We start from the raw sequence: 129,492 nt of genomic DNA on the forward strand, positions 1-129,492 counted from the left end.
CGGATCGAGTGGCGTCATAGGAAATCATCCCCAGGTCGGCTGTCCGCCGAAGAACTTCAACCTCTAACGGCGTCAGGTCCTCGAGCGTAGAGAACTCCGCCATGATCGAAGCTCGAATGACAAGGAGGTTCGGCCGATGCGGCTACCTCGGGATCACTGCGCGACGGAACGTCGTCCAACGCCATTGGCCCGAGATCCTTTTGATAAGCGTGCGACGACCAATGAGAGTGGTTTCGTTTTCGGATGGATCCGAGGTTTGGCGGCCTTCAATTACATTTTTATTAAAGAAATAATCACCGTATGACTATACTTTTTGGTTTTTAGGGATACTTAAGGCGTCTAAATTCAGCAGTCATTATCAAAACACGAACTCAAAAACCACTTGACTGTCCCTTTAAGAAGAGAAAGGAAGTTGTGGTGCAGGAAAAAGGTGTCTGAACGATTCATTTTGAAGTAGGTTTAGGAAACTTCTACTTAACTTGAAGTACATTCTCCGCGTATGTACTTGTACATTATTTGAAATAATTTTTTACGGTACTTTCCGAGCAAAAGTACAACTTCCGACTTCGAGAAAGTACAACTTCCGAAATTTGAGAAAAAGAAAAGTGTATTGTTATGTAAAAACGCGCTATTGTTTTTCAAGATGTCATTTGGTAATTTCTTTGAGTGAAGTAATGGCGGCTATAAGACCGATGCAAATAAGTGCCTTATAGGCTGACGGTGTTAAATAGTCTGTCAGCGAGAGTGAGATGACTACTCCGTGGCCCCTTTATTTTGGAAAATAACTGATGCACCCTCAATTACCCCCATGAAAGATTATGTTAATCTTTCAGGGGGGGTAATTGACCCCCATGAAAGATTACTTGTAATTTACTTTGGAAGTACATGATATTTATAGTACTTTAGCTGAAGTAAATTGCACCCGATGTACTTACTACTTTACTTGAAGTACATAACCTCTCATTTGCTTTGTACTTTACATCAAGTACTTTTTAGGTGTACTTTACCAAACGCTGCTAAATTTTATAATATTTAGTTATTAAAAGCATAAACTGACCACCTTACCAAAAAGCCAGTATAACTTTTCACTCATAAAACTGGAAATCTAACTGGAATTGTTTCTGGAAACCTGAAATCCCAGTTCCGTAACCCACATAGCGAAAAGTTATACTGGGTTTCTCGGTAGAACAGTAACATTTTCTTCTCTTTAAACATGTGATTTCACGCAGCTTTTGTGGTAAAATGCACGCATACTGGCCTGCTTGACCACATAAATTAGCTGATGTGAAAAAAAAGGCATCAAATGCAGGGTAATATGCTGGGATATTTCAAAATTTTGCAGGGAAAAAGTATCTCAAAAAGGGAATTTTTGTACCCAAGAAGGGGAATTCTTTGACATGGTATGGAACATCACTGGTCTTTTGTGTTTGGTGTGCTTGGCGGTTAACGCGTGGCGGTTGTGAAGTTACGGGCGGCTTTCGGGCTAGCCATGCCTCATAAATGCTGTGTCCCTGAGTGCCATGGGAACTATGAAACGTCGTCGAAGAAAGTGTCTGTGCTGTGTTTAGTTCCCGGAGGATGAAGAACTGCGAAAAGTATGGGTGCGGGCTATTCCTCGAAAAAAAAAAAAAAAAAAAAAAAAAAACTGGTTCTATCGACGCATACCACAGTGAGAACTGTCATATCGTTTCACATTTTTTTTTAATTATTGAGTTTATTTTTGTTGAATTTCATACTGACGTGGCAGCGAAGGCGACAAGCACAAGCTAGCTCTCGCTTTTAATTTTAGAAACGTGTCTTTGTAGCGCAAGCTCCCGTTTTCAAAACCGCGGTCAGGAGCCTGTAGCCTTCTCTTTATGTGGACCTCTTGTTTCTACATCTGTGGCGCATATTATTAAAGGAATCAATGAAATCGTCGAGGTCTCGAAATCTGAAAGAAATTTTAACATGGACGCCGAACAAAGGAACGCGACTCAGAGACAACTTTCAAGAACCAGTGACTTCTGCAGAGGACGATTCCAATGTGCATTTTTTGTGCAGTCTTTTTGACTGGCTGGACGCCTGGCTTGACATATGGAAGAGCGAGAACCTTACCAGTGGCACGCTAACGAAGGAGACTTACGGAGCACTCCGTCAAACAACCCGTGCATTTGTAGAGATCGCCGAATCCTTCTGGGAAGGATTCAGACTGACAGCTTGGAAGACTGTTTCACATATCTATAAGGCAGCTTTATGAAGATGAAAATAAGCTGAGACTGCAGAGTACGTTGCCGACAACCCCGTGTGAAGGCGAGCGATGGGAGGAGCTTGACAAACAAGTAGACACTCCACGGCCCAGCTGAAACATACTATAGTTGCAGAAGAGGTTGTGTCACAAGCGATAAATTAGATCCTCCCAGTTTTAGTCTGGTACAAAGTTTATGCCGCTTTGAAAAGGCCGAAATGTCAAAAATGCAGGGCGGCGCCTACACTGTAAAACCGGTATCCCATAAAAAACGCTGTCCCTCTGATTTTGAAGGGGACAACGATACTTTCAGGGGGACAGTTCTTTTTAAGAGGGAAATGGAAAAATAAAATAGCAACATTCTAGAGGGACCCCAACATATTCAGAGAGACTGAGGAAACCGTTGGCTTGGTCCCTCTGAGTAGGAAAGACCGACAGAAAAATTCACGGGTCCCTCTTAACTGGACCTATGTAGTTGGGTCAAGAGGAGAGCTGCAGGCGCGCTAATCCACGGCAAAGAGTCCAGACGGTGCTAAGGCTTCGCGCCAATTCACGGAGAAAGCTGAAAACGGTCGTGGCCGGAGATTCGTTAGTGTCATGCTGCTCGTTTGACTTCCTTCGGGTGAGCAATCCTGTTATATTGACGCTTTTGTTTTGGGTACATTGCGGGTGGGAATAACGAGCCATTAATATTTTCACGCTGGCTGTGAAATTCACGAGCTTTGCATGTAGAGTGAGAGTTTTCAGCTGACTGCAGTAGTCCGCAGTCGCTTCCTGGATCTGCTCGTTCAGCTATGACAAAGCGTCGCTAATCGTTTGCCCTGCCGTGAACCGCCAGGGCTGTCTTTCACACAAAACACGTTTAGGGGGCTAGAGTGTCCTTATGTGTACGTGCCTGTCTTAGGCTGGTTTTATCAGACCATTTTCTGTCCGATGCTTTTCTCTACTTTTTAATTTCGAACGCGCGTTCGTTCTTCTCCCAGCTCGAGCTGCTAGCTTTGGCACTGCTACGCCGACATTTTATTACCGGCAATTTCCTTGTATTTTATCCGTGAGCGTGCACCGTCGGCATCGGGTATACAAAGGATAGCATCACCCTCCCTAAGCCTTAGGGAGGGTGATGCTCCTTAGTAAAGCAAAGCGAACATAAAGGAACCCTAGCTCGGGCAGTCAGTGTTCGTAAGCTTGGCTCGCCGATTTCTTTCTCGGTGTATACTCTAAATGCTTGCGGTTGATCGCCCAAGAGCGTTGATTGACGGAAACAATGTTGGCGATTTAGCGTTTGTTTGCCCTTAAAATTCATTACAGCAATTTACACCGCAACGTTATATTGTAGACATCGCTAGCATTGCAGTGATTATGAACTCTTGCTTCAAGTGGGAGGCGAGCAAAAAGCCATAGTGTGTGTGTATGTGTGTATGGTTGTGAGGGAGGGGGGGGGGGGCGAGCTTCTAATTCAAACCACACAAAAAAAGAAGAGAAAAAGGCTTTTTCCTCCGCGCGTTCGCCTTGCGTCGGCGTCGCGCCAGTCGCACCGTCTGCGGAAAGAGGGGAAAGGTGCACCGGTGGCCCATGAGCCCACTTGTTTTTGTATATTTCCTTGGCGTACTTTTTTGTTCGCTGTATTTTGATTGTCGTGCCGGCAAAAATACCGGCCTTTTCTTTTTTTCTTTTTCGGCGCCGACCATGCTTTTGTTTATGAAGATTTTATTTATGTTGTTTATTATCCTCTTTGTTTTCTGTGGCTGGTTGAATTACTTTTTTTCTGAATTGCACACCTGCAGTGATGGAAGTGCTGCGCCAGTTGCGCCAAATTGCGCCAAGGACGCAATCCTGGATTGCGCCTAGGACGCAATCCGAAGCTGAAACAAAGTAGAGTTGAATCGCACCAAACTCTGGATGTAGTGCTGGTAAAGCCTCACCGTCCTTTTCGGAGCACAAAGCACTGCGCGACTCGCGCGACTGCGGTGTCTGCTCCGCGGGTGTCGCTTCTCTGCAGCGCGTCGGTGCATGCCAAGGAGCGCACTCAACGGGTTAACTCGCCGTGACCCGATCGTGACTTCGCCAGCACATCGAAAATGAATCGGAATTTTTGAAGCGAATATCAGATACCGCAATATTTGAAGCTGCTGCTGGAAAGACAACTCTAATCTGAACTAAAACATTCCACAACAGTGAGGGTCGTTAGATGCTGCTGCAGATACCTTAAAGGGATACAACGAAATTTCGGCGCTCAGTGTTTGGTCTATATGTGTTCAAAGGAGCAGTATCACATCGAACATACCGATATCTTGTTAAAAAAGTCTCGAAAAAAAATTTTAAAACGAATTAAACGATTAGCAAAGCACCTGGTGGATGTCGCTAACGCCTCGTTTGTAATGCCCGTCTAGGAACCTTTACAGCTAGTGACGGAGGTTGTCTCGCCTCCGGCCAAGACGAGAGAAGAGGGGCAGGAGGAACTCCCCTCTTCCTGAGAATGCCTTTTGTGTGTCGCAGAAGTCGCTATTGTCCCCCTACAAGATTACAGAAGATTAACCCGTCACTCAAAATTCGTACAAAAGCAGCCGCTTCGGTCGCTGGAACGACTAGGCCATCCTCTCGACGTCAGCGTCGCCGTAGCTTTGCTCGTCCTGAGACGACCTACGTCACGATCGCGTTGGATGTCACGTGGTCTACGCTGGGCCTTCTCCGAGCGCTTGCCAGAGTGGGCCGTTTATAACAAAAATTACAGCCACCAGGCTCAAAATACAAACGTGCAAGTATCATTTACGGATATTGTGGATCATATTCAACCTATTTCTGAACACGACGGGAATATTTCAAATTTCGTTGAAGTATCCCTTTAAAAGAAGTGCAGGCTGGTAAAACTAAATATCCTGTACCATCAGAACTCAATGTGACATATTTAATTGTATTTTTTTATCTGACGAGCAGAGAAACTTTATTTAAAAAAATGTTTTTTTGTGTGTGTGTTTACTTTGTTGAATTTTATATATCCTGTCTTAAAAAGGCGTCAGGCGCTGTGTTCCAATAATAGAGATGGGCTTTATATAGCAATGCAGCATTATTTCATGTTCAAGTAATATGCCATATGCCAGACCCTGCTCCAAAAGGGCCACTACCTGCTCCAAAACAACATTTTTTTCTGCTACAAGGCCTGCTCCAAACGGTCAAATGGCACTTCCATCACTGCACCTGCAAAAATTTTATAAACGGATAATTGGTTCTTTTTTTTGTATTCCCAGGCGTGTTAGGGCTAGGTTGACTATGGACGTTAAATGACCGTTAAAAAATCTTGTTTTTTAGAGTGAGGCAATGGCTACGAACGGTTGACATCAAGGGAATCAGACGGAGGTCCTGCACGGATTACTCGTGTGAAGAGCTTCACCGGGACCCTCTGCACAGTGGAACGCACCACCCGGAGTAGTGTGCTTACTGCGGCCACCCGAACACCACTCACAACAAACTCGGTAATTATTAATTTTTTTTTTTTTTGTATTCTGGTAGGTAGGTAGGCTCTATTTACGTACCCTTGGCAGATACGTTGCTTCTGAAAAAAAAAATGAATAAATGAAAGCTTGCGCCGAAATGCCTATAGAAATATATGTTTTTAGTTGATTATGTTGCTTACTAAAACATGCATCAGATCTCTTCTGCAGCTTGAAGCCGCAAATGGAATCCATGTTTTCCAAAGCACATGGGACTTCTAATGTTCCGCTACTGGGTGATTCCACGAGAGATCGAACCTGCAGGTCCACTCAATATTTTTATTTTTTTTTTTATTTTTTTTTATATGTGATGTACACACAAATGAATCGTACGAAACTGAACTTTTTTTTTTTTTTTTTTCAAAAATGCGTTTTTACTACGAGAAAAAAAAAAAAATGTTCCAAGATTGTGCGACGGCCCTGCTCCCACCGCGGACTGCATTAGTTACCACCTTTGCGGTCCTGTGGAAGGCAGGAAAAGGGTGCTAGGCCAAAAATGTTTCCTGTTTCACGTAGTACACCAAAGTTTAAGTCAACTGCATGCAATTATTATGTTCTTTATGGATTAAAAAATATATATAAAAAATTCATAACTTTAGACCAGGCGCAACAAATACACTAACTTTCAGGCCTTCTACCTCAATATGTATAGCATTAGCGACTTTGAAAACTATACATATTATAGGCAAGGGAATTTAAATTACACCTGCAAAATATAAACTTCCAATAAAAAGATAAACATAGAAAAAAATATTTTTGAAAAAAAAACACATTTTCAAAAAAAAGCCCATATTGAAAAAACAAAATAAACAAAAAACGGTCTCGATTTTATTACAACTCTGGGGTACAACTCTCCTTAGACCAGGCAAAAAGTAATGTACAAAAAACATGTTGCATCATTTGCTTGGTACAAAAGTTCTGAGCGCTCAAAGTGGCGGTTGCGAGGCGTCTTGACTACGGCGTTTTTCACTTCACCCCGGTGTTTTTCTTTTTTTTTTTTTTTTTTTAAGAGAAGTAATTTTTTTTTTTTTGCCAGAAATAAGAACTTTATGTGTTGTAGCTTGCTGTAATAAAAACATATTTCCAGATTTATTTCTTCTTTTTGTGTGGTTGTTTATGAAAGTTTACGCTCCTTAATCGCACTTGGACTTCGCATGTCTCGTTTATTAAAACTGCAGGGAATAAAAGAACGACGCCTCGGGTACAAGGCTACGGGGCGCTTATGTTATGGCGAAGCCAAGGAGGAGGTTCATTTACGTTTGCCACGCGGTATACGTGATTCGCGGTCGCCGTCGCTGTCAGGAGCTAGTAAGATATTTGAGCTCACGTTTGCCGCGGGCAAACGTACACACCCCCATTGGCTCCGCCGTAACATAAGCGCTCCGTACCCTTGTACTCGAGGCGTCGTGCCTCTATTCTCTACAGTTCTAACAAACGAAACTCGAGTAGACTTCAGTCTAACAGTTCCATGCGCTTGTTTCCTTACGTCAAAAACGTAACAACGACCTAAATATGACGGCTCGTCAACGCCTCCCCTTGAAGAATATGCGGAGAGTCCACAACTCTGGGCGCATCAGGGTGCATTACTGCAACAGTTCAGCTAGACTCTTTTCAAATGCGCGGTGGCAGAGTTGGTGTCGGCGCGTCAGTGATGTCATCTGGGCCGGTTTTCTCGAAGCGATGGTAAACCCATTTTGGTAAACCACGGTGCCCAGGAAGGAAAACGTACCTAGGTACTGTAATAAACGGCTGGATATAGAACAACCATAATTATTTCTGACTGGGCAGTAAGATGCGCCATCTATCGGTGAAACAAGCCAGTCATTTTGTTTATCCTCTTTTTCCGCTGGTTGTTATCGATCTAGTATGGTATTTTAAGTCAAAATATAGTAATGTTGTACTTGAAGACCACTTTATTTGCTTCAGATGGTACGAAGAAATGTTTGCTACTATGCTAGAGTTTGTCGACGAATATTCGAAAATGTAAGAAACATTTCCTTCAATATGTTTCGCCATAAACAACGCATAACTTTCCCGTGTGCCTTCCAGTCTGGCAACGCCGGTGCTGTAGTCTCGTTTTTGTTCCTTGCGACGCACGTTTCTGCGATTCCTGCTGATCTCAACTGTTTGCCCCCTCTTCCGTTTGCCCAACCGATCCACCGGTGACGAGAAGCTTAGCTCTCGTGGAACCGATCCACCGGTGTGACGAGAAGCTTAGCTCAACGGTGACGGGAAGCTAAGCTTCTCGTCACCGTTGAATTGCTGGCCACCGGGGATATGTAAAAACCTCGATGCTGCCGGCATACTGTCGGCGCACTGCGAACAAAAAAACAGTACAATGTCCCAGCTATTCACCGGGAAAGAAGGCTTTATCGAGGATAACCCCCTTTCTCTGCAAAGTAATCGCTACTCACGAGTTGGCGTGCATAGTGTAACAAGTTAAACGTGTTAGTATAAATATATAGACGCTTTACACACGCGCCAAATTACAGCCGCCATTGCTGACCTTCTCTTGTCTTACCGAGATGCCGAGCAACTGAAACGGTAGTTGACGATTCTCTACAAAGGCCGATGCTTTAGAAAAGGACACAGTTGAATCTAATATGGCAATAACCTGGCCTGCTATGGTAATGATGAAGTGAAATAAACAAAATAAGAGGAAACAAAAACTGAAGGTCAGTTATGGTGGCGTCCATGCACAGCTGCTGCAAAGCGTCTATACCAACACTCGTTCGCTAAACATTTCTTTACTCACCATAAAAACACTTGCAAGGCTTAAGCACCGTCATATGCCTTGGATCCCGGACTGCTGAAGAGTGATGCGTTCGCGGAATGCTGCCGTCGGTTAGTTTAGTAGTCCCTCTGAAATACCGCTTTGCTTGACGTGCTAATAGGTTGATGGTGCGTCATTAATATAACAGCCGGATCGAAATGAATTTTCAGCAGTACCAAGCAGAACTATAAACCCTCGTCGCAGCCATTTTGCTTGTAGGTACTGCTCCTTCCTCGGCGCCCCTGCTCTCCCAGTCACGTGACCTAAAATTCCCTCTTCTAGGGACAATAATTAACTTAAAGAAGCTGTGCAACGATATTCAATTGGAATGTTTTTCACTATACACGAGCTTACTGGCACTAGTGGGAGTCAAGGATACTCGCACGCAATGCCACTGGCCAAGAAACTCCTTTGTTGCGGTGTAATTTCAAGGACAAAAGCGATCCTTTTCATTCAATCTCTCCTTTGCAAAATTTGATGACGTAACGTGGGGATCGCAGTACACCCAAGTGACGATATTTGAATGCGGTTCATAGATTGGACCCGAGCATTGCGTGGGCACTCGACTTGGGCTCGTGATAATTGCTAGCTCGAGAAGCATTCGGGTAGTGACCCGAGTCCAATCGCTGCAACGACGACAATAGCCGAACTATAACAATGTCTGGAACTCAGCGCGTGTACTGTGCCTTGCCAACCCCAGCGCGTGGCTATGATCAACACTGGCGGCATATAATCGGCTCCAGATCACGTGGCCGCTTGTTCTGGCTGCGAGTTGAGGGGGTGAACGCTGCTCGTTTTTCTTTAATTTTTTTCTGGGACTTGTATTGCGTGGGGTGAGAAACGAACGCGTGTTTCATAGGTCATTAACGTTAGGGATCCGTTCTAAGCAGTATTTGCGCAAAGAACAAAAATTGTTGCATCGCCCCTTTAAACCACGGTTCGCGTTCGAGAAAACGGGCCCAGATGTGGGACCACGATGAATGCCTGGTTCAGCGTCTGTCCGTCAGCTGTCACTGTGGCAGTCGCTTCGCCGAGGTTCGTGAGGGATTGACCACTTGCACCATGGAGACGGATGGAAGAAGGTTGAATCAGAAGGTGCAACTGGTCGGCAATCGAAACGTTGACTTCTCATTACCCCCGAATCCAAGAAAGCTGTCAGAGGTTGTCCGTTCAGTTGAACCTGAATTGTTTTGGTGCCCACTGCTGCGCCACATGGGATGCGCCGAACTACTGATGACCTCTCGCAGGCGTCAGAGGCATCATCTTGTCGTTTCCCTGCGTTGGTGCTGCAGTGGACTCAAAGCGCCACTCCAAACATTCTGGTGTGGGCTCCTGCCGACACCGGGTGACTAATGGTGAATTCCGCTCGCAGATCTCGAGCGCTCCAAAAGCGCTCCATTTGGAGCGCGCATATTCCGCTCGCAGATCTGGCTCAAGTTGGTCATCTTCCGCTCGTAGATCTCTGGCAGCGCCCGCTCCACGGAGCGCCCCAAACTCCGCCGAACTTGCTCTGCGGGATTTCACAGATCTCTCGGGAAATTGACAGAGCGGCCCACGTGATTTCCGTCTAAATCGGCGGTGCGCATGCGCGGCGAGGTTGGAGAGATCGGCGTCGGCGGGCCGGTCGGTGGAGTTGGATCTGTTCGGGTGCGTCGGTTGTTTACTCTGGACTGTGACGGCTCGAACGCTTCTACCTCGCGTAGATCAGGGATAAAAAGCCGGGAATGTGGAGCGTGGCAAATCGTAAGCGCTGACATCTGTGATCACCGAGGAAGAACGAAAAAAAGAACGACAGAAAAGCCGGAGGCAGACGCAAGGTTAGGCCTATTCATTCTGCAGCCAGTGATTGTTTACCTTTTTACACTGCATTCCATCGGCGTTTTCCCGTGAAATAAAGCAAGATGTGGTTAGGCAGCGACCGCGCAAGTGATGGTTTGTTACCTCTGTGTTTATTAAAGTCGTACTAGCAATCTGAACTCCACCGCTGGCAATCGCTGTCCGTGCCCCGCCGCTTCGAGGCGGCCGAAAGGTATGTGACGGTGCCGAACGCGGACGTCTTCGCTATTTGTGACATGGGCGCCGTGGTACGTATAATTCCGCCCGGCCTGTGTCGCGTGTTACTTCTGCAGCTAAGCAGTGACAGTCGTCACTGGTCGTCTGAAAGATCAGCCGGCTGAGGCGTTGGTGGGCTGGTCAAGTTCGAGCAGCGGCCATTTTGAACGGCGGAAGGAGAAGGGGTGGGGAGGGGTGTGGGGGAGGTCGCTCCAAAAATGCAAGTTTATCTTCCCCTCGTCGATACGGAGCGGGTCCCACGGAGCGGAATTTTGCCTCCCTCGCGGATTTTGGAAAGCGCTCCAGATCTACGAGTGGAATTCACCATAAGTGGCCGCTCTTCTTACAATTGAGGCACAGCGGACGAACTTCCGGGTGACGAAACGAAGAACATTCTGCAAAGCTTTTGACGTGCGTTGAGGCCACGGTGGTTGAGGCGAAACATGCTGCTCCTCTTGCTCCTTGCGTGGATAAAGGGGTATTCACACGAGGGAGAAATCCCGGGGATTTCTCCGCGGCACGCGCGCATCACGAGATGAAAACGCGAGGCTTTTGCACATCGCAAAGCCTGTCGTTTTCATCGTGGGATGCGCGTGTCCGACGTGTCGGGGAGAAATCCCCGGGATTTTTCCCTCGTGTTAATACCGTCTAAAGAGGCTGCTGACAATGGCCGTCGTCCGCGTTTTGACGAGGCGGCGACCGGTCCTGCTTCAAGAGCGGGAAGGAGGACGCTTTCTTGGTTGCCTTCACAGCCTGAGCTGCTCTGCAGCAATGCCGGTGTCTTTGGTTGGCTGAAGGTATTCGCGACTCCAGCGACCTATAGGGGGCGCCACCACCAAACAAACATGGCGGCTGGGTCGGCTCGGCCGGGCCGCCTGAACGGGTGGCGCATTCAGTTAAACAAATTTTCTTTTGTTTAATGTTTAATTTTATAGGCATTTGAACTGAGACGGTTAAATGTAGCCGGTGAACATAAACTTGCCGAGCATAGTTTTGTTTTGCCGGTGTTTTTTTGTTCTTTTCATGTCAAACTTTCGTTCCAGAGACTTCGCTCAAAACCGAAACTATGGGCTCCGGAGAAATGGTAATAGACTCTAATTAATTTTGATCATCTAAGGAAAGCGGCGATGGCTACAGAATTGTTCCACCGAGAGTAATTTTTAGCGAACTCGCAAGCCTCCACCATGCGACCTATCTGTGCGAGAAATGGAGCTTTTGTGCGTATCCGCGTTTAAGAAACAGCTCCAGTCGACTGCTCGGTCAACAACACAGGCTGCAGGAAAATTACAAAAATTAAGCAAGCGCTTCTTGAGCCAAGGAGCATGTTAACCCGCTGGCGCTTCACTAAGCAGCTGATACTCGTATTTCAATTCAGGTTTTAGTAGCAATCGAGAAGTCATTTTGACAAGCGGGTTACGTATTATATTACGTACTATGTTCCACTAAAGCGATATTAGTATATTCTTCGGGCTGAAATATGAACTTAGCTGACTAGCTATCAGGTGACCTGCTGAATAAAAGTATATTTGACAGACAGAGAGATACTATGCTTAAACTTAGCCAAATGGTTCTAGCCGGTAGCACAGAGACGAATGCGGACAAACTGAGGAGAGTCTTCATCAGAGATTCACTCAGAACCTCTCTGCATTGAACTTGACTTCGAACCCTGAACGGATAAAATGAGTATTTTTTGTGGCCGGTCAACTTGAGCAATGTAGACGTATATTGCTGCTGGCTTCGACGGGGGTGTAATATAAATATTGGAGGCGCGATAGATCCTAATGCCGTGGCAGCTTCTAACTTTGCGAGACGCGTCCCCCACCTTTTGAAAGCAGATAATTTCCCTCATTAATCATAGGCAGCGAGCAGGTTTTCCTGAATCAAGTAATTGCGAAATTATCCCAACTCCTTCAGTGTGGTCCAGAGGCTTTTTCGGCAAAGAGCAGCCAAGATGAATAGCCAACGCGCCGGCCGGCGTGGGTGGCTCAAACTTGAAGCCAATCGAGCACCACCAAACTCAAGAAAAGCAGCTATCGAACCTTCCCATTCACTTGACTGCAACATTGGTGTTCCCTCCAGTGAAGCACCTCGTCTGTCGTCTATAGTCCACTGTTCTACATCCTTATAAAGAAACCACTCATCAGTTACCAAGTAGTCGTCACGTTGAATGTGATTCAAGACAGACAAGAAATCAAACGTTTTTCCGTGATTCCTCCCCATCCAAGAAATCAAAAGCACGCGACCGTGTGTTGTGGAGTAAACGGGCTTTCAAACGCGTGATGGAAGGAAGCAATCTATCTGAGGCTTCACCACACTAATGAACACTCAGGCAAACTTAAGAAATTTTCGGACCTTCGTCAAATTACATTGTTCGCAACCGCGCCGAAAACACGTGTCCGCGAAAGCCACCAGAGACGCGGAGAAGCGCGGACCGACCTGGACCGGCTGGTTCCCGGTTTTCCCGCTTGGCGGCGTCCGTTTAGCTGGAGTCGCGAATACCTGGTTGAAGCGGAGGAATGAGTCCAGCAACTCATCCGACGAAGCAAAGCGTCTATCGATGTAGTGCTTTCGTGCTTTGTCAGACAGTGTTGCCAGGATAACCCTGTATTTCTCCGTCTCTGGGTGGTTGCACTCGTCGATGAGCTCCAGTTTGCGAGAGGCGAAGTTTGTGCAGGACCCTCCCGAACGCTGTCTTGCGCCGAACATCTTCTGTTTCGCTGCAACTTCGTTGTCCAGCTTGTAACGTCGGCGGAAAGTGGTCTTCATTTGCTACCACGTCGTTACCTTGGTTGTCTTCAGCACCGATTATTCCAGAAGCCCACGCGTGTACGTGGCGAGCGGCAATCAGCTTCGCCCCAGCGTTCGATCCAGCTGTTACGTCGACTTAGACGCCCGCGACGCTCTGTTGTTATTCTGTTTCGTTTTTGTTTTGGGCACAAGTTCGCCCCATTAAACACTCAGTTTACTCAGTTTATTCACCGCCTCATTACTTATCATTCGTGACATTTTGGCGGATGTGCGGGGTACCGCATGTTTGTACAGCATACCCCTCGGAGGGCCCACAGCGCAAGCCCGACCTTGTACCCATGAGGGAGAGAGACCACTGGAGGAACCCGAGATCCGATCAAGCCGCTGTCACCGGGGCAAATCTCCAGAGTGCGGTCTACTGCCGGTCCCTCAGAGAAAGAAGTCAACGAATCCAGCGATGACCATTCCACGCCAGCAAAACGAGACGACCACCACCGCTCCCGTCGTATATACTTACCCGTCGCCCCCCGATCGCGAGGCACTTCCATGGTGAGCCTTTAGAAGACATCGAGGACTGGCTACAACAGTACGAACGGGTGGCCCAGCACAACCGATGGACGGACGAACAACGCCTGCAGAATCTTTACTTCGCGCTCGAAGGAACGGCCATGCAGTGGTTCGAGAATCGCGAGAATTCGTTGATCTCGTGGACCGCCTGCAAGGATGAGCTGAGACGGACCACCCAAGGGGAGTCCTGATCGAGTGGCCGTGGACGGACTTTCACAAACCAGTATTGACCATACCTCGGCAAACCTCACTCATGAGGGCCCTCACTCACCCTCACTCACCCTCATCTTCACAGGTGAGGTGAGGGTGAGTGAGTTTCTGAACCAGGAAAATTCATGAGTGTGAGGGCGAGTGAGGGTGAGTGAGGGTGAGTGAGGGCCGTGAGGGCTGTGAGGGCGGTGAGGGCCGTGAGGGCTGTGAGGGCGGTGAGGGCCGTGAGGGTGGTGAGGGCCGTGAGGGCCGTGAGGGCAGTGAGGGCGGTGAGGGCTGTGAGGGCTGTGAGGGCGGTGAGGGCGGTGAGGGCCGTGAGGGCGGTGAGGGCGGTGAGGGCTGTGAGGGCTGTGAGGGCTGTGAGGGCCGTGAATGCGGTGAGGGCCGTGAGGGCGGTGAGGGCGGTGAGGGCGGTGAGGGCTGTGAGGGTGGTGAGGGCCGTGAGGGCGGTGAGGGCCGTGAGGGCCATGAGTGCGTGAGGGCGGTGAGTGCGTGAGGCGCCCTTCAGATCGAGCATATCTTTCTCAGCAATTTTGGTGTTAATGGCGGGTTGTTCTCTAGCTTTCCCTAGATCGACACGAATTGCTGAGATCGGGTCCGGCTCGAAATAAGCAAGCAACTCGGAGCAATTCGAATACGTTTGAAGCGGCTGCATCCAATCAGGGACGCAAAATTTTCACGTGATAGTGATACCTGGTGACGGTGATGATGACACCCAAAGACTTGGTTCTGGTTTGAAATCGATCGTTTTTTTTTAGAAATAAACTGTTTCAGAAATGTGCATTAGTATTCTTAACGAGATTTAAATGCATAAAAACACGTTTATAACGCGTAATTGTGTCTAAATAGTGCAAGAGAAATAAAATTTTATGATGACGATGGCAAATTGCAGCAATTGGTTGCTGCGTGTGATCGCGGGCGGCCCGTGTTGCTGGTGTTGCGACGTAAAGTTTTTGGGCGAAATTGCCCCATCTGAAGCTGGCCTGAGTGGCGTGAGGGCCATGACTGACGTGAGGGGCGTGAGGGGTGTGAGGGCCGCAAGGGCGGTGAGGGGCGTGAGGGCGGTGAGTGGCGTGAGGGCGGTGAGTAGCGTGAGGGCGGTGAGTGGCGTGAGGGCGGTGAGTGGCGTGAGGGCGGTGAGGGCGGTGAGGGCGGTGAGGGCGGTGAGTGGCGTGAGGGCTATGAGTGCGTGAGGGCCGTGAGGGCCGTGAGGGCGGTGAGTGGCGTGAGAGCTATGAGTGCGTGAGGGCCGTGAGGGCCGTGAGGGCCGTGAGGGCGGTGAGTGGCGTGAGGGCGGTGAGTGGCGTGAGGGCCATGAGTGAGTGAGGGGCGTGAGGGCCGTGAGGGCGGTGAGGGCCGTGAGGGCGGTGAGTGCGTGAGGGCCGTGAGGTTCAGTGAGGGTGAGTGAAGGGCTGAAGGTGAATGTGACTGTGAGGGTGAGGATGAGTGAGGGGCTGAGGGTGAGTGTAGCTGTGAGGGTGAGGGTGAGTGAGGGGCCTAGGTGAGTGTGGCTGCGAGGGTGAGGGTGAGTGAGGGCGACCTAAAGTGCCGACCTCTGGTATTGACGCGAGAGGGCCGAGGACCTTCTTCGAATGAGGACCAATGACGCAAGTGAGACCATCACCAGTTTCGTCGAGGAAGTACTGCACCTGACCGCTCGCGTCGACCCTCAGGTCACTGACGAAAAGAAGTTGCGGATCTTGATGCAAGGTGTAAGAGGCCTCGCCCGCAACCCGCCAACAACCGTCGACGCCTTCGTCACTGAGGCAACCAACATCGAGCGCGCGCTTCAGGCGCGCGCTTCCCACTAACAGCGACATCCAGGCGTCGCTGCACCCACGCTGCCTGCTTGGTCAGCTGAGCTCGCGGCAATATCTTGAACTCGATCACAAGCATGGAATGCGTAAAATAAGAAATCCGGGCGATGTTGGAGGAGACAAATGCTAAGAAAGCACCACCATAGTCGAAGTAAACAAAGACGACGGCAGGAGCGTTTCTGCTGCCTTGAGGGTGCCGCTGCAACATCAACGCACGAGCAGATGGGTCTTTCCTTCTAGGACGTGCTGGGTTATAATCGCAACATGCAAAGAGAATTCAATGAAGGAGAGCGCTCTGCGCGGAACGATAAGCTTCCACCACGGCGACCACGTCGATCCTCGCCACCGAAGCCATGTTTTTTAGCAGACAGGCGGCCATGTGCAGGCGCAGTCTGATCTTTCTCGCGCTTCGTTTACCACACGAGAGATGGCGCAAGCATTATTAAAGCCCCTTAGCATTGTGAAATTCGGCAATTTCCGTCATATCGCTAATTATTTAACAAAATGCGGATCCAAATATTCTTTAACAAAACTTTTAAGAAACATTTGCCGGCTGTTTAATGTTTATGATCGCGGTGCTGGTGAGGTAGACTCTGATCGAATAGGCGATGCGAATCTGGCTGGCGTGCCGTGCCATGATGAATTCATCGCAGTGAAAAGGCAGAGAGCTTCCGAAGGAAAGAATGTATTAGCGACTCCAACTAACTATAGGTGGCGCCACTCATTTTCCAAAATGGCGGTTATAGTGAGGGTCGGGGATGCGTGCCGCTGTTGAGCCTGGCTAGTGTGGTGGTTTCACTGAACGACACAAATTATTTCTGGTAATACGAGGAAGCTAGGTTGCTATGAGCTCAGGTCACCTTTTTACTCTGAAAACAAGAACGGTGTTTAGCGTAATATTTACGCAAGGAGGCACGTTTTCATTCTGGAGCGAAACCGAAACTAATGTCTATTTTCGATTGAATTTCTCGAGATAGGTTTTAATTTAGGAATCTTTGATAACTCAAGATGTGCCTCACATCGTAATAATTTTAGTTAGAGAATTCGTTCGCAGAAACTTTTGTTTTGTGACATACATCCTCGATCCAAGCTGATATTTGTAGTTGATAAAATCAGTGCTGATATTTGTGCGTTCTCGCTCAGATAATTGTGATAGGAAATAATAAACTCCGTGCCTTTTAATGGGTTTTGGTTATTTAGATGATTAATTGCTTTAACACTATTCCCAGAACAAAAATAAGAGTATAAATCCAATTCTTACAATATGTAAACAAAAAGTATAAATGAATAAACGCTGTTCTCACTGCGACAACCGAAAGGCGGAATCCGAGTCAGACAGCTGAAGTGTGTGTGTGTGTGTTTGTTTTATAGCAAAGCGTGACGTATAGGACTTTATATTACATCCAATGTTTGACTGTATGTCTATCTTGAAAACGATGTCAGAGTTTTTCATATGCTAAAAAGAAAACAAAATTATACCTTTCTGGAAAGACTATCATCGTTAAATGGCGTATTTTTGTGATCTTGGCGTTAATTGGGGCCATACATTGCCGCAATTTGTATTATTAATAATAACATTAAAATTCAGATAATTTAGGACATAATTTTTCAAGTTCTAATCTAATTTGTTGCTTATGATCTAATTTCAAACGCGCGAACAAATATGACTATGAAAAGTGTGCTAATTATCATGACTGGAGCCGATTGCAACATCTTTAATTACCAAGTAATAAAATAGAAAAATAGTCTAAAATCAATGAAAACATTCAAGCTAATGTGAGAATTCCATGTAAAATTACATTAATTGTGGGTAAAGTATAGTTTGCTATCAAAGTCGCGACTTTTGACAAACGGAAAGACGTCCAAAGTCGCCGCCAATATCCTTCCAAACCAAATGCCCAAAAAATAAAAAAATAAACACTTTTTTTTATTTTAAAATTTTTTATAACATTTAGTTACTTTCACTTCTACGCTCCTTCGTTTTGCCAACATCGGCCTTTCCAGTTGGAAGGAACGCCTACCTGCTTGCACGTCTGCTCACTGCAGTACGTTTCGTGGGCGTTCGAAGCCGGTGAAAGAGTAGTGAGTTTTAGTATTGCGTATACGAGCGAAGGCCAGCGCTGTGTGTTTGCGTTAGCTTTGCGTGTTCCACACTGCGCGTGCGCGCGGCCCAAAATTGCGGTCTTGGATGGCACATGGCGATGAGGCGTACGCACAACATGGGGCATGCAACTCTAACGCAAACGCACACCGCTTGCGTTTGCTTCTATGCGCAATACTAAAATTCTCCAGCAAGGTACAATCCCATACCGGCTACAGCACTACGTTGGGACAGTGAAGAGTGCTGTTTGCGTTCGGAAATGAGATTTCTCGAGCCACGATCGCGAACAGTTCCGGCATGCCCGCTGAGCAGGAGAATCGGGGGACCCTCACTAAAGCGCTTCCCGTTTCCGCCGCGGGAGGGCGAGCGTCGAGCTGGAGACGTGAATAGAGTTTTTTTTTGTTTTTTGTAGAGCTTTTTGTCGCGTGAGCTACACTGGCCGAGGTTGAGCAGTTTTGCGTGGCTCGCATAATGAGCCGTGCTCCGTGCTGCGCACGCGCAAGCAGCAGTGACGTCACACGGCGCGCAGCTGGCGCGCCGGAGCCGCCGCCGCCGCCGCGCCCACCTCGCCGGTCTGCGCATTTCAGAGGAGTGACGTCATAGCCGCGGCAGACGCACTGGCGCCGCCGCGGCTGCCCAGCTGTGCGCCTCCGTTGCGCAGTAGCCAAGTCTGATGGCTCGTTTACACTGCCCCGTTTTCTTACGCTACGTTACGAAAAGTCACCGGGAAATCGGTGCTTTCGTATTAAGCGTGGCTACCAATTCAAGGAGATTGCCTGGTACGTGACATTCGAGGAGGAGGAGGAGGAATAAACTTTATTATGCCTGTATATGGGTCTCTGGGTGATTCCCTTAGTCCAGGGCCCCAACGCTGTCGGCTGTCAGCCTCGCCCGCCCGATCAACTTTAGTTGGTTGGCAGCAGACAAGCTGAGCAGTGCGGCTTCCTATTTTTCAGGAGTGGGATCAGGGTGGGAGGGGACGATGTTGACACGAATGTTTCGGCGACTTAAGGCCCGTTCACACTCTTGCGACCGAGTACGACCGAGAGAGACCAGACCGGTTTTTAAGCCTCTTACGACTTCTTAGGACCAACTCCGCAGCAGCGCACCCGGTTTTAAGAGGTCGCAAGAGGCTTAAAAACCGGTCTGGTCTCTCTCGGTCGTAGTGGGTTGCAAGAGTGTGAACGGCGCTTTAGACGTAACGTAAGAAATCAGTGCTTTGTGAAAAGTTTAACCGAGCTCAACTCCTTACGTTACGTTATGACGAACCTTGTGTCCTTGGTTGCCATGGCAACTCACCATCCTAGCTCGTCGTTACCGAAACATTTGTGTCTCGAATGTCGCGTGCCAGGCTATGTCGTTGAATAGGTAGCCACGTTTAATACGAATCACAGATTCCCCGGTGACTTTTCGTAAAGTAATGTAAAAAAACGGGTCTGTGTGAACCAGCCTTGACGCTGCACCGGAGCGGCTTGATAGCGCCTCTCATTTTGTGCGCATAAGCTCGCGCTCCTGGCATAGCCGAGCTAAGCTACTGCAATTTTGTTTTTAAAGTTCTGTGGCGAAACTTTTTTTTTTCGGCTCTCTGCTCTTGTGTTTCTTGTTTGTTTTTTGTTTTGTTTTTTCTTTCATACCTTTAACGACGTGCAGTAGGTGAAATTCAATTTCAAAATCGTTTCATACTCCCTTTAATGTAACAGCGTCCTTCAGAACACACTCTGCCTCTTTTTTTCATGTCAGCACGAGAGGACGGTTAAAGCTTTCGACAATTCGCCGTGGAAATTTTGACCCTGACGCAGGACGCGCACACCATGTTCGCAGGTTCGGCTCATGCTTAAGAAACCTTTTCTCGTCACCGTCACCCCTTCAGGCTCAGTAAACGCACTCAACAGAATGAAATTCCCTATTTGCAGCAATCTCTTATAATTACCTATTCGTGTAATTCCAGTCTCATGCAGAAAGAAGAAATACCTGCGCCGCGGTGCGTGGCTCCTTCAAAGTCATCTCGGCTTCATTGTACTTCCCAGGATCATCGCGGCGCGGCGCTGGCGGAGGCGACTGAAGTTAAAAACTAAAGTCCCTTGATACTTCTTTTGCAAGTAGCGACAACCTACACAAAAGAAAAACCAGATTCCGCTGCAACAAAATGGCGGCATTCACTCCCAACCTGTGCTGTGCGCCGCCATTCGCTTCGTAAAACCTGCACCGTCATGCAGTCGGCGCATCAAAGAATGTCGCTACCTGTAGGAAGCTCTTATCTAAGAACTTTAGCAGCGACGCACTCGCCGCTTTACCCCTGATCTCGCCGGCTGCTTCCATTGACCAAACTCTCCGAATATACGACTCTGCAGCAACCTAACCAAGCGATCGATGTTCGTGCGTGCGTGCGTGCGTGCGCACATGTGTGTGTGTGTGTGCGCACATGTGTGTGTGTGTGTGTGCGCGTGTGTATGGGTGTCTGTGTGTTTGCTGAAAATCAGCGTTTAGCTCGGGTAGAGTGTACTAGAACGGACGACTGGGGCTACCGGAGTGTGGTTTTGGTACCTCCACATGTGAAAAAAATGGCTAATCCAAGCCACTTCGCTCGCAGCGCCCCCTATGGTGCTAGGAGCGAAGTGGTTCGGATTAGCCGCTTTTTATGAAAAACGCGTTTCGTTCCAACGCCAAGCTCGACTGGCACACTGGTCAAGGTCATTGAAACGATAGAACGCCGAATTCTATTTTTTATACAACCTAGACGTCAGGCGTCATGTACATAAAGTCACCGCGACCTGACTTGTCGTCACAACGCCATGCGACATCAGTACGACGCCTTGACGTCAACGTGGTCATCGACGTTGACAACGTGCGATACACGACATCAAGACTGCGTTCTGACGTCATATTGCGCTGACAACGACGACGATGTAAACGTTGACGTTGATGACGACGACGACAACGTCACGGGACGTCAAGATGACGGTGTCCTTGTCAACGCAACGTCATAAGGATGCTTGGTATCAGTTCGTTGACGTTGTCGTTGACGTGACGCCACTCGACGCCACGAAAAAATCCCGACAGCTTCACGACGTCGACGTCATCGTCGACGACGTTACACGACGTCAAAACTTCGTCGTGACTGCTCGTCGACGTTAATGCTGGCGAAGGCGACGACGTTACACGCCGTCAAGGCTTCGTCGTGACGTTGACGTTCACGATGACGTCAGGACGACGTTAACGTGACGTCATAGCGATGTTTGACGTTGCGTGGGGCGTCGACGTCATCGTCGGCATCGACGACCACGTCCACGTTGTTCTCGATGTGGCGCGCGACGTCATGACCGCGTCACAATGGCGACTTGATGTCGCGTAACGGCATCATCCTCAACGCGACGTCACGACCGTGTTACAACGGCGACTTCACGTCGCCACACGGCGTCATCCTCGACGCGAGGTGATCTCACGACGGCCTTACGACAGCATCTTGGCGTCGCGTAACATCGTAGTGGACGGTGACGTGGCGTCGTCGTATCGTGGTGCTTTAACGTTACATCTGACGTCAAAATCAAAAGAAATACAATGTAGTCCCTAAGGGGCTACATTGCCCATATGACGTTGACATGTGTCGTTGCTTGATCGCAGCGATGGTGACGCTGCGACCAAAGTGGCTTGGTTCGACCTGATCGCTTTCCACATTTTGAGGTGCAACTGAAATTATGAGCGGAGCCTATGGGGAGTTTTCACTGGCGGCCATATCCGTGTGCACTGCTGCTGAGCGCGTGGTGACGGCGAGCTTCCGCAGTCCTTTTGGAGCGTGCATTTAGCACCATCAAGGTTGCCGGTCTTAGCAGGCTATTAATATGAGCTCGTTCCCGTTTCACCTTATGCTGTACCGCAGCGAAGGCTAGAAGCGCGACCTCATAGCTTTGGCAGCTGCCCTTGGTGCACGAGAGCTTGTGCCGCCGAGATGTGCCCTAGAGCAAAGAGCTCGCGCTTGTAGCCTTTCCTGCGGTACAACACAAGGTGAAACAGAGTATAGTACACTCTAGCTCGGTTGTGATACGCCAGGCTTGACCTTTGACCTTTGAACACATAGCGTATTTTTGTCACGTGAGACGGAGAAGTCATGTGACTCAATGCGTGACGTCACTTAACGCGTGGCATGATCGCGCGACTTCGCCTACGTGACGCCGCCATAACTTTACTTCACGGGAGGCAGACGTCCGTGCATGCGAGGGCCCGTGCTTCGCACTCGGAGAGCTCAAGCAAGTAGGTTGCACGTGCAGGAAGACTAAAGCTCCCTCCATGCATTGCGGCAGCGGTCGCGTAGTCATCTACACTGTAGTCAAAATAGGGTGCCTTCATGTGCGCTTTTCTTATGGTGGAGACATCTAGACATTTTGTCCCACACGTTTATTTTTATTTTTTGTTCAGAAGCGCGTGAAAGAGCGTGTCCCTAGCTGCGCGCGTTTGTGGTGCTGACTGTGCTATGGCGACATTTTGTTTTCGTCGATTTCTTTGTATTTTCCCCGGGAGCGCGTGCTGTGGGCATCGGGTACTACAAAGGGTGGCATCACCCCAAACAGAAGGACATTGAGGCATCCTAAGTCAAACGTGGCGCGAAGCACAAAACGTCGGACCATGATGATGATTTTGGGGGTTTAATGGCGCAAGAGCTACGAGGCCATCTGCGCCAAACGATAGTAACAATCAGCATGTTTTGGTGAGGGTTTTACCAAAGTGCAACCTAGGATTTGGTAAAGCTATATTTGGTATAAAATGCCAATGCTAGTAAGAAAGTCTATTACCCTGCTAAAGGGTACTATGGGATTCTCCCCCAGCAGGAGGGCCGGATGAAACGGGACCTGTTGTTGAAACAACTCGGGAAAATAAACACGATGCTTGGGCTCCAGAGCGGGACAGGACCACAAGATATGTAAGATTGTAAGAGTATCACCACACTGATCACAAATAGGAGGATCTTCCCCCCCAAGTAGGTACTTATGAGTGATAAAAGAATGCCCAATTCTCAGACGGCACAGCAAGGTTTCATAAAGACGACTCTTGCATGAAGAGCTTTCCCAGGCTCCAAGAACAGGCTTTGTAACGTGGAGCTTGTTTTCGCACTCCCTGTCCCATTCCAACTGCCAACAACGAAAAAGTGATGACTTTACTAAAGGCTTTATATCCTGATATGGTAAACAGAAAGACGATTGGACAAGGTTTCCCACAGACCCTGCAAGCCTGTCGGCCTTCTCGTTGCCCTCTATGCCAACGTGACTATGTACCCAAGAAAATATTATGCTTTGACCGTCATGTAGAGCAACGTTGAGTTTACTCTGAATTTGTTGTACAAGCATGTTTTAGTGTCTTTAAAAGAGCAAACTGCAACAATCACACTCTGAGAATCAACAAACAGAACAGCCCTATTTATTTTCTTATGTAGAATGTAGTCTGTTGCCATTGATACTCCATAGAGTTCTGCAGTAAAAATGCTGGCAGACGAATTAAAGGGGCCCACCAACAATGTTTTGACCGGTTTGAAGTTCGCGCTGAAACGGAGCTCCATGAAAGCAGGAACACCGAGGAAAAAAAATATTACACAAATTCGCAATATTTTGTGAGTTATTAGCAAATTAAATATTGCAGAAAACAACTTTAAATAAGCAAAACATAGCGCTTCATGACGTAAAATGAAACAGTTTAGCGATTGGAGCAAAGCGGTTGGCCAATTGGACGCGAGTTTGGTTGATAGCCCGTCGGCCCGGTCGGCTCGTCGGCCATTAGGCCTAGCTGCAACCATCGTAGCTTTGCGATCGGGTTGCCATCACCGATGAATTTACCGGGCTTATCGGATTTTTAGTGCGGATCTGGGCGTCGCGCCGTACGAGGACACTCGACGCTAGCGCCGCGTCTCTGCCTCAGTCCGCTTCGACAGCCGCGGAACACTCGTCTCCCGCAACTCCGCCACCGGAGCCACCTCGGCGAGTAGGAGGGAGAAACTGGTGAGCGGTCCCGTTGGGCACCGGTCCCGTCGACGCACTTCACTCGAACAGTGAAAAGTCTGTCACAGCACTAAAAGAAAATAAGGATTCCCCTGGCTCCTCTTACTGCTTTTAGTTGACCGGGACCGGGGACGCACAAGTGAAAAACGATCCGCGTTACGTGCACGGATCACTTGTCGTCTGCTCGCGATGGTACGTCGCGGACGCCGCTGGGAGGCGCGCATGAGCGTCAAGGCGTTGTTTTCGCCCTTTTTGAACTTTACTTTGCAACTTTATTAGCTCTATAAAAATTACTTGTTAGAGAAACAATGACGGTTAACGTGTGATATACTTTATTTCGTATACCTTATTTCGCTTCAAAATTCCTGGGACGGCTCTCGCCAATCACGAAACCCAAAGAATGTGACGTATCCGTGACGTATAGTGAAAGGGAGCGCCGTTATGCGCGCGCATTCGGCACCTCGCGGCGCCACCGTCGGAGGAGGTGTTTCCGAGTTGTCAAATTAAAATATGATGCGCTAATATTTTCGAACTCTTTCGTTGTCCACTGGGTTTCCGAGACCACTAGCGTGTAAAAACCGCAAAAAGAAGTCGACGCTCAAATACTGTTGGAGGGCCCCTTTAAGTCGCTTAACTTCAGAGAAGTGTTCTGAATACACAGCGCAGCCAACAAAAGAAGAAGTCTTGGCGCCATCTGTGTAAACATGAAGATAACCATCATACTTGATTTGTACTTCACGAAACTCTTGCAGTATTAGAGCATGGGAAATGCCATGTTTGTTAAATTTTGTGAGCGACCAGTCACAGGCAACTGGCAGTGTCTTCCAGGGTGGAATACGGTCGTCGACATTTCGAATGAGGCCGACCTGGTCCAATGAAAGATGCAGTGAAGTGCAAAGTTCTTCAATGCGAGAGCTTACTGGTGTCACAATGCTTGGCTTGTTGTTAAAGAGACAGGAAAACCTCGACCTTGTAAGGGAAGAATAAGTGGGGTGTTGAGGGTCAGTCAGAATCTTAAAAGCATACGTTAGGCTAAGATAGGTACGTCGTTTGTTCAGTGATAGCTCATTAGCCTCTGCATATAAACTGGAGACAGGGGATATTCGGAAAGCACCAGTTGCTAGTCTCAACCCCAGGGCCGGTTTTCTCGAAGCGATGGTAAACCCATTTAAAACGGTTTCATCAGGTTTGCCGGTCGAGGAGGATATGAGCACCTTCAGGCGCCCCAAAGCGGTGCTGGCAGACCTGGTCTGTATTCTGCAAATTACCAGATTTTTGTAGAATGCAGCGTCCGCAGTAATTCAACATCTAAATGCTTGACACAGTGAAAATTTCTGTTGGAAGGTATCTTCTTCTTGTGAACGCGGAGGTAATCGGCGCAAAAAACTTTGAGCTATGTGCTGCGTGCATTGAGTGCACAACGGCGACGTCTGTCGCCTCTCCCGTTGCTTCGTCTGCGCCGCCAAACCAACTGAAGCCCAAAGGTGTCGCAATGCTGTTGCGACCGAGGAGATCCCCCGCTGACGACCAACGCCAGTTGCCACGAACCAGGCAGAGTCAAAGTTCACGTGCAGTGGGCCTCTGCATCTGTGCCCTTCCCATGGGCATACACGCACAAACACACAAACGTCCAGATGACATCACTGACGCGCCGACACCAACTTTGCCACCGCATTCAAAAAGAGTCTAGGTGAACTGTCGCAGTAATCCACCTTGATGCGCCCAGAGTTGTGGATTCTCCAAATATTCTTCAAGGAAAGGCGTTGACGAGTCGTCATATTTAGGTCGTTGTTACGTTTTTAGACGTAAGGAAAGAAGCGCATGAACAACTGTTCGTGCCGGAGTTAGGCTGAAGTCTACTCGAGTTTCGTTTATTAGAACTGTAGAGAATAGAGGCACGACGCCTCGAGTACAAGGGTACGGGGCGCGGTACGGCGGAGAATGGGGGTGTGTACGTTTGCCCTGCGGCAAACGTGAGCTCAAATAGCTTACTAGCTCCTGACTGCGACAGCGACCGCGAATCACGTATACCGCGTGGCAAACGTAAATGAACCTCCTCCTTGGCTTCGCCATAACATAAGCGCCCCGTAGCATTGTACCCGAGGCGTCGTTCTTTTATTCCCTGCAGTTTTAATAAACGAGACATGCGAAGTCCAAGCGCGATTAAGGAGCGCAAACTTTCATAAACAACCACAAAAAAAAAAAGTCTGGAAATATGTTTTTATTACAGCAAGCTACAATACATAAATTTCTTATTTCTGGCAAAAAAAAAAAAAATTACTTCTCTTAAAAAAAAAAAAAAAAAGAAAAACACCGGGGTGAAGTGAAAAACGCCGTAGTCAAGACGCCTCGCAACCGCCACTTTGAGCGCTCAGAACTTTTGTACCGAGCAAATGATGCAACATGTTTTTTTACATTACTTTTTGCCTGGTCTAAGGAGAGTTGTACCCCAGAGTTGTAATAAAATCGAGACCGGGTTTTTTTGTTTTTTTTTTTCAATATGGGCTTTTTTTTTATGTATTTTTTTATATTTTTCTATGTTTCTATTTTTATTGGAAGTTAATATTTTGCAGGTATAATTTAAATTCCCTTGCCTATAATATGCATAGTTTTCAAAGTCGCTAATGCCATACATATTGAGGTAGAAGGCCTGAAAGGTATTTGTTGCGCCTGGTCCAAAGTTATGAATTTTTTTATATATTGTTTTAATCCATAAAGGACATAATAATTGCATGCAGTTGACTTAAACTTTGGTGTGTTACATGAAACAGGGAACATTTTTAGCGTACCGCTCTTTTCCTGCCTTCCACAGGACCGCAAAGGTGGCAACTAATGCAGTCCGCGGTGGGAGCAGGGCCGTCGCGCAATCTTGGAACATTTTTCTTTTTTCTAGTAGTGAAAACGCGTTTTCGAAAAAAAAAAAGTTCAGTTTCGTACGATTCATTTGTGTGTACATCACATATTAAAAAAAAAAAAAATGTTGAGTGGACCTGCAGGTTCGATCTCTCGTGGAATCACCCTAACTACTAAGTGCGTTCTCGTTTTGTCTTGGTAATAACAAAAATTATTTTCGTAAATTACTTAAAACAGCAGTCAATTCTCGTGTCAAATATTAACAGTCGCAGAAGTTACGTCATAAGCTAATGTCACTAGCAATTTCATCGTATACAGATTGGGTTCCGAATCTTTGAACTGTTTGCACTTTATTTTCGCATTTGTTTCCTAGCGCCTTGAAGACAGGTGAAAGCCCTTCATTACCTTCATTCTAATTCCCACTCTCTGGATCTAAAGGAAAACAATATGGGCCTTCATTCAGCCAAAGCTGGATGCACAGCTTCGGTTCCACAACACAATGGTCACCATGCTGGGAAAACTCTGCGGAGACAACCCAACAACATTCTTGAACATTGAAGACCGTCCTCCGGTCTCCATTGGCCGAAAGTTCTCTCATCACCTATGGTACGTGAAAAAGCGGATGCAAAAATAGAATTGTAATTTTGACGCTGACGCAATTTTTGAAGGATTGCTGCCTGCAGGACGACCGTACCCCTGACGAAAGAGTTCCAGGGCCCAAGACTTTCTTCGGTTCGGAGAAACTGATCGTTTCTGGGAAGCGGTCAGCCTCTCCGCTAGCACGACCCTGGAGGAGGCACCAGTCATGTGCTTATAGGTGTATTACATAACGGGACTCTCCTACCCCGCGGCATATGGACAAACCCCTGGACTCCTCCAGTGTCTGCTCGTTGAAAATGACGAGTTTCGATTCAGTTCATGCATGACGGAGAAGCTCAGAAAATTGCTTATGGACTTTCTAATACAACAGAAATTTTGACGTTTTGCTGATGGCAAGAAACGCCGAGTAATCTGTTTTTAATGCTATGAGGCAGGTAACTACACTCTAAAAAAAGTCCATCAATCTACTTTCCCGAACAACAATTGAAAGCCAATCACTGTAACCCACGGAGGCAGCTCAGCGAATCACGATGCCGAAACATATGATTAGACAAAAAAAAAAACGCAGTCTGAGTTGGGACATTAAAGGGATACTCCACCGATTTTTTGAGCTACCTCAACTAACTATATTTTCTGACTCCCCGGCCTTTACTCTCTCCGGTATACTATTCAGAATCGCGAAATTCATAATAGTTATTGCGAAATCGGCAAATGAAAATGATGCAAAAACCAACATTCAAATATACGCGCGCTTTTCAGGGCCGTGACGTCAGTGGCAGGCAGGCTTGCCAGTCGAGCAAGCAGCCAAAAAATAGAATATGCCGATCATTTGCTCCGTGCTGGAGCGCGGGTACTGCAGCGAGCTTCCCAAGCATTCATTTGACACCATGAAACTGCTTCGAATCAGTTTAAAACAAAATCTACAGCCCAAAGAGTGAACCCCTGCCTTCCACTGACGTCACTTTTTCACTGTTGCCAGTACAGACTTCGAGCTTGAAAAACACGGTGAGGACCAAAACTGTAAATTCAATAACTTCGCAAAAAAACAATATTTTGACCTAATATTTGGGATACTATTTTCGCGATGTTTGTTGGTTAGTTTAGCAAAATTTCAAGCAAATCAGAGACAATGAAAAAATCGGTGGAGTAGCCCTTTTAAGCAATGCAAAACATCACGGTGATTATCTTTCCAAGTGTTGTGCGGGAAAGTAGACGCACGGGCTTTTTTTTTTTTTTAGTGTACTGTTATTTTGTGGGATATCCGCTGAAAAAAGACAATTTTCAGCACGGTTGCATTGTTATGCTGATGATAGCCAAAAGGAGTCACCTTGCAGCACGAAATTTTTTGTGTGATAGTCTCCAGGAAACGCTGATTTCTGGCGTCGTTCTAACGTCTTTTTTATCCGTATAACCTACCAGATCATTGTTATAAAATTACTATTTTGATACAGACATTTCAATATATTTCCAGGTGTCATGGCAAATAAAACACGTGTTTACTTTTAAAGATTGTTACTGTTTTATTCGACATATTGATCCCGTTTGTCAAACATAATATACAGACCAATTTTCAATTCCGTTACGCAGCATAAAATAACTTTGGTTAAACAATATCAGCGAAAGTGTCAGAACTGCACATCTGCAGTGCAGCCTGTCAGCTGACAGTCAAAACACGAAGGAGCAGAAATTCCACAATACAATAAGAGAGATGACCTAAAGCCGGGGTCACACTGCTTATACCTCATACAAAATACGTTCTGCAGATATGTTCCAAAACGAATCGCCGCGACATCCGTGCTTTGCATGCCACGTGACAAAGCTACCTCTTGATTTGGTTGCCTCGTGGCGTACGAGGCACGGGTGTCGCGGTGACTGATTTTGGAACATGTCTGCAGAATGTATTTTGTATGATGGTATAAGCAGTGTGACCCCGACTTAAGGGACACTGTACCCCTGCATTTTAAGCAGGCCACCGTCCCTCCAAATTTAAGGGGGGGGGGGGGGGGGGGGGGAATATCTAAAAAATGTCCCTCTTACTATGGAGGACCGACCTCGAATTTAAGGGAGACGCTGTATGCTTACTTTAAGAGGGGCTGTGCCTCACTTAATTAAAGGAGTGGTGCAACGATCTTCAATTGGAATGTTTTTCACTTTACACGAGCTTACTGGTACTAGTGGGACTCAAAGATGCTCGCACGCAACGCCACTGGCCAAGCAACTCTTTTGTCGCGGTGTAATTTCAAGGACAAAAGCGATCATTTTCATTCAATCTCTCCTTTGCAAAATTTGATGACGCAACGTGGGGATTGCAGTACACCCCAATGATGATATTTGAATGCGGTTCATAGATTGGACCCGAGCATTGCGTGGGCACTTGACTTGGGCTCGCGATAATTGCTAGCTCGAGAAGCATTCGGGTAGTGACCCGAGTCCAATCGCTGCAACGACGACAATAGCCGAACTATAACAATGTCTGGAACTCGGCACGTGTCCTGTGCTTTTCCAACCCCAGCGTGTGGCTATGATCAACATTGGCGGAATATAATCGGCTCCAGATCACGTGGCCGCTTGTTCTGGCTGCGAGTTGAGGGGGTGAACGCTGCTCGTTATTCTTTAATTTTTTTCTGGGACTTCTATTGCGTGGAGTGAAAAACGAACGCGTGTTTCATAGGTCATTAACGTCAGGGATGCGTTCTAAGTGGTATTTGCGCAAAGTGCAGAAATTGTTGCATCGTCCCTTTAGGAGGGAGCATCCCCATGTAATATTAAGAGGTCTGTCGCCCCCCTTAAAGTTAAGTGGGAAAAAATTGAAGAAATGTCCCTCTTACTAAGTGGGACCGGGCTTAGAGTGTACTGAAGAAGATAAAACGGCAACAGTTTTATTTGCGCAGGAGAACTACTCTCTTCTCAAGAAATTGAATCGAGGGGGCTCTTCTATCCAACTATGTTCGCCGTTAATGCCGTGACACAAAAATTACGTTGTTGCTCAAGAACTCTCCAAGCAGGCAGAGTTTCTGAAAATTCCGATCCAGCGTCAGCGTTTGTCACCGAGCTTACAAGGGAACTGCTGTCTACCAACGAGACTTGTGACTTCGACGCATGTGAAGAAAGACACACAAGTTAGCTCGTGCTGAAGAACTTGTTCTGGTGCAGCACGATCATTGTGCTGAAAAACTATTGTGGAAGGGTGAGCGAAAAGGTTATGGGGCTAATTCCAAGTCAAAGAAAAGAAAATGTGAATTCCTAAAATCTAAATAATTATTTTATATTCATTGCAACAGTTGTCATAGCATTATTATTGCGAAGCGGCATTAAAGTCTACATGCCGTCCATGAGCTGTGTCTTAGTGTCGCGAAAGCAACAGAGCGGCATCTAAGTTGTTTGTGTTTGAATTGTGTCCAGATGGATACAAGAAGAAAGTGTGGATACACGAGGATATACAATTTGAAGATTTCAAAGGTGAGAGAACTTATATTCCCAGCATCTATTCGTGGTGTGAATGAACGCGGGTAGATGTGTGCATAAAGATCCCACAGCTGCATGTGTCCCTTACTGATAATTATGCTTTAAGTTTGCTAAGTTTGCCTGCACTCGGTTAAATCGAAACTTGTGCACTTGGATTTAGGCGGCGCCTTTCCCTCTTTTTTGTGTCTTTTCTGCGTTTAATTTCTTGTCTTCTTGTCTCAGTCTCGGATTACTTACTTTATGATAAACATTCTCCAGTTCGCTTGGAGTTGTTTTTATTATCATATGTTTACTTCTGGTAAAAAGTACATTTCAACTCATTTCGGCGGTTCCCATCACTTACAATAACAATTCAGGGCATTTATTTTTTGTTTGTTTGTGTCTTCTCACACCTAGAAATAATTAAAGAACCCAAGATTTGGATGCCTAAAACGAAAACCCATCTCTCTCAAAACGTCGTTAACCTTGTTCTTTCATATCATAACAATAATGGTACGTCCTAATATGCTGCTCGTGGAAGAAACTATGTTTCCCAGTCATATAGATATTTATAAATCCTGTTTGACCAATTAACAAACGTTCGGGTCCATAAAAAATGCCCTCTACGTCGGTAAATCTATGCGCGACGCCTTCAGTGCAGCACTTTTCCGCGGCGCTCGCCAGCCGACTCGTGTGACGTCACCGGAGGAGCGGTGCGCCCTTCAGCTCTAGGTGGTGTTGCTTGAGGGAGCGAAGAGAAGAGAGGAGGAAACGAGTATCTCTACGTCACGCGCCTCGTCCGCCTCGTTCAATCTCGACCTCTTCTTCCAAAATACGGACGTCCATTCGAGATGTGGCCTTACGAGTAGTGTTGTAGGGATTGTAGCGTCCCGCCTACATCTCCTGCATTTTTTTTTTTTAATTTCGGTTTACCATCTTTTTAAAAAGCTAACGAATTAAGTTTCTCCACGGTTGAACGCAAGCATTTATCCAGGCGAAAAAGAAATAAGACCGTAGCAGACGACGCGTAGCCTCAACAGTGCTCGGCGCGCCGACAGCGTTGCGTCAAAATGGCGGTCGTCTCCTATTTGCTCCTTTCTTTCTCTATTTGCTCTCTTCTTTCTCTCTCGCTCCTTCGGCGCTCCCCTCCCTTCGGGTACGGTGGCTCTTCGGGGTTCGACTGGGTCCAACCGAACCGGTTCGACGAACTTTCGACTTTTGACTTTGTGAACAGTGTGATACCTTGATACGAGCATGTCTAAGTTTGGAGTTTTTTTTTTAATACAATGGCTTATTTTATTTTATGAATAATTGCAATTAAAAAAAAAAACAATTCTAACACTGAAGAAGTTAATAGCTTAATTTTTTGTACTATATTAACTGAAATAACCAATCAGCGCTGCCCTTAATTCATCCCTTAGCCATCACCATCCTGTCGCGCATGCGCACAGGAGTCGAACCTCAATACCCCCCAAGGTTCGTCGAACTTTCCATTAAAAGTTAAAAAAAGTCGAACCTGGGCGAACTCGAACCTCGGACGAAAGGGCGAACAGCGCACAGTAGTAAACGGGGACTAAAGGAAGTGCAAACAGGACAAGCGCTGCGTAGAAGAAATGAACTGAATAAGGGTGGCGATGTGGGTTGGTTCATACGGACGAAAAGGCAAACAGCGCACAGTAAACGGGGACTAAAGGAAGTGCCAGTTTACTGTGCGCTGTTTGCCTTTTTGGTCAGCATGAACCAACTAACCCACATCGCCACCCTTATTCGGTTCATTTCTTCTACGCAGCGCTTGTCCTGTTTGCACTTCCTTAGTCCCCGTTTGCTGTGTGCGGTTTGCCTTTTCGTCAGTATGAACCAACTAACCCACATCACCACCCTTATTCGAACCTCGGCCGGTTCGCGACACCCTTAGTTGAAATGCGAAGGACGAAACGGTATAGAGCCAAATGCGACGGGTCAAAGCGAAAAGTTCTTTTTGAGAATGGCTGTTTAGAAAAGGGCCAAGTGAGAGAGGCTAAACGAGAACTGGCTCAAATGGGGAGGGTTGAAATGCGAAGGACGAAACGGGAAAGAGCCAAATGCAACCGGCAAAAGCGAGATTTTTTTGAGAATGGTTATTTCGAAAGGAGCAAAGTGAGAAAAGGGAAAACGATAACGGGCTCAGATAATAGCCGCTCTATTTTTAACTTTTTTTTTTTTTTTTTCTATGTGTAGGGACAGATGTAGGGACTTCTGTGACTAATGTAGGGATATGTCGGGTTCTACAAGGGTAGCTGTGGGAATTTTCTTGGAAAACAGCTGGTATGGCACACTACCCGCTTTAAAGCCGGTCGTGGGCTGGCGGCATCGCGCGAAATTCTTTTGTCCAGCAGTCTCGGGGCGTCGCGACCGGCGTTGTTAATATCGAGGCTGCTTGTGATTTGTGTGGCATTCAAGCTTCAGCTCGGCTTATTACATCATCAGAATTGTCTGGGACATGTCTGGCGCCTACTGCAGTGGTCAAATAGAACTTCCAACCGTCTTTATTATCCCTTTAAACCCTTTAACGCTTCCAGGATAGCAGTCGTGCTCCGGGCCCACTCGCGACCGCAGGAGCCGCAGGGGCCGATGATGATGATGATGATGATGCTGCGGCTATTTCCCTTTGAATCGGGAGGACTCAAACAAGGTTTGTGCCCAAGCCTGGGAGCGTAGGTGTCTTAATGCTCCCTGAGGTGGATCTTCTGCCACCAGTCCTCCAGTCTCCTTTTTGTGTCTGCAACAAGCCTTTTTGTGTCGTTGGAGGCTACCTTCAGCCCCGTAGCTGGGCAGACTTCTGTGGATTGTTCAATTTCTATGTCAGTGAAGCCCAACGCTTCAGCGAGCGCTAAGGGTCTCGGACGCCTTGGGCCATTGTCCTGTGACCGGGACGGCTTGAGTCTCGCGCAGTCTAGCACAATATGCTCCACCGTTTCGTCATTTACCCCACACACCCTACACATTGTTGACGTGACGGTGGTGTCGAAACGACGCCTATAACACAGCGTCCGCAGTGCCCCGGCACGTGCCTCGAACAAGAAGCGGCTACCCAGGCTGTTGTCATACAGCCGGACTTCCGAGGCGATGGTTATTTTGTTGGCGAGGTACACCTCCAGCGTCGATTTCGTTCGGGCTTCTTGGAGCCATTGTTTGGTCTCGCAGTCTCGGACTCTCTGCCTAACTTCCGACGTCCACTCAGTCTCTGTCGACGCATCAACAGGCTCGGAGAAGAAGCCGTACTTGTGTTGAAGCTGATAGAGGCGCTTCTGCCAGCGGGTCCGCAGCCCAGTCAAGTTGGTGTATATAAACAGTCTCTTCGCCCAACGGCATCTATCCATAAGTCGAAGGCGTCCGTCATACGCAATCTTGCTTGAAGCCTCCCGAGCTTCAAAGGAGGACCAGCCCAGGTCACCCTGCACTGCCTCGTTGGCGACCGCTCCATGGCAGCCCAGTGCCTGGCGTCCCACGTCTCTCTGCCTACGCTCCATATTGGCGCGGACATCTCCTGGGACACATACCACTGCATTTGCAAATGTTAGTCCGGGTACCATTACTGCTTTCCACAATTCCCGCGAAACGATGAGCCGCGGGTACATTGGTGGCGGCATCTGGCGACACCTACAGCAGCCGCACTAGCCGCCCTATCCCCTACCCGTTTTTCTGCCGTGGCATCGGCGCCGCTATTGTTAGCCTCTCTGGCGTGGTCCGACGTTTTCGTTCCGTAACTCGTGTTTGATTAGAATGTCCAGTCCGACACCACTTGCTAATGATGTTACAATGCAGAACGGCGGGACAGAATGTCACGTAAGCCAACTTTTCTCAGAAATTCGCACAATCCGTCTTGATCCTTTCCCACCTTGTAGGCGCCATCATGGCGCGGTTGCACTTGTGCCGTTTACCAGTCGGAAGTGCATGATCGTCTTCGTTTCCCCGGCACTACGTCGCTGAAAGGCGGGCGTATGTGGTTCCTCGATGACCAGGGCTTACCCGTAGAACGTCGAGTGAACGAGGCCGCGTCGGTCCGTACCGCTGCTAAGCGCCGCTTTGAGAAGCTATCGGCTGGCCGTAGCGCGTCCCAGCGTCCGATTTTAAGAACGTCGCATTGCTCTGATCCGGTTGGATTGCGCCTTTCATTTATGGGTTTGAGGCACGTCTGCTTGGCTGGCGATTTATCGATTGCTGGGAGTTTTTATTTTGGTCGTTGGCTGTTGCGAGCCCCTTCGTAGCGAGGTTTCGTTGCGAGTACATGACGAATCTTGATCTTTCATCATTGTGAACTACTATCGCCTTTAAAAACAACAACAAAAAAAAAAAAAACGATTTCTTTTTATTTGACGACAGGACGAGCGGTTTTGACGTCGCCATTATTTCGTCGGAGCTCTACTACTATGCTCTACTGAAGGCGATCTCATTAGCAGAACTTAAAATACTTGCTTCCGAGCTGGCATCATAGGTATCGTCAAGAGAGAATCGCCCAACCCCCTAAAAACTCGAACGCAGTGCAATTCTTTTGATCCCGTGTCCGGCAACGGGCGGTGTAGCTGCATTCCAAGGGGTTTTGAAATTTCGCGACTGGCTGTTACCGAAATAAAACTGACAAAGGCTGGTCTGACGTAAGTTAGTTGGCTCAGTTATTGAAGTAAAACAGTGTCGCCCCCAACCCACCTGCCACAGCTTGTCCTCAAAAGCAGAAAACAAAGTCCTGCCAGGCATGACATAGTGTGTTGAGTGAGTTTGACCAATGGGAGGGACAAAGCCACATATTGCCTGAGGGATGTTTGATGGTGGCTTGTGTCAATAAAAGTATCGTGCAACGGATATTTCAATTGCATGTCAAGGTCCCCGGATGATCAGAATTAATATTTAGTCACCTGCTGGAAAGTGCCTGATACCCTTTGTTGGTTTGGTGTTTAAACCTTATAATTTTCAGTTCTAGTAGAGGTAGTGCAATGTGGAGCGCAAGTTCGTCTGCTTCTTTTTTGGGGGGGTGTGGTTGCTGTGACGTCAGAGCGCCGAGCTCTGATTGAGAACTAGTAGGTAGACCTCAAGGCAGCTTCCTTTGAGGTCTATCCGCTACCTTTTCATCAGAGCTCTGCGTTCTGACGTCACCACAACCCCTGTAAATGAAGCGGACAAACTTGGGCTCTGCATATAATTCTGGCTTGGGGTTAGGATAGCTGAATGGTTTTTTATGCTTTGATTTAACTGTGCTGCAAGAAATTGCCAGTAAACGACACCGGAACTGGGCTGTTATCTTCCTAGTCTCAGTGTCGTTTAATGGTAATTTCTCGCAGTCTAGTTCAATTGAAGCATAATTGTGACCTTTGTTTGATCATTCAAGCAACCCAGGCGAAAAGTTTCAACTGGGACCAGTTGGTCCCAGTTGCAACTGGTTTATGGAACAATTCCCAGTTGCAACTGGTCCCAGTTGGAGTTGGTCCCAGTTGGAGTTGGTACCAACTCCAGCAACAATGAAACACGGCGCAAAATGGAAGGTTGACAAGACTTTATTGTCAAAAACCTGGAGAATGAAACTAAATAGGTTCGGTGACGTACACGCTCCGGGTTTAGCCACTTGCTTGCGACGGTTGAATCGCTTTTTCAGAGGTGGTATTCATGCGATGAAGGAAGATCGGCCGCTAGCGCGCGTCTGTTAGTGAAGACGTCCTCAGCTTCTCTTCCCATCGCTGGAAGAAAGGTGCTCACCCGTGATCCTGCGTTGCGCAGGTGAAGTCCTGATAAGATGCGGTAGCGCTCCCACCTTGCAATCTCTGTCACAACAGTTGAACATTTTCGAGGTAGACCTCCCGCCATTTTCGCCATTGTGCTCTCCACGGCGTGTTCTCTTCCGTCCGGTCTATGTGCGTCCGGTCTTTCCTGGGTGCCCTCCGATCGCTGAACTGCATCTTTCCATCCTCGAAGTTCACCGCCGCCACTGTGGTGTGTGTACAGTTAGGTCCAAAGAAGCGCAGCTGTAGTTTTGACATTTTCATAACGACGCCAACTTGGGCGATGGCGACCCTTCTCTACCGCGTCCGTCCGACTCCGGCGTCAGCATAGGCAGCGCCATCTGTCGACAGCGCGTACCACTAATCCGCACCCGCGTGCCACGGCGGCCGGCTGGCTCTGATTAGTCAAAAGATAAATTTATTTATTAAAAGAAAAAAAAATACTGTAGGTATTTAAATAAATGTTTTAATATATTTTAATAATGCACTAAATGTTCATTTAGGTGAACACATTTTGTCACTAATTATATTTTCCAATTAAAAAATTATTTAGTTAATTAAAATTTTTATATTATTTTTATAAATATATAAATGCACCCCAGTAATTAAAAATTCCCTATTTGTATAAATCTAAAAATGTTAGTGTTTTTAGTTTTCTTCATTAGCAAAGGTCAATACACCCCCAACTTGTCCAAATTGTTGCCCAGTGTGAACTGGGAACGGGAAAGGCATTTGAAGTCCGACTGGGAATCGCTCCAACCAGTTACTTTCCTAACTGGTTCCAGTGCACTCCATTCCCAACTGGGAGTCAAACCAGTTGACCCAACTGGGAATGGTTCAAACCAGTTGACTCCCAACTGGGAATGGTTCAAACCAGTTGACCCCTCAGCTGGCCCCAGTTGGACTCCTATTGGTCCCAGTTGATTCCCAGTTGGGACCAGTTAGTCCCAGTTGATTCCCAGTTGGGACCAGTTAGTCCCAGTTGAAACCAGTTGAGGTGCCAACTGGTCCCAGTTAAAAATTTTCGCCTGGGAAATGAGCAAATAATTCTGCAACCAACTTGCCCCCCCCCCCCCCCCCCCCCCCCAAAAAAAAAAAAAAATGTGACTGAATGCAACTTTTTAGATTCTGAACAAAATGTGTGAAGGCAAAAGAGCTGGTTTAGTTCAAAATGTAATGACAAAAAGAAAACACAGTCTCTGAACATGACATCATGGAGCTTGTTCGGGCACACTCTTGCCAAAGGCACTTCACGCACTGTTAAAGGAACACTGACAGGGTATTTGTGCTCGCCAAGTTTTTTACTTGTACATGACGTAAGAGAGCCCAACTACCCAGAAAACAATTCACGGCGCGAAATTCGTTTTCTTTCTGCCTGAAAACTGCTGATCGAGAGCTGGCCGGTTTGAGGCAGGCTTGCTCTCTTCTCCGTGGTCACGTGCCGTTTTCTATGGTTTAGACGCAACCACCAAATATAATCAAAGTCGTAGGTAATTGAAGGCACACGCACAATATTAAAAATAGAAATGTGATACCCACTTTTTTGTGGCTTCTAAAAATCTACAAATACGTTGATTGGAAGAAAAAAAAAAAGTTGCACAGCCACATGACTTCCGCCAACTCTCTTCTCCTCTATGTTTCTTCTTCGTCCCCAGTCCGGTTTCGGTTTCGAGCAGTTGGATTTGTTAACTTTATTAATAAAAACGTGACGCTGTAGCAAAATATTGATTGGGTAGTCTTCTGGCATTACAATGAATCGCCTGGCAAAAAATAAATTCTTGGGGGTGTCGGCTTTAAGATGACATTTTGTTGACAACCCACTGTTTAGAAATACAATCTTTGACAGGGGACAAACATGAGGACCGTCCACGGAGTCCTTGGAAAACCTTCTCTCTCATCCTTGAGGGTCAATTTGTTGCACTAAGTTTGTACAAGGGGGGACGTTCTTCCCTCCCCCCTCAGCAGGACTGATTTTCAGTCCTGCTGAGAAAATAGTTTGCATGTTGGTCTCTGGGAAAGACGATAAACTTCCAAACTTTGTCGAAAGCAGCGCATTAACGCTTGCAGGGCTTGCAAAGGTTTAATACTAGGGATTCATTGCTGTTTTGTAGCTTGATGAGCTTCCTGAGCCTCGGGGTTCCTGGGTGTGTTGGGATTAATGTGAGCTCCATTTGTTTTGCACTTTGTTCTCAGGAAGCGGAGGAGGAAAAAGAGAAGGAACAACCCGTGGCTGAGGCTGATAATTCGTGCTCCAGCGATGGCCCACCTGCGAAGAAGGCTGCATTGCAAGGTAGTGGAACAACTGTGTTTTTCTCTTTCATTTGGTTCCCATCATTTGGCGCGTTTGGAGATGCCGACTGTGAAAGTATTGTCTGCTGGTTTGTTTGTATCTTGTAGCCTTTCCACTTTGGAAAATCATATTCCTGGAAATAGTTTACACGAGGAAAGCGCCGACACCCAAGGTAAAGGGGGCAAGCTACGTTTTGACCAGTGACTCGGTGGGGTTAGTGCACCTTTTTATCGAGCTGTTTTTCTTCAGGCCTATCTAGATTGGGGCATCAAATTTCTTCAAGGCTTGTTGCGTGCCCGTCCTGTGAACCCCCCACCCCCTTCCTCCCCGCCCCCTCCTTTCTGTGCCCCATTTGCTAATGTATCCACCGGGGGTTTGTTGCTGCAGAATCCATGGCCAGTTCCTACTCTTTTCTTCTTTTTTCTTTGCATTTTTTTTTTTTAGCTACAGCAGATATTGTTGCTACACAATTGACAATTTTTAGCCTTTCTCTTTGAGTATTAGGTTTTCCAGTCTGGGAAGAATGCTGGACAGAGATGTATGGATGTTTGCTGCCCCACATGTTCTCTGTGTTTCTCTTCTTTTCGCAATGTCTGTGCATGTTTTTTTTTTGTTGTTTTTTGTGCCAGGAGCACCAACAGCCTCTTCACTGCCAGAAACATGGCTGCAAACTGGCGGTTGTAAAAAAAAAAATAGTGCCTCCACCTTGGGCACCGTCAAACGTGCGGCCTCCTTAATTTTCCAGGTGATGGAAGAGTTTCTACAAGTTCATTTTTGCCGCAGTCTCGCGCTAACGATGGATAAGTGTGCCCACATACTTCCTCGGCCTAGATGCTCAGAGAGACCTTCCTTGCGCCGAGGTTCTCTCTGTGCATCTTTTGTTCACAGTTACTCTCGTGTATTGCGTCGGAGTGTCGTGGGTTTATAGCTGCAGCCACTGATTACGCATCGAGGAAGGTAGCGGAAGAGAACGGACCGACACCAACTTCCACTGTGGGATGGGGGGTGTGGGACGTGACTTCACGAGCTCACAAGTGCACGTTAAGGTCGGGACAAGCCTATTGGTACGTAATAGCATTCACACATTGTATCAGGTAGCGGAAAAAGACGAACAGAAGCATACGTCCAAAAGTTTGTGCCTGTCCAGTTACAAGTTTTCGTATGTCCGTCATTTTCTGTCACCTTCCTCAATGTGCGGCGATGCCCATTACAGGGTGTCTACCAACCTGGAAAACCATGGAATTATCGGGAAATTGGGCGGGCCTGGAAGAGGCGGGGAATTTCCACCGCAATCAACATTGTTCAGGGAACTTCAGCTTTCGTTTCTCGGAGTGACGGCAAAAGACGCGTCTATGGCGTGACACATATTGCAGGCGACTGAGCAGGCATGCCAGTACAAATCTATACTTGGAAACTAGAGTCTAGGGGAGAGTCTGGGGATTCAACCCGAATCACCTTGTCTTAAAACACGCACACCAAGACGAACGTCCCCTCCTTGCCATTGTTGCATTCTTAAGTGAACTCTTCCTGCATATAGCACCTTTGCCGAATGGCTTCACAAAGCAAGAGCTCGTCTTTCTAGCTTCTCCTCACTTTCCTAAATGGACTGTTCCTACGGGCTCTCGACAGCATAGCAATTGAGTTCATTTTATTTGTACCGCTCGGGTGAGAACATCTCAAAGTTCAAACTGGAGAAGCCTTCATATGAACCAGTGTTTCCACATAAAAACTGCACTGCAGACACGTCTGTCCCCTTAAAAGTGAGTCCGGGAATTTTTACAAACTGGACAGTGAAAACCTGGTAACGCCAGGGAATTTGAAAAGATCATTTTGGTAAAAGCCCCATGTTATCAACACACTTGTCCCGACCTTGAAGCCATTAGTTTCACTTTGGTGCAGTTCACCTCTGCTTCGGGCAAGCTTACAAAAAATATAACATCCAAAAAAAAAAAAAAAACGGGTGTAAATCCGTTTTTGGAGAAAGCATTTTGAAAGTACTAGGCCACCCTTTAAGCCTTGGTTGTACACTGTAACGCGCTTACCTCGGTGCAACCACTTTGTGACACTGGCGTGTGTTCTGCTCTGCAAAGAGAAAAACCGGGCGGCGTTAACGAACGTGGTTGTTGAGGGCATTGGTGCGGAAGGGGGGGTGGTTTGAAGCGCCAGTGTGGCAGTGATCGGCTGGATTCTAAAGCGCTGCCTTCTCTTGTCTCTTTCTGTTTCTTCTACGAGTTTTTGCAGGTGTCGCCCCCCCCACTTATTGCGAGCGCCACAGGCACCCCATCGTCCCAGCAGGGTGTATCAAACCGTCGCCTTAGTGATTGGCCGCACTGCTGCCTGCCTGTCTCACGCTCGCTAAGAGTCGCTGGACATTCACGGGGCACCATTGGGTTGGACAGCACGCATTGCGCCTACATTGAAAGGGCTCCTAGTCTCCCAGCTCTAACTACCGCGCATGTCGACGGGTCGACAGGGCTGTGAGTTTTGAAAATTGCCGAGACATTAACGAGGCGAGCAAAACGGATGAAGAGACCTCGTATTTACGAGCGCTGTAACATTAGTTTACGCTCGTTGCGGCTGGACGCTTTCGGCTGGCTCAGACGGGGCCAGCCAATGTGCCGCACCTTTGTCCCCAAGCAGTATGACGGAGCCCGTTGCCCCGAGAATGTCCAGGGGCTCGGACGTCCATGTTGCCTTTACCTTGTCCTCCCTCTTCCTTTAATAGTGACGGACCGACCTGGTGGGCCATGCAAGGCTGGCGGCACTAGCCCAAGTCACAAGTTTCTCTTTGTTTTTTGTTTTTTTTTTTCCCTCAGCTTTTTTTTTTAACTGAACCAGAGGCTCAGGCTTCTTGTTTTCTTTTTCTTTTTAAATTCTGGCATGATTCTTTTGTGTCTCTTTGAGTGCAAAATTTTGACAGGTGCAGTTTTTTTTTTCTTTGCTCGAGTTGACTTTTGAACCCCTGTGAGCTACAATTAAGGCGTTTCTGTGTGTATTCTTTTCTTGTTGTTCCAGAGGACACCCATTCGTACCGTGCTCACTATCTGCAGGTCTTGTCTGGGGAGCCGATTGAGGTGGTCGCTTTAGAGACAAAACATTGCATCATCGCGTCTCTGTGCATGTGTGTGCAAACGTGCACTGTCTGTGGTAGCGATCGTATTAAGAGGGCTTAATTGCTATGGACAGGTTGCAGAGAGACTCGCATATTAGGTAGATCAGATAGTTGGACTTCACTGTGCATATTGAGATTTATCTAGGGGGTGGGTATAAACACACTGGTACTCTGTGAAGGCGACTGCCCTATGCATTTCAGCAGCTTGTTTTTACCTGAAAAGCGAGAGAATAGCCCTCTGCGGAGAGCTGTTTTTTGCTGTGTTAGGCCAAAGTTAGTGCTGTCACAGGCGATGTTTTTCGTTGCACCATTGTTTTTCTGGCACCGAGAGCACGACTAGTGTTCTAGCTAGGCGGGCGACTTCCAGAGTGCCTAGCACGTCACTTGTTAGACACTTGCTTAGCCTTCCGGTGGCACTTATATTCAACTTTCAAGTGAGAGAACACTCCAGGTGCTTCTAAATCTTGCTTCGCAACACTGCTAATTGACTCCCTCGTCTAGCGACCGATAAAATTGGGCTCTTGCACTGGGTGTTGTCCCACGTGAATTTATTTGCAGAGCATTTCTTCGTCATAGGTGCTCATTAAATAGCAGCATTCTTTAGCATTCTTTGGCGACGCCATTCTGGGCAGATAGGGATGGCAGTGAGCAGCTGCGATGTAGCTAGGCATGACGAGTGTTGATTCGCTGCGTATTGTGTGACCTCTGTCTTCACTGTCGTTTTTTTCTCTCATGTCTTTTTATGCCATTTAGTTGAGAGGGCGTGCGGGGCGTCTCACGGTGTTGACACGATGCAAAGGGTTGCAAATGTGACAAAGCGCATGACTGGCGAGCTGGCGGTAATGGCCACCTTCAGCCTGCTCTCTCTTCTCTTTTTTTGGTGCTTTTTCAGGTGTGATGACGGTTAGGGAGCATCGCGAAGCTTTCTGGCACTTGCTGCCAACCACTCCTCGTAGCTTAGGTTTTGGGCACAGTCGCTTTGCAAAGTTCTCGGTTACGTCGGTAAGCCTTCCCATGCAGCTTTGGTGCTGTTGCTAACGGGCTGGCACCTTCGTGTGCGCGGCAAGTTTGGGACGCGTGTTGACCGGGGGGCTGAAAATTTTGGTGGAACTATTGGTGCGCTTTGCTTACCGTTAAAAGCTTTGGGCTCCGCAGCGTATGCTGGCCGGCAGCCAGTGCAGGGTAGTGCCCCTCCTGGCACCTTCTTTGCTTTAAAGGGACGGTAACACGATTTCTGGATACTAGCTTTGGAACTCGATTGATTGGAGACGTTCTCACTCCATAAAATCCGCTTTTAGAGACTCACATTGATAGGGCTCCGACGGTTGTGCACCACGCGGCAAGTGTGATAATCTCATAGCGCCCAAAGTGCCACCAAGCAGTGTCTCTGCCAGACTAGTTAAGGGTAAAATAAAAACTGTAAAGCATTGTTCAGAAGAAACAATTAAGGCTCACTTACCTCCTAGGCTTCACGCAGTTGGCCCATTTTGAGTCTCGTCTTTAAAGACGTGTTACCTGCGCTGTCGAGGGGAAACAAAAGTAACAACATTAACTGGATCATTTCCAGTAACATTTCCAAATAGATCCTTCTTCACAGGTTAAGTTAATTTGGGGTGTGAACTGGTATGTAACATTCATTTCAGAAAGCATTGTGGTAAACAATTTCTGTCGAGACAAATTACTCGCATTATATTATGGGTCATTCAGATGGCAAAAAAAAAAGACTTCCCAGTTCATTGAGATCTATGCAATCTTTTAACGTATGCAGGGGCAAGGCAGCTGCGCAAATCGTGCCATTTTGATACATTCACGCCAAAAGCATGAAATCGACCAAAATTGCGTCATGCTGTGCCAAAGATCATGGTAATGCTAGATTTAGCGAAAAGTAGAGGCTCGGTTGACAACCGTGGCTATTCCATTACCATGGGGCACAAGCCGCCGTCCGATTCCTTGGCTTAGTCATATCTGTTCATTCATCCATCCATCCATGCCATGGATCATACTTGCTACATTGTATGTATGATGCAACATAGCATGTAGCAATGATGTTTGCGAGTCGTGCCCCTTCATTTTTTAATTAAAATTTGTTGCTAAAATAAAATATATTTCTGCGTGCAATTTCAATAGTTTTGCAGTTTAAGGTTCTATTCAATACTTCCCCGCACTTGTAGTACACACCTGGTTTTCTTGAATTGTAACTTATGGCACAACTTGCTAAGATTCTTAAATGATTTTGCAATTGCTCCTAAAGTACTCCAAATACAGATTTTTTTATTATTTCTAAGTTACTTCAAGAGGCAGATTTTCTGCTCCTAAGCTGCTCCAAATTGCGGATTTTTCTGCTCCAAAGATTGCTCCAAAACCAGTTTAATCTGTCCCACCCCTGCATATGGTATAGTGAGCTAGGTCCAATCTAGTTCCAAATTTATTGATTTAAAAATACTTACATCTGTTGCAAAATGAGGTAGTTGGCACTTAGGCTAGTGTGAGAGAGTGGTTTATTTGTTTGATGCAGTAATGATAGTTTACCGTCCCTTTAACTCTGTCGGGGAATAAATTGTGCCAGATCAATCGGGTACGCTCGTCCCAATATGTCTCGTGTTAGAGAGCGAATGGCAAAAAATGTTAAGGGCACCTTTCTCGTGCTCCAGTTGGCGGCACGCTGCATAAAGCTCGTGTTTGGCCTAGTGTACTTGGGCTTTATCTACACTCGTGGTTTGGATAAGAGAAAAATCTTTGTGCAAATTTTATGTTTACTGCAGCTTTACTCGGATCATTTCTTCCATTGTGTGCTCGTCTTTGCACCACCATCAAACGCTGCAACTTTTATCAAACATACTTGAGAGAGAACTTTTACCTCGTAGCATTGCTATGCTTACAATGTCACGAGCGAACGTGCCTAGCATGGTAGGATGTTGTTAACAAATCAAGGCTGGACGTTGCGGAGTCTAATCTCCACAAACGAGCTTCGGATGTACTTTGCCTGCGTAGCAAGGGCATCATTTACGTAACGAGACAGGGACCTCTGCAACTGCAGTTTTCCTCTGTCCTGTGGGTGGCATACCTGGAGGTTAGTCATCGGACATCCGCAGAGGACTCTTAAGCTTTGGGCTTCTGTGACGTCTGATAGTCCACCATAAAGGCCTTGACCTAAAGGCAGACAAACAAGCAGAAAGGAGGAAGCCACCTCTCGATTTCCCCCTTCCCACCCAGAAAGGGGGAAAACCTTTCTTTCTGCTGGGAGTAGCTCCTGAACCTTGTTTTTGGGGGGGGGGAGGGGAAGGGGAGGGGGGGGGGAGGGGGAGGGAGAGGAGGAGGAGGAGGAGGAGGAGCTTGGCAGAAAGCACTGCCCGCTCATCGACCTCTAAGCTTGGAAACAATGTCCGTTTAGGTTTTTTAGGGTGCATCTCTTTGAAGACCTAACATGCACATGTTTAAGGCACAATTGGATCTTCAGTGACTGTATTTGTTTTCTACTGATCTGCAGAGAAAAAGTGTGTCGTACATTTATCAATGTTTTTGAGTAAAAACAAAACCAGAGACCCCAGCAATTGTGCACACACCACAGAGCGTAGTTCGTAGCTGTGCACAGTCAAGATGTGCTATAATAGCGCTTGAAGCCCGACGACCAAACCCAATATTCTGCAAGGCTTTCCTCCTCTCACGTCTTAGAGCGAGGGAAGCGAAGGATGGAAAGAGGTTACAAAAAAAAGTCTGGCATGAGTCTGCGCGTGCCTTTGTGCAAGCATGTGAATGGAGATAAGCCAGCAAAAAGGCTGCCCCCAATGGACACGTCACAATCTGTGCATCAGAGGATTAGTGAAGGAACCTTCCAGGACTAAAGTTCAGGGCCAGGAAACGAGAACTAAGTTTGTTTCTCGTACTGCGCGGCACATCTTTGCTGGGTGCTTTTTGGTCAGCGAAATTTTTAATCAACGTGAATTGGCGTCTTTTCTTAAATAACTGCTGCCCCTCTCAAAATCCTGGATCGGAATGCATTGGTTTAAATTTTGAGGGCCACAAGGAAGGAAGAGTGAAGAAACATTTTTGGGTAAGCTGCATATAAGCCACAATGTGTAGAGTGACACTAGTCTATAGAACGTTAAAAATTGTCACTTCCAGTATGGGCGAAAACATTGTTTTGCCGCCACCTCGCCAATAGGATACATTTAGGATACAAGCGTAACCGCCGCTTATTCTTGTTTTGTCACCCTTTATTTTTTTCACTATTTGCAGGTTGAAATATTTTATTGCTTTTTCGTTGCCCATGCCGGATATGCCTACCAAAGTGGCTGAGGGCGAGAGTAAGCGAAAAGGTCTATACTATATGGCGTGCTAGTTATACTCCATTCACTCACAGGCCACTGCATCTAAGAATCGCGACCTAGCTCCCTTTCTCGGGAGGCAGTGGCTTACTTTGTTCAAACACGCAATCGCGTGTTTTCATACTGAACTTTTGAACCAGCGCCTGCGTGGGGCTGCGCATGTGCAGACAATGTTTTCCAAAATCGTGGATATCCTCGATAAAACAAAGCACCAAAAAACAAAGACCGGCCTCCATTCGTGTTTAGCAATGTCACCCCCCTCCCCCCTCTTCCCCCAAAAAAGAAAAGGAAAACTCCAAGGGGAACGTATAAAGAAATACCAGTGCAGGGCACGCTGACTAAAAACCTTCACTGACGCCAACGGCATTGTAACTCGTGAACTTGAGGTCGCTTCTCAATCGTGTTTGGGTTGCTCTTTTGTATCGTAATCCTGTTTTCTTTTTGTTTGTTTTTTCTAGTTGGAGTTTATGGTTTAGCCGCTTTGGGTTTAGCGGAGCTGGGGTAGGAGACGCGGGGAGGAGGAAACAGGCAACTGTGAAAAGGGAAGGTGGAGGAGGGAGAAGAGGAAGCTAGGGAAAAGTGGAGAGCACGTAATGGTCGTCGGCCTTTAAACGGTGAAAAATGCTGTACTTTTGTACTTGGAGGAAGGGACAACGAGGTCTGAGAACTCGTGCTCGGGAGGAGACCTACAGTTTTTAGCAGCTAAACCTTTAGTGCCATTTGTTTCCAATTCTAGCGTTTGATGAGTCTGGCAGAAAAGAGGAAAGCTACCTTGCCATTTTATTTTTATCTGGTTTATAAATTGATCAGTTTGAAAATACTGCCTATGGGAATGCCATCTGTAGGGTAGCAGGAGGACTTTATTCGCACAAGTGCAATTCGGCTACGCTACATCCATTGCAACAAATGTCTCCGACCTTGTTTGCACCCTGGATACACTTAGGTAGCTTTGGTCGCCCCTCAATTGAAGTCTGAGAAAGGCAATTGATGCACAACATCCTAGCCCTCTGCTGCTGGTACTCTTACGCGAGGAAAGGCTATGCGCCTTGTTGCACATGGTAGGCTGACATCTGGCAAGCCACGTTACTCCCTGCATCTGTCTATACAGAGACCTCTGGAAGGTGTCTGATTGGCAGCCGATGTTTTGTTTATGGACTTAGCAGAGCTTCTGCAGGAGGGGGAAGGGCTAAGCCTGATGTAAAGTCTCTAAAGAAGCCAGGTCTTTGGAAAGGCTGATAAGGTTAAGCTACGAAAACACTACAGAAGTAAGTTCCTCGTGTCCCAGGAAGGCTGTGCAAGTCCCTGAGGGGTCTAGATGCCAGAAGAGGCCCAAGTTTAGTCGGGGGAGAAAGCAATGGCTGCTCTACGGGTAGAAATTGAGGCAGAAGAGATCGAGAGCGCACGGGGATGTCGGAACACCGAGCTCTAGTTGGAAAGATTAATGGGTAGACTCAAAGCTAGCTTCCTTTGTCTCTACTGAATCTTAATACGCCGGCGTTTGCATTCTATGATTGAGCAGGGACAAAGGCGGCTAGCTTTCCGTCTGTCCACTAATAGTTACATTTCTAACTCAGTGTTCCGATGTCCCCGTGCACTCTTGTCTCCTCCCTCCCTCAATTTCTACCCATATTGTGAGGCTTGTCGGGAGGGGAGTGGGCTTCCTTTCTCTCTCTTGCAGCCGCCTTGTCTGGACTCCCCCCAACAGTGGCTGACAGGTGCGGCCTTGCGTTGCTTGCAGACGGCCCCAGCGGGAAGGAAGAGGGCAGTCTGCAGCAAGAACAGATGGGACCCGTGTTGGCGGGACCCGGGGCCCTCAAGGCGTCGCCGCCGCTCATTGGTTTTGGGCTCATGAAGCTCTCGCCTGAGCAGCTGGAGATGGTGACCAAGGCCAAAAAGTATGCCATGGAGCAGAGCATCAAGAGTGTGCTCATGAAGCAGACCATCGCCCACCAGCAACAGGTGCGTGCCTGTGTTTCCTGGCAGCCTTAGCAAGTTCCGTTTTTGCCGGGCACCAGTTTGTAAATCTGTGCAAGAAATGCAATCTTAAGGTTTCAGGGGCCCTACCTTAACTGAAAATTGGTGATGCCCGAACGACTCTTTCGTACGATAGGCATATGAATGAGACATTGGATATGCTTTGTGCTCAACGGCCTATCAATAGTGTTGCTTAGAGAATGAGTCGAGAAGTAGAACAAGAGACTTTAGAGGATGCAGTTAACCCTTTGAATTGAAACCTCACCTAGAATGTTTTGAGCCGTTACACTTGGTATGGCCCCAACTCAGGGCTTCATAAAGTGCACCTAATCCTTTCTAAGAAGCCGTTTAATTGTTTGGAAATGGTGTCCACATGTATTAAAATCGGAAATCGTCAGAAGCCTCATTGTCATCTTTATCAGTTGTGTAGATTGTCAGTTATTGTATTTTTCACTCTTAAATACTAGTTCAATGCCAGTGTTAGTCGGATCTTCCCTGCGATTTGGTGTGGCAAAAAGAGCCATGGCCTGTGAACTTTAGAGCACTCTAAAAATTTCGTTTTCCTTTTTTTTTTTTAGAGCAAAATATATTGACCATTTGACCTCTCTATCTTATCTGAAAAAATTAGACAACCCAGCATCCAGTGCTTCTTGTCTAGGCCAGCAAATCGGCGACTCTAGTGGCGTGGCCCTTTGTGGCAGTGTTGCGTCTGATCACTTATTTCGGAAGCGGACTGGTCAACGAGAGCCAATTCTCGTTGAAGAGCCAATGTTAGTGCTTTACCGAAGCAGATCGGAAACACAAGAGAATGGTAACTTTCTTTACTCGTTTTACTTCCGAGGTGTGGCCCTGGTCTTATGTTTCTTTTTTCTGGTTGCAGCAACAGAAGACACTGCAGCGGCATCAGGCCCTGGTCTTAATGTGCAGGTCAGTGGGGTTGGGAGCATTTCTCTCTGTTCTGTGGCCCATGGGAGAACTTGCAACCTGGCATGAGGAAGAGGAATGTGGGATTTGCACACCAGGGTGCTTCAGTAGGTGGTGCACTAACTATAGTCACCGACAAGGTGAAAGCGGCAGGGGGGGGTGCTTCAGTTGTCCCGCCGCCAGCACGAGCTTCCTACCTTCAACAAGGCACCTCGTGCACGTCGAGTGCACGTGCGCAGCTGAAGCACCAAGGAATGCATGGAGCACGTGCTGGAGGCCGGGCGTTCTAAAAACTACACCCTGCCGTTTTCACTCTGTCAGTGACTTGTTCCTCACTTATGGGTGAAGTTTCTAGTTTCCACTATTAACCAATAGACCTATTGCTATATTACCCAAGCATCAAGGAGAATGCAGGGATTGGTGTTCCACGCGTCACACGTGCTGGCGTCAGCAGCTGTAACTTTTCTAAAGCAAATACATAAAACAAATGGCATCTTGCACGCCCGTTCGTCAGCGCTTCATTTTGGTTATTTACTTTCAATCCTTTATATGGGGAAGGCGTGCACATGTGGCGCGTGGAACACCAATCCCTGCATTCTCCTTGATGCTTGGGTAATATAGCAAATGGTCTATTAACATGGATGAGTATGTGAGAAAGGTTAGTTGTCGAACCGGTAGCAAAAGAAAGAGTACCAGAAGTCTCGCCGGTCGTTGGGTTGTCTGATTCCCGGGTGTCTTGTGGGGAAGTGCCAAGCCAATATGAATGTAGCGCTGCTACCCCTGGGAAGGTTTAGTCGGAAAGCCTGGAGCAATAGAGCTAACATTTATCGTTTGTTGCGTCCATACTGCCTGTATGTTTGCTTTTGTGCGCTGCTCTTGGCTTCTGTAAGCCATCTTTTCACCAATTTTTGACACTGGTAAATGCCTTGGGTACTTATTATGCCAGAAACCCCACTCTTCTGGGCATGTCTACCATAAAATGTCGAGCACATATGTCACAGTAAGCGTGCCCTCCAGCTACATTGAAACATTTGGAAATAAAGACATGAAGTGCCCACCCCAGACCAAAGATTGCTGTGCCTCTGGGTTTGTAGAAACCCTGGTTAAAAATGTTTTTTTTATTTTTTTATTTATTTATTTATTCAGACATACTGCTGGTTCTGTGGAGAGCTAGACCAGGTGTGGGTAGTACACATAGAGAAGAAAGAAGAAAAAAACTCCTTTTGAAAATAAATACACAGATGGGATACTATGACAGTGCACATACTGAGGTAGAGTACAAAGATGTCATATCAGGACAAAGCATATACCACAGTTTATTATAGAAATATAGTCTAAAGTTACAACATCAATAGGAAAGATAACATATAGCACATTGATATAAACTGATCCACCGATCCAAAACAAACCTTGAAGAATTTCTTGAACTTTGGAGATTTCTAACTTTGGAGGTTTCTTGCTTGCTATGTGAACTGTAGGTTTTAAGTAGAGGTGTTGCAAACCTGCCAGGTGCGAGTTCAACCAGGTTCATTTTTTTCCTAACTTTGACGAACTCGAGTAACGACTACAGTTAGACTTTTGTTCATATTCCTGAAACTTGAAAATGAGCTGACTCTACCTTGTTGAGGAAAAGTGAAATTTTTATTGGGTATGTTTAAATTTTTCATATTACTAAAATTAACTAAATCATTAAAAGTACATAAGCCTACTTGCATGTTGTGTAAACATTGGCGAGTATTTTATAAAATATAAAATGAACAACTTTATAAAGTATTTGTCGCCCAAAATTCGAAATTTTTGTGTAGAAGTTGGGCAACAAACACTGCCTATAAGTCGAACAAGAAATTTTTTATGCCCTAGATTTACCGTAAAACACTGAACATCCACCCATCCTATACTAAGTTCTCACCCCTAAATTTTGCAACATCTCAAAAAATGTGCACAGTACATATATACGGTTAGATAAAATTGATGACCTAACAAGCACCCATTTCCCAATTTTCGCGATTATCTCCGTATTTCGAGTGGGCGCTTGCTCGGCATTTTACGGTAGTGCTACTCAACGCCCAAGAAAAATGTGATGGGAGAGAAGTAATTTGCACTCGACCATTGATTAGTATCAAATGTCTGCCAAATTGCACAACAGATTAGGACACATGGAAATAGATGAGGAAGGCACGGAAAGCTTAGGAAGTGATAATAAGCGACTTAAAATAAAATCTGGTACAGCAGAACCAGAGTCACAAATTTGTGAATGAGAAAGTAAATCGACCCTAAATGACATCCAACTACAGGAAGTATCCGAACGAGTAGGGACTATAGTAGCTGGGCACCAAGAGGGAGAGAATGGACACACAGTTGCCGACCGATTTTTCGGTTGCCAATAATTTACACTTGTTTGATGCTTCGAACCTAAAGGAGGAACTGTGACCTACCTGATAGAAATAGTGCATATTCACAACCGATGTTTCAAACAGCTTGAAGTCCGAAAGTTCAATTTTTTTTGGACAAAATCGTTGCGAGCGATCAGCGGGAAACACCACCGAGAAGCGGCCGTTTTGGATTGTATGTTGGCCGCACCTGGATTGGCTTGGTTTGGCAGCACTACTTGAGTACTACTAAATCGTATGCTAGGTGACACTGCACGGCTTTTTTTTTTTCGCTTGCTGCACGTCATTATCATCATCATCCTTACCATTTTACTTTGTTAATTCGCCATGGCAGTCGTGGACTCGCGCCTCTCATCTCGATCTTGTCTCAGTTAATCGTGCTTTCGGACTACGCTGGCTTGGACGTCATTGCCCCCTCTGTTCTTCCGCCTCCGCAATGTGTCGCTAAGAGGCGCAGAAAGTACTCGACCATAACGCTAGAAAAGGAGGCAGCGATTCTCAAGCTAATACAGGGGTGGAACGGCTGTGCCATCTTGCGCCAGACGCATTTGTCTGCGCCATCCTGTGCCATGTTGCGGAAACTGCGCCACAACCAATACCTTGCGTCATTATGCACCAAATCGCATAACGTGTGCCAAAAAGATCTTATTTTGTCTTGGTTTCGGTTTATGTCTACTTGATTGGCCGCAATGAGCGCATTTAGCTTGGTCGATCTTGCAATCCTTTGTTCTCTTTATTCTCCCCGTGTATCCCGAGTCGGAAGCACGCGAAAAAACTCGGGGGTTGGATTCCAAGCGCTACACCACCTGCGACTGGATTGTTATTCTTCAACCATAAGCGGTTAAGCAAGTCGGCCGAAGTGAGATCGAGTCGTTAAGCGTCAGATTGCCTGAGGCTGTGCGGCCAGGGATCCGGACGTCAGTCAATTGAAAACAAATGAGCGAAAGATTCCTTGTAGTACCTCATCGTTAGAAGTGGGAACTGCATTCCGGCAAGATAGATTGTGATTTGATAGAACTGAAACGCGGTCCGATCCGAAACCTTGCCGGCCAGCAGCTCTCACGCGAGCAGTAGATCTGCTCGGCGTACTTTAACTTTGCTCCTGCTTATCGCTTCAAATACGATAGCTCCATTAATCGTAGTCTGGTGCTTCGATATTGAGTTGCACAATAGTATAAACTTGAAATTTGTTGCCCTGTTCCTCTGTGCAACTGCACGTCCGTTGCTTACGCACGTCACATGGTTCGCGCATATAATTAGTATGTCGAGCATGTGTGCGTTGCGCGGTAAGCAGTGCTGGTTTGTATTTTGAGCAGCTGAAAGCCCCTCAGAAAATATCAAGGACACTATCTTCAGAAACATATGGTACTTGCTTTTTGGTTCTCATTAAGTCTCACAAAGTTTCAAGTTTCCACATCTGTTACACTGTTATCCCATCTACCTAGGTCCCTAACCAGTCATGTTTATCTATGCTGCTAAGCACAATTATTGAAATTGCTCCCATGCTTGTCTAATGGCCAATTCGTCTGGGCCCGCATCGCACCGGTGCAGTGCGGTTCGTGGTACACGGAAGACTATAGGGGAGAGGGAAGCGTCCTTCTCTCCCCGCCAGCCTTTTGTGTATAAAGTGGAAAGAGTTTACTGCACTGGACGGGTGCGGTGCGGGCCCAGACGAATTGGCCATTAGACACAAGCTGAAGTGCCATGAGAACTGATCTGAGCTGCTCCTAGCCTGCTCCAGAATGTAAGTTTTAGCTGCTCCCAACCTGCTCCAAAACAGCTGTTTCAGCTGCTCCCGTGGCTGCTCCCAAGTACATTTCACGAGTTCCACCCCTGTAATAAAAAGTTGCCAAACGCAAACGGAGGCGTAACCTGAAACAAGGCGCGCAGGTGTAACCTGGGGCAGGGCACTATTTACGGCTTTTTCTAGCCCATTTAGACGTAATAAAGGCAAGTTTTTTTAATCTGCTGATTTTTCGGACTGCTCTATTATTAGAAAATTTTTTCGGTTTCTGCAAAGTCCAGAAAATCGGTAGGTGACTGTATGATGATTTAATGTTCATTATTAAAAGAGAGTTAAAGAAGTTTAAAATCAAGCAAAAAGGAAGGAGGAGAAAGCACACACCAAAAAGCTGGTGAGACAAAGTAAGCAAAGAAGTTAAGGCGGCCATAGCAGGGCGACAAGAGGCCTCAAGGGAACACAGATGGGCAAAGAAAAGGGGGCATCCGCTGAAGTAGCGTCAAAGTGGGATATGTTTCAGGAAAGAAAGACAGGCATCGGCTCTAATCCAGGCCAAGATCAGAAAAGAAAAAGAGAGGCATCGGCTCTTATCCAGGCCGAGATTGGGAGAGCAGGAGTGCAGTGGATGATGGAGGTAGATCAAAATTATAGGAACACGACAAAGAAGTTATGAAAACACATCAATGCACAGGAGAGAAAAAGGAAATAAGGTTCCATTGTTTATTGACCACACAAGAAGGGATAACGGTAGAGGGCGATGAGGCAAGGGAGTTTATTAAACAAACAATGGAGGCAACATTATCAGAACTTGAAAGTAACGAGATCGGACAGAACACAGATGGCAGCACGTTGCAAGACAAGAACACTGACAGTTAAGACAACTGAAACTGCCATGCAGGAATGGGACAGAGCAGAAAGCAAAGTTCCAGTTGGAACGGCAACAGGCCCTGATGACATAGGAATGAGGCTTGTCAAGACACTAGGCAAAAAAGCAAAAAATGCAAATTAAAGTCAGGCAGTTGACATAATAGTTATAGGGGGAGGGGAGGGGGGGGAGAGGGAGGGGAGAGATGTACCCAAGAACTGGAAACTGAGCAGGGTGAGATTACTACATAAAGGCAAGGGAAATAAGGATAGCATAACATCACACTGCCCAATAACAGTAACTGTGGTCGTGTACAGACGGCAATGCAAGTGGTAAAAAGAAGAGTTCAAGAATGGGCAGAAAACAGCCATATTCTAGGTGAGCTGCAGAATGAGTTCTGAAGAGATAGAAGGTTAGATGACAAGTTTTCTGTCATCATGCAATGTATCAAGGTGGCACGGATGAGCAAAATACCATTATGGATAGCATTTCTATACATTAAAGGTTTGTATGACAATGTGGGTGAGGAAAAGCTATGGGCGTGACTGAGAGGGTATGATGCAGATGCACATTTGATTTGGTTTTTACGACAGGTAATAAGTACCAGTCGTTCTGGTCTAGTGCTGTAATGTGACTGAGAGAAGAGCCTTTGGCTTTTCTCATGTTCCGATCCCAGAATGCCTCAACACCGCTCCTGCTCCACGAGGTGCTGGCCTCTCGCGACACACTGGAACACTGCTGAACACCACATATACACAAATGATGCAGTGGTTATAACACGGGAAATAGAAATGATGGAATCAACAGCAATAAAGAGAGGGCTTAGGCAGGGTTGTCCGCTATCGCCTCTGCTTTTTATTGTATACCCAAGTAGACTGGAAAATAAATTTGAAGAGTGCAATTTAGGTTTTGATGTGTTGTATATGGAGAGAGTGAAAAATGACCGCATCTTCCTGTGGTGAATGACGTTGATTGGGGCGAAGCTCTGGTGGTGCTGATGATACTGATTTTGTTCATAGGTAGTGCTGATGGTGCTGATTTTGATGGTGCAAAGTTTAACACAATTATATACGCATTTGACCGCAGCCCCCCTGCATAGACATTGAGTCGCTACATGCAACGTTTCATCCATGACATCCCCAGCTCTTGGGTTACTACCACATCTCAGAGTTCCTACTCGTCCTGCAGTCGTGGCCGAGTGGTTAAGGTGATGGACTAGAAATCCATTGGGGTCTTCCCGCACAGGTTCCAATCCTGTCGACTGCGCAAACTTTTTTTAAATTTTTTTAAGAAGACAGATGGGATGGCAATCGATGTGAGCACGGACGGACAAGGCTAGGCCCTAAGGAGCTTCGCCCCTAACAGTAAACCAAGTTATACTAGGATTGTTCTAGGCAGGCAACATTGTACTGCTATCAGATAGCCGGGTTGGATTACAAAACCTGATTAAAATCTGTGGAGAGGAAGGAGACTATTGGGCCTGGAATTCAGTGGCTACAAGTCGGGCATAAATGGTCTTCAATGAAGAAAGGGAGGACCCTCTGGAAATGCAAGGCACTTTAATAGAACATGTGAAGTATAAATATCTGGGCATATGGCTGAATGATGGAGAAAAAGACATTTAGAAGAACAGGAAGAGAATAAGCTGAGGAAAGGAAAAAGAAAACTGGTGTTAATGAAGCATGGGGCACTACGGAATTACAATAGATATAAAGTTGTTAGGGGAATATGGAAAGGAGTCATGGTGCCGGGTTTGTGTTTTGGCAATGTGGTTATTGTGCATAAAATCTGAAGTCTAGTCGAGTTTAGAGACCTAACAGAGGAGCGCAGTGGGGGTACATGGGAATACACCATACGAAGGAGTGCAGGGAGACATGGGAAATTTGGCTTCAACTTTGTATAGGAAACGAAAACAATAAATAAGGAAAGAACATTGGTAGGATAAATCATGAGGGGATTTGTTGTTGTTTGAGGCTAGAATGGGAGTATTGAGAACTAGGACATTTAGGGTAAAATGTGAAGAGATGGATAGGCAGTGTACCGTATGCCAAGGGGAAGTCGAGACGATAGATCACGTGGTATTGAAGTGCACAGGCCTTACTTTTGCATCCCCCCCGGACGGTGCAAGAAATTTGGCTAGAGCGCTGTAAAGTAGCGAATTGGGCCAGTTGGTAAACGTTACTATACATGATGAAAACCGCTCAAACGACGCTGACTGTGTGAAGAAAACAAACACGACAGGACGAAGCTGTTCTCACAACGAAAGCTTTGTTAGTGAAATTAACAGAAAGAAAACGGCGTAGCCACCACTGATTACATCAACAAACACATACTTATCTATCAGGCACGACACAATTTTTGGAGCTGAAGCAGTTCACACACCGCCATTCATATTACTGTAAAATACCGGACAAGCCTCCACTCAAAATTTAGAGATAATCACGAAAAAATGGGGGATGGGCGCTTGTCCGGTCATTAATTTTACATATAAATGTACTGTGCATATTTTTTCATATCTTAAAAATTTGGATATGGGCGCTTAATGTGGAATGGGCGGATGCGCGGTATTCTACGATAGCCCCCAAAAAGCAAACCTCTTTATCTGACTGAGCTACCTACGGCGTACTGTCAGCTGTCAATAAATTGTCTTTTACCGGTGTCCGATGTTCTGATTTTATACTTGCAGCTTCATTAATATACAAAATGGGTGATTACTAATTTCTGAGGAATTAGTAAATATGCCGAATGAACTTCAAGAATATTACAAAAACGAGGACATATTTTTAATGAAGTGACGAATGCGAATTTTGTTAAATTGCCAGGTATGACGCAGAATCCGCTGAGCTAAGAAAAAAATTTTTAAATTCGGTTAGTTTTTTTTTGCATCCGCTCAAAGGCCGGTGAGCTTTTCTCTGCATCTTCAGGTTTTGTGGTGAGCTTTTCTCCAGTGAGCATTTCTCCGGTGAGCTTTACTCCGGTGGGCTTTTCTTTGGTGAGCTTTTCTCCGCTGCCTGAAATTATCTAAGGAGAATTGAAGGTTGTATGAATAACTAGCACAGCTGCTTTACTCCGGTGGGCTTTTCTCCGGTGAGCTTTTCTCCACCGCCCGAAATTATCTAGGGAGAATTGAAGGTTGTATGAATAACTAGCACAGCTGCTTTACTCCGGTGGGCTTTTCTCCGGTGAGCTTTTCTCCGCTGCCCGAAATTATCTAGGGAGAATTGAAGGTTGTATGAATGACTAGCACAGCTGCTTTACTCCGGTGGGCTTTTCTCCGGTGAGCTTTTCTCCGCCGCCTGAAATTATCTAGGGAGAATTGAAGGTTGTATGAATAACTAGCACAGCTGCTTTACTCCGGTGGGCTTTTCTCCGGTGAGCTTTTCTCTGCCGCCTGAAATTATCTAGGGAGAATTGAAGGTTGTATGAATAACTAGCACAGCTGCTTTACTCCGGTGGGCTTTTCTCCGGTGAGCTTTTCTCCGCCGCCTGAAATTATCTAGGGAGAATTGAAGGTTGTATGAATGACTAGCACAGCTGCTTTACTCCGGTGGGCTTTTCTCCGGTGAGCTTTTCTCCGCCGCCTGAAATTATCTAAGGAGAATTGAAGGTTGTATGAATAACTAGCACAGCTGCTTTACTCCGGTGGGCTTTTCTCCGGTGAGCTTTTCTCCACCGCCCGAAATTATCTCGGGAGAATTGAAGGTTGTATGAATGACTAGCACAGCTGGGGACAGAGGAAAATTAGGACTCCCTCCCACGTGGCTCCGGCCCAAAGTCTCAACCCTGTCTCCCAGTGAGCAGCTGGGGCAGCGCCGGAAAGGTTTGGCCAGGGGAAAATTGGCGGCTCCCTCGGTGGAGGGAGGAGGCAGGGAAGCAGAAGGAAAAGAAAGTTTATTTTTTTTTGTTAGTTTTTTTTTTAAAGTTATCCTGGCACTATCCCACACTGCCTGGTGATACAGAAAGACTGAGGGGAAGGAAATTGGCGCAGAGGAAAAAAGCATACTTTTAATTTCTATGCTAGGTGGCGCAAGCTGCCGCCTGGTATAATGGATACAGCCGTTAGCATCCGTCCATCCATCCATCCATCTTTTCGAGCTTTTCAAGAAGCCCGAAATGTTTGCCGAACCAGTCGAACTTCGAGGTTCAATGTCAAACCTCAGGTTAGGTTCCACAAAAGTTGGCAACAAAAGTTTGTACAAACTTGTTCAGTGAGGAATGGAAGGCGTGAATGAAGGGTGCCACAACACTGCGAAATTTAAAAACCTGAGCCAGTTTTACTTTAGGCGACTCATAATTTGGGAGACCAGTCACTGCACTTGCCCCCGTTTTGGTAATTGGTTGTTTTGCGACCCTTAAATCGTCGCACTTGCCACCTCAGTGGTGCGCTTACTGCACCACAAGGACGGCCTTAGTTATCCGTTGTGACCCCTACAAGTGTATGCCTGTCTTCAGCTACATGAACTTATTTTATGGGTGGTTTCGCAAGAAGCTTGTCTCGATTACTGTCCCTAGAAGATACGGGTATGGTGCCGGAATGCGTCCTCGACTGGTGCGTGTATCTCTTCCGTGCATCGAAAGTGTTTTCGAAGTGACAACAAATTGCGTCAATGCTGCCTGATGTCGCCATCCTGTCGATTGGTCATAGAAACGCCGGCGAAAATGGTGAGCAGAAGCGAGGGTTGTGGTCATCCGTCTGGCTCCAGAGCGACCTATGGCTGAACAGGCGTTTGCCACATTCAGCCTTGCTGCTGTACCACCGTTAGGTTTGCGACAGGCAACAGCATGAGTGGAAAAGAAGGGACCACTTTTGAGGATGCGGTAAACGTGGGAGATGCACTGCAAGCACCACAGTATGGCCATCTTTGGGTCGCACGCAGGGTGTACGTGGGCAGCATCAGCTTTGAGCTGAAGGAGGACACGATCAAGCAGGCGTTCCGTCCTTTCGGCCCCATCAAGTCCATCAATATGTCGTGGGACCCCGTGACCCAGAAGCACAAGGGCTTTGCCTTTGTGGAGTACGAGCTCCCCGAGGCGGCCCAGCTGGCCCTGGAGCAGATGAATGGTGTGCTCATCGGCGGCCGCAACATCAAGGTGGGCCGGCCGAGCAACATGCCCCAGGCGGCACCCATCCTCGACCAGATCATGGAGGAGGCCAAGACCTACAACCGCATCTACATTGCCTCGGTCCACCAGGACCTGACGGAGGCCGACATCCAGAGGTAGGCCAACGTGGATGCTCTGTGGGCGTCTTCGAGGGTTTTTGGGGGCTTACGTGCTGCTCCGACGAAGGGCGTCTGGTGTGCGTAGCAAAGGACTGCAAATTGAGGGCGTGAGTTCTCAAAGTGGGTGCCTAGAAACCCTGGGGTTCTCCAGATCGACCTCTTAGGTTCCCCGAGCTTTTAAATTTCTTAGACCATCCCTGCCCTCTAAGGCCTGCTTCAGACGGGGCAATTTTCCCAGCCATTCTGGCGTTGCTGCGAGTTGTTCCCTAGCTTTCCCTAGATCCTCGCGCTGCGACACAAATGGCTGGAATCGAGTTCGGCTCGAAACAGGCGAGGAACTCTGACAACTCTGAGACGTTTGAAGTGGCAGCGGCCAATCAGGGGCACAATATTTTCATGTGGCGTCCCTGTGGTTCCGATGATGAGAACTAAAGACTGTGTTTAACTTGGTCCTGGTTTGAAATGGATCGTTTTAGGGAATAAATTGTTTCAGAAAAATGAGTTAGTATTTTCAACATCATTTAAAGCAGGGTGTCGAACCGAAAAAAATATGGGTTCGGTTACGGTTCAGGTTCAGGTAAATTAATTTTGTTCCGGTTCAGTTCCGGTTCGATTAATTCGATCCGCGAACCGGTTCGGGGCGCTGAACCGGTTCGGAAATTATAAATGACAAATTGCAACATCAAAATAAATTATAAATAAAACATCTGAAATCAGCACATACGAAACGGGATACATCGTAGTGTAATGCTCAGGGATTTCTACCAGGAATGGTTTCTTTATGTGCACTCAAAGGTTACCTCACCGACGTTTACGCATTCGGACTTCATCTAATTGGGTCCGACGCAGTAGCTGTAAAATCCGGGACCTCCTTACAAACCCACTTACAAGTAGAACTCGCTAACTATCCCGCCACCTCGGCGTGTAAGTTATTGAAGGAACAGTGGGGAGAAAATACAGGTTTCTTTATTTGAACTAGCCTTCGCTAACTCAAATTAGACTCTTAAAGAAGTTTCCATTAAACAAGATACGGAATATGAAAAACACTTCACCGAACGCAACGCCAGAAGGACGTAATAGGATAAATATTAAAATAGAAGAGTTCGCTGTCTCACAAATACGTTAGCTTCTAAGTGCTGATACGAAACCGGATGCATTATTATCAAACTCCACAGCCTTTTCTTTTCTCATACCGATGGAAGCAAGCTTCAAGAACTCGCGCGTTCTAGAAACGTGTTATGAAATGAGCACACAGCAGCATTTAGGATTTACGAGATTGTAGGAAAATGAAATCCCGTGACACGATTTTTTTTTTTTTTTTGCACAGTTTTTCAATTTTCTTTCTTCCGTGCAAGCCGCGACCAGTGCAATACTGGTTCCTATGTCAAGATTCATGGATGCAGCGTTTATATTCCTAAGACTGAGTGGAGAAGAAAAATATGTAAGCGAGGTGTGTGTCAGTTGACGGCATTTAAAAAACAAATGGCATTGATAGCATATTCATTGTCAACAGCGCGTGGCCGAACCGTTTTGACATGAGCCGGTAACCGTTATTTTTTTTCCGGTTCAGTTTCGGTTCGGGTTCATCGCGATAACAATATAACGGTTCGGGTTCAGTTCCGGAAAAAATACCGGTTCGGTTCCTGTTTTCGGTTCGGTTCGGTTCCGGTTCGACACCCTGATTTAAAGATATTAAAGAAATGTTTATAGCATGTAACTGTGTGCCTAAATAGTGCAAGAAAATAAAAATTTTATGATGATGATGGCAAATGGTAGCAATTCAGTTGCTGCATGTTTGTGTTGCCGATGTTGCAACGTCAAGTTGCTGGGAGAAACCGCTCCCTCTCAGGCGGGCCTAAGTGAAGTGTTCTGGTTTAAGCACTCTTGCAGCAAATCTGAGCCACTCATTGTGATACCCTGACTATTATTGCTTACAAGGTCTGTAGGCTTCTGTACTGCTTAATTGCACCAATGCTGAGGCCATGAGAGGGAAGGTTCTTTTGCTGCCGTTCGAGGCAGATAGAGTTTTCTCAAGATCAAAGAGTTTGAGAAACTGCCCTTGTATAGAAAGCACACAAAAGATGGGGACAAAGTAGCAAATGTGCATGACGGTCAAGTGCTTACTTGCAACTGATAATAGTTTTATTCAAACTTTATACCCAACGAAATGATACCACTTTTTAAATACTAAAGGGGAATATTAGCTCCTACCTGAGGTTAGGGCTAAGGGCTATGCTCATGAGCAAACTATGCTCGGCAACAAATTTTCTTTGCATCTCTGGGGAGAGGAGGAGAACCCGCGCACAGCTTTAATCAGCGCTCAAAAAGGGAGAGGGAGCGCGTGCCTGTACCTTTCACTGCATTGCCAAGAAAAGTTGTCCCCGAGTATAGGAGTGTTCTCTTTTTTGTTGTATACTATCCGTTGTAAATAAGCGCTAGTAGACTCTCTTCCCTTTCACACCTCTTTCGCTGCACTTGTTGAGTAAAGAGACCCGTAGAACCAGCGCTCCTCCCAGTCCCGCAGGGTTAATAAAGGCTTTTGACTGTACAAGCTTATTGGAAGGGTATTTTGCTATATCATAATATGACCTCTCTTCGTTGAATTCGATTCCTTTCGTTAGTCTTTGCTACGTACGTATGTTCATTATATGAATGCCTTGGATGGCACTACCAGCATTACAAACTTGTCACATTTTTTGTTTTTGCTAATGTGGCATGCTTGTAATGCTGCATGCATACAGAAATTGCTGTGGTAAAAATAGAGTGTAGATTTTGTTTTTCATAAAACCTATATGAAAATGTGCTGTTGACTCTCGACGAGAAAATGATCCTTCCTGTAATGTTGCAGCGTGTTCGAAGCATTCGGCAAGATCAGGACCTGCAAACTAGTGCCCTCATCGACCCCTGGCAAGCACAAGTGAGTGCCCTCCCTGCGACTTCCCCTGGGCGCAAGCATTGAGCGCACCGTTTCCCCTGCAGAGAGTATGGCTTCATCGAGTACGAGACCAACGTGGGAGCCAACGAGGCCATCGCCTCGATGAACCTCTTTGATCTCGGAGGGCAGTATCTTCGCGTTGGACGTGTGAGTCCTTCTTTGACTTGCCGCGCCTTGCCAGGGGCTCCACTTGCGCCTCGGCTGTCGTGGCAGTGACTCTTTCCACATCGAGGCTCTCGAGGCCTAACCATGCTCCCCTACAATTTTCTCACCATCGCCTTTGCCGAGAAATGTTCCTCTCTTTATAAAGCTACAAAGTATCTTGCATTGTGTGTGCTTGCCTGAGGTACAAACTTTGGATGCACAAATCCCATGCATCTAGTTCCCTTCAGAGCATGCGATCCGCGCTGTGACATCTCGCACAATGTTTGCACGATTCATTTTCGAGCCCTACTGGTATCGGCAGTGATGGAAGTGCTGCGCAATTTGCACCAAATTGCGCCATGAATGGAACTCTGCTACATCTTGCGCCGAAGTGCCATTTTGGCTAAGAATTGTGCCACACCTGCGCCGAGATGGGCCTAAGCGAAGCAAAAAATAAATTATTGGTCGACCCTAATATTCAAAGAAGTAGGTGGTAAGGAAAATCATAGAAATGTGTATTTCACAGCATCTCTACTTACGTATGGTTTGTTTCATCTTGGGTCAGAGCACAGTCGAAAGCTCTAACACATAGAACCACAAACACTTACTAAAAGTACAAGTCACGGGACATTTGCTGAGCTTGTTTGGTTTAGTCAAAGAAAAGTCATGTACAGGAAAATGGATGAATATCACGCTTTGACACTGTTTGTTTGATTCCATGAGCCTGTTGCATCGGATGCACTTTGAATTAATGTGGAACCAAATTGCAGAAAAAAACATAGCAGAATTGTAGGATGGTGGCTATTGTGATAAGACAAAACCAGCTTGCACTCCTGATGAAATCACTTGATTATCATGTCTGCCGCATACCTCTGTGCCGCCTCTCAACAGCATGCGCACGTCGAGCTTATCCGCTTTGCACCGGAGTGCTAGGTGCAGCGGCTGACATAGGTTAGCGCGATAGGCTTAGAAATTATTCTAGAAGGTCCATCTTCTTTGGTCTTGATTGTAGGTTGATCTCTAATTGGAAAGAGCTGCACCAAGAAAGACAAAAAAAAAGAAATACGAGTCATTTCATTAGAATACATACGGTAGTCGAGCTAGTTTCGTGCAGCTGTTGCTCGTAAGAGCAGCAAACTTTGACTTCACTCTGGTTTCAACTTTGCTCCAGAGCAGTGTCACTAGTAAAGCAGAAGTGTAGGTTTTCATAATATTTGTAGGTGGTTGTTTTTGCAGTTTATAATATTAGAGTCTTGTGTTTGGTAGGTTCATAAAACTTGGGGGATGTATTTTTGTTGATAGATGTGTTAGCGGATATGCCAATTTTTGCAGGAATTTTACAGAAATTATATTCACAGGCTAGATAAACTACCGGGTGTAAAAGTGGGAGGGCGTAGGGGCTTTATCCCAAGTGAAGGGTCTCTCTATGATTCATTTTTCATATATTTTTTTTTAGCATTCATTGTAGATGGAACCTACTTTGATCACGGCCTTGTTTTGAAAATGAAGGCTCTGTGTTCCTTTTGTGCCCTATCTATTCTTATTATAAAAGGTAATAAATATTATTCAGTATCAAAGAGAAACCCTCGATCATCATCAAAGATGAACTCATTTAGCGATGTAATCACTTTTTCAATTTGAAGTAATGTGCTAATGGACGTTGGCATCTGCTCCAGAAGCGTCAGTGGCTGCTCCGGACCAATATTTTGCCTGCTTCAGAACCTGCCACAAAAGGTCAAATGCCGCTTCCATCACTGTACCTGTGCCTTGACAATAGCTCCTCTCCTCCTGTAGTTGAATGGCTGGCAGGTGTTGGCTTTCTCGTGCTCTGCTGGAAGTTAAGCACACAAACTTAGTGCATGAAAAGGTGTGTGGGAAAAATGACACGGCTACTCTAGCATAGTCCTTTGACAATCTCTTCTACCCCTAGCTGGACGAATTGTAGCCATAATTTGCCAAACATGCGGAGTGACCGGTTGTGTTCTTTGCACAGGCCATCACGCCTCCCAATGCGCTGACGCCCCCGAGTGCCCAGAGCTGCATGCCGACTGCCGCAGCAGTCGCCGCAGCCGCTGCCACGGCAAAGATTCAGGCGATGGATGCAGTTGCTAATAATGCCCTGGTGAGCCCTTGTTTCCGTCGCTGTCCCGCCCACTATGGCCTCTCGGTAGCTCAGAGTGCTGGAACTCGAGACATGACTCGGCAGGGGAGTACCTGGAGGAATGCAACTCTTCTCGCAGTATGTTTCTGGCTGCTTTGTGGCAGCCAGATTGGTGCACATTGCCTAGCTACAATGGCACTGGAACAGAATTCCCGGAGAAATGTTGAACAGACGCCTGTCCGTCCCATCCCTTCTTTCGTGGTTGAGGAGAGGTGGGACAGCCACGGAGTGGGTGGGACACTGCCGTACCGAGTGAAACTGGAGGATGTACCCACCCATTGATAGATTGGTTTAAATATTGCGGCCCGTGCGATATCTCATGCACTTTCGTTGGCATTACGTGCCCACCGCACTCTCCGTAATCTTCGCCCATCTGTGGGACAGGTCTCGTTGCATTATTATTCCACGATGCGTCGCGTGTGCGGGACACGACAAACAGTCCGAACCCCCTCTGTTGGCAGTCATTTTCTCATGAGCGTTTCTTTGTGCAGGCTTTGGGACTCTCGTCTCCTGGAGTGATCGGTTCTCCGGCCGCGGTCATTCCTCCTCCGGGGCTGGCCATCCCGACCATTGTTCCGCCGGGCCTGGTAGGGGCACCGGGCGTGCTTCCTCAGCCGGTGCTTGCTGCCAACGCGCCTGGGATAATCACAGGTGACGGCTCACTGGTTGCACCAATCGGTTCTTATCCTGTTCATTTATAATTGTTTATGCATAAGTCCCATATGTAAGTTTCTGCAAACAACAAAGCAGAAATTGGTCTTTTTTTCTTTTTTTTTTTGCAAAGAAAGCTATTTTTTGTTGCAAGATTGAGCACAGCGTTTTCTGCATTTTTTCTTTGTCAGCAGCGTCTTCCGATGCTTTCCATGGTCACAACAATATTGAAGGGTGGGCATCGACTCGCCTCTTGGCTCACGGTTGAGGTTTGCAGAGGTTAGCGATCCTTTGGTGTTTTTCGGGTGGGGACAGACTTGAATTTATTTTTCAACAAAGTTAAGCTTCTTCTGTTATCTTTCTTTTTCTTTTTCACAGACGTCCTCCGGCCTTGCAGTCCATAACTGCAATGTTTGGAGAGGCTATTTTGTGGATCGCGAGGTGCAGAGCTGGTGCTTTTGTAGGAGTGGGCTATTTTTTTGTGCTTTTTCAGAAATCGCCAATTTGCTCAAAAAAAAGGGGGTGGGCAATATTTCCCCAACCAGTAGAAAGCAATGTTTTCCCCAGAAGCAGCCTCCACAATTCCAGCTATATGAAACAAACGTGGCTGTGTTTCTGCGGTGGTTTTGTGCGGACTACGTCGAAGTGCGATAGCATTTTCTGTCTCCCATGAAGTGCTATATTCCACTAGCCAAACATTGCTCTCTCGCTCTCTTTTGGTATCTCTTTGGCACTTCGAGCATGGTTATTTATTTATTTATTTTAACCTTTGTGCACAGAGGCATTGCAGAGGGAAGTGAGAAATATTTTTTTAAAAATGCACGCCCCTGTTTGTTGTTGTTTCTGTTCAGCTACCTTTTAAGTAGGAGTAGTATTGCCTGCGTCACTGAGTGGGCAGTGCACGCAGCTCACACAAGGAAGGACCGGGTTCGAATCCTGCTAGCCCACTTCTTTTTACTATTCACTGCTTTTGTTCAACGATGTGCTCTTCTTCAGTTTGCTCTTTTTTTTGCTATGCATTTGAAGACAACTGGAGCCTTTGCAGTATGTGTCTGACTTCTATCATAAAGCGGAACTAACTGCGACAGATATCTACCGGGACAACTGTATATCACGAGATAAGTAGAGGACGAGAGAAGTCCAAATCGTTCCGTATTACAGATGAGAATCTGTAATACGAAATTGTTTTTTTTTTTTTTTAGTTTTAGGAAGTTACGATGTAACCAATGAAAGAATAGCCAAACTTGAACAAAACTTGCGTTGAGGATTCTGCACGTTGCTCACTATCTTTAATTTGTTTTCAAGGCAGTTTAGTTCATCCCAGGAGCCGGGCTACCACATGCATTGTTTTCAAGCATGTTTGAGTTTATTGACCCCATGATACACTCCCGCAGGTGTAACACCAATGCCACCTGTGGCGGCCATCATCCCCCCTCCGGGCATTGTGACCACTCTGCCCCTTGTGGCAAAACCCCCAACCGACCTCCTGAGCACCTCCTCACTCTCTACCTCGGTGGTTCGGCCCTCGGTTGAAACAGCCCTTGCTCAGGGGGGCTTGGGGCAAGCTGCTCTCAACCAAGCCGCCCTGAGCCAGGCTGCCCTGAGCCAAGCTGCCCTGAACCAAGCTGCTCTGAACCAAGCTGCCCTGAACCAAGCAGCCATGAACCAGGCAGGTCTGAATCAGACTGCCCTGAGTCAGGCGAGCCAGGCTCCAACCAACCAGGCAACGCTGAGCCAGGCTGCGACCAATCAGGCAACTGCAGGGCAGCAGACACCTCAGCAGCAGGAGGAAGACATGGCTAAAAAGTTGGAGGAGATGGAACCGCAGACTTTGCAGCAGCAGGAGAATATGATGATCAAGGGATCGAACGCGCGTCACATGTTGATGCGGAAGTTAATGCGACGCACGGAGGTAAGTCTTCGCTACGAGCGTTCTGGGTATTCAAAGTGATGGGGGGGGGGGGGGGGGGAAGGGGTGCATGCATCCTGTGCGAATTCCATGTTGTCTCGGTTATGCAAGAACCCAATTCCAAACAAACTAGTGCCACTAGGCATGCTTGAGTGTGCTACCGATAACCGAAAGGTTTTTCGATAACACTTCCTTTGGCCACAGTCGCAAAGCCTCTTCTAGTTCCAGGTGTTCTTTTAGTGTGAGTTTTCAAAAGTAGACATAATCTTCACTTTGTTGCTTACATAATCCGATAATCTGCTTTTTTTTTTTTCCACACCGTCTTGCACTTGTCTATACTCTATCAGCTTGATTATCGTGGCTTTCTTCAGCGTTGAAGCACTGTTATACTCCAACATAATGGCTGTGCATGTGAACGCATGGCACATTGGTGAAAACCGGACACTCTAGAGTCCGGCGTCCCGACGAAGCCAACTCGGCCAATGGCATTTGGCTCTTGCAGGCCGCGCCAGCGTGAAATGGTCCTGTAGCGATCTCGCGCCGAAAACGCCAGTCCAGTCTCCTATCATGCATTGCGCGCGTGCTTGTAGAACGGATACGGCACTTTGCAAAAATCAGTGCTTCGCCGAAAAAAAAGAATGCATGCGCTTGAGGTAGCGTTTTTTATGTGTGCCCCTATGGTGGAATGCTGCCGGAGAAGTTTAAGCAGGCTGATGTTCAGGCGGGACCGTTTTGTGACGTGCACGGCGTAACCGGCATAACACCACTGACTTCAGCCAGCTCTTGCTTGCGTGCTGGATACGTCGGAGTATAACAGCGCCTTTATTGTACAGTCGAATCAGCTTACAACGAATATGATGGCTTCATGAAAAGTGGTAGTTATTTTAGTAGTTAGTTGTACAGTCAAACCCTAATACAACAAACTCGAGTACAGCAAATTAACCCTTATATATCGAACACGCGAAAATGTTTTATCAGTATGCATGCAAAATATATCTCGCATAATGAACTACACCATGGATATATCGAATTTCCAGTGCCTATGACCACCAGCAAACACGCGAGCTCTGGCACTTACAGCATTCGGCTTCCTTGCAACGCAGACGGAGGTTCCTCCTCGCACGGCATGAAACCTCCACTTACCGTAGGATACCGCGCATCCGCCCATTCCACACTAAGCGCCCGTGCCCAAATTTGTAAGATCTGAGAAAATAAGCACTCTACATTTATATGTAAAATTGATGACCGGACAAGCGCCCATCCCCTATTTTTTCACGATTATCTCTAAATTTTGAGTGGGCGCCTGCCCGGTGTTTTACTGTAGTTATGCTTAGTCACGCCCTAGCGCTGTAGCCCTATCAGGTTTCTGATTCCGTAACAACCGCGGCGCTTTTCAGCCAGTCAACTCTGTTGTAACTGGTGGTTTTGGAGCAGACAAAATTTGGCCTCGCACGCAGTCAACACATTGCAGAGCTAGCCTCGGCTTCATAAACTTCGCTTTCCTAGGCCTCTTGCAACTTGCCATTTTGTTCTGCAATCTGGTGCACTTCACGGTTCAAGACGACGATGCAGTCGCACGCTTTTCAGCTCTTTGACAGAATGGACATCATTACTGGATAATGCGCCGAAACAACATTGACAAAACGAAGAAAGATCCAGACAGGACTTGGCGTTACTCTCAACTGAATGGTTTATTTAGGAAAATGTAGAAATAAAAATAAAAACCAACACGTGCTGGCAGAACCGTCGTAAGATAAGGTCTAAACACACTTCCTAGAAAACCAGCATCACTGGTTCTGCATATAGTGAAATTCTTTGTCGAACAATAACATTCGCCATGTAGGACGTGGTGAAAAATAATTCGACGTTGCCGCCGCCTTCAACATTTCTAGGAGTATGTTAAGCACCCTCAGCGTATAACAAACAAATTGTAAAAATTTGTTATAAGCGGGTTATGCTATAACAAATTATTGGGTATATCAAACAAAACCGGGCACTTTCAACAGTTTGTTATAAACGGGTTTGACTGTATCTGGACTTAACGTTAAGGGCACTGTTAACAAAACAAAAACAATTCCGGCAAAGGTGCCTGCAGTTTCGGATAAGGCTGAGATTTCGTTTGCATGTCAGAAGATCCAGCCGAAACTAATCCTCAGTCCTCCGCTGGGGCCTGCCAGATGCCCTCATTAGTTTGGCACGTAAAACCCTCAAATTTGACTTCAAAAAAGAAATAATTAATTAAAGACTTGAGCGCGTTGGTGATCTACATTGACTTAAAACGAAAGAAACACACAAGAGGACGAAACAGACGACACAGCTTTCGCGTCTGTTTCGTCCTCTTGTGTGTTTTTTTCGTTTTAAGTCAAAATAATTAATCTTGGTTTCTCAAGTTATTCAAAGGACATCTCATGCAGCCAATTGTCCGCTTTCGAAGGAAGGTCGAGAAGAAATTGGTCATTTGCTTTGTGCTTTTTGCATGAGAAGGGCTCACCCTGATCGTTGTCCAGCAATAGTTGTGAAATGGTGGTCCCTTTGAGTATGCTCGTGACAAGTAGACTTGTTTCTAGTCGTGCGTGGTGGTGCTCCGCAACATGGTGGGCGTGGAGGACCTGGACGACGAGCTGGAGTCGGAGGTGACGGACGAGTGTGGCCGCTTCGGCATGGTCAAGCGGGTCATCATCTACCAGGAGCGGCAGTCCGAGGAGGAGAACGCCGAGATCATTGTGAAGATCTTCGTCGAGTTCTCCAAAGCACAAGGTGGGCCTCCTTGTGTTCTCCAGCGCTGTGATCTGGAACGGGAGCAGATTTCTGAAATTCTTCTAAACATTTGTCCCACTACCTAAAATCCACTAATTAACTTTCGAAATATTCACCTTAGCTGGCACATTCCAATTCGATCTGTGTTGCCTGTCATCGAAATATGCTGTAGCTTCTGTTAAAATTCGGACGACTTCGTTTGGCTCTGCGCCGTTCTCTGGCAAATTGGAACCATGAGGAGACTAAGATACTGAAACCATATGCAAAAGGTAAGCGCAATCGGGCATGGCTGATTGCGTTTGTAACTTGCCCGCCACTTAATTCGGGGAGAAAAAAAAAAGCCTGTTCTTGTGCGTCACGCACGGCCAATCGTGCTTGTAATTTGCCCACCACCGTTTCTCGCTAGGTCGAAGTAAGCAAATTTTATATTTCAAGATCGAATTAACAAGATTTTTTTTTTATTGGCGACGAGATGTTTTGGTGGCGCCACCTCGCAGGCGCCCTCCTGTGACGGGGCTGGTAGGATGCGAGCAGACGACGCGCCATGTCAAAGCACGGAGTGGCTATGTTACTTCTCATCTATGCCAATTAAAAACTGTTTATTTATTAAGGAAACGTGTATGACATTTTTGTGAGGGATCTTTCTAATGAATAACAGCACCTCAAAGTTGCTTTTTATATATATATGAAAAAAAAAAAAAAAAAAAAAAACGCTAAAATGTTTAAAAACAAGCCTGGAGCTTTGCATTCCAGCTTGCATGGCGTGCCTCGGGGCTGTTCACAGCCTCTCTGATTCTTGTTTTTTCGGATCTGGGGAGGCTGCTATAGAAAAAAGTTTCGCATTCACCATAGTAAGTGACGTGCTGTCTTCTTAGCTGCAAATGTGCGCACACTTGTTTTAGCTACATTGAGCTTGCTGATGCCAACACTTTTATCTATTACGTGTTGCAAAGCGCCGCACACTTGTTTTAGCTACATTGAGCTTGCTGATGCCAACACTTTTATCTATTACGTGTTGCAAAGCGCCGCACACTTGTTTTAGCTACATTGAGCTTGCCAATACGACACTTCTATCCAAGTGTCACTCGACAGTTGCTGATGTGAGCAAATGCTTGTCAACAACTGACGTTTAGCTCCTTCCGCATCGAATGCGTGGCAGATAAGTTTGTAACATCGCGAATTCTGCTCGAAAAAAAGCATAAATTTTCATAAATTCCTAAATTGTCGGACATGGCCTGGCAATTCAAGCGATTGATTCATCTGTTCTATCCAGTTTCTACTAAGAATTGTTTCCAAATTTAAAATCTCTGGCTGAGAAGCGCTTCACACATTATGCACATTTGGGTCTGCAAAATAAACATACAAACGGTAGTAATTTATAGCAGGTCTATACCTCATTTTTTTAGACTCTGAAGTGCCACCTACTTACTAGATTTAAGACTTTGGTCGCGAGGGAGTCTCGCATGTTTTGCATAGACCGGGTGAATAAGCAGGGATTTAATTGGAACGACTCCAGAAGCCAGCCACCTATTTTTTCTGCCAGGGTTTTTGAGGAAATGTTTGTTCATTGGTTTACTAAATTGAAAAAGGTATCAACATGATGCTAATGAAAGGCCAAGGCTCACAGAACAGGTTACTACGGTGCGGTATGGAGGACGCGTTCAATGCGTCCTCCGTTTCCTTGTGAGCTCTAGCAAACCGCCTCAGCAGGTCAATAGCATAACTTCCAAGAATGTCCGGCACATTCTCTGACAACCAGTCATCGGCTCCGACTTTGTTAACACTGGCTGACTGCCCACTCAACACTTTTCTTACAATGCTATAGCGTTCTTGAAACCACGACCGCCAACTGCGGCTTGTCTTGAACTTGTCGTATCCAAGCAAACGCACGAAACCGCACACTTTCTGCTGCACCACGTCACCGGTGAGCGGAACGTTTTTGGCTCGCCTATCCATAAACCAGGTGAAGAGCTCTTCTTCCAATTTTTCGTGCGGGGTGGTCTTCATGTTTTTCTTCTTGGACGGATGCCCAGACGAAGTGGCACTCAACGTTGTGGCGCTTGTGCCGCTAATGGCGGCGTCCTTCGATTTCAAAATTGTTGAGAGCGTGCTGGCTGGGAAGCCGTGCTCTGCAACAACTTCACGTTTCTTCTGTCGGCTCGTGACAGCACGAATGATATCTGCTTTCTCTTCAAGGGTCAGCACTTTTCTTTTCTTTGTGGGGGGCTCCATCTCTAAGCAATGCAGAGTGTAGTGGAACAGATATCGTACGCAGAGAGAACCGGTCGCGGGAAGAGACGAGCAACGAAAGAAAACAACAGTCCTAACAAACAACGAAGAGACTGAGACTATCAGTGCCATCTGTCGCACGCGGCACAAAGCAACCGCCGCCGCTAGCGCCATCTAGTGTAGGCAAGTCGATTCAAAGCCATGCGGAGAATTCGTGTTCCGTGCAGTTTCATTTTGTAGGGTACCTCCGGTACCTCGATTCTACCACTGGCACTCGAACGACAAGCTTTAATCTATTCTGAGCGAAATAAATGTGGAATAACCTTCTTTGTGCATATATTTTTTTCGTAAATACTGTTAAATCGGGTTTGAGGGTTCATTTACTTTGTTATTTCGAGTTCATATAAGCATTAAGCCCTATGGGAAACCTCGGGGGAAACACGATTTATTCGTTAGATCGGGAAATTTGTAAGATCGGGGTTCGTTAAATAGAGGTTTGACTCTATACTATCGATAGTAGTATCGATAGTTTTTTTATAGTCCACTATCGATAGCACTACTCGATTGTTTTTTTCACTATCTATAGTTAAATTTGGCTTCCACTATTGATAGTATCGATAGGACTACTGATAGTTTTGCATCACTATATGTGAGTCATCGTCCTTTGCTGGTGCTCTCGATCTGCGCTCTCGAACATACACCGTGCTGCCAAAACTTAGCTTGGTACGTAATAAAAGAAATGTATATATATAAGAATACACACCTAGCAGCTCAATGCTGCAAGTTCTATAAAAAAAAAGAAAAAGAAGAAGAAATATCTTTGTTGACCTTTGAGTTGACAGTGCTGTGGGAGTTACGCGCTCGGCAGACCAATCAACTGCCTCCCTTTCATCACCTGACCCTGCTCCCTGCGCGTGTGTATGGGCGGAAGCGTAATCACGTGCTTAGAGATAGACATAGGGCTCGTCCGAAGAGCACATAGCTTCCACTGTACTGTCAGCTGAGGAATGAAAGGAGGATGGTCCTTTCCAAAAAGAAACTCGTGAACCCGTCACAGGATAGGTCGAAGAGTGATCCACGAATCCGAGTCAAGCGATAGCTACTGCCGCTTTCGGTGCTCATCTCCTGCTAATGTGACTTATCTCTGTTCAGGTTTGGGGGGTTAGAAGCCATCTATGTGCTTAGCATGCGAGAAGGACGTAAAGAAGTGAGAAGAAAATTGGAGGGGGAAACAGAGGAGACACGTCTTCTGCCAGGAAGAATTTCATTTTGCCCGTCGGGCTTTGAAGTTCAAAAGCTTATCCAGTATAAAAAAAATTGTAAAAAACTTATCTGAGCTTTTGTAGACTTCCCAATCTTCCCCATCCCCCTCGAGGCCCTTGACGCGGGCGGCAAGCGCCGCCACATTGAGAATAACAACGAAAAGAAAAACAGGAGACGGCCAGTGCCTTGTCACCAACACTTCCGGGCTCGGAGTTTTTACATTCCAAAGTCGGCAGCGTAATACATTTGCAGCAGAGTGTAAGATGGGCAGGCAGGGAAACGACCACCGAGACCTGCCGCAGCGGTGCCACCATATTGTGTCCTCCTGGCGGCTTCCGCTGCGCAGGCGCCTCCGCCTTGCGGTAGACGGCGCAGTGGCATACGAAAGGCGATGGACTCGGGTTTGTCTGGAACTCTGTGAGAGAAGGCACAGGGTCGGCGACATTCCTTAATTTAAAGTAGAATTTACTAAATCCTTGTGAAAAAAATACCACTCGATTAATTTATCAACACTTCTATTAACTTTGATGCATTTTCCAAACCGCATGAGCGACTGGCAATCTGAAGTCGTCTGCGAAATTCTGATGTGCTCTTTGCTTTTCGTTTTATTTGTTTCGTTCCTGAATGCATTTGGAGCAGACAAATTTGGAGGACGAAATTGGCATTTCTCACCGTGTTTTGGCGCCTGGGGACGGCCAAGATTCTTGAGGTATGGGCCGCTACTGTTGTGTTTTGAACTGCATTATGGCCCGAAGGAAGAAAAAGCAGTGATATTTAACGCGGGCGATGTTGAGTTCGGGTGACTGTCGTGCTGGGTGGGCACCGTGTGATTGCAGTGTAGTGCGACGGCGTACCGCTGGCTTCAAATCACGTCGATCTATACATTACCTTGCTTGCACGTGAACAGCGTAAACTTATAAGCTAGATCGCCGAACACATCTGCAGGCGGAGTGGAATCGACGCCGTCGATGCATTCACGACACGCCTCGGCTGACTTCCCAGCTTGCCCTCATTTTGTCACGCTGCGCGCTTCCTCAATTATTTTATCTTGTAATGTAAAATTTCGGGAAAAACAGAACTTATATATTAAATGTATTATTAGTTTGCTCAGTTAAACTTGCGCGGTTCATGCACATTTTTTTAAATAAATTACCAGTGAATTGCATTGCCTGCAAAAGTAATGAGGATATTTTGTTGTTTTTTTTTGTTGTTTTTTTATCTGCATGGCACCATCTATGTGGAGTGCCTCAAACTTCCCCGTGGCGGGGACACAATCAAGTCGCTCAGTCGGCGGTCGTTTCTTCACCTGCCTATTTTTACATATCTTACACCCTGATTTACAGTCATCTTGGAAAACATATTTCATGAATGTAATTAATAATTGCAGACATGCAACTGGCAACGTCTCTGAATTTGGAAAACTACCTACGCCTACTACATCACCCTAAAGGAGGAGCCTGGTTTGGGGGGTGGGAGACATGCAGTTTTTTGACCGGCTGTTTCCAGAACTGGCCAAATTTCTTTTATTTTGTAATGAGATTACATTACTACCATAATATCCTGAAGAAACGTCCACCTTTTTATGGGAGATTATTGGGGAAAAAAGGCGGGTGGGCTAATCTTCGAGAATCTTCGAAATTCGGCCACCTGCCTTTTTGAAAGAATGTTTTACTCTCGCGAAGTCCGTTGCTTGCAGACATGCGATGAATACCACCGCTCGGCGTACAGCGAGAATGCTTGTTCCGTGGAAGCATGTTTCCCAAACTGCGATGTTCCCTTCGTTAGGTCAGCCTTGCTGATCTGTAGATTCAAAACTAAATGAAGTAAAAATAAAGAAGCAACCAGAAATTAGAAAAACCAACCATGGCACCACGAGCAAGCGAGCAGGCAAAAGAAGCGATGAAGAGTGATGCTTTCTGAGCGATGCTTTCACGTTGGCAAATACTTTGGCATCGGGCCAAGTCACAAGAAGCAGGCTCTTGTGCAACTTTCTTATTTTGCGCATACATGCGTGCATCAGGTGGTGTCCCCAGTTCTTCAGAATTTCTATTCTTGAAGGGTAGGCGATATATTAAGATATTTTTTTAACTCATCCTGCATTCAATTAATCCTCTTTTGAACAGTACATCCTGACAAGTGAAGAGAATGTGGAGTCTGTTCGTAGTATCCGGGAGTACAACCCGCTCTAAGGTATGCAATTAAAAACGAGCGTGTTGGTTAATATATACAAAACTTGAAAGTATAAAACAGAGAGGACGAGGACGGGAACAGGACATCTTTCATAGTGAAAGATGTCCTGTTCCCGTCCTCGTCCCCTCTGTTTTATACTTTCAAGTTTTGTATGTCTAAGGTATAGCGCCCAGCTCTGCTAGAGCCTCTTAGAATCTATGGTTCTGTTACACAGTCAGAAATGCCTTGCTAGCTTTATTGTGTCAATCTTTGCATCCAGAATTCCTGACTACCAAAATATCCCGAGAGATAGCCCACCTAAAATCAAGAGCAAATTTGGGTGAAAGTATAGAGTGGGCTAACTTTCTGTCGACAATGTAGAAAATTTGAAAACAAAAATACTAGTTTTAGGTAATTTGTCCATTCCAAGCTTGTTATGGCGGCAAGGGGCAATTAAGCAAGAGGACAGTATTTCCAAGTTAGCAACGTTCGCTTACATGCCGCCATAGCTAACTAGCCGCATTTACGCCGAGGCCATCATTGATCCCAACACTACTATTACGAAAAGTGGGCTATCTTTCGGTGTTTAAAAAATACAGCAAATCAAGCTAAAAATAGGAGTGGCTATTTTTCGGAGGTGGGGCATTTCTCGGGATTTTACGGTAGTTTGCAACCTGTGTCCACAAAGGGACGAGCAGCTTGTTTCCTCTATACGACGTCTTTTCAAGAAGCCCTGGCACTGTCAGAACATGCAGGCTTAAGGTATACTGAAATTAAAATTTAAATATACCTTTCACATTCATAAATGAGTTAAACAGGATTAACGAAATCTGTTAATGGCAATCGGACGTTGGTATTTTAAACAAATGGCTGTATTTTTCGTTCTAAACGGCCAATTCCAGCGAGTGTTGAAAGAGCAGCACATTGGAATGTGCGATGCGTCTAGAGAGGTCTGGAGCCTCCAGTGCATTTGAGGTGTCGTGTTCAACTTCACAGGCACGGCTACAGGGTGGCTGGCGTGGTCGTGAGCTTTGCCACTTGGTGGAGTCAACTTGTTACAACCTGGCCATTTGAGATGCTTGCTCTTCGCTCCCAACAGGAGTTAAATAGGCGTGGAGGAAAATCCGGTTCAGCCAAGTTCAGCAGTGCTCATGCACACGCAGCGTGCCGCCGTAATTCTGCGGAGCGGTGCTGCTTTTATGGGTAGTTTGACGTAACATTTTGTTTATTTGATTTAAATAATGTTTTGGTGTGTTTTCAAGCAAAAATTGACGTCTCTGTGGTGTGGCCAGTACGTGGTTGACATTTAGACAGTGAAATAGGTGCTAGAATTTCGTTGCAGTGCCCCTTTGAGATAAAGTAGCATCTGCAGAAGGGTGGTTTTATCTCTGGCCTCTACAAGACACAAGACCGATGCCGCAAGCATTCTCAACAGAGCCTTACCACGAGCCCCCTTATTGTAATGGTCTCAGGAGCAAAAGAAAGATTGAGTTCTTTCCTTTTGTTTCAATTTCCTACTTTTTGTTTTTAAAACTACAGTATTATTTTACGTTCGAGGGCTCGCGCTTAAGCTTTTGTATGCTTCCATTCAAAAGGTTTGTGGTCTTCAAGATGTATCCCTCCACTAATCACTTAATGCATTTTTTTTTCTCTCTTCGTTCAGAACTTTTTTTTTTTTTTTAAGTTGCTTTTCAATTTTTTGGGTGCACGAATAGTGCCTAAAGCTGAAAAAATAATTAAGAAATTTAATTAAAATTACTTCTTCAGAGTAGTTGAGAGGACGAGGATTTCAACTACCACGAGGACTCTGAGGAAGTCAGCGAGGACGAGTAGTCACTCTCCCACATGGTGACAGATAGGTGATTGGGGCTAGAACTGTACGAACCAGCCGACAGATCAACCGTCTGCCCGACAAAATCTAAAGAGGGTCGGGGTCGCCAAGAAATGCATTGCATTTAATAATGATTGGCCAACTTGGAGGTATGCGCTATTAGGTGTTTTATTAACAGCATGCTTACAGTTTGCTTCACTTTTTGTGCAGTTAGCTGAGCTCTTCTGCTTTTCTTTGAAAAAAATAATCGGCGGCACAACCCCTGGTATCAACCGAATATTCTTGGTAGGAAGTCCCAGACTCCCGAGGACAGTGGGTCGTCTTTCATAGTCTTCATCGCGAAAATGTTCACCGTACAGGCGATCGGTTTTCACTGGCACCCGATCGATGGCGGACGCACGAGATGGATCCACACGCTTCGGAATTCCTCGTTGTTCAGAAACCCATGGGTTGGCATCTCGCAGTTCAGCACACCGTTGCCGCAGCCCTCTGCTGCGCAATAGCACGGCATCCTGCATGCAAACCTAATGAATAAATGCAGAAACAACTCGGCGGTACCAAAACAATTGTGCGCCGCGCGAAGCAGCGCAATTGCATCATTGCGTTCACGGCTAGGGTATCTATATGGGTATGGTGTACTGCCGAGGGTGGCACCACTGCGGGAGGAACAACACGTCACGATCCCCCAACAAAGCTTCGGCCCCCCAATTACCAGGTGCAAGTGGGAAATCATTTTACGTATTTGTTTTTAAAATTACTTTTCTCACAATTACAAACGAGAGATTGATGTTGCTCAGGGGCTGATGCAGCGTGGTATATACCTAAGCAATAAAATGAGCCCTTAAATTTTTGTTTCTGTGCCCCTTTAAGCCTACTTTTTTTTTTTTTTTTTTGTTATATCCCATGCTTTTAAAGTGTTTGAGACCGTAAAAAAGTTGGGTCACTTACACAACCCGTTAGGTGAAACACTGCAACAGCTGAGGTATGATGTCGGAGTCGCATAAGGTGTCATTTCGGAGCAGATGGACCAAATGAACGGTAAATATTAAACTGAGTAGCACACCGGACGAAAATTCCATTGCGCTTTGGAACCAATGAGGGTGTATTAAGTGGAGTGCATTTCGTGAACCTCTTAACAAGTTTATTGGACACAAACTAGGACTGCTTTGTGGTAATTGAAGAACAGTTTGAAAATCATACACCCAATTTCCAAATACAGGGAACGACGAAACTGTGTGTGCATCTATAAACCATTCCCTGTCGTTGGTGCGGCTGCCTAAACGTCTTATGCTATGTTATTGGACACAAACTAACACCGCCTTGTAGTCACTGAAGAACACTTCCAAAATCGTGCACTCAATTCTCAATCACCGTAGCTCCACCTGATTTCACACCCGTGGTTTCACTGGCTTAACACCCACCTAGCTTTATTGGTTTTATCGTCCGAGAACCTTTCTAAAGTAATTAGCGAAAACACTTTCTTTTGATTGTTTTCGTTATCGGCGTCATGTTTCTTTCTTTGTGCCATCATGGTGTCACGTAACGTCTGAATATCACGTGACATCACGCAACTCAAGGTGTCATCTGATGTCTTAAGTCGCTTGGCGTCACTGTGCAATGTGCCTTGACATGAGAGTGTCGCGTCATGGTGTCAGCTGACGCCAGGTAACAGGTGACGTGACGCGTGGCGTGACGTGAGAGTCGTGTCGATCGGCATGACATCAGTGTGGAATCTTTGGACGGAGTTCCGAAAATGGTCCACATCATGGTGCAAAACTTGCGTAGTGTCCCACTAACTGCTATCGCATTAAAAAAAGCATTTATGTTGGGGTTGTGAGTGGCCCTCTAATGCGCCGCGCTGGAATGTGTTTGCCCATGCGGCACACCCTGTGGGACCAGTATGGGCGTTGGGTGGGTCCCGTGGGCTTCCCAAGTTGCCCACCGCATGCTACTTGGGATGGCTAGTGCCTGAGGTCTAACAAAGCATCTCACCTGTACTTGCAGAATCGGCCGGCGCAAGGGACGCTCTGAATGGACGCTTTTTTGGCGGGAGGCTCGTCAAGGCCGAGCTTTACGACCAGACACTGTACGAAGCAAACGACCTGTCTGGATAATTGCTGTAGAGAGTGTACATATTCTTGTATATATGCATTTTCAAATAAATAAGGAGACAAGTGACAAGTGTCACTCAAATCTGCCATGTTCAATGCCTTCCTTTTTTTCTTTTTTTTCTAGGTCTTCTAGCCTGCAGGTTTTGGAATAATTATTTAGTAAAGTATGAGCACAAAAAAGATAGGAACACGAAGTAAGCAGGATGAGCACTACCTTTCAATGATTTTTACGTGGGAAAAAACAAAGCATAGTATATGTATATGCAAAGCGGCAACGCATGCAGCTATCAATTGTTGGTATCCAATCATGCAAAAACAAATTCATTTCCGTAAAGCACAATTGACGTGTTACTGTTCACGAGCAACGGTTTCACTGCTTCCCCCCAGAATCCCTATCTGCTGAAGTCGCGGAACACAGCCACAGGTGTTGCTATGAATTGGCTAAAGCGAGGCATATTTATGTTTTGCCGATAGTGCGTGCTCCCATGCTCAATCACTAATGCAGCGTCCCTTCTGGCCGATGTAGACCTTTCCACAACTCGGTGTAATTTCATACACTACACCCACTGTGCACCACCGAGTTGTGGAAAGGTCTACAACGGCCAGTTCCCGATCGGCGGTTTTCGGGCGGAAAGAAACCGAATTTCGAGCCGAAAATTCTGTTCTGGGTAGTTGGGCTCTCATATGTCACATACAACTAAAAACACCGGCGAGCATAAATACTCTGTCAGTGTCCCTTTAACCTGTCACCGACTACGGGAATAATAATTGTATTTCAGTTCAGTTGTTACTTAGAGGCATCATGCAACACAAAAATTGAAAAAAAAAAATGGATTATCAGACAAACAGAAGTAATATCGGAAGTAAATAAAATCAGTATGGAATTACCAAATTAACAGTTTAATTATGTTGACAACACACAAAGACACGAAAATCCCAAGTAGACAAAAGCAAAGCAAATTTTGTTGAGTAAACCTTACGTCCGGACGCAGCGGACGCTACGAGCTATCCCAGCCAATCCCGCTCTGTGGACGTAGCCCGTGATACGCTTTCCGCGCGTCGCTGTGCCCCCTCTCTACAGGGTCAAGTGACACTCACGCGGCCTTGGATTGGTTTTGATGGCTCGTAGCATCCGCTGCGCTCGGACGTAAGCCATCTCTACCAGCGGCGTAGACTTGCCAATTTCCCGGGAGGGGGGGGGGGGGGGCAGGGCAGCATGCTGAGAACTTCTCCGGTGGGGGGGAGTTACCTTTTCGCCAAAGCTGGAGATTGAAGCTAACGAAAGCACGCTCGGATTCCATTTCCCGTGTATTTTGCATGTATTTTGTCAGTGAGCGTTATTTTGTTTACATGCCACTACTAGAAGCTCGTTGCATGGCACGTAAGCAGCGTCTCGGTAAGGATCATGGCCCGGGCCCAAGAGAAGCCCCCCCCCCCCCCCCCCCCCCCGGATCTTACCAGGGGAAGCACGAGCCCCGATGCCCCCCCTCCCCGAATTGGGGGGGGGGGGGGGGGGGGGGGGGTCGAGGAAATTTATTAACAAACGCACCACAAACCCAGGCTCTGTTAACACATTTAATATCCTCTGCTGTTTGTAGACCTGCTAATTGTATTGCGCCCATTAAGCGCAATTAATTTTCACTCCCAGAGATATATCTTTTATGCCAAATGTGTTATTAATGTGTCGAAGTTGAAAATATAAAAATCGACTGTAGCAGAACTCGATGCATCAAATGGAAATAAGAAATAGTAAATCTTTTTTTGGGTTATTGCTTCCTGTCAACGCTTACTTTTATCAACATGGTCCTACACAAATGTTTAACATCATATTCATTTTCGACCGTTGCGAGTTGTAGGCTCTTTGCCTTGTGTGGCTGCCTTCACTAAAACAAAAATCCAAGCAACCCTTTCGTGTTGACACAGTGATTTCAAAATAATTACAATATTTTATATTGAAACTTTTGGTGAGCAATTCTTCTTAAAATATTTTGCCGAGGGGAGAGGCACAACGGAGCATGCGCGTCATCTGCAAGAACGACGGTTGTTTCCCACAATGCTTGGATAGAAAACGGTGCACCATTGCGATTCACATGATCACCAGCGACATCCGCGCTTCCCCGTCCCCCGTTGTTCGGCAGCGCCATGAGTTGCAGAGCAAAATTTACTACAGCATGAAATGCGGGACATTTTGAAGATTTGAGAATTTCTTGCGGGACGCGGGACACGAGCCCTCAATGCGGGACAGTCCCGCGAGTCACGGGACAGGTGGTCACCCTATCCCCGAAGTCTACGCCTATGATCTCTTCTGTCAATGAGCCAAGGACGGTTAACAGCCAAAGCGTATGCCAACCTGTGCAAGAGGAGGGAAAGGGGGAATGGGAGAGAAAGGCTGAAATTCACCCGTTCCTCCTTTCCCTCCTTTTGAACAGGTCGGGATACAGATTCCCCTGCAGCTTTGGCTGTATGCACGGTTTTAGTGACTTAGTATTTTGCTTTCCTATCACATGTTCCCCCCCCCCCCTTCCTTTCTCCACGGCGCAGATCCAAAAGGGGGGGCATTCTAGACCACTGGCTTTTCATGTTGTTTTGAGGGCAGCGCGCACTGCAACCCGTTCACCCTGCCGGACCAATCAACCGCCTCCCTTTCATCACCAACCCATCTCTGCGCGTGGGTATGGGCGGGAGCACGATCATGTGACCAAACCCTGTATGGCAGGTCCAATGAGTTCCGACTGGTGTGTTTACCGCGTCCAAAAAAAGAGGTCCCTCGATTTCCGCCCGATGACGTCGTAGAAGTGTCATGCTGTCGCCGATCCTGGTGGTGTCCCAGCAGCGGTGCTGGATGTGGCCTTTTAAAACTTGTTGGCCTAGTTGGTTCATGATGCAGTGTAGAGGTTTTTTGCGCGACACAAGGGACAATCACAAGCGAGTAGACACGGACAAGCGCAAACTTTCAACTAGTTTATTCGTGCTCGATCGACCACGAACGAGCATGCGCAGCACGCTACACAGAAGAAACAGAAAAAAACAGAAAAGTCACCTATCAAGACACATTCCACGATAGTCATTATCAAACCAGCAACCCGGATAAAAACTGCACTTTCACGCTTTTGCGCTTGTCTGTGTCTACTCGCTTGTGATTGTCCCTTGTGTCGCGCAAAAAACGTCTAGATTGGATGTGGCCTGTTCTGCTGCAGGGCGCTCTCCAGTGTGACGCTCGTGCTTTTCGCCAGCATTTCTGCGCCCAACCGCCAGGATCGCGACATGCAACAGCATGACACTCCGGTTTGTGTGAGGTCATTTGTTGCCACTTTGGGACCACTTTTGATGTATGGGCGGCATAGGACGCTAAATGCACCAGTCGGAGACGCGCTCCAGGCACCATACTCGTAGCTTCCACCGCACTGTCGGCTTATGGGTGAGCGGAAGCTGATCGAGCCAGCTGGGGACGGGGGCGATCGTGTCGATGCTTTCACTGACTGCGGGCGAAGATGGAACAAAGTGCAGGCATCTTGAAAGCGTGTCTCTTCGTCTGAACGGAGCAGCGGGTGCCACTGCGGAGGAAAGCCTGTGGTGCTCGCCCACTCGAACGCCCTCTCCTTCCTATCTACGGTTTCTGAACCAACTATCAGACGGCTCTCGCGGGGACCCAACTTTCAAATCGACTAGCTGAAGCTTCCCCCCCCTGACCCATCCTGTCTTTCCCTGCTACCCGAATTCCGTCGCTACAAAAAGAAAAAAAAAACATTTGCTCCGATTCCTGTATTTTATTAAATTGGAAAGACCACCCTTCGTTGCTAACCAGAGAGGCACCTGGCATCAGCTTGCTTCTGCATATGTTGCGCTTTGTGGTTTCTCCAGTTGGGTTGATAAGATGGAAAAAAGCAAATGTGAGCAGCAAAAATAAACTTGGCGAACTGTGGAGGCTGCGACCCCCGCGACCCAATAAAACCGTCGGGGTAAGGCACGTGACCATTCCATGGTCAACACGGACGCTCCCGTCACGTTATGTCACGTGCCTCGCTCCGGCGCTCTTATTGGGTCGCGGGAGCCGTAGCATCTACAGTTCGCCAACTTATCGAGCCATTTGAAATTCTGCCTGCAGTAGTGGCCTGTCCAGCAATTTTTTGACACATTATTGTTCTTCTACTTGGAGTTTTCAAGATATGAGGAGACGGTTTTGGAGAGCTCCGAGTTTGAAGAAAGACTCTGCACCGCAGCAGAACGCTTCAGAGAACATCGAAAACGCTGGGTGCAAGGTATGACTGATATTCTTTTTCAACCTCACAAATAAAAAATAAAAAAAAAAGATTTTTGGTCGCTTTTTTTTGTTGTTAAAAATGGGGAAAAACAACAAATTGGGTTCAATTGACTGCTTTACGGGGGAACCGTTCTAATAATCACATTTATTTCGAGGAATTTTTTATACACACGATTATTATTTTTTTTCAAATAAAGCTAGATATACGCTTAGTTGACATCGAGTCATCCAGTCTAATTACCCAAACACTGCTCTAAATTATGAGCCGTTTCAGGTATAGTTATTTTGCAGTAAACGGTGGATTAGGAAGGACAAAACAATTTTATTCGGAAAAATGCCTCGATTCATTAGAAACTAGAAATTGTTCGCGCTAACATGACATTGTGTTGTTTAAATATTTAAATACACGCAATCCCTCTCGTGAAAAAAAAAAGAGCGCTGTTTAAATACGTTATTCACAGGAGGCTGGATAAAATCACCTTTTCTACCAAAAAAAAAATGTACAAAGGAAAAAGAAGCATAGTCAAGTGGCCTACTAATCCTCGAAATCCCGTCTTCAGTGGGTTCGAAAAAGAAAAAAAGAAGACCGTTGCTTAGAGCTGAATAACTCCTGCACGCCCCCCCCCCCCCCCCCCCCCCCCAAAAATAATAATAAAATAAAATAAATAAGTAAATAAAAAAATTGTAATGGGTAATTTTGTAATCGAGTTCAGGCAAAAAAGCAATTCAATTACAAAGATCGAAATTTCGGTTCAGCATCCCTTTAAAGGGATATTAAAGGGATACTGAACCGAAATTTCGAGCTCACTAAACGAGGCCGGGCGGATAGGCGGGAAGCTGCAAAACCAAAAAATACCACTCATACGGCGATACATCTAACGGATCGCCGTATTTTTTGGAAAAGAAGTGCGCGATTGAACCCGGCCGACGAGACGAGCCACGTCACGATTCCCATTCTCTCTCCTCCTCCCTTCGTCCCGTCAAGCTGGTGAACCGAAGCGAGGAGGAGAGAAGCGAGGCCGCTTCTCCTCATTCTCAAATTCTCCCGGAGGACGGTTACGTCAAAGAACTCGCTTGATCGCGCCCTTCTTTTGCAAAAGTACGGCCATCCGTTTGAGATATCGCTGTACGAGTGATGTTTTGGAGTTCGTAGCGTCGCGTTCAACACTTCTGCAGCCTTACTTTGCGAAATCCAAATTTTGGTTCAGTATCCCTTTAAAGGAAGTAAGTGAAGCGTTACAAAAATTCAGTAAAATGTAATCGATTACAAGTAATCCATTACTTGTAGCGCGTTACTTAAGTCTGATTGAGATTTCTCGCCAACCGCACCGGGTTGGCGTGGTTGATCGCCGACATCGTCTAAATTTCCGGACGATGTTTGCGATGTCAGGAGCTAAACGTCGTGAAAAAAACATTGCAAAATAGTAGGATGGCGGCTCATGTGATAAGACAGAACCAGCTTCTTGCACTCCTGATGAAATCACTTGATCAATTTATCATGTATGACGCATGCCTCCGTGCCGCCTCTCACCAGCACGCGCGCGTCGAGCAATTAGCCGCTTAAAGGGACACTGACACCCCCCAAATTTTTTTTTAAATTTTTTGCCAGGCGCTTCATTATGGTGTCGGAGGTCTACCCAATTAATATTTTGCAACAGAGTAGCGTATTTTTTTAATAAAGTCAAAAGGCGCAACTGCTCGAAACCGAAACCCGACGGAGGTCGGAGAAGTGGAGAGAAGAGAGTGAGTGGCGGAAGTCACGTGGCTACACCCGACCGTGTTTTTTTTTTTTTTCTCCTTCCCGGTAGCAGACGACATGTGGTGTTTGGGAACTGCTCGCCGGAAGATTCTTTTGCAGTTATGAATGTTCCGCTCGTTGTTCTCTACTCCAAGATGAGTTGTTTTGTACATTGAGGAGTTGGAGATGAGTAGTGAGTGCCCGTGGTGAATTTCGATCGGCTCCGAAAAGAATACACCCAAGATGTTGCGTGAAAAGCTGGCTCACATGTCCCGCGTCCGAAACAGAAGTGGCATTGTGAGACAGAGTTTCCGAAAGATCAACGGGATCGGGACCAATGGCTGGCTGCAATTCCTGTAAACCATTTACGGGCACCTCGGAAAGCGGACGCTACCTGATTTATATGCTCCTTGTATTTTGTGGAAAGTGATTACATTGAGTTCGCAGGTGTCAAAAAGGATATCCCATACCATCTAATTCAGCGACGTGTCGTCCACAACATTTGTTTCTTATTTTTTTTTTGTTTCTTCAGTAATAATTGTAAAAAAAAAAAAGAAAAGAAATGTAGACATCAAAAAATATTTAGAAAAAAAAAAAAAGTTTCACGGGGGATCGAACCCGGCTCTACCGGGTGCGAAGGGGACGTCTTTCCCACTGAGCTACTGAAGCATTTTTTTTTTTTTTTTTTTTATTACATGGTATTTGGTCAGAAAACACAAGGCACTTGAAATCACGGTACACCAAGGTTGGCGTTAGGTGTCATGTACAGGCGTCGACATACATTTCGTTCATCTAAATTCACACCATCGTGGGGGTTTAGTTCCCCTCATAGGTTCGAGTGCGGTTTCACAACTCAACAAAGTATTCTGTATTGAATAATACGTCTAAAAATCCGGAAGATGAATGCATCGATTTAAGAGAGCATACCAGTCTGGGCGTTCACCGAGATGGTCAAATACATTTCGTACATGTGATACAGTTTCTATAAAATTCGACTTTGTTGTCCGGGGAGCATCAGCATTTCTGTCAATCATTCTCGTTTTCCAGAGACTATGCAAACCCATCAGTGTAAACAGATCATAAGGGAAGCTGTCATTCGGGTTTAAAGGTAGAAAACGGATTGTGTAGGCACTTATATTTAAATCTTTTTTCACAGTTCTTTGTAACACATCCCAGAATAGGTAAGCATCAGTGCAGAAAATAAAACAATGTTCTATAGTTTCCGGTTGGTTACAAAGGCGGCAGTTCACTGACCACGGAACGAAAATGCCTTTTTCTTGAAGCCAAGGCTTAACAGGTAGCGTGGAAGTGTGAAGTTTAAAGAAAAAGGTTTTTGCAGAAGGTGACACTCGCATTTTCTTCACACGTTTAAAAACATCTTGTTCCGAACCGTTACCAAATACGCTTCGATACAAAGGTACAGGAAAAACAACGTCTATCAGATCAGCATAAATTGTTTTTCGGGGAACTTTAAATAAATACTCCAGAGAAAACCGGGTTTTCAAAAATTCAATCGCGCTAACTACCTCTCCAAGGAAACCGAAAGGACGCAATGTGCCTACAGGCACAGATGAGACTACCAAGTATGGTAAAGCTTCTGAAAGTTCTGTCTGCACGTAAGTGCGCAGGAAATGATGGGATACAGTTCGGAAGAACATAAAACGAACAACCACCTGTTTTAAAAATAGATGAATCAGCCCAAGTCCCCCTGTATCAATGGAGCGAAAAAGGTTGTCTCGTTGCATGGGTTCCCAAGTGGAATCCCAGACAAAAGTCGCAAAAACTCTATGGAATTTTTTTAAATTGGCCTCTCGCACAGCAAATCACCTGGAGCACGTACCAGAGTTTCGCTACAAGGAAAATGTTACATGCTTTTGCGCGTCCAAAGATTGACCACCGATTTGATTTCATTAAATTGGCTTGACGTTTGATCTTTGCCGCACGCTCAGACCAGTAATGGCCACTGTTTCGAATGCAGTTCAACGGTACTCCTAAATACTGAGGAGCTACACAGCTCCACGAAATACCAGCATACTTCGAAGGTGTTGTGGCCCACTGGCCGCACCAGAAGCCAACGCATTTTGAGTTATTTACCAACGCTCCCGATGCTTCACAAAATGTCTGGGTTAAGGTAAAGACATTATCGACACTTTTCTTATCAGCGCAGAAAAACGCTATATCGTCAGCATAGGCTAACACTTTTACTTCCGCGGAATAAAAATGATAACCGTCCACTGTAGGGTTGGAAAGTACGCTCAAACAAAGAGGTTCCAAGTAAAGAGCAAACAAAAGAGGGGATAAGGGACACCCTTGTTTAACAGACGATTCTAAATTTATAGGAGTCGAGAGTGAACCATTAACAATGAGACGGGTAGCACAGCTTCGGTAGAATAGTTCGATTCCTTTCAACAACGTTGGTCCTGGGTTTATGTGTCTAAGAATGGCGAAAAGGAAGTTATGAGATACGCGGTCAAAGGCTTTCGCCAAGTCTACTTGGACTATGGCGACCTGGTTGTTATGCCGAGTACAGCTCTCTATGACCGAACGTGCGACGTGTATATTGGTCTGTATGCTTCGCCCCCTAATTCCACATGTCTGATGGTCGCCAACAACACTAGAAGCGACGAACTGAAGCCGTTTTGTCAGAATCTTAGCGAATATCTTATAGTCCACATTGCAGAGAGTAATAGGGCGATATCCTTCTACGTGTATAAGTTTATCTGCATCCTTACTTTTGGGGATTAATACTGTATGGCTGCTATAAAAAGATGGTGGTAAGCGTTCACTATCGTAAGCTTCAAGAAATACTTTGTGTAAGAAAGGGCACAGTAGTTCCTTATGCTCCTTGTAAAACTCAGCTGGGAGTCCATCCGGTCCTGGCGTTTTAGAGTTAGGCAACTCATCTATCGCACTCTGAATGTCCTCCAGCGTTACTGGTCCACTGAGTAGTTCGCGTTGAATCTCACTTACTTTAGGCAACATGGAAACTAAAGTGTCTGTCATTTGACTGTTGGAAGATGGCGTTTTCTGGAATAGGTTTTTGTAGTGGGATTCGAATGTGCGCATTATATCAACATCGTTGGTTGAGAGGGTTCCGTTGCAGTCCAAAAGTTTGATTTTTTTGGAAAGCCCATGGCGTCTTTCATCATCAATGGCACGCCGCGAGGGTGTCTCAGATGACAAGAAACGCTTACACCTAGAACGTACCAGTGCACCATTATAGCGATTTTGCTCATAGCGCTGCAGCTGACTTTTGATAAGAATGATTTCTTCCTGAAACTCACCAGATTTTTCACATTCCAATTCGTGAAGGCTATTTAGGTTTCGCAAAAGGGCAGTTTCGTCTTTCTTTGCGTGAAAAGACGCAATACAAGCAAATTCAATCGCTTCATTTTTGACCTCTTGTTTAAATGAGTCCCATTGGGCGAAAATGCCGAATTTTTCATTCGTTGACATATTGTTAAAACATTCACGAACACGTTTTTGAAAATCATCAGTGCCAAGAAGCCTTGTGTTCAATTTCCATAATTCCCATTTTGGACGTGACTTATGACGTACGTCTGCCCCAATACGAACCTTTACAAGGCAATGATCAGAAAAGGACATGGGTTTTACTTCATAAGTAGCCACATGCGAAAAAAGTTGGCTTGAAACGTAAACTCGGTCAAGCCTCGCGTTACATGAAGCATCAATGTGTGTGAATCGACTAGCAGTAACCTGAGAAGCACCGACATCAAATAGGTGGAAGTCGTATGTGAGGTTGTTTAGTATGTCAGCACTGCTGTCAGGTCTTGTAGGAGGCACTGATCTATCACTGATATTACAGACACAATTGAAATCACCAAACAGAACAACTTGCCTGTCGGTGTCAAGAAAAGGGGTGAGATTTTCAAAAAACAAACGTCTTTGTCGAACATCATTGTAGGCATAAATGCAAATTAAACGCCAGGAGATACCATTTAAGAAAAAATCACAGCATATAAACCTGCCCTTATCATCCACAGCATGTGAAAATGACGAGTATTCTAGTCTCTTCTTTAAGAATAAAAGGCACCCTCCCGACAAGCCATCCGCGTGGCTCACACATACCTCATAACTTGAGAGGAAAGGGTCCAATGCACGAGCTGTGTCCTCGTCGGACGATATCTTTGTCTCCTGGACGGCAACAAAGTCAATCTGTTCCTTTGAGAGGACCCTATACAGTTGGGACTGACGTGCACGCGAACACAGTCCTCTGACGTTGATGGTTGCGAAGCTCAGGGGAGGAAATGCCAGGGAGGTGTTAGCTAAGGGGGTAGTTCATCACCGTCCTTCACTACGTCAGCAGGCCGTGTGGCCTTACTGTAATGGTTCTCACACACCTCAGCTGGCCTGCGTTTTGCGTCGCCTCTCTCGTCGCTGTTGTGGCCGATCGCGACATCCGTGGTAGACGACTGAGACGATTTTTCCGATGTTGGGGCGGGTCGTTTGACAGATGTTCCACTGGACGTGGTCGAGCGCTCTCGTCGATGTAATGAAAACTGTGAAGCATCCGTTGACGTCGTACTTAAAGGAGGGAATTCGCTGTCTTGCAAAAGCGATTCAGGCTTTTCAGATTCAGTGGTGATCGTCGCCGACTCAGGGTTGACGTCAGGTGGTGGGTGCAGTGGGGCCGTCAGCTGTACCCCTGAAGTGGTGCTGGAAGGGGTGACTTCTCCTGTTGCATCGACCACTTCGCTTATGTCCATTAGGTGTTCTAAAACGACATCTTCAGCTGGGCTTCTTGCTTGTCGGAGCTTGTCCGCATAGGTGGTGACGCACTCACTTGTTGCATGACCATAACGTCGGCATTCACCGCATCTTGGGGTCCTACACTCGCGACGAATGTGACCGATTCGGTAGCATCGTAGACACAGTGGAGGGCGGCCAGGCACGAGCACCAAGCTTCGACAGCCGAACACTGTGAGCTGGTGCGGTATCTGGCTCGCGTTCATTCCCTCGTGAAGGGTCAACGTCACTTCTTTGTTTAGCGTCTCCATCTGCTCCATTCCGGCGCAGCGCCATTTTTCTCTAACAATCGAACGGACCGTGCCAAAAGGCGCCAGTGCTTCTTCGATACGCTGGTTGTCCATGTGAACTGGTAGCCAAAGAAGTTTCAGTTTGACGTCTCTGGTGTCCGGGTCGATGATTAGGCATCGGCGCCCCTTTACGCGGAGCTCTGCTTTGGTCACAAGTTTGGCCTTGGCCAAAGCGCTTGCACAGGTCACCATCCAGACGTGACTCATCTGGAATTGGCCGATTCCGATGATATCCTGGCTGTCAACCACGTCCCGCAAAGCGTCTCGGAAGTCTGTTGCTCGGTATGGCCGCGCGGCGAGATCTCCGTGTAGAAAGACAGAATTAAGACTCAAATTACCTGTCGGTAGACGGGGAAGTACGGTCCGGTACTCTTCGGTCGTCATTTCGGTGGTACTGGCCGAAGCCTCAGCAGTTCCCCGGCCTGTGGCCGGTGCGTTTTCACTGGAGAGCATTGAAAACACGACCGTTTCGAACGGCGTCTTCTTCTTTCTCCAGCTACTGGGGCATACCGAAAGAGGGGTATCTTTTTCCTTAGTAATAATTCAGCCGATAAACTGTAAGTTGGAAAGTTTGCTGCCGATTTTCCTCTAGCAAAAGCACTCCCGGGTCGAAGTCGGGATGCACCACGCATTGGCGACATTCTCACCTAGTAAAGAAATCGTACGCGTGCATATTCTACTCGAAGTAGACACGTCGCGCTTGACGTTTGCGCGAGCGATGTCTTCAGCCACAAGAAGGGAGCGACGGCTCGGCGACGTCTTCGTGCAAATCGGCTTGGTGGTCGGGCGTGTCGTACGGGATGAATACCAATTCTTTTGACCAGTCCCAAATTTCTCTTTTAAAGGCAGACAAAATTCGCCGGTACCGCGAACGACAGTTCTGAAATAGAGGTCCCACGCCCGTCGTCCGCTGCCATCGCCGTCCCTGCGAGTCCCACGATACGCGAAACGACGCACGCACAGAATGCTTCCGGTTGTCTGTGGAACGTTTTTTTTTTTTCAATCAACGTATTTGCAGCTTTTTAGAAGCCACAAAAAATGGATTTCATATCTTTTTCTGTTTTTAATATTGAGTGTGTGCTTTCAGTGACCCACGACTTTGATTAAATTTGGTGGTCGCATCGATACCTTAGAAAACGGCCCGTGACCGCGGAAAAGAGAGTGAGCGAGACTCGAACCGGCCAGTTCTTGATCGGCGGTTTTCGGGCGGAAAGAAACCGAATTTCGAGCCGCAAATTCTGTTCTGGGTAGTTGAGCTCTCATATGACACGTACAACTAAAAACCTCGGCGAGCATAAATACCCTGTCAGTGTCCCTTTAACATCGGAGTGCTAGGAGCAGCGGCTGACACGGGTTAGCGCGATAGGCTCAGAAATCATGCTCAGTACTATAACGGGCCTAGCTTCATTGGTGTTCATTGTAGGTTGATTACTCATTTGAAAAAGCTGCGCCGAGAAAGATCAAAACCCAGACCACATTTGATTAAATATGGTGGTCAAGGTAGCTCCGTGCAGCTGTCGATCGAAAGAGGGGCGAACTATGACTACACTCTGGTTCCAACGCTGCTAAAGAAAGTGCTGGTTTTCACATTTGGGGCTGGTTGTTTTTGCAGTTTATAATATTAGCGTTTGGTCGGTCCATAAAATTTGGGGATGCATTTTTATTGATAGACATATGTGTTGGTTTTTGCTGGCAATTTACAGAAATTATATTTAAAGGCTAAATAAACAATCGGGTGTAAAAGTGGGAGGGCAGAGAAGCTTTATCCCAAGTGAAGTGTAGCGCTATGATTCACTTTTCATCCATTATTTTAGTACCTATTGTACATGGACATTACTTTCACGCCGTAGTTGGAAAAACAAGGCGCTGTGTTCCTTTTGCGCACTATCTATCCTTATTACAAAAGTTAAGTAATATGCTCCAGTCTTAAAGAGGGACCCTCAATCATTATCGAAGATGAACTCATTTAGCGATGCAATCACTTTTTTTAATTTTCAAATGATGCGCTAGCATCTGCTCCAAAAGCGTCCAGTGACTGCTCCAAACCAATATTTCGCCTGCTACAAAAGGTCAAATGCTGCCACTTCCATCACCGCAGTTTTGGAGCGTCACTGCAAATACCGCGATTGCTTGTTCTCCACATCAGAGAAGGCTCACTGCACTGCTTTTATCATTCTTTTTTTTTTCTTATCATCTCCAATATGTTGCTTTTAATTGATTTCGGTTAAGATCGTGATGCGATTGCTGCGCCATTTGCGCCAAACCACTTACCCTGCTACATCCTGCTACATTTTGTCAAAATGTGAGGCATTTGCGCCGCGCGTGCCAGTCATTGTGGCTCCCATTCCCCGACATATGCATCCCACTCGGCCCGCGGCAACCATCGCTCGCACTCCCTCCGACGCGCGTATCCTCTAGGCTGCAGTATGCCGTTCGTGACCTCTTTAGGTTTCCGGACGCCAGCCCGCACAATGCGGGGGATCACGGCTGTTGTGAACTCCGATCCAAGGCTGGTCCACGCGGCCACGGAGCGCCGTCTCACCGACGTGCCCCTCCTGGAGGAGCGTGCGGTCGCCAGGGCAACCACCCCCACCCCACTCACATTTTCGCTTTCCTTTATAATACCCTGCAACCCTCCACTGCGTCCCTACTCGACCCTAGAGCACTATATAGCTCCTACGGAGCAGAGTAGCGCAATCCTTTGAACTCCGTGTTTTGCCGACAACATGGCCGACAGAGCGGCTCGGCGCGAGTCACGTGGTGCTCAGGGTTCCAGGAGGCGGCCCGCCCTATGGGAGAATACATGGAGATCGACACAACACGGCTGATTAAAAAATGAACGGCGAGTTCACACTTTTCAAAACTAGTCTGTCGTGAAGTTAGTAAAGCACTAAACCATTTATCAAAGTTTTAATAATATCGGATGCGTGTGCAAATTTTGAGAAGGCAATTTCCAAGGCAATGGCGTTTGAAGCAGACGATTTTTGCTCGCAGCGGAGATGGGCTTTTCGGGTTGGCCGGAGCGGGTCACGTGAATGGTGTGACGTCGCCGTGTCGTCTGCTGCATGATGCCGCTCAGGCAATTTTTTAAAAAAAGTCACGTCCTTGCGGGGCACAAAACTTAGCACAAATTATTCTAAAATGTTCCATTATTATGTGAAAAATAATTGCCATTCCGTGCAACCCCACAATACTGAAGAAACAGCGATTTTCTCACGTTCTCCATGCATTTCTGACCACAGTTGGAACCTTCGGGCGTTCGCCGCTAGTCGCCGAGAGGCGGCGTTCTAGATTGCGCTACTCTGCTCCGAAGGAGCTATATAGTGCTCTACTCGACCCCTTCCTTTCCTCCACCTCCCACACTTTCCGGTTGGTCTGGGTGCTTGGGCACACAGCCGTCCCCGGTAACGAGCGCGCTCATGCGCTCGCCCGAGAACTCTCACTGCGGGCACCTGGGGAAGACTCGCCCACCATCCGTCCGACCAGCCCCTTTCTCAAACTCACCTTGCTGAGCCACGCCTCGCTCGGCAAAATTATCCTCAGCCTTCTTTCAAACCAATACTTTCCCGACGCGCCTCTTCTACTCTTTTTCCCACCCTTCTCCACATGGGTTGGCAATGTCATCCCATCCATCTCGCCTCTCCCCCCCCCCCCCCCCCCCCCCCCCCCATCTCCTGACCGATGACACGGCCACTGGCAAGAAATGGCTGGCGGACCGTGCCAGGCGGTGGCCGCCCCGTATTGGACCTGGGAGCTCCACCCGGGGGCACCGGAACCGCGATCCCTATAATAAACTTTTTAAAGGTCAACCCCGGCAAAAACTCAAAATGAAATAAATTATTGGTATCGCTGTAGTGACACAAAATACAACCCCAGCCACAGGGCCGTAACCAGGGGGGGGGGGGGGGGGGGGGGGGGTTAGAAGGTTCTGACCCCCCCCCCCCCCCGAAATTTTTTTCTGGGTACGGCCCTGGTCGGTGCACTTGCAGCCAGCCGATTTTAATCTCCACCTCTGCGCACGCGCAGTGGCACCGGTCGGCTACCGGGTACCAAACCGGAACCGGTTCTCCGGTTTGCTATAACTCTCCATTACATGCCACCGATGCACATGATTCATAGGCGAAAATAAGACAAAATGGCCGCCGTTGTCCCCGAAATGTTTTTCTGGGTACGGCCCTGCCCAGCCAAAAGATTACGTCCGTGGAACGCTACAATCTCAACTAGTCCCGATAATAAAAATGCGACCCGCCGCGAGCAGCTGCTCCGTAGCGGGCGGCCAGCGGGTTGCCGATCGCTAAAGCAACATTGGGCCGTGACGTCAGTATCGTTCTCTTTTTTTTCCTCCGGTCCGGGCGTCGCGCGGAGTGCTCTTGTTTGAACCGGGCTTGTGATTGGCGTGTTTAGCCGTTGCTTTTATTTGTAGCTCATATAGCTTCAGATTAGCCTTTTGTTTATTTGCTTGTGAGGACTCCAAGACTCGTTTTAGCGAGCAACTCGGTGCGCCCAAGACTGCCCAGCTGTCCCTCGAAAGATGCCGAGTACAACTTGTAGCGCTGTGGGCTGCTCAAACAACCCGCTGCACAACCCGGAGGTGCTCTTTCACAAGTTTCCTATGGACCTGAAATTGGAAAAGGTGTGGGTGAACGCTGTTCGACGAGTGGACTTTGGATTTCGGCTTTTACGGGCCCGAGGAAAAAAGAACGAAAAAACAGACGTGTACAGCCCAGCACACGTGTGTTCGGGCGCCGCGGCCCACGCAGGAGAGCCTCAAAGCTTCGTGTCTGAGACTGACCCGCAGCGCGAAAGCGAGGGGGCCCCCAGTACGGTACGTCATTGCAGCGCGGCGTAGAGCAACGCCGCTCCATCCACGGAGCCCCGATGACACTTTAGGCCTAGCGACAAATACTGAAGACCGCACGCATGGCGAAAGCCGCCTAGTACGGCACCGACCGAGTTCATTCGTTTTCCAATCGCTAGCGCTAGCTTTCGGGTATACAAGCGACGAGTGCGGCATAGCGCACGCACGGTGGCGGCCGCCAAGTACGGCACCGAACGAGTTCACGGGTTTTCCAGTCGCTAGCTTTTGAGTATACGCACTAACTCTTGCTACATATGCTGGATAACTACCACGTATACAAAATTAAAACAAAATCAGCTTACCTCCTATCTTTAGACGGCTAGCGCAACAGAGGTAGGTGCCGCTCGGCCTGCATACTCGTTGCACGAGACGAGAACGATCCTGACGTCACGTTCACATAGCGGCTGATTCCCAGGGTTGCCGGGGCCTCGAGCGGCTATAATCCGCGACAACTTTTCTTGGCAATGCAGTGGAAGGTACAGGCCCGCGTCCCCTCTCCCATTTTGAGTGTGCGCGGGCTCTCCTCCTCTCCCCGGAAATGGGGGAGGAGGAGAGCCTGCGTACACTCAAAATGGGAGAGGGGACGCGGGCCTGTACCTTCCACTGCATTGCCAAGAAAAGTTGTCGCGGAGTATAGTTTCGGTTTTGTTGGCCGCGCCCCAAACAAAACTTTGAGGCGCCGATATCTTTAAAACAACGCAGAATAACGAGAAAAAAAATTATACCTTGCATTTCAGGGGCGCTGACTGTACTAAAAACAGTCATAATCCCAAAATCGAAAGTATGGACCGGAGTTGCCTTTCAATGCGTTAGCATTAGTACCCACATCACCGGGAAAAGCTAACGGCGTCCGTCTATGCACACAGTATAAAGGGAATCAGAAAGCCTGTCAGAACCCAAAGAAAAGCGGTCACGGAAAAAGGGAGAGGAGAGGCGGAGAAAGAGGATGCCCAAAGAAGGAGATTTCTTGGTGGCACCACCACAGCGCAAGCGGTCAAATCCAAAAGAAAAGAAAACTGATTTTTTGTTTGTTTGTTTTACCCTTCTCCTCTTCCTCCGTGCAATGTGGTGCAACGGGCGCCGCATACTTTCCGCGTTGCCTCGCCGCCACCGCGTTTGGGAGAGGAGAAAAAAACGAAAGAGAAAAAAAGAAATACAAATGCAATTAATGCAAAGCTGCAGGCGAACTGGACAGAATAACGATAATAATCCCTGGACTTACGAGTGGGTCGTCGCCGGTAGCGAAGCCGACTGTCGGACCATCTCCGGGCAGGACGGGAGCAGCAAACTCGAAGGAGCCGGGGTTCCCCGATATGTACACTTTTTAATTCATATTTATAGCATGATGACAAGGTCGGAGAACACATTGAAGGAGCTCGTTGCTCCTTTTTAACGGGTCCGTTTTCTCTACTTTCCCAGGTAGAGAGCCGAAGCAGCTGTGTCCGCAGCCAGTCACGTCACTTGAAAACCACGAGGCTCCGCCTCCGTTGCCCCTCCCCGCAGAGGCATGAACACATGAGGGTCCGAGTCTTGAGGCCATGTCAGGTGCGAATGCCAACGTCGATCCAGTGCAAATCCTCTGGCCAGACGACCTCGCTCCACCCTGAACTTCTCGTGGTCCCGGGAAGCGACGAGACGTTGAGCCGATCGCGGTCCATTGTGTTGTCGAGACGAGGCGAACATTTTGGCGCCCGCATCTGCCAGGAAGTGACAGAACTTTGTACATCTCAGCTTCGGAAATGACCTGGTAAGCTGCCTAAGTGGTCCAGACTAGAGTGCCTTCATGTGCGCACATGAAGGCTCCCTAGTCCAGACAATGCCGAAGACTCTGGGGTCTTCGCTCGATAGAAATGATCCCTTTAGAAGCTGTTGGAATCACCGAGCCCAGCATTGCTGCGTGAGGGAATTCCAGGTGTTGAGATGTCCCCCGTTTTTACGACGATAATTGAATATCGCTGCCTGAAGGAAGTCCAGATGTCGAGATGTCAGCCCTTTTGAAGACAATTTGGCCGTTCATAACAATGGGAACAAGAGGGACAAAGGACAAACACAAATCTCCAAACACAGCTAGGTGACTGGTGCAAGCTGAAAAAATCCGCCTGGTCCTGGTAGGCAACTGTATCCTGGTATCAAACCCAGAGACCTCCATTTCCAATACAAACGCGTTTTGGGGAGAGGCCGCAAGGTCCGCTGGCGCTGATGAGAGGTCGCCTCCTGCGCTACGTTCGCCATTCTGCCGCTTCTCTCTCTTTTCCGGCGACCGGGCGCTCTATTGTTCCGTCGTCAAGAAGCGTGTTGAAAAGTAGTGAAAGCGCACAATAATGACGAAGACGGAGAAGCAAACAGGACGACCGCTGACTATCAAGAAGCGCGCCGCGTAGAGAGGGACAAAGACGAGAGGGAGACGAGGACAGTTTTCTTTTTCTTTTTTATGATGATTGCGCGCGCCTCAAGAAAACAAAAACGAAGACTTCGTCGAGCTTCCCTCCTTTACAAAAGTGCACTTAAAAAGCGGAAAAAAAAAAAAAAAGACCAGCGACGTGTACAGGTGCCCAAGTGGTGCGGCTGGCATGCCGCGTGTAATTTGGGTGACGAAACCCAGTATCCGCCTCGCAGGCCCCTTGGACTTGCGACTAACATCGAGGCGCTCGCCGTCGAATGCGACTCCGAGCAGTTTCGAGTGACACGAGAGAGTTCGGTGCCACCTATTGCGAGGGGTGGGGAGTGCGAGGGTTAAGCAGAGGACAGGCTGACTGTCGTGCTAAGGCATATTCTAGGGTTCAGCGGTAGGCTGTGTGCCACAGACCACCTGTGACATGCATCGAGGTCGTTTTAAAGGGAGGCGACTGCATCCTTGGAGATTCCGGGTTGTATCAGGGAGAGGTTGTCCGCGTATAGTATCGCCTTAGAATTCAGTCCGTCGGTAACGTCATTTATGTACAGCGAGAAGAGTGTAGGGCCAAGGACACTGTCCTGCGGCACACCGGCGGGCACAGTACAGGGTGACGAGAGATTACCGTGGAAGGCCACTCGCTGGGTTCGATCCTTGGCGAAGTTCATCAGCCAGTTGGCCAAGAAACCCTCAATACCCACTTTTTGGAGTTTTTTAGGGAGAAATGCGTGGTCGATGCGACCAAATGCTTTTAAAAATCCAATTGTACTAGTTGGCAGGGGATGCGCTGGTCAAGGTGTGAGCTGAGCATGCTGACTGCCACTGCCAAGGCAGCCTTGCAGCTCCGTCCCCTTCGGAATCAGTGTTGTGCCTGATTAAGTGGTCCGATCTGTTCCAGGTGGTTCAGGATTTTGTTGACAAAAATAATCCACGGAGAAGGGGAACAAGAGGGACTTGTTCAGGGATTATTTTTGTCATTATGGTCCAGCTCGCTTGCACCTTTGCATTTAATTGCATTATAATCAGGTTTTTGTTGTTTACTATTCTTTCCAGTGTGCGGCTCACAACTGAAGTGAAGGCGATGGGGCGAAAGGAATCAATGCTATCGGTGTCAAGTCCATTTCTCTTGTGGATGGGCGTTATGATGGATCTCTTCCATTCCAGAGGTGTGCACAGTCGAGTATGCGTTGAAACATGTGGATCAGGATGGGCTTGATCAGAGGGGCGGAGAGCTGGAGGAAAGCAGCATGCACTCGGTCAGGTCCAGGGTTCTGTGCTGGGCGGAGGGAGGACAGTGATTCTTCTATAGGGATGACAGAGAGGCTCCAGACGGAGGGGACGACCCGGGATTAGCTGGGTAGGGAGGTGAGTCTGGGGGAGGTATGAGAGGTACCTGGGGTAGAGGTAAGGCGAGAGTCATGGGGGGAGACTAAATTGAGGAGAAGTGTTCACTGAACAGAGCGGCACCTCTGTAGTAAATTCAAACGCGATAATTAAAGAACCCGATTTATGCAGAACGCCCAGAGTGGGATCGAAGAGTTAGTTTACGCACCGTCAGATTAAGAAGTCCCATTTAGTCCTTTCAATACTTCTATTCTCGGGGACCACTTTCTGATGCAGTTCAGCAACAACGGAAACATGTTTTGGTGCATCAGTGATGTGTCGATATGCAAAATGGGTCGTGCAAACAAACAAAAAAAGCTTTCCCCTCCTTAACTCGCAATTAGAACAAGCGCGGCCACGTGATCTGACGCCTAACTAGTGTTCATCGTAGTCATCTGCTGGGTTTGGGAAAGCATAGGGCATGAGATGAGCTTTCGATATCGTTAAAGTTGGGCTATTATCATTTTTAATTTAACACGAGCCGTTACCCGAACGTTTGGCGATGCTGATGATCCCGACCATTCATCATCAAAATCGCGTACGTCACAGTGTCACGTAACTCTTGGTGCGAAGTCGTGATGTTGTGTTGCGTCACGGTTTCAGCAATGTTTATAATAATCTAGTGATGTTCTCAATTTAAATCGACTTGACGCAGTGAATCACGCGACGTCACGTGACGTGACATTACTTGACAGCATGTCTTGACACCATGACATCACGTGACCACGTGACAGACGATTGATCATGGTGCCAGTACAAAAGCCGCCAAGAAAACCCACAATTTCTCATTTGGTCAATATATAAAAATGCAGCTGCCATTTTTTTTTTTACTCCCAAATATTATTTTTGGGATACTAACAAAAAAGAAGAAAAATAAAATATCATGGACCGTTTTGAACCGGTTCCCAGTATATTTTTTTCCGGTTCAGTTCAAAAATGGCGGCGAAGACTTCGGTTCGGTTCAGTTCCGGTTTGGCTAAAAATAACGGTTCTGCTCCGGTTTTCAGTTCGGTTCGGTTCCAGTTCGACACCCTGGAAGCAAGTCCTTAATTTAGGCACGTGCTGCTAATAATGTGCCGTACAGAGAACAAACAGCATGCATTTACGTGCGCGTTGTTTTGTTTCTGTGCTGTTTTGGCACGTGCTCTTCTATCGCTCTACTGTTTTGACGGCGTGCTGTTTTGTCTTGTGCTTTTTTGACGCGTGCTGTTTTGACGCGGTGCGGTTTTGGCTGTGCTGTTTTGTCGCTGCATGTGTTGTTTTGACCGTGCTATTTCGTTGCGTGCTGCTTTGTCGTGAGCTGTTCTGTCGTGGTGCCGTTCGGTTACTGTCCTCCACCCACTATTTGTTGCTAGTCGACCTCCGTTCGCGTCTGTCGCCGGGGACCAAAAGAAGCATGCCTCAAAAACGAAAGAAATGCTATCGCATAAAACTTGCGACTGTGGGGTCAAAACGTCAAAGTAACCAAGTTTGTGATTTTTTTTATACGGGCAAAGTAATTTACACGTTTGTATAAACATTTATTTCCATAGCCGCCATAAATTACTATATGTATAAAATATTCATCTTTCTGCTTCTTGTATTTCGTAATTGTTTCTCTTTCGAAATATTAATTTTTTTTTTTTTTTTTGTAAAAATGTTTCTTATTTTGTTTCGTTCAGAAATTGAGGAGTAACATATAAAAAAATGAACAGAAACAAACAAAAAATTACGACCAGACTAAGGTGCATGATTTTACTGGAACAAACCTCATTTAACGGGCCCTTGGACTGTTTTGCCATAACAGCACACGTATAGACCGACACACTGTTTACAAACAAGCCAGCGTTTTCCCACACAAGGTGTGGGTACTGCGCGAGCACAGATACCAGATTCGCGTGAGGTGAAGCTTCTGCGCATGCGCCGTGGCGACAACAACGCCACCGCAGAGGCGATACGTCAGCGCCGCGTGTTGGTCTATAGCAGAACGACGCTTAGGCAGCTCCCTTTCACTGGATCATGTCCACCTTGTATATCACTATACTTCGTTTCATCTTCGGTCCGAGCGCGGCCGATGTTATGAGCCGAAGGGCCAATCAAACAGCGAAAGAGGTACAACGTCATGGCGTGCTCTCTGAAGTTATTAGGAACAGCCGATATTCGCCGTCTCTCTGTGCGCGCTCCTCCGCCGGCTATCAAGCGCAGAGAGCACGCCATGACGCTGCGCTTCTTGCGCTGTTTGATTGGCCCTTCGGCTCACAACATCGGCCGCGCTCGGACCGAAGATGAAACGAAGTATTGCACTAATGTGTATAATATCAGTAGTAGCAGTTATCGTCCCTAAAGGTTAGCCTATTTACACCTTTGCAAAACTCGTTTTCTGCGCGCCGTGCTGCCATCTTTGTCTGCTGGGCTATGAAACGCCTTCTGAGCATGCGCTGTTGCTCTACTTTGCTGTGTATCAGACGCTGCGCACGCGTCCACAGCTCAGTGAATCAGCAATTTTCACCCGGGTGATAAGCGATGGACCTTCTATACATATACTTTGTTTAAGTCCAGACGCTACTAGCTAATGGGACCGATCAATCAACGTAAAAAGCGCAAGTCACTGGGCCTTCTCTGTTTATGATTGGTTCAGCGATGATAGAACACGCACGGAAACATGACGAGCACGATACACGATGATGGTGCGCTTACGAAGCTGTTTGATTGGTCCCATATGAGCTCGTAGCGTCGACTGCGTCTAGGCTTAAGATGAAACGAAGTATAGCACTATATGTTACTTGCATGTGTAGAATAATCTTTTTATAGGTACTGCTTTCATTCGTTGTGCCAGCCGTTTTATCCGAGATAAGCAATTATCTTTGCATTGCTTACATGAAATGATGCCCTGAATATGTATTATCTGCTGTTTTTCGGCTATAGTGCTAATCGTGAACAAGTCAGCGCCTACGTTACACTTGTGGCGGCACCGCTAATTGGCTGTCCGCAATCGTACTCCGCGCTCCGCTGACATCTCTTCCAGACCGCGTTAAGTTGCATGCTGAGCAAAGCAGCCTAAGCGGCCTAAGCGCTTGCCCGACTGGTTGGGAGCCGCCCGTGCGACATGATCCTTGTGTTAGTTTTTGCCACCGTATCGTCGGCCTGTCATATGCCAGAAGTCCCAAGGAACGGCAGGGTTGTGCAGTCAAAGTTCAACGCGTCGAGCCACCCCATTGGCGCCGTCGTCAACTACACCTGCAACGAGGGCTTCTTACTTCTAGGCCTCGCCAGCCGAACGTGCCACATCAATGGCTGGGAACCTCGAGGCTTGCCACCCTGCGTGGCGAACGTGGCGACGGGCAAGTTCGCTCTCCAGTCCACGTCAGAGTCCAACGGCGGTGCTCATCTCGCCGTGGACGGCGACAGCGCGACCTGTAGCTCCACGCTACCTCAAGAATCGCCGTGGTTCGTGGTGGACCTGGAAGACGTGCACCCTATCTTCGTGGTACGGCTCGATTTTCCCACCAGCATGACATTGCCACCGAACATCATACTAACTGTGCGCGTTGGTAACCTGTCGGCGGGTAACCTGTCGGCAGGCTTCCAGAGCAGTTCCGTCTGTAATGAATTCCACGACACGCCCCTGCGCGACCGCTCGTTGTACCTGCCTTGTTCAACGGCCTTGACAGGCCGGCAGATAAGCCTGCATCTACTCGGAAATAGGTCCCTGGCCTTGTGCGAGTTGGGAGTGTATTCTGACCGTGCAACTCTCGTAGCGCTTCGAGACGACCCTACTCGCTTTGGGCACAGTCCCAAAAAGAAGGCATTCTATGAATTGATTGGCATGAAGGGGTTCATCGGCGTTTGTGTTGGGTTAGCCGTTCTGATTGCTTCCATTTGCTTGTGCTGCTGCTGGACACGGGGCAGGAGGTGGTGTTACAGAGAATCATCTAACTCTGTGCTTCTGAAAGAGTTCACCCGGGAGCCAACGTATGACTGTTCGTTCGAGGGGCGCTCGTTAGATGAAGTATCTCAAGACAGCGCAGCAGGTCGATATAGTGATTTTCGCCTCACCAAGCTTCAAAGAGCTCCCATGGCGGGAACTGAGGCAGGCAAATAGCCCATTGACTTTTCACATCGAGTACCAGGCTCCTCCTCATGATTGCGACATTGTCTTGCCGCGTGCAAGCGTCCATTACTTTCCTTATTGCATTCCGACAAGCATTGGAGTGTGCAACATTTTAGTCCCAATAAACGCTTCTTCTCCTTTAGGCGTGTTTCATGACTGTTCGACGCGGCATTACAGGACCAAACCGGCATTGCATACCGGCCAACGTTTGCTCTGGAGCCCTACATTAAAGGGATACTTCAACGAAATTGGAAATATACCAGTCTTGTTCAAAAATAGGTTGAATATGATCCATGCACAATATCCGTAAATGACAATCACACGTTTGTATTTTGAGCCTAATGCTGTATTTTTCATTATAAACGGCCCACTCTTCCAAGTGCTCGGAGAACAGCCAGCGGAGAGCACGTGAAATCCAACGCAATCGTGACGTAGTTCGTCTCGGGGCGAGCAAAGCTACGGCGAGGCTGACGTCGAGAGGATGGCCTAGTCGTTCTATAAAGTCACTCGATTAGGAGGCCAGTGACTTTCAAGGAATACTACAACGAAATTTCGCAGCTTATTTTTTGCTTTGTGTTCAAATAAGCAGTATCACATCGGACACACCAATATCTTGTTAAAAAAAAGTCACAAAAAGGAATTTTATAACGAATTAAACGATTAACAAGGAGCACCTGGTGGATGTCGCTAACGGCTCGTTTGTAATGCCCGTCTAGGAACCTTGAGAGGTAGTGACGGTAACTGTCTCGCCTCTGACCACGACGAGAGAAGAGGGGAAGGAGGAACTTCCCTCTTCTCGAGAATCCCTTTTGTGTGTCCCAGAAGTAGCTATTGTCCCCCTACAAGATTATAGAAGATTAACCCGTCACTCAAAATTTGCACAACAGCAGCCGCTTCGGTGGCTGGAACGACTAGGCCATCCTCTCGACGTCAGCCTCGCCGTAGCTTTGCTCGTCCCGAGACGAACTACGTCACGATTGCGTTGGATGTCACGTGCTCTCCGCTGGCTGTTTTCCGAGCGCTAGCCAGAGTGGACTGTTTATAACGAAAATTACAGCCACAGGCTCAAAATACAAACACAAATTTCATTTACGGATATTCTGGATCATATTCAACCTATTTTTGAACACGAAGGGTATATTTTAATTTTCGTCAAAGTATCTTTTTAAAGGTGACTGCAATTGTTTTTTCACACGCCAGCATTTTTTTTTTTTTTTTGCATTAGGTTTTGCTATTTTCACTGCCATCTGCGATTTCCAGATACTGAAGTCCTCAAAAAGTAGCACGTCATAGAGCATGCGGTTTTCATAAAAAAAAAAAAAAAAAAAAAAATAGCAGTTTTTTTTTTTTTTTGGTTTTCTGAGTAGACGTCCCAGAATTGGGCATCCCAACATAAGACAGACATGGTCGACCATTGCTGGTTGCTTGCACAACGAACCATTGGTCGTACACAAATCTAAATCTCCTTATAATTCGGCAGCGCCTTTACAAGAAGGGTGGAACTGTGCAGTGTAAAAAAACAGACTGCGCCGAAGGTAACACGGTAATTCGCTTTACTCGTGACTGCGCCGAAGGTAACACGGTAATTCGCTTTACTCGTGATTGCCCTTACTGCTTCACTCGTGACTGGTTTTGGCCCTGACACACAGAAAATAAAGTGCGGCATAAAAGAGCGGGAAACACGGTTTTCAGTAAGTTCACAAACGGCATGTCTTTTTTTTTTTTTTTTGCACATTGAGCGCAAGCCAGTAAGTTCACTGTGTCTACAACTACCCCGAGAAACCCAGACACTTTGGTGGGTACTGTCCAGTGTTGTGTAAGTTACTTTCGAAAAAATAATTCGTTGCAATTAGTTACTTTCAGAGTTCGTTACTGCATCAAAAAAGTAACTCGTCACGGTTGTTTTCAAAAACGTGCTTTTCAGTTAGTTTTTCATAGCACAAAAAATAGGGTAAAAGCTAGAAAACGGCCCCCTCTCCAAGTTTGCGCATTGCAGGCTCGTTGACGGTTGCGTTGGGTTCGTAGCATCCCGGACATATTGCCGCGCGCGCAGCTGGCCAAGTAGGCCGCGCGCGCGTGGCCTAACGGTTATCGCGCTTGCCTCTCACGCAGAAGGCCAGGGTTCGATTCCTGGCAGCGGCTACACATTTTTGTTGAGAGTGTAATTTGATGTTCTGGTGAATTCGAGAACCGTCTTGTTGATTCGCGGTTAGAATGTTCTACGCGCCGAACCTTCTACGCCGAACGATCCAGAAACCCACGGGGTACATAAGGGATCCCGCCAGGCGAGCGCAGTCAGTCTCGCCCCAGCGTTCGACTCTGCTGCCACGCCGACTTCGACGCCCGTGACGCTCTATTATTATCTTTTGTACTCTTTTATTTTTGGCTCAAGTTCGCCACATTAAACGTTTATTTCTTCTTGTTTATTTCCTGTTTTCTTTTGGTCACCACCCGTGACATTTTGGTGGAGGTGCGGGGTACCGCATGCCCGTGCAGCGTTCTCCTCCAAGGGACCGCAGTGCAAGTCCGATTCCCGGCTCGGTGAGAAGACCACTCACCGCAGAACCTGAAATTCGGACCAGCCGCCGCACCAAGGGAGAGGATCCTGAGTACGGTTTGCTCCTGGACAAGCCCAAGCCGCAGAAGACGACGATGGCCAACCAGTCGCAAGCCCCCGCCGCTTCTCCCGTCGTCTACATGCCCGTCGCACCGCGGACGGCTGCCCCCTTCCACGGTGAACTCTACGAAGACGTCGAAGACTGGATTGACCAGTATGAACGCGTTGCCCGCCACAATGGCTGGACCGACGAGCAACGCCTGCACAACGTTTACTTCTCGCTTGAGGGAACCGCCAAGCACTGGTACGAGAACCATGAGTCCTCATTGACGTCGTGGGGCATCTTCAAGACCGACCTGAAGGCTACGTTCGTCAACCACCACCGCCGAGAGAGAGCCGAGGACCTACTGCGAACCAGGACCCAGGGCCCCAATGAAAGCGTCACGAGCTTTGTGGAAGACGTGCTCCGCCTGAGCTCCCGCGCCGATCCTCAGGCCACCGAGGGAAAGAAGCTGCGCATTTTGATGCGGGGCGTGAAGGACGACATCTTCGGAGGCCTCGTCCGCAACCCGCCGGCAACCGTCGACGCCTTCGTCAGCGAGGCGACAAACATCGAGCGCGCCCTCCAAGCGCGCGCTTCCCACTACCAGCGGCAGCCAAGCGTCACTGCAACCGCGCTGCTTAGCGGTGAAAACGTGCCTGGTACGGACATCCGCGAAATTATCCGGGAGGTTGTCCGGGAGGAACTGCGAAGGTTGCTGCCAACCACCAGCCGTCCGCCAACCATTTCCATCGCCGAGGCTGTCCGAGAAGAAGTGCATCGCGCGCTCCAACCAGAGGTTCCCGTCACCAGGGTGGCACCGGAGGAACCGACGTTGAGCTACGCCGCCATGGCCCGACGACCGCCGCAAGCTTCCCGCCAAGCCACGGCGCCACCCCGAAGAGACGCCCCAACGCCGCAGTACCCCCGACGGCCGGAAGATCAGGCGCACGTTCCCCCAGAGCGACCTGCGCCGAGGAAGACAGACGTCTGGAGGACGGCCGACCGACGCCCGCTGTGTTACCACTGCGGGGAAGCTGACCATGTGTACCGCCGATGCCCATACCGACGACTCGGGCTGCGCGGATTCCATCCAAGCGACCCGCGCCCCCGGTATGGTGAACGCCCTCGGGAGATCGACGAGTACCTGCGACGACCCCAGTCCCCCGAGCCTGCGTCACGCCGAGAGTTCCGGTCGCCGTCACCACGACGTCCAGCTTCGCCGATGCACCGACCCCGACGTGAAAGCCTGTCACCCCTCGCTCCACGCCGGGGAAACTAGGCGCGGCAACCCCTGGAGGTGGAGTTGCCGAAGACGACCGACGCCAAGATCCTCCACGAACGTCGGAGGGCCCCCACTCGAACGCTACCGGAGACCGAAACGACGCTCCTGAAACGGTGTCCAACAACCTAAACATCATCATCGACGGCCACGACGCATCGGCACTCGTGGACACCGGAGCAGACTACTCAGTCTTGAGTGGGAGGCTCTCCCGCCGCCTTCGAAAAGTCACGACGCCGTGGGATGGACCTCAAATACGAACCGCCGGTGGGCACCTCATCACACCAGTCGGGCGATGCACCGCTCGCGTCGAGATCCACGGTGAGACGTGCCCTGTAAAGTTCGTCGTTCTGCAAGACTGTTCGAGGGACGTTATCCTCGGAATGGACTTCCTCTGCGAGTATGGCGCCGTCATCGACCTCGGAGCAAACCGGTTGACGCTGCGAAAGCCTGTTTCACCACCGGAGGAACCCAAAGCGACGTCATCTGCGGTCCGAGTCCTCGCCAGCCACGTGAACTTACCGCCGCGGTCGAGTGTTTTCGTACCCGTCGGGATCACCGAAGATTTCTGCGGCGAAGTTCTGCTCGAAGGAAGCCTCCAGTTGCTTCTGGGAAGAGGAATAGGCGTCGCAAGAGGAGTTGCTGAACTTCAGGATGGCCGCACTGTGGTCCTCGTCACGAACTTCCGAAATGAAGCGCAACACCTCACAAAAGGTGCAGCCGTGGGCCAGGTCGAGGAACTCCAAAACTCCGCCGCTGTCGCCGCCATTACTGACGAATTCTCGCCACCTCAGCAAGACAGTGCGTCGCCAGCGCAGCTCGACATTGACCCTAAACTCCCGGGCCCGAAACGACGACAGTCGATTAACCTTCTCGCCGAATACCGCGACTGCTTTGCCACGTCGTCGAAGGTGCGCCAAACCACCGTTGCGAAGCACCGCATCGTTACCGAGGACGACGCGCGCCCGGTGCATCGATCGCCATACAGAGTCTCCGTTAAAGAAAGGCAGGCGATCCAGGAGCAAGTTCAAGAAATGCTAAACGACGACATAATTCAACCTTCAAGCAGTCCTTGGGCCTCTCCAGTCGTACTGGTTAAGAAGAAAGACGGGACGCTTAGGTTCTGTGTAGACTACCGGCAGCTGAACAGGGTGACGAAGAAAGACGTCTACCCACTCCCCCGCATCGACGACACTCTAGACCGGCTGCGCCACTCTCGATATTTCTCATCGATGGACCTGAAGAGCGGCTACTGGCAGATCGAAGTCGACGAAAGGGACCGAGAAAAGACAGCCTTCGTCACGCCGGATGGACTGTACGAGTTCAAAGTGATGCCCTTCGGACTGTGCACGGCGCCAGCAACTTTCCAACGTGTCATGGACACCGTACTGGCAGGACTAAAGTGGCAGAGCTGTCTCGTCTACCTCGACGACGTCGTCGTGTTTTCCAGCGACTTCGACGAGCACTTGCGACGACTCCGAGCAGTTCTCCAAGCCATACGGACCGCCGGACTCACCCTGAAGCCGTCAAAGTGTCGGTTCGCTTATGACGAACTGAAGTTCCTCGGCCACGTGGTTAGTAACGAAGGTGTCCGCCCAGACCCCGAGAAGACTCGTGCCGTCGCAGCATTTCCAGCGCCAAGAGACAAGAAGGCCGTCCGAAGGTTCCTTGGGCTATGCGCATACTATCGGCGTTTCGTTCGAGATTTCGCAAGAATTTCCGCACCGCTCACACACCTCACGAAGGACGCCGAAAAGTTCGAATGGGCCGATGAACAGCAGCAGGCATTTGACGAGCTGAAGCGACGACTACAGACTCCTCCTGTTCTTGGACATTTCGACCAGGATGCGGAAACCGAGATTCACACGGACGCAAGTAACGCAGGGCTTGGCGCGGTTTTGGTTCAAGTACAAGAAGGCACCGAGCGAGTCATCGCCTACGCAAGTCGGACATTGACCAAGGCAGAGAGAAATTACTCCACGACTGAGAAAGAATGCCTTGCGGTCGTCTGGGCAATCACGAAGTTTCGTCCGTACTTATACGGGAGCCCGTTCCGGGTAGTCACGGACCACCACTCGCTCTGCTGGCTTGCGAACCTCAAGGACCCGTCAGGACGCCTCGCGCGGTGGAGTCTCCGACTACAAGAGTTCAACATGACCGTCGTCTACAAGTCAGGCCGCAAGCACAGCGACGCCGACTGCCTGTCCAGAGCTCCCGTCGCAACACCTTCCGGCAGCAGCGACGACGATGACGACGAGTGTTTTCTGGGCGCAGTGAACATCGACGACATGGCCCGGCGTCAACGAGACGATCCTGAGCTGCGCGCACTAATAGAGCACCTGGAAGGGCGCGGGAGTGCGATGCCACGTGTTTTTTCACGAGCGCTGCCGACCTTCGCCATTAGACAAGGTGTACTCTACAAAGAGAACTTCGGGAACAACAACTCGCCATGGCTGCTGGTAATCCCGACCGACCTTCGGGAGGAGATCTGTCAAGCCTGCCACGACGACCCGACGTCCGGACACCTTGGTTACAGCCGGACCCTGGCACGTATTCGTGAAAAGTATTACTGGCCCAAGCTCCCCAAAACCGTCCACCTGTACACGCGATCATGTCATGAATGCCAGCGACGAAAGAAACCTCCGACGAGGCCGGCCGGACTCTTGCAGTCAATTCCTCCGCCAACAGCACCCTTCCAGCAGATCGGAATGGATCTACTTGGTCCTTTTCCGCCGTCGACGTCGGGAAATCGCTGGATCATCGTCGCCACAGATTATCTCACGCGGTATGCCGAAACGAAAGCCCTTCCTTCCGGAACTGCTGTGGAAGTTGCCAAGTTTTTCATTGAATCCATCGTCCTCCGGCACGGCGCTCCCGAAGTCCTGATCTCAGACCGTGGATCATCATTCATGGCCCAGCTGACGCAAGAAGTCCTTCGTCTCAGCCACACCAGCCATCGCCGCACCACGGCGTACCACCCGCAGACCAACGGGCTAACGGAGAGACTCAACAAGACCATCGCCGACATGATCTCCATGTACGTCGACGTGGAGCACAAGACATGGGACGAGGTGCTGCCGTACGTCACATTTGCCTACAACACGGCCGTACAAGAGACCACCGGAATGACACCCTTTCAGCTGGTGCATGGGCGCAAGGTAACGACAATGCTGGACGCTATGTTACCCCACGAAGCGGCTGTCGATGCAAGCGACGACGCCCAGGTGGTTGCCCAAAGGGCAGAAGAAGTCCGTCAGCTCGCCAGACTTCGGATTCAGGCTCAACAACGTGTCGACACTGGCCGCTACAACCTTCGTTGTCGGGACGTCCACTTCCAGCCCGGAGACAGGGTGTGGGTGTGGACACCGATTCGCCGCCGCGGTCTCAGCGAGAAGCTCCTGAAACGTTACTTTGGACCCTACAAAGTGCTTCGTCGACTCGGGGATCTGAACTACGAGGTGATGCCCGACGGAACACGGACTTCATCACGCCGCCCTCCACGACCAGAAGTCGTCCACGTCGTGCGCATGAAGCCGTACTACGCTCGATAGGACAGTGGACCTTACGTATTCCAAATACTCTTTAGTTTACCGTTCTTTTTATTTGCTTTGTTTTGTTTTTGGGTTGCATCGGGACGATGCACTTTTTAAAGGGGGGAGTAATGCCGCGCGCGCAGCTGGCCAAGTAGGCAGCGCGCGCGTGGCCTAACGGTTATCGCGCTTGCCTCTCACGCAGAAGGCCAGGGTTCGATTCCTGGCAGCGGCTACACATTTTTGTTGAGAGTGTAATTCGATGTTCTGGTGAATTCGAGAACCGTCTTGTTGATTCGCGGTTAGAATGTTCTACGCGCCGAACCTTCTACGCCGAACGATCCAGAAACCCACGAGGGTACATAAGGGATCCCGCCAGGCGAGCGCAGTCAGTCTCGCCCCAGCGTTGACTCTGCTGCCACGCCGACTTCGACGCCCGCGACGCTCTATTATTATCTTTTGTACTCTTTTATTTTTGGCACAAGTTCGCCACATTAAACGTTTATTTCTTCTTGTTTATTTCCTGTTTTCTTTTGGTCAGCCGCTTCGGTGGCTGGAACGACTAGGCCATCCTCTCGACGTCAGCCTCGCCGTAGCTTTGCTCGTCCCGAGACGAACTACGTCACGATTGCGTTGGATGTCACGTGCTCTCCGCTGGCTGTTTTCCGAGCGCTAGCCAGAGTGGACTGTTTATAACGAAAATTACAGCCACAGGCTCAAAATACAAACACAAATTTTATTTACGGATATTCTGGATCATATTCAACCTATTTTTGAACACGAAGGGTATATTTTAATTTTCGTCAAAGTATCTTTTTAAAGGTGACTGCAATTGTTTTTTCACACGCCAGCATTTTTTTTTTTTTTTTGCATTAGGTTTTGCTATTTTCACTGCCATCTGCGATTTCCAGATACTGAAGTCCTCAAAAAGTAGCACGTCATAGAGCATGCGGTTTTCATAAAAAAAAAAAAAAAAAAGCAGTTTTTTTTTTTTTTTTTGGTTTTCTGAGTAGACGTCCCAGAATTGGGCATCCCAACATAAGACAGACATGGTCGACCATTGCTGGTTGCTTGCACAACGAACCATTGGTCGTACACAAATCTAAATCTCCTTATAATTCGGCATCGCCTTTACAAGAAGGGTGGAACTGTGCAGTGTAAAAAAACAGACTGCGCCGAAGGTAACACGGTAATTCGCTTTACTCGTGACTGCGCCGAAGGTAACACGGTAATTCGCTTTACTCGTGACTGCGCCGAAGGTAACACGGTAATTCGCTTTACTCGTGATTGCCCTTACTGCTTCACTCGTGACTGGTTTTGGCCCTGACACACAGAAAATAAAGTGCGGCATAAAAGAGCGGGAAACACGGTTTTCAGTAAGTTCACAAACGGCATGTCTTTTTTTTTTTTTGCACATTGAGCGCAAGCCAGTAAGTTCACTGTGTCTACAACTACCCCGAGAAACCCAGACACTTTGGTGGGTACTGTCCAGTGTTGTGTAAGTTACTTTCGAAAAAGTAATTCGTTGCAATTAGTTACTTTCAGAGTTCGTTACTGCATCAAAAAAGTAACTCGTCACGGTTGTTTTCAAACACGTGCTTTTCAGTTAGTTTTTCATAGCACAAAAAATAGGGTAAAAGCTAGAAAACGGCCCCCTCTCCAAGTTTGCGCATTGCAGGCTCGTTGACGGTTGCGTTGGGTTCGTAGCATCCCGGACATATTTCATTCTGTACTAAACAAGCTAGGAACAAACAGCAGCAAGTTTTTGCTTGACCGTTGTCAGCACAAATCAAGGTACGGAACATGCGCAGTACCCTGCACTGTATCGTTTCACGGTTAATGGGAGTAAAATCAAATGCGCATATATTAAAAAAGACGTTAACGTAGAGCAACGATTTTAACGTTGAAAGAATTGGCTTCTTCTGCTTTTGATATTGTTCACCTTGTCACAAATGACAGGAAACACACCTCCTTTCATCGAAATGTTGCGATTCCGCCGCGTAATAGTGAGGCAAAACTTAGAATATTCCCCGACCTGCAGCCGCGAGCGGCGGCCATGAGAAACACGCGGCGTGACGTCAATGGGGTGTCTTGTAGGAAGATAGCAAGTTGTGCGAATACCTGCTCGATAAAAGGTAACTTTTCTATAAATCTTGTCGTTCCAACATAAATATAAATGCGTCAAAAACCTGGTATCATCGACAAAACTTTTATTATACGGAGTTTCAGTGGCGCCATCTATCCTAGGTCCACAAAACCGCCAGCTCTCTCTGCTACCGCGAACCGCCGCCAGAAGCCGGAGGGGGAGGGGGACAGGGCCGGACGGGTATGGCCGGAGTCGAGACTTCCCTCCTTTCACCATATTGTTCGCGCGGCGCCCGCCAGCACCTGGTCACGCGGTCGCGAGCGGATGAGTTCTCGCTGCTCACTGATGGCTCTAAAGAGAGAACTTTACACGAACCCCGCGCCTACCCCATCGACGTCACTGCGCAAGTGACCCGGAAGACGGTGTACGAGTTGAGAGGCGGCCAAAACCTGGATCTTCTTCATTTTTTTAAAAATAAAACTAGGGTATTCAGGCAAAATCTGTTTTCTGTATTGTGGAAGTTGATGCCTGACACTTCTGAAGTGAACTATAGTTCACTTCAGAAGAGTCGGGCATCAACGACCACAATTATTTAAGCAAAGCCCTGAAATTGTTGTACAGCTCCTTTAAGTGTCCAATCACAAAGTACAAGCGCGTGCGTAAAGATAACTAGGTTCTTTGTTTTCTTCTTCTCTTTCTCGCGAGAAACAACGTGTTCATATGCTGGCGCAAGGCGATATTGACACTCGGAATGTCCAAACACGTTATGTGGAAAGTGCACGAAACGGCTAGATTTTACTCGTTCAATTACTGTATATCTTATTAAAGAAAAGTAACGTCAAACATGACGTTGTTACCTTCATCGTTACTTCAGAAAAAGTAAGAGAAATACAGTTACAAGTTGCGTTTAAAAAATAACTCGTTGCAGTTAAAAGTTTTAAAAAAATTCCAGGAAGAAAGATCGGTGGATTCTTAGGGAATGCGTTAACATGACTCTTGGAAATGCCATACGTTCCCTTTGGGAAACGCTAACGCTGACACCCTCACTTTCTTGTTTGGCTTTCTTTTTTGCTTCCTCTATATTTTCCTGCCCCTTTTTGGCCTCGTTAAAGGGATACTTCAGCGAAATTTGAAATATTCCCATCGTGTTCAAAAATAGGTTGAATATGATCCACAATATCCGTAAATGACAATCGCACGTTTTTACTTTGAGCCTGGTGGCTGTATTTTTTGTTATAAGAGGCCCACTCCGGGCAAGCGCTCGGAGAAGGCCCAGCGGAGACAACGTGACATCCAACGCAATCGTGACGTAGGTCGTCTCAGGACGAGCAAAGCTACGGCGAGGCTGACGTCGAGAGGATGGCCTAGTCGTTCCAGCCACCGAAGCGGCTGCTGTTGTACGAATTTTGAGTGACGGGTTGATCTTCTGTAATCTTGTAGGGGGACAATAGCTACTTCTGGGGCACACAAAAGGGATTCTCGAGAAGAGGGAAGTTCCTCCTTCCCCTCTTCTCTCGTCGTGGCCGGAGGCGAGACAACCTCCGTCACTAGCTGTCAAGGTTCCTAGACGGGCATTACAAGCGAGGCGTTAGCGACATCCACCAGGTGCTCTTTGCTAATCGTTTAATTTGTTTTAAAATTCCTTTTCGTGACTTTTTTAACAAAATATTGGTATGTTCGATGTGATGCTGCTTCTTTAAACACATTTAGACCAAAAAATGAGCGCCGAAATTTCGTTGTAGTATCCCTTTAAGGGTACTCCGGCGATTTTTCGGGCTACCTCAACTAACTATATTTTCTGACTCCCCGGCCTTTACCCTTGCCGGTATGCTATTTAGTATTGCGAAATTCATAATAGTTATTGTGAAATCGGCAAATGAAAATGATGCAAAAACCAACATTCAAATATACCCGCACTTTTCAGTGCCGTGACGTCAGTGGCGGGCAGGTTTGCCAGTCGAGCAAGCAGTCTAAAAAATAGGCTATGCCAATAATTTCTTCCGTGCAGGAGCGCGGGTAGCGGAGCGAGCTTGCAAAGCATTCATTTGACACCATGAAACTGCTTCGAATCAGTTGGGACCAAAATCTACAGTCCGAAGAGTGAACCCCTGCCTTCCACTGACGTCACTTTTTTGTTGTTGCCAGTAGAGACTTCCAGTTTGAAAAACACGGTGAAGTCCAAAATTGTAAATTCAATAACTTTGTAAAAAAAAAAATTATTTTGACCTAATGTTTGGGATACTATTTTAGCGATGTTGTTTGGCGAGTTCAGCAAAATTTCAAGCAAATTGGGGACCATGAAAAAATCGCCGGATTACCCCTTAAGGGCTCACTGTGAGCGTTTCTCAAAGGTGGCGTGTATGGCGTTTCCAAAGAGCCGCGCTAACGTATTTCCTAAGAATCGACCAATGGATCTTCCTGCATTTTTTTCACCCCTTTTCTGTACTTTGCTTGTCAGAGTGCGTCGACGCCCTTGGATCCATATCCATATCCATATCACTTTTAACAATAACCACATCCATACCATTCGTGGAGGGAACCGCATTCATATCACTCGTGAAGGGAGCCGTATCCATCGCTTTAACTACATGCACACATCACAGCCCATGCTGCATGCACCAGAAACCCAAAGCGAAGAACAACCGGCGACAGCAGAGCGCCAACTGAGCACGCCCGCATTCCACTGCGCCGCAACACCTCCTAGATAACAAAGCCGTAGTGCTGAATGAGATATCGTCATCAGAGAAAGCCAACGCTGGGCACCGATTGGACACGACGATTGCGTCAACGTTCGGCTCAAACTTGGCTCGAAGCCGAGCGCTAACGCAGCATTCGTTTCCAATCTGTGTCCAGCGTTGGCCTTATATCATGACGCCATCTCATTCAGCACTACGGCTATGTTATGTAGGAGGTGTAACGCGGCGCCTCCTCCTTTCTGGCTTCGTGCCAGCTGTGCATGTGACGGAGGAAAACAAAAAGGCTCGTTTTGACGAAAATCCGGCGGTGTCTCTCAGTTTGTCAGCGCGGGGAGAGAGGGGGAGGTTGACGCGTGCTAACGTCAGCGCTTCGGACCAATGGGAGCGTCGCACGCGTCGTCACCCGATCCTTCTCTCTCCCTCCCGGCGCTGACAAACGAAAGACGCCGCCGGGATTTCGTCAAAACGAGCGTTCTGATGCTAAGGCATTACAGGTAATGAGCTGCAGTAACGGGTAACTTGTAATGAGACAACACCCAAGACTGGTGCTGTCTCATATGACGCGAGAAAAAAAGCGTCAAGAAAGGTTGTGAGATGGTAAAGCCTGAAATCGGGGAAAAGAAGGGACGTAGGACAGACACAAAACTCCAAACACAGCTAAAATTTTATTTCACTGTCACGTCCTTAAATAGGCCTACGACCATGCGACGCAGATACAAAGGGTTTGACAACAAAGAACCTCAGAAAGAGGACAGATAATATCACCAAGCATACGTCTAACAAAGAACCATCGGAAGGAAAGTGCAAGAGATAATCAAATACGCCTCTAGAACCAGACAAGGCCTATGCGCCGCATGGTCTTTTTCGATGTGACCAGTTCCCCTATGGCGAGTTGGCCGTGACGAGCTGGCTTCTGACGAGTTCTCCTAGACCCATTTAGTTATACTTAGGGTCAACATTTTGTGGCAATGAAGCCAAAGCTTTATAGCCGCCCGTGCGCTCGCCAGTGTTGGAGAAAATATTTGATAAAAGTATTTAAGTTACTAAAAACCCACTTCATAAAGTATTTAACATACTACTCAAGTTACTTTCACTGTAAAGTATCTTGAGTAGAGTAAAAGCACTTAGAAATGTAATTCAATTACTTTTGAAGATACTTCCGCATTGCATAATTTTTATCGACGTCAGTGACAAACACAATTATACACTTGCGCAAATCTGGTTTACCAAAGTGGAATTTTAGCAGGCAACAGCACAAAACGGCAAAAACAAAAGAAAAAATAAACATCATACGGCTATGGTATGCAGTCAAACTATAAGGAGCAGGATATCCCTGATATATGTTACAAAAAAAAATCTAAGACAAAAAAAGAAAAGGTCGCTTTAGCTATGGGGACATCGCGATGTCCTGCAGCGCACCTTGACGCATCGTTTAACTACAATCCATATTTCCTATATGACAAACACAATTATTCAGTTCAACATAAACGAACTTGCGATACGGAATAAGTGAATGGATAACAAAGAGAGCCCACATAATAGCCGCGGCACTGGTCGTACCTTATTGAAGTAGGCTGCGTTCAGAAAGGCACTCAACGTTGGGGGACGCTTTGTTGGCATTTTTAGAGGTCACCCTGCACGTAGTTCGTTTCCTCTCATGTTCTCTGCTTATCAATGTTCGCTTTTGCTTACAAACAATGTTCGCGAGAGCAAAAGCGCCAAACTGACGACAAAAAAAAAAAAAGAAAACATCGACATTTTGCCGTAGCGGAATCAAATATACAGCAAAAAAAAAAAAGTGTATTCTTTTTGCGTCCACTCCTCATTTTATTCTATTTTTCTTTTTACACTGAAGTCTGCATTGTTTCCGTGGGTCTGTTCCCGTTGCATTGCGCCTCAGTGTGACAATCTTTACTTTTGTAAAACCATCCCTTTTGTTTGAGGATTGTTTTGGGGGGCACTTCTAGGAAACAAAAGGCGCCTTTGGGAAGGCGAGGGGAAAACCTTATTGTACGAACTTTGGGGTGAAATATGAGTCACAATCGGCACAAAAGCGATGTTTTCACGAGCTCAATCTAAGTCACCGTAGCTTATCGGAGCTAGCAACATGACTTGGTTGCTGTAAAGAATGTTTACGTTTGCTCGTACCACGCCCAGGCCACTTCATACCGAAAAACTCGGAAAATGGCGGAATGTAAAAAATGATTTGATGAGTACAAGATACCCAGAAATGTGATTAAGATAAAGTATCAAATACTTTCGATCAAAAGTATTTGAATTGCAGTATCTTGAGTAGAGTATTTGAGATAGGCATATGTCTTGCGCTTGCATACCTCGAGCGTCAATGAAAAGTGTTCACGCGCACTTTTCACTTCTAAAATGCCACAGAAAGCTGAGCCCCAGTATTGTCCACTCCAGCGAAAGCGACGGCACGGGTGTAGCACGAATGCCCCAGGCACAGACTCCCCGTCACAAAAGCCCCGTGTCATTTGTCCCGCGTTTAAAAAAAAACCCACTCAATGACCCCGTTCTATTTGCCTCCGTGCCAAGATCCCCGCATTCAATGACCCCGTTCTATTTGGCCCCTGGTGGTGGTGGTTATTGCATGCGATTCCAATAATTTTCTAACGGTTTTATATTGGCCCCCGCTCCCCCCTCTCGATGATGGCGGTATGACGTTCCCATTGTGTTTTCGGCACCTCGAAAGTTGGCGCAACTCTGCCCTAGAATTACGGAAAAGGCTGGGGGCAAGGGCCAATGTGCCGTAAAGCACAGAAACAAGTATGTTGATTGCGTTGTTTGTTGGTGTGGTATACAAGATCCCATTAAGTTGCAAAAGAGTGTACATCGGCTAAAATTGGCCGATGTATTCATGACCGAGCCCGCGATCATAACTGGTCACTCCGGTCGACCTTTGGGGCTCACTTGCCTCTGCATTGTGCTGCTTGTAAATGCCAGCCCATATTTAACAACATCACCATCATCGGGAGGGGCACAGATAAAACCGGGTGTAGGAAAAAATGTCCCCGGAAAAGATGTCCCCGGTAAAGAAAGTCCTCGGACAAAATGTCCCCGGAAAAAAAGGCCCCAGGTGGGAAGAAGGAAAAAACGTCCCCAAAGTATTTTCTATCTCTGGGTTTCCCTGATCCTTATGGCCTTCGGGCTGTCCGGTCATATGTCCTTGGGAGAAAACGCACATCGTGGGAAGTAGGAAAAAACGGCCCCAACAAATAAGGAAAAATACAATTCCACGAGGTACACATCGCGACGCTGTTAACGCGAACACGACATCGGCGCATTTTCAGATTTTTCTTAGAAAGAGTATTTGTGGGTACGAAAATTTACCGTCTGCATTATATCCCCGAATGAGCACTTTCATTACCTATGATAACTTTGATGACAACCTTTCGTTTCTACGAGAAAAAGAAAGAAAAAAAGAAGAAAAACCAGCAATCGCTTGTTTGTGCTAACTGTGACATGCTTTTTACCCATTTTGAAATGGCACACAAGCACCCCTCAAATTTCCCCAAACACAATATTTTGGTTTTGGCTAGAAGTATTATAAATGTTCATTTCTCAATGAAAAACAAAACAAAACAAAAAACAATTTGGTTTCAAAATACCCCCACAATGGATTACTTCGGTTACTTTGTGTGACTTCCACTCTCCTTCTCTACCTCTAGGTGGGTCGGGTCATTTGTGACCGGATAATGACAGGGCAGCCCGAAGGCCACGAGAATCGGGGTAAACACAGCGATAGAGAACACTTTGGGGACAATTTTTCCTACTTTGCACCTGAGGCCTTTTTCTCCGGTGACATATTTTCCGGGAACTTTTTTTCCGGGGATCGACATTTTTTCCGGGGACGTTTTTTCCGGGGACATTTCTTCCGGATAAAACCACCAGAGAAGTATTGGAAGCGTATGCAATAACCAAAAAATGACCGCATCTCCACATGGTGAATGATTTTGATTGGGGTGAAGCTCTGGTGGTGCTGATGATACTGATTTTATTGTTCATAGGTAGTGCTGATGGTGCTGATGATACTGATTTTATTGTTCATAGGTAGTGCTGGTGGTGCTGATGATACTGATTTTATTGTTCATAGGTGGTGCTGATGGTGCTAATTTTTTTGTATTGCTCATAGGTAGTGCTGAGTTCCGAGTTGCGTTTCGACTTCATTATTACTGCTTTAAGGTCGGTGAAATGCAGAGCCTGTGGTTCTTCTAGCGGATCAGCTTGAATCCGCTAGAAGCCGTGGGAACGCATCTCCACCGCTTAAGTCAACGGTCCATGTCAGAAAGAGAATGTGTGGTATGGAACGTGGTTATATGCGCATTTGAGCATTTGACCGCAGCGCCCTCTCGTCTATAAACGTTGAGCCAATGCATGCAAAGTTTAACGCGATTATATACGCATTTGACCGCAGCGCCCTCTCCTGTATAGACGTTGAGCGGCTACATGCACGTTTGATCCATGACATCTCCAGCTCTTGAGTTACTACCACATCTCAGAGCCACTTACTCGTCCCGCAGTCGTGGCCTAGTGGTGGACTAGAAATCCATTGGGGTCTCCCCGCACAGGTTCGAATCCTGTCGACTGCGCGAACATTTCTTTTTTCTGTTTTTTTGTAAGCACGGACGCCGGCCGGACGGACGGACAAGGAGCTTCGCCTCTAAAAAGGGGCAAGGTGCATGTGTCAGCCAAACATCGGTTTTTCTTCACAAAAAAGAAATTGCTTATCTTGACACGTGCTGAAGCGATAGTGCGGTTTACTTCGTTGGTGTTTTTTTCAATAAATGTTTAGTTGTGAGTCCAGTGCTTGGTGTCGTTCCCATCTTCCCTTTGTACTTGTATATTTTTTCGCGCTGTTTATTTCCGATTACCTATTTAAGGGCACGTTTCGTCAGCAAGGGTTTAGACCGTCGGCTACCATGGAGGTACTTCGGACGCAGAAGGGCAAGGATGCGCTTCATCTAGACGGTTACAAGTATGTTTCATACCGCCATAACAAGAACGGAACCACTGCTTGGCGCTGTCAAAAAGTATCGTGCCATTAACTGCATCGTCACAGTCCTGAAAGAGGGGGAACGTGTTCTTCAGAATACTGGTATATTTTAATTCATTTAAATGCTGGCGTGGTGATCGTATCTGGAATTTCTAAGCTTTTTACCACCCGCATTGTGATACGTTTTTATTGATTTTAATTTTCGACCACTCGCGTGCGCCGAATGCTGCAAGCGCGAGCTGCGCACGCCTTAAGTCGGCCTTGAAGAACCAAGCCGCTGCTGAACCCCAGGCTCCTGCGCCAGAAATGTACTCTGAGCAAATACGGAGAATCATGGGCCAGGCAAGTGAATTCAGCCTTACGTATTTACCTTTAAATATTGGTTACAGATGAGTGTAATGTAGCTCAATTTTTTTTTCTTCTCTGCTGTTAGGTTTCGGAGGACGTCTCAGCTCAGCTTCCAACATTCGAGAGCTTACGATGCACTATCTACAGAGCGAAAAGACACAACCAGCCCCCACTACCAGAATGTGCCGCGGACGTAGACTTGGTGGCGTATACACGAAAACGATGGACGGAAGATAATCTGCTTCGGTACGCCGGAGGCAATCGTTCAATTCTCTGAAGCGAACGAGGTTTTCATTGATGGAACCTTCTTTTTCTGTCTCTCTGTCGTTTTTTACCAGACGATGGCACTGAGCATAGTGAAAGAGGGATGCAGCTTCAATGTTGCTTATTTCTTGCTGCCAGGCAAATCCCGCGACGTGTACGTTCATGCCTTCGAGTATTTCAAAGACGCTCTCACTGGTTGCAGTCTCTCCGTTTCGCTTGAGCTCGTCCGAACTGACTTCGAAACGACACTCAGTCAGGCCTTCCCCTCCGTTTTTCCTGGGACTCATCACCGGGGGTGTCCCTTCCACTTCTCGCAAGCAATCTGGAGGAAACTTCAAGAGTAAAAGCTCGCAAAGGCGTATCGCGTGGACACCTCAGTTGGGCTTCGTCAGAAAGATGATCAGCCTCGCTTTCGTACCTCCGAATTTTGTTCGGGTAGCATGGAACAAGCTGAAGCTAGCTGCACCTTCGAATCTCCCAATTCTGCCTTTAATTCTATGTTTTGAGGACACTCAGATTATTCATCATTTTGATATTCCACAGTGGAAACAACACGAAAATCGCGGAGCCCGCAACAACAACCTGAAAGAAGCTTGGCATAGGTAAGCTGCAAGAGGTCCAATTTTACGCGGATGTATCTCTCGCTGCCTTCAATAGGATATGCGGAAACATTTTTTTTTTTTTAATTGCAGGAAGATAAACCACATGCTCGGTAGGGCCCACCCGAACATCTACGCCTTCGTCGATCTCCTGAAGAAAGATGAGGCCACCAGTCCTGTGTCCCTGCTCCAGCTGTCCAGCGGTGGCCAGGCGAGGAAACGACTCAAGAGGTGGAACGACAAGAACGAGAGCATCAAAGATCTGGAGGAACGACTGCGGGACGGTGCCCTCAACCTGGATGGTTTCTTTCAGAAGGTGTCCTTGTAACCACACACGTGTTGTAAGCAGACTTCGTGAATAAATAGTTGCCCTAGCGGCGAATCATCACGGTACGAGTAGTGTTTCTACGAACGAACCGCTGTCCCTAGTTCTTTTTCTTTTGCTCGTTTTATGAACGAACACTAAGCTATAGCATAGTGTTCGTTCATAATGTTCGTTCACAAACACTAGGTCATAGGCTCTAGGGCTCCGTGTTTTCGGAGTTTATTTTTCGTGAAATTCGGAGGGTGTTTTTCGGAGTATATTTTTTAGCGAAAATTCGGTGTTTATCGGAGTTTGTTTTTCGTAAATACACAATTCTCCGAAATTCGGAGATTAATTTCGCAATGTTTTCTATTAAAAAATATGCCAAATATGCCAGATGCCAGATAAAAAAAGTGAAAGCCTCCTCCTCCTCCCTTCATTCTTTAATATGCTCCGGGGGGGGGTCACGTGACCTCGGGGGAGAGGGTGTCGCGTGACTTCGGGGGGGGGGGGGGGGTCACGTGACCTCTGGGAGGGGGCCACGTGACCTCGGAGGGTCACCTGGAGGCTGGGGGTCACGTGATCTTGAGGTGACCTTGGGAGGGGTCACGTAACTTCGGGGGGTCACGTTACCTTGGGAGGGGTCACGTGACCTCGGGGGTCACGTGACCTTGGGAAGGTCACGTGACCTTGGGGGGTCACGTAACCTTGGGAGGGGTCACGTGACCTTGGGGTGACCTGGGGGTGGCCTTGGGAGGGGTCAAGTAACTTTGGGAGGGGTCACGTGACCTTGGGGTGACCTTGGTTACGCCAACGGCGACGCCGCTCAAGCCGGAAACGGGCGCCTAAGAGCTGCGCTCTAAAATAAAACGCGCTTGTATCAATTAAGATTTCTTCAAATGAAATTGGCGTTGATGTCATTGGGAATACTAATTTGTCCCACGACAAAAGTCACACACAAGTGTGGCTTCGATAAACGTCGATACCTTAAAATCAATAAACTGCCGGAGGTAGCCGCAAGGAAGCCCGTAGTCATCCCGTCAATCTATCCCGCGGCTGCGCGAGGTAGGCTGCGGTGCCACGGCAGGCCATCTTGAACAAGGCGTTAGTTCAACCAATGGATGGCGACACGCACCAGTGGGGTGGCCGAAACATTGGTTCACAGTGAGATGGCTCGAGCACCATCACGTTCCCCTCGTGGCCTTGCTCGCGCCGCTGCCAGCTGTACTCAGCTAGCTCAAGTAGCGTGGCCCATCAAACGGATGTATGCGAGAATGTTAGGCTGGGTATAAATTGTTTTCTGATATAGGGACATGCGGTTCGGCGGTTGTAACGGGCTTTCGCAATAATTCTTACCAAGAAGGAATCAAATGTTGATTGACGTGTCAATATTCTATCAATGAAAATTTCCTCTGCAGGAATGCACGCTCAGTAGACTCAATCTTCCCAGACACCAGTGGAAGCGGACGTCAAGTAAACTGCTTCGCGATTTACGGTACTTACCTCACCATTTTAATGACTAAAATAACGTCACGAAATATTGTGTTTCACGGGGTCCGGAAGATGTTGTAGAGGTTGTTACATTATAGTTACCAGAAAACAAACGCCGTTGCAATATTTTCGGAAGTACCGACACACATAATGTTTTAAGTACAGCTTAGGAGAAATATGATGAAAACCATCAGAAGAAATAGGAAGACGTTTATTTGCAATGATGACGCTATGAATGAGCGGCGTTTAGCGACGGCAAGTTATGAGCGTTCGGGAATTTATAAGTTCACGTGATTGCTAACTATGGACATGCGTTTTTGTCGGGAGATGGTGTTGCGGTGATGACCATGATATCGGACGACTCGTGGCAGACGAACAAGCAAGTTTCTTCGCAGCGAATGGTAAGTGTCCAGTGACAAGCACAACACGTGGCTACCGAGGTTGTCGACGTTTTGAACACTTACTGCTTTCGACAAAAGTCCTGGCCCCTAGGCTAACTTTATGGAAAGACTCGAAGTCTTCCTTGAGTCCAACGCCATCATGAACAATAACTGAAAACGATCCACTATTCAATCGGTGGGTGGCGAAACGTATCCGCATCTGCGGAGTCATGGGCGATGCGTACTCTAAGTGGCTGGAAGTTTACACGATGCCTGCCACGACGTCCAAAACACGTCATTGACGTTCTACGGTCTCTTTTACCTACTTTTGCCCTACCGAAAATACTTTTCTCTGATAACGCGCCAAATCTTGCTTCAAACAAAATAAACAAGTTTTTGAAGAAAAACAAAAAAACAAAAACCGGCATCAGGCATCACATCAGTGCACCATACCATCCTGCAACTAACGGGCATGCAGAACAAATGGTGTGCGAAAAAAAAAAAAAAAAAAAAAGCCCTTTTGAAGCTTACGGAAGAAGCAGTTCAGTGAAGAATCGCCAGGTTGTTCCAGCAGCACGCGACGGTCTCATCTTGCACGGTAAAAACACCCACCGAAGCAATATTCGGCGGACGAAGAGCCCCACCCCTCGATCTCATGATACTATGGCTTACGAACGAAGATCGAGAGATTCCCAGATCGGGAGTAATTGCAGTTTATTTGGTCGGACAACTCGTCTACGTAAGGAATTTCAGCGGAAGTCGGGCCTTCCATGTAAAACTTGAGTAGAAAAGGCTCTATGTTGGTTGACCAGAAGGTGCCATCTCTCTGAATACGTTGGATATCAATACCCTTGAGTGTAAATATAACTAAATCACAAAACTCTCTTTGTGCATTGAGTAACTGCCCTTGTATTTGATAGTAGAAGCTATGGTGGTGATTTGGACCTTTCACACCAGGCTCCTTTTTCTTATTTTTCGCCTCATACTCCTTTGTGGTTTAAATATGCTTCAAGAATCTTTTGGAACGGGGACACTTTACGTCAACGAGGCCATTTGTTCCAAGTAGTCAACCAGGAAATGCTGCTAGAAATCCGTTTCTCTTATTAACGAATAAGCCGCACTTCTGCACAGTGCAGTTTTCCTGTTCCAAGTACAGTTGTAAACCAGCATCCTCATTGATTCGACCATATTCTGTTGCGAGTGAAGAAAGTCTTTGGGTACACGATACTTGAAACAAGTCTGGCACTGTACGTTGTGATTCGACACCCACTAATGTCGCGTCCTTATAGAGCCTCATCATCTAATCATTACCTCGTCACCTCATATTGCTCTTCATCAACAGTAAGTACAATAGGCTACCGCCATATTACAATCCAAGAATTGAAAAATTGAGTCGTTCAGTTCTTCAACAAGTTTATTATTTATATAATGTTATTACGTTACATTACCTCGAGACGATCGACGTCCATCGTCGATTTTCAAATACTTATACCTGTATATAAATTAGACGCACAAGGAGGGGGGGGGGTTGGTTGCCGAGTGCATGGTCTAGCGCATGCACACCAGCTCGGAGCACTTGGAGCGAAAGCTCGCGCTGCAAAAGCCACCCCGCCCCTGCCCGTTTCGATCTGGAAGAGCATCGTACCGGCGTGCGGTCGTGTATCACTACTGCGTGGTGCACGTTAAAGACCCCAGGTTTGCGGTTGTACCGCACTGGCTATATTGTTCATATACAGCTGAGAGTCAGACGCCCACTAAGGCGGACTAACTTCCGGCTGTATAAACATACACACAACAATTTGCAATTAGACGCATAATAACAAGGAGCACAGCGTGCCGCTTCTTTTCTTTGGATGCCTTTTTTTAAACCAGCGCAAGCTCGCGCGTTCTCTCTTTTGAGACGGTTAGAACGGTCGCACATAAAACCCGCGTTTCTCCTGCCCGGCCGCTTCCTCCCCTCATTATGTGTAGTTGGTTATAACTAAATAAGCTATAATAATGGTGTATTATTCATATTTACTTTCAGTTTCAGTCAGGGAAAAGGAATTTCGCGGGAACTAGAGCAAATAAATTAGCTGCGCTTAGAGTATCGGCACTCTCTTCCCCGACAGTGTTGTGAACGCCGCCATTCTGGTGCTTGTGCAGAGCAGGCGCAACTGCCGATCGTCATGATTCAAAAGTGCGACATCCTCAGCATTAGATTCGGTGTTAGGAAGCTCATGTAATGTTGTTTTGCTTTGTCGCACACTGTTTAAAGTGGAGGACGGAAAAGCGTTTCTTGTGATTTCAGATAAAGCTTCAAATCACTGGCAACCATGATTTTAAGCCACAATATGGCCAACTGATGCTGTCCCGTCGAGTTCCACACTTCTTCTTCTTCGACCTCCTTCTTTTTCTTCTCCCTCAGTGAAGGCTTTCTTTCTTGCCCGTGGAAATCACCACGCTCACCCCAAATCACCACAATCACCCCTCACTTAAGATAGTTGTTTGGTTCAAACAACTTCTACCACGTTCACTGTCACTGAGTACGCAAGCTACCATATGCTGTAAATTATGTCCGTTGACCATATACACACACACACACAAAAAAAAAAAATTCTACGCGAAGGATAAGGCGTTAATAGTCACCGCCTAAACACTGCGCGTTGAGAAAAAAAAATAGTTTTAACACAAACAGCAGTATACACGTCAAAAGTCACTGAAAAAGGACCGTCGGCCACACGTGCACTTAAAAAATATTTACGCACCTAAAACCGTGAATCACCTAAAAAAATATTCTTAAGCAGCAGAAATCCGACTCATAATCAGCGCCAACGTTTTCACTACCTTTGATATACTCAACGGTAAAGTCGTATTCCATAAGAGCTAAGCACCAGCGCAAGACTCGGTTGTTGACGTGCTTTGCGGAATTTATATAAACAAGTGGCTGGTGGTCACTCTGCAAAATGAATGACCTTCCGAACAAGAATACATGAAATTTCTTAACTGCCCACGTAAGAATAGAATAGAATAGAATAGTTTGTTTCAGACATACATGTGTGATACATATGTCTGGGGGGCTGCAGCAAAAGAAGGCAAAAAAGCCCTCTGACGAGACCGCTAGCCCCCGCCCCCCCCCCCCCCCCCCCCCTCCCCTGCCCATAGCAGTCAACAGAGACAGCATACAATAATTTAGCAACAAGATTGAAATAAACATAGGCATCAGTAAACCATTCCAATCGATATCATCAATATAAACATAAGCAATGCGTCATAATAAAAATAAAAAAATAAACAAACTAATAAAAAAAAATGATGAAACAAAAACCAGAGAAAACTGTATTCATTGACATTAACATCGTCATTATCAACAAAATCATCCAACGGACGTCTGATATTAACACATCACAACACTTCATAACACCATGAAGGAAGGACATATTAAAGGCACTATATTTGCAATAAGAACACATAAAAGCCACATTGAATAATCTAAGGTAGGCGATCAGCTTCAAGGAAATATGCTCTAACTTTTTTCCTGAACGAGTGCCAGACCTTCTCGTTCGATTGTTGAATAGCCTGCTTCACGCGGGAGAAGTCGACGACTTGCGTAGGCGACCGGGTGAAGAACATCATCATGCCGTTACATGAGAACGGCACCCACGCTGGTGTTCGACGCATAGGTGCGTAGCACGAAAGGTTTCGAGAACTCTGGTGCTTTTAGAATGGGTTCTTTGGACGATTGTTCTCTTAGCTTGTCAAAAGCCTCTTGTTCCTTTTTGCTCCAATTTACCCTGTTTGGTGCCCTCTTTCGTGTCAGTTCGGTTAGTGGATGAGAAATCTCAGCGTACTGAGGAACGAAATCCCGATAATAGCCCGTAAGGCCGAGGAATGATCGCACCTCTTTTTTCGTCTCTGGCTGTTTAGCAGCTTGAATCTTCTCCAGTGTCTCGACCTGCGACCTCAGGAGACCATGACCAACAATGTGTCCGAGGAACTTCACAGAGGAAAAACCAACTTCGCTTTTTGTGGGTCGGATAGTTAAACCGGCATCCTTAACCCGCCGGAAGAACAACTCGAGCGCCTCCAGGTGTTCCTCCCAGTTCTCTGTGGCAATGAGGACGTCGTCGAAGTAGTGGTAGACCTTTGGGAGACCCTGGACCACTTTTCTCATCAGCCAGATGAAAATGGCCGGTGCGGTTTTGATGCCAAAGGGCATAACACGGAACTGGTACAATCCCAATCTGGAAGAGAAGGCCGTCATCGGTTTTGCTTCCTCATGCATTGGAACCTGCCAGTACCCCTTCGAGAAGTCGAACTTTGAGAAGTACCGGCTTCGTCCTAATTGTGCAAACATCATGTCCACCCTTGGTATTGGTTCGTTGTCGGAGATCAGAGCCCAGTTCAGTTGTTGGAAATCAATGCACAGCCGCATTGACATGTCTTTTAGAGCGCAGCTCTTAGGGGCCCGTTCCCGGCTTGAGCGGCGTCGCCGTCGGCGTAACCAAGGTCACCCCAAGGTCACCGCACGGTCACGTGACCACCAAGGTCATCCCAAGGTCACCCCAAGGTCACGTGACCCCCAAGATCACGTGACACCCAAAGTCACGTGACTCCTCAAGTCACGCGACCCCCCCCCCGACGTCACGTGACCCCCTCGAGGTCACGTGACCACTCCGAGGTGACGTGACCCCCAAGATCACGTGACACCCAAAGCCACGTGACTCCTCAAGTCACGTGACCCCCTCCCCCGAGGTCACGTGACCCGCCCGGTGACGTCATCAGTGACGTCACTGATGACGTCACCGGCATCCGCATCGTCATCGTCATCATCGCTGATGACGTTATCAGTGACGCCACTTATGACGTCACCGACATCCGCATCGTCATCGTCATCATCACTGATAACGTCATCGGTATCCACATCATTATCGTCACTGATTACGTCATCAGTGACGTCATCGGCATCGTCACGTGACCCCCCCCAGGTGACGTGACTCAACCCCCCCAGTACCCTTCCCTCCTCCTCAAGAGCTGCGCTCAAATTCGGCAATACAGGGAGTTGTAAACGGCTTTCACTTTTTTTTCTTTACCACCACAACAGGTGATTGATACGGAAACTCCGATGGCTCAATTATGCCTTGCTGTAGCATTTGCTGGATTTCACTTTCCACAGCTTCTTGTAAAGAGAATGGTATCGGGTACTGGTTCACTTGAACAGGGGTGTCTGTTGTAAGCTTCAATTTGCATTCCACCGAATCGGTCTTTCCTGGAACATCTGAAAGACTCCCCTGGTGTGCCGCCAAGAGGGTAGCAACCTGAGTTCGTTGATCGCTAGTTAATTCCTCGGAAACTTTCACGTCTCGGTAAGTTTCCTTTTGGTGCAGCGTCAGCACAGGTACATCCTCTTCCTCCACTTCCTCGTGCTGGAATGCGGCTGACGCACGTTGGGGTGTCTGATCGGTCAGTGGCCTTTCTTCATACTTTTTTAGCATGTTGATGTGGAACAAGCTGGTTCTGGTCCCTAGGTCGATG

General features: G+C 47.3%; 3 protein-coding genes and 1 pseudogene across 11 annotated transcripts; 2 read left to right on the forward strand and 2 right to left on the reverse strand.

Moving 5' to 3' along the window:
• Positions 1-34,502: 34,502 nt before the first annotated feature.
• On the forward strand, positions 34,503-79,696 carry LOC8029848 (poly(U)-binding-splicing factor half pint). 8 transcript variants are annotated; one of them, XM_042287329.1, is made up of 14 exons: positions 34,534-34,686; positions 38,805-38,901; positions 39,531-41,975; positions 42,767-43,015; positions 48,077-48,297; positions 49,193-49,239; positions 59,110-59,451; positions 62,303-62,371; positions 62,434-62,536; positions 64,527-64,655; positions 65,186-65,345; positions 66,740-67,257; positions 69,822-70,011; positions 79,508-79,696. In XM_042287329.1, exons 5-14 carry the CDS (start codon positions 48,121-48,123, stop codon positions 79,615-79,617), a joined length of 1,845 nt encoding a protein of 614 aa, XP_042143263.1. In that variant the 5' UTR covers positions 34,534-34,686; positions 38,805-38,901; positions 39,531-41,975; positions 42,767-43,015; positions 48,077-48,120; the 3' UTR covers positions 79,618-79,696. The 8 variants fall into 8 exon arrangements, with proteins under 8 accessions (XP_029838183.2, XP_042143263.1, XP_040360049.1 ...); XM_040504115.2 differs by having other exon boundaries at positions 42,767-42,852; XM_040504112.2 differs by having other exon boundaries at positions 42,906-43,015.
• Positions 79,697-86,497: 6,801 nt separating this feature from the next.
• LOC120837371 lies at positions 86,498-87,601 on the reverse strand (annotated as a pseudogene).
• A 2,298-nt stretch (positions 87,602-89,899) lies between these two features.
• Positions 89,900-91,164, reverse strand: LOC115319502. Its single transcript, XM_042287456.1, has one exon. The coding sequence runs from the start codon at positions 91,121-91,123 to the stop codon at positions 89,900-89,902; it is 1,224 nt and encodes a 407-aa protein (XP_042143390.1). The 5' UTR covers positions 91,124-91,164.
• Positions 91,165-96,948: 5,784 nt separating this feature from the next.
• On the forward strand, positions 96,949-103,535 carry LOC115308164. 2 transcript variants are annotated; one of them, XM_029986176.3, is made up of 3 exons: positions 96,949-97,073; positions 98,974-99,086; positions 102,546-103,535. In XM_029986176.3, the coding sequence occupies exons 2-3, from the start codon at positions 99,002-99,004 to the stop codon at positions 103,382-103,384; spliced, it is 924 nt and encodes a 307-aa protein (XP_029842036.2). In that variant the 5' UTR covers positions 96,949-97,073; positions 98,974-99,001; the 3' UTR covers positions 103,385-103,535. The 2 variants fall into 2 exon arrangements, with proteins under 2 accessions (XP_029842036.2, XP_029842035.2); XM_029986175.3 differs by lacking the exon at positions 96,949-97,073 and adding an exon at positions 97,139-97,275.
• The last annotated feature ends 25,957 nt before the right edge of the window (positions 103,536-129,492 follow it).

Source organism: Ixodes scapularis, unplaced genomic scaffold, assembly GCF_016920785.2.
Source record: "Ixodes scapularis isolate PalLabHiFi unplaced genomic scaffold, ASM1692078v2 PGA_scaffold9__187_contigs__length_104089568, whole genome shotgun sequence".
Taxonomy (NCBI): Eukaryota; Metazoa; Arthropoda; class Arachnida; order Ixodida; family Ixodidae; genus Ixodes; species Ixodes scapularis.

What these genes read in the sequence shown, in the direction of transcription:
- LOC8029848 (XM_029982323.4), top strand. Translation starts at nt 34,624, where the DNA reads ATGTCCAGTCCGACACCACTTGCTAATGATGTTACAATGCAGAACGGC. An exon ending in GAAGAAGGCTGCATTGCAAG is followed by an intron (nt 38,902 to 48,076) that starts GTAGTGGAACAA and finishes CGTTGCTTGCAG; the next exon opens with ACGGCCCCAGCGGGAAGGAA. An exon ending in GCCCTGGTCTTAATGTGCAG is followed by an intron (nt 49,240 to 59,109) that starts GTCAGTGGGGTT and finishes GGTCGCACGCAG; the next exon opens with GGTGTACGTGGGCAGCATCA.
- LOC115319502 (XM_042287456.1), bottom strand. Translation starts at nt 91,123, where the DNA reads ATGCTCTCCAGTGAAAACGCACCGGCCACAGGCCGGGGAACTGCTGAG.
- LOC115308164 (XM_029986175.3), top strand. An exon ending in GGATCTCTTCCATTCCAGAG is followed by an intron (nt 99,087 to 102,545) that starts GTGTGCACAGTC and finishes TCTTACTTCTAG; the next exon opens with GCCTCGCCAGCCGAACGTGC.